Source organism: Coregonus clupeaformis, chromosome 6 (genome assembly GCF_020615455.1).
Source record: "Coregonus clupeaformis isolate EN_2021a chromosome 6, ASM2061545v1, whole genome shotgun sequence".
Classification (NCBI taxonomy): Eukaryota; Metazoa; Chordata; class Actinopteri; order Salmoniformes; family Salmonidae; genus Coregonus; species Coregonus clupeaformis.
The window spans coordinates 18,691,501-18,832,231 of NC_059197.1; the positions used below are offsets into that span (position 1 = coordinate 18,691,501).

Sequence of the window (140,731 nt, forward strand, 5' to 3'; positions counted from 1 at the left end):
AACTCAGTCTCCATTTCAGTGTATTTGTCTAAATTATTTTTTGCATGCTACCCGGAACATATCCCAGTTCGCGTGATCAAAACTATCTTGAAGTGTGGATTCCGATTGGTCAGACCAGCGTTGAATAGTCCTTAGCACGGGTACTTCCTGTTTGAGTTTCTGCCTATAGGAAGGGAGGAGCAAAATGGAGTCGTGGTCAGATTTGCCGAAAGGAGGGTGGGGGAGGGCCTTATAACCATCCCGGAAGTTCGAATAGCAATGGTCGAGGATTTTAGCAGCGCGAGTACAACAGTCGATATGTTGATCGAACTTCGGCAGCCTAGTCCTCAAATTTGCTTTGTTAAAATCCCCGGCTACAATAAATGCAGCCTCAGGATATGTGGTTTCCAGTTTGCATAAAGTCCAGTGAAGTTCTTTGAGGGCCGTCGTGGTATCGGCTTGATGGGGGATATACACGGCCGTGACTATAACCAAAGAAAATTATCTTGGGAGATAATACGGTCGGCATTTGATTGTGAGGTATTCTAGGTCGGGTGAACAGAAGGACTTGAGTTCCTGTCTGTTACTACAATTACACCATGAGTCGTTAATCATGAAACACACACCTCCGCCCTTCTGCTTCCCGGAGAGATATTTATTCCTGTCTGCGGGATGAACTGAGAACCTATCTGGCTGGACCGATTGAGACAGAAAATCCCCAGAGAGCCATGTTTCCGTGAAACCAAGTATGTTACATGTCTCTCTGGAAAGAAATCCTTGCCCGGAGCTCGTCGAGCTTGTTAACCAGAGACTGAACATTAGTGAGTAGTATACTTGGAAGCGGTGGGTGGTGTGCGCGCCTCCTAAGTCGAACCAGCAGGCCGCTCCGAGTGCCTCTCCTCCACCGGCGATGTTTTGGGTCAGCCGCTGGAATCAGTTCAATTGCCCTGGGGAGAGCAAACAAAGGATCTGCTTCGGGAAAGTCGTATTCCTGGTGAGTTACCACCGCTCTGATATCCAAAAGTTTTTCCTGGCTGTATGTAATGATACAAAACACTTTCTGAGCTAATAATGTAAGAAATAATACATAAAAAAACAAAATGTCGCAAAGTTTCCTAAGAGCTAGTCGCGAGGCCGCCATCCTCTTCGGCGCCAGTATACATTTCTGTGAACCACCTGTGAATATGGTATGAATGCATTTACGGTGCCTTCTTTCAACATAAGACTTACGATAAAAGCAAGTTATAGGCTTGACAAATGCACAAACGCTTTAAATGCATTTATAATATTTATAATGCATTTACACAAAAGGTGGTATAGTGCATTGTAAGACTTGCTATGAACATTCGTAACAGCTCATTGCGCCCAGTAACTGCCTATACAGATCTCTAAATGCCAATGAATGCATTCATAATGCATTACATACAGGTGGTCCATAGGAAGTGTCCCCATATACACTACATGACCAAATATATGTGGACACCTGCTCGTCGAACATCTCATTCCAAAATCATGGGCATTAATATAGAGTAGGTCCCACCTTTGCTGCTATAACAGCCTCCACTCTTCTGGGAAGGCTTTCCACTAGATGTTGGAACATTGCTGCGGGGACTTGCTTCCATTCAGCGACAAGAGCATTAGTGAGGTCGGGCACTGATGTTGGGCACTGATGTTGGGTGTTCAATGGGGTTGAGGTCAGGGCTCTGTGTGGTCCAGTCAAGTTCTTCCACACCGATCTCGAGAAACCATTTCTGTATGGACCTTACTTTGTGCACGGGGGCATTGTCATGCTGAAACAGGAAAGGGTCTTCCCCAAACTGTTGCCACAAAGTTGGAAGCACAGAATCATCTAGAATGTCATTGTATGCTGTAGCGTTAAGATTTCCCTTCACTGGAACTAAGGGGCCTAGCCCGAACCATGAAAAACAGTCCCAGACGAGTATTCCTCCTCCACCAAACTTTACAGTTGGCACTACACATTCGGGCAGGTAGCGTTCTCCTGGCATCTGCCAAACTCAGATTCGTTTGTCGGACTGCAAGAGGGTGAAGCGTGATTCATCACTCCAGAGAACGCGTTTCCACTACTCCAAAGTCCAATGGCGGCGAGCTTTACACAACTCCAGCCGACGCATGGCATTGCGCATGGCGATCTTAGGCTTGTGTGCGGCTGCTCAGCCATGGAAACACATTTCATGAAGCTCCCGACGAACAGTTCTTGTGCTGACGTTGCTTCCAGAGGCAGTTTGAAACTCGGTAGTGAGTGTTGCAACTGAAGACAGAATTTTTATGCGGCATGCGCTTCAGCACTCACCGGTCCCGTTCTGCGAGCTTGTGTGGCCTACCACTTCGTGGCTGAGCCGTTGCTCCTAGAAGTTTCCACTTCACAATAACAGCACTTACAGTTGACCGGGGCAGCTCTAGCAGGGCCGACTTTTGACAAACGGACTTGTTGGAAAGGTGGAATCCTATGACTGTGCCACGTTGAAATTCACTGAGCTTCTAAGTAAGGCCAGTCTACTGACAATGTTTGTCTATGGAGATTGCATGGCGGTGTGCTCAAATTTATACACCTGTCAGCAACGGGTGAGGCTGAAATAGTCAAATCCACTAATTTGAAGGAGTGTCCACATACTTTTGTATATATAGCATATTTTTGCACAAAAAGAAGAGAATAGATTGAGGTCTCTAAAATGGTGCAGAGAGTTGGTCTCTGTCTATTTATTCTTATAGTCACATATCAGAGACAGGGATGCCATTTTCCCTACAGAGTAGGCTATGGGATATAATGGCACCTATCCTTCACACTACTAAGACAGAAACACCATTAGAGACTGTACTCATTGGAATCACTGAAGTATCTCAACTCTGTTGCTTTATCCCCACATACAGTACCAGTCAAAAGTTTGGACACACCTACTCATTCCAGGGTTTTTCTTTATTTGTACCATTTTCTACATTGTAGAATAATAGTGAAGACATCAAAACTATGAAATAACACATATGGAATCATGTAGTAACAAAAAAAGTGTTAAACATTTGAGATTCTTCAAAGTAGCCACCCTTTGCCTTGATGACAGCTTTGCACACTCTTGGCATTCTCTCAACCAGCTATTTGCACGGTGCATGTGTCCATAGGATAGCACTGAAATACGCTAACTAACAATGGCAGAGGTATAGGAACTCCGTTTTATAAAGATCCACTGAGCTGCCTTATTCTTGGAAAACGATAAATTACTAGTTTAAAATGGCATCCATTCCTTCAAACCAACAGAACAGTCCACATAATCTCCTATAGGTAAAACCTTCAGACACTAGACTACTACATTCACAGCCTTTTACAAAGGACATTCAAACTGAAAAACTTACTTATGAGGATCAGCCTGTAGTACTTTACATATGCAAGACATCGTGAGACTGCAGTCTGGATGAATTCATTGATTTGGCTTTGGTTGAAAGAAAAATAAAAGATCTGTAGTAAGTATATATTTATACTGTATATAAATGAGGGATAGGGGTAGCCTTGAAGGCTAGAGGATGTATGTGTCTGATTGTCACTGTTGTTAAAGTATACTGCCAGGGGCGGACTGGGACCAGAAATCGGCCCTGGCCTTTTATAACATGCGGCCCAATTTTTCCTGTGAGGCCCTCACATTGACCCATTATATTTTATTGAGGCCCCCATTTTTAGCCAGATAATGAAAATGTTGAGCAAAAACACCCAAGTTAGACAGGCCCACTGGGCAAAAAATGGCCCAGCTCAGTGCTGCGATGCCGGACAGATGCAAGGAGCAACAAAGATTCGTAACGTTACCACAGAAACGGACTCAACCGCACAAATGCCCGGCCGTCCCGTCATCAGTCAGCTGTTCGTTGCACAGTTATTTTATTTTTATAACGGTCTTCATCCATAGCTGTCGGTTACATGGTAATTGTCCCAGCCCTAGGCACACGACTGGTTTGAGTCAACCCCAGAGTGAGTGAGTGTGTGTGTGTCTGGCTCCACACTTTAAAGGTCCATTGTCAGTGGCTAAATATCGCCCTCTGCTGCTCAGCGTGTCATCTGTTACAAGTCATAGTCTGGGTCAGGGTGGAAGGTGGAGGACTCCTCTGTCTTGGTGGGGGGGCTGGGTCAGGGTGGAAGGTGGAGGACTCCTCTGTCTTGGTGGGGGGGCTGGGTCAGGGTTGGAGGAGTCCTCTGTCTTGGTGGGGGGGCTGGGTCAGGGTGGAAGGTGGAGGACTCCTCTGTCTTGGTGGGGGGGCTGGGTCAGGGTTGGAGGAGTCCTCTGTCTTGGTGGGGGGGCTGGGTCAGGGTTGGAGGAGTCCTCTGTCTTGGTGGGGGGCTGGGTCAGGGTGGAAGGTGGAGGACTCCTCTGTCTTGGTGGGGGGCTGGTCAGGGTGGAAGGTGGAAGACTCCTCTGTCTTAGTGGGGGGGGCTGGGTCAGGGTGGAAGGTAGAGGACTCCTCTGTCTTGATGGGGGGGGCTGGGTCAGGGTGGAAGGTAGAGGACTCCTCTGTCTTGATGGGGGGCTGGGTCAGGGTGGAAGGTAGAGGACTCCTCTGTCTTGATGGGGGGCGGGGTCAGGGTGGAAGGGGGAAGACTCCTCTGTCTTGATGGGGGGGCTGGGTCAGGGTGGAAGGTAAAGGACTCCTCTGGGTGGTGGGGGGGGGGGCTGTCCCCCTTCATGTTAGAAAGGTCCTCCTCAATAGGGGCTGAGGCTGAGTCCTTACAGTACAATCACTCCTGATGAAATACAAGGATACGTGTATTTTAGTACACTATTGACCCACATGAAGACAGACTTGTGTGTACATATGTGTGTTTGAGTGGGAGATAAATGTGTGAGAGGTGTGTTTGTGAAGCCGGACGCGTTTGATGTACCTTGACATTGATGGCCTTGGGCAGACCCCCCCCACCCCCCACCCAGGGCTGTTCCTTCACTAGCTCCCTCCACTGGTCCTCCCTCAAAACCTTCTGGATGTCCCTGTACACACAGAGAAATAGCTCTGTTAGAAATGATTAACAACTGTGCTTCTCATCTACTTAGCTACTCTTCATAGTGTTACCATCATGGCTTTCCTTATTAGCTAATAGCCAATTACTTAGTACGATCATAATTATTATGTCATTACTTCTTATTATTATCAGCAAACTAAAGATAACATGTACTAGTGTAGGTCAGCAGAAATCATTGTCTCTATGGTTTGGGGTCATTCTGTTAGTATGGCTTGATAAGAACTGCTGTCTGATGACCAACATGGTGAAACATTGTTTTGTCACAAGCTACTAATGAAAAAGGAGGTAATTATAAGCAAAGAGCAAGTAAACATTCACTTCCTTTCAGCCTTTGATAACATCTTCAAGGAATATTCAATAGGAACAGTTATAAAAGACCAATCAAAAACCAGGTCATTACAAAAATATCCCCACAATGACCCCCTTCTGACAGAGGGGTCAGGGCGAGTGATCTGGGCAGGGGCGGTATGGGCAGCAGGGTAGCCTGACAGGGGGTAGACTGGCACCATGGCAGGGTAGGGCACAGAGAAGGCCTGGGACTGGGAGGTTTCAGAGGGGGACCAGGACGTCTGGTTCAGGCACTGCAGGGGAGGGCGGGATTTACGGTGAGAGACAGCGCTGTCCGACGAATCAGGACGCTTCATACGGGGCTTCTTGGATTTCTTATTTCGACTGCCCTTCTTGGCTGCAGCGGGAGAGGCCTCGGATCTGGCCGCACTCTGTTTAGCAACGCCCCCGGTCCCTGTGGCTTCTGAGGAGAGAAGACACAACACAGATGGATGTTATCATCTAGCTCAGATGTTCCCAAAGCCAAATCGCCACATTTCTGTGTGTATGTAACTATGCATTTTCCTTACTCTGCGTGTTGGTCAGACCTCTCTGTCTGTGCAGGTAGGTGGCGCATTCTTTCTGGAAGGTTCTGGCGTTGCGGAGTTCCAAACAGCGGGTAAGGAAGGCTTGCTCCTCCTTGTGTGTGTGCACTGCCAACACCTGCTTGGTCAGCCCCAGCCTCTTATAGGCCTCCTTCTCCTGAGTGGGCGGGGATACCACACTGACTGGTAGTGCTGGGGGGGCGGGATTCTCAGCCGCATCCTCAATGATCTCTGGAAATAACAGGAAACAGCCAATCAGAATGAAACCTAACACAGTGTGTGTGTGTGTGTGTGTGTGTGTGTGTGCGCTCACCAGATTCTGGCTGGGGATTCTTGTCTCCTACATGGACGATGGTGCTGCTGTAGCTACACTGGCTGGTGATTGACACCACGCTCTCAGCCTTGCTGGGCAGGGACAGGGGCCCTCCCACCACCGGGCGGCGCCAGAGGGAGGCTTCTTAGGGGCTGCTAAGTCATTCACACACTGAGTGGAAATTGACTTATCTAGACTTACTTTAGTTATATAGTGTATCTGTTTTGAAAGTAATACCAAATCAACCAATCAGATCGGTCTGAATCAAAGAGAGTCTCACTCTTGCGGTGGACGGCCAGCATGAGTGGCCGGTCACTGGGGTGCAGGTGCAGCAACTCAGGGGTTCCGATCAGGTCCTGGGGGAGGTACCCAATAATGGAACAGCCCTGAGGGAGACACCAGATGTTGCGGTTGATCACAAACAACATCAGTACACATTATTACAGAGATCAAGAACAGGGACACTAGAAGTTAAAGATGCACATCAGCCTCACACTCAAACAGATGAGGTGGTCTAAATGATTGTTTATGACTGTTCGTCTCGTCTATGTCCTGGAACACACAGCTGGGTGTGTGTGTCGTGGTGAGCATGCGCTTGTCAGAAGGTATCCTGGGGGGTGGGGAGGAAAACAGAAACAGTTAGAATTGATCTGAAAAATACATGTTGTGTAGAGTGAGTGTGTGTTAGGGTGTGAATGGGCATTATGATTGAAAGTATGTGTATTCTAGTGTGTGTATATGAGACTCTCTGTTCGACAGTGCTGAGAGAGATCACAGAGAGAGTCTGTGTGTGTCTTACCATCATAGCCCGACTGTAACCTCTCAGCCAGTAGCAGGCAGCAGGACTGTTCCTCAGCCAGCTCAGCGTCCTGGACCTTCATCAGGTAGGGGGTCATACGGAAAGGGAAGTACTGCAAGTCCCTTCCTCTCCCTTTACCACCACTATATAAGTCACAACATGCATACATACATACAGTCCCAGTCAAAAGTTTGGACACACCTACACATTCCAGGTTTTTCTTTATTTTTTACTATTTTCTACATTGTAGAATAATAGTGAAGACATCAAAACTATGAAATAACACATATGGAATCATGTAGAAACCAAAAAAGTGTTAAACAAATCCAAATATATTTTATATTTCAGATTCTTCAAAGTAGCCACCCTTTGCCTTGATGACAGCTTTGCACACTCTTGGCATTCTCTCAACGCTACCTCCCCCTGTTCAACACTAAATGTATTCTTTACATCATACAGAGCTCCTTAGTAGAGTCACTGACCACTAGTTGGTGATAAAAGTCCAAAGCTGACTCCCTCATCCCACCCCCTCTCTCCCTACCACTCTAATCACCCCCCTCTCATCACCCCCTCTCTCCCCACCACTCCAATCACCCCCCCTCTCTCCCCACCACTCTAATCACGCCCCCTCTCTAATCACCCCTCCTCTCTCCCCCACCACTCCAATCACCCCCCTCTCTCCCCACCACTCTAATCACGCCCCCTCTCTAATCACCCCTCCTCTCTCCCCACCACTCCAATCACCCCCCCTCTCTCCCCACCACTCTGTGTGAGTGGCTGGCCAGTGCTCCCTCAGTGTGTGTCTGCTTCTTTGTGTGTGTGTGTGTGTGTGTGTGTGTGTGCGCTTTTCAGTGTGTGGGTGTGTGGCTAGCCAGCGCCTGAGGTCTGTTTTGAGTACCGCTTACTGACAAAAGCCTTTTACAGATCACATCTGACAAAATTGGAGCCAAGAGGGAAAATATCAATATGGGGTAAGTCTCCTTCAATTACTATCACTGACCGACTCCCTCTCTGAACAGGCCTGGTTGGCCAGCAGCCTGGAGGACCTCCATAGACCCCCCTACCATCTCTGTCCCCACACAGCCTCAGGCCAACATGACGCTGTGTGTGTGTGTGTGTGTGTGTGTGTATACACACGTATACTTATGTGCATATATGGGTGAGTGAGAGAGAGAGTTTGTAAGTGAGACTTAGTGTGTGTGTGTGTGTGTGTGTGTGTGTGTGTGTGTGTGTTTAACAGTGGTGCGCGGGTCAGCTGTTTGTTCACCCACACCCGCATTTGCTAATAACCCATCCGCAACTGTTGGACTATATGTGAACTAAATAAACACCTGTATGAAGACTAAATAAACCCTTGCTCAACAGAATAATGTCATAGATCAATAGATTGAATGCTTCAAACCAGTTGATGTCGGTAAAGTTCTGTCATTTTTGCGAAGCAAAGACGTTTAGGGGCTGGGGAGAAAATACAATCATGCAAAACAATGCTAAATGTCCAAATAACATTCAATTTGACCGTTGTAAGGAAAAAGAAAGCTGTGAAAAACGACCCAATGTGTTTCTGATAAGATTTCAGTTTGGATGCATATTTTATGTGGTTGAAATACTGTACTATCAGCTTTTATGATGAAGATAGCACCTCTACAGATGGTATCTAACTGAGCATTGCATTCTCTCAAGATGCAGAAATAAATAAATCACATTTCTTCACTCCTGTTCCCAAGTTAAAATGTTGCCTACATTTGGTGTATCATTTTACTGCAAGAAATGCTTCATTCTGCAGGAGTTAATATTAATGCTGTGTGAGCAGTTATAGAGCTACAGTCAGTGTCCAGATTTCAGTTTCCATTTAACCCATCTAAACAGTAGGCTACAGTTCCCTTGACATGCCATAGGCCTATTTGAAGTCCCTGTCTTGTGACTGTTGAATTTGTACAGAACATAGCCGGCACTGCTATCATCCTCTTATAATACTTCACCAAATCATTTCCAAACATTACATTTCTGGCCCTCCCTTCTCTTTATTTTTAACTCTCCTTTCGCAGCTTTCGTCTTATTGAATTAAACTTCGACAATGTCCTTTTTGCCGTCTGTGTATTGATGTTAACTTTTTCTGCCCATTCCCAAAAGCATTATTTGGCGATTGGCTGTGTAGACTATTTGGCGCGTGTACAGTTAAGTCCTAAAGCTTAGGCTCATGCACTAATACCTATATAGCCTAAAATAATTAAACAAACATCTCAATGTAGCATATAGATAGATATAAATTGCATTTACATTTATGGATTTTTAAGATTGTTTCTCTTTATTCAACCTGCCTTTCAGCCACACAATATTTATTGACCTTTAATGACCCTAAAACCTTCTGCCCCGCGTATATAACTGCAGGGACTGCGGGTTATGAGTCAACCGACGCATCAATAGTGTGTTAGCGTGCATGCATATACAGTACCAGTCAAAAGTTTGGACACACCTACTCATTCAAGGGTTTTTCTTTATTTTTACTATTTTCTACATTGTAGAATAATAGTGAAGACATCAGAACTATGAAATAACACATATGGAATCATGTAGTAACCCAAAAAGTGTTAAACAAAACTAAATATATTTTATATTTCAGATTCTTCAAATAGCCACCCTTTGCCTTGATGACAGCTTTGCACACTCTTGGCATTCTCTCAACGCTACCTCCCCCTGTTCAACACTAAATGTATTCTTTACATCATACAGAGCTCCTTAGTAGAGTCACTGACCACTAGTTGGTGTTAAAAGTCCAAAGCTGACTCCCTCATCCCACCCCCCCCTCTCTCCCCACCACTCTAATCACCCCCCCTCTCTCCCCACCACTCTAATCACCCCCCCCTCTCCCCACCACTCTAATCACCCCCCTCTCTCCCTACCACTCTAATCACCCCCCTCTCTCCCCACCACTCTAATCACCCCCCTCTCTCCTACCACTCTAATCACCCCCCTCTCTCCCCACCACTCTAATCACCCCCCTCTCTCCCCACCACTCTAATCACCCCCCCCTCTCTCCCCACCACTCTAATCACCCCCCCTCTCTCCCCACCACTCTAATCACCCCCCCCTCTCCCCCACCACTCTAATCACCCCCCCCTCTCCCCACCACTCTAATCACCCCCCTCTCCCCCACCACTCTAATCACCCCCCTCTCTCCCCACCACTCTAATCACCCCCTCTCTCCCCACCACTCTAATCACCCCCCCCTCTCTCCCCACTCCTCCGATCCCCCCCCCTCTCTCCCCACCACTCTAATCACCCCCCCTCTCTCCCCACCACTCTAATCACCCCCCCTATGGTCGATGGTTTCCTGCTCTATCTCACTCCCACTCACCTGATGTGGCAGAAGAAGGATTTATCCTGCATGCACTCCGTGGGAGACGATTCTGAGAGAGAGAGAGTTCTATATCTCCAAGCAGATGAATCCAGTTGAGTCTATTTCCAACAGCCTACCTGCTGCTCATCAATATCCACAGGATATGAGTGTAGATGTGCTTCCTCATGCGTATGCGTGTGTACTGTAGTAACAGCTTGTATCATTGAGTGCATAGAAGGGTCATAGGTACCTGTTCCAGTGCACATGCTCCAGGAGGTGTGAACCGCTCCCGTTGGCAGTGCAAGATTGTCGCCGCCTGGTCCGAGATGTACACTATCTTCCCTGTGATGAGAGAGACAGCCACGGCAAAAATATCCTATTGGACAAAACAAAAACATATTAAATATAAATAAATAAAAATATCCTGAACCTGGTTATAACATTGCATTAATTGTACTGTAATTGTAAAAATGTGCTATTGACAAAAAAACATACAAACAAATAAACAAAAAAAAAGATAAATCAGTTTGTTTCAGAATGGTCTGACCCTTGGTCATTATCAGAATGGTCTGACCCTTGGTCATTATCAGAATGGTCTGAACCTTGGTCATTATCAGAATGGTCTGAACCTTGGTCATTATCAGAATGGTCTGACCCTTGGTCATTATCAGAATGGTCTGACCCTTGGTCATTATCAGAATGGTCTGAACCTTGGTCATTATCAGAATGGTCTGAACCTTGGTCATTATCAGAATGGTCTGAACCTTGGTCATTATCAGAATGGTCTGACCCTTGGTCCTTATCAGAATGGTCTGACCCTTGGTCATTATCAGAATGGTCTGACCCTTGGTCATTATCAGAATGGTCTGACCCTTGGTCATTATCAGAATGGTCTGACCCTTGGTCATTATCAGAATGGTCTGACCCTTGGTCATTATCAGAATGGTCTGACCCTTGGTCATTATCAGAATGGTCTGACCCTTGGTCATTATCAGAATGGTCTGAACCTTGGTCATTATCAGAATGGTCTGACCCTTGGTCATTATCAGAATGGTCTGAACCTTGGTCATTATCAGAATGGTCTGAACCTTGGTCACTATCAGAAAGGTCAAGGGTACTCCTCTGTCTGTATTTGAAATAGACGCACTGTCTGTCTGTGTAAGAACACATTATGTTCCCTCACTACAGTGCTCTTCAACCTGGACAGACTAGAGGAGATTTATTATTTTGTGGGGTTTCAATTGGCTGAGGTTCAAGTGTTCTATGGAACCAGAGAAGGAAGGTAAAGACATTTTGGCTGGCAACAACACACTTTGCCCTAAGAGAAGTGACGTCACTGGGACAAATGTGTCATAGTCAGTGATTTAAAAAAATCCTTTTCCAGTGGGAACAATTGTACAAACAGCACGATCTGTTGTTTGTTCAAATGTGTTGCAGGCAGCATGTGCCATGTGTTGGTAAAGGAATGTAGTACACTTTTTCATTTGGCTGTGTGTTTAGTTTGATACTGTGGAAAATAAATATGACTATTTTCCGTGCTGGTTCATGCATTTCCACAAACATTAGTGAGGTTGTACTCAGTGTTCTTGTTGGTGTACTCCGAGGTGATGCTGTTGATGTAAGAAGGCACGTCCAGGCCTGGAGGCTGACTGTCATTGATCATCAACATCTGGTAGTACTCATCGTTGGCTGCCAAGACACAACACATTAATACATACAGCACAGTACAATTTAATATACACATTAAACACAGAGTGAAATCTTGCGGTTTGCAGAACCGACCTCGCAGCTAAATTGCGGAGATCTTACCAAGTGTACTAGATGATCCTTCACAGTAGGTCATAGTGATGGCAATCTACAGTATCATCCACACTATCGAATTTAAACAGAATTCTGACGCACATCAGTATCAGTGTATAAGCGCAAATGTGTGTAGATGTGCGTGAAGGTGTGTGAGTGTACGTGAGTATGTGTGTATAGGCATGTGTGGGTGCGTGTCTCACCTTTGACCTGTTTGACGCAGCGCAGGGCGTACTTCAGCGTGTTCACCGTGCTGGCGTTCCCCTTGCTCCTCTTCTCTGACGGCGGGTGCATCTTCAGCTCCTTCAACGTCTTGAAGAGCTCTTTCTGCGTCTTGGCTTTGGCCGACTGTTCACTACTGCAGAGCACGACATAGACACACACTGTACATCAGACATCCGGCTCCCCCGCTAAAGCCATCCCAGGAGGGCTGCAATTTAACCTAAAGAGGCGGATCGGGTGGGATATGCAGTAAGGAGAAGGGTAGTGGAGGGGCTGTTAACAATAGTTATAATAGGGTTTGGGTTTAAATGGATGGATGGATATGAATTGCATTTGTAGTGTTATTCGCTAGGTCGCTGAGTTGTTTACATTGTATGGAGGTAGACCCCAAACATGCAGAATAATACAAATGTATGGGGCAGGGTATAAACGCATTTACAGTTTGTGAGGGCTGTTACAGGGGTGTTTGGGGTTATGGTTGAGGTTTTGGACTGTAGTGGATTTGGGGGACAGTACTAACCTGCAGCCGCTGGAAGACGGGTTGTCTTGCTCAGAGCTCACCCGGCTGAAGGCACTAGAGCTGCTCGGAGGGGAGGGGCTGTGAGAGTTTGAGCTGCAATGACAAATCAACGAGCCACAGATGAGAAACTAGCCAAGAGGTAGGAGAGAGACAGTAGTGAGGAATTGAGAAGAGAAGGGACAGTGAGGCATACAAGACATAAAGAAACAAGGCAATAGCATGATGACAAAACAGACCACAAATGAATTCATTCTCTCTTCAATTCAGTTGACAAACAACGTGTGGTTGAGCTGAGGACAGACAGTTTTTCAGTGATTACACCTGGTTTCATAACCTTCACAGCACAGTGTTTGACTAAGGGGGGTCTCACAAACCTCTTTCCTTTTATGAGAGGTAATCACATGGTTTGTCACATGCGCTGAATACAATAGGTGTAGACTTTACTGTGAAATGCTTACTTACGAGCCCTTTCGCAACATTGCAGAGTTAAAACATTTTTTTTGCAAATAAAAAAACTACTAAGGAAATAGTAACACAATAAAATAGCAAACGATTAAGCATTTATGTAATCAAAATAAACACATAAAGCATATAAAAGGCTTAATAATTCATAAAGGTCATGTATGCTGACTGATAAGATCTCCTAAACCTGTGTTAGGACGGCAGGTAGCCTAGCAGTTAAGAGCATTGGGCCAGTAACAGATGTCGCTGGTTCGAATCCCCGAGCCTACTAGGTGCCCTTGAGCAAGGCACTTAACCCTATTTGCTCTGTATAACAGCGTCTGCTAAATGACTAAAATGTAAATGTCGTAAATGTAAAATGTTAACGTCAGACCTTATTTTCTGCGTTTATCCCAAAACCATATTTTTTTCCCATTGGAATGGCTGAACAAACCAGAGGTAACTAACTAATTTCCGCTTCCTGTTCAGCCAGAGAGGGGCGTCAACTTCCCGTTGTAGAGGAACTTCCTCTACTATGTGGTCACTTCCTGAACCCCTTCTGTTCTGTCAGACCATTTTACATTTTTTGTCATTTAGCAGACGCTCTTATCCAGAGCGATTTACAGGAGCAATTAGGGTTAAGTGCCTTGCTCAAGGGCACATCGACAGATTTTTCACCTAGTCGGCTCGGGGATTAGAACCAGCGACCTTTCGGTTACTGGCACAACGCTCTTACCGCTCTTACCCACTAAGCTACCTGCCGACCATCTCCACAGACCATCTTTGCATTTAATGAATCAATGACCCAACCAGCTCAGTGAGATGTTTCTGGTAAACCACCTCTGTTTACTCCACTGCCAAGCTTGCAGACGTTTTGTAATAAAGTTACAGCGTCATCATTATCGCCATGGATACGGGCGCCAGAGAGAGGCGATTACACAACAGCCGATATTCCATTTTTTCAGTCCAATAAGCCAAGACGGAGAAACCACAGTTACATCTGTTAATCTAGTTGCTCCAGCGGTTCTGAACAGATCATTACGACATGCTTGACCAAAAAGACAAAATGTATCTGCAAAATTGGCTGTTGTATAACAAATTGTAGCATGAACCAATCACATAAGAGCCCTGTGAGATGTGCCTATGATAAGAGGTACCTCCATGACCAGCCAGGGGACACAGCTACAGCCTGGGTGTGATGGACATCTCTGTTCCTGGAGAGAAGTAGTGGTGGTGCCCCTGCTCTTCTGTGTCTGGTGCTCTCTAATGGACTACAACAATGACTTAGTCACAGCAAAATGACCCTCCATTACCAGCAGAACACCTCACTGTACTACCTCTAATTACCTAACAAAGCGTAGTTCCATTATATATCAGGGTATTTCCACCAGTGGAGGAGGTGGGGCGACACAAGTGATGAAAAAAAATAAGATAGTTACATATCGTAATATTATTTATGGTCGATATTATATCCAATTTTGATAGCGCTCCTGTAGGTAGCGTAAGCTAACGCTAGTCGGCTGTACCGGCACCAAAACTCCAGTATTGTACATCCTATAGCTTATTCTCCATCTTTCAAAACAATAGTGGACCAACATGTTTTCAGCATTTTTATTTCCCTGACTGATCAAAACTCATTTTCTCATGCTCTCTCGTCTCTCTGCAGCAGATATATAGTGAGCAATATGTTTGGAACATCACATCGTGATAATATTGTATTGTGAGGTCCCTGGCTATTTCCAGCCCTAGGTGACACTCTATTAACCATAATGCACTGGAACAGCGAGGACTCACCTCTTGTTGCTCTCAGATGACTCCATCAGGGCAGAGTCTTTTGCAGAACTGCCATTGTCGTTGGAGCTGCCCACCGACTCGTTGCCATGGGACTCGTTGCCGTTAGACTCATTACCGTGGGATTCGGTCCCGCTCCCGGAACCCCCCCCATCTCCACGTCCTCATGCAGCGCCGTGTGCGGTCACTTCCTGTCGTTGTGGGGCGAGCCGGGAGAGGTTGATTGGTCGTGGCTGCTGTCACTCCCCTCGGAAGCCAATCCCAGCTCAGGTTCTAGTTCGGCCCTGCCCTCTCCCTTGAAGTCGGTCATGCAGTGCAGTTGGGACATTGATCCACAGGGGGAGCCACCCTCCTCTTCCTCCTCCTCTACCTGGAACCCATGCCTCTTTTGATCCCTCTCCCGCCCCCCCCCAGGGCCGAGTACAGGTACCGCTTGGGATCGGAGTCTTCAGACATCGGTGCGGGCAGGTGAGGTCAAAGTTTAAAAGTGAGAAGTTAGGCTATGTTCCACATGTTGTTGCCGTTGTGGTCTGGAAGTGAATAGAAAAACATAGTTGAGTTGAAATTAGTGAAGTATTTCCACTAGAGAGAGAAGAGACCTGACTCCTGGGTCAGCAGGTTCAGGAACATGATCCTCTACTGAGATACTATCAAATGAAAGTTTATTGGTTGCACACAGTTTTGCAGATATTATCGCAAGTGCAGCGAAATGGTTACACTAGAGCTTCTCTATGGAGCCAAACAGAGACACTCTCTCAGGGGTGATTCATCCATAAACTAACAGCTACTGTAGCAACAGCTTTAGCTGCAAACCAGAGCTGTGATCAGGAGAATCAGTCAGAAAGGTATTCAAATTGCCCTGATCAGGAAAACTCAATACACACACAAATACTTTTTCAGTCGAAGCCTCAGTCTACCCTTGAAGGCCATTGAACAATCTAAGGGCCCTGCTCTTTCCAGTTAAGGAAAAGATGACATACTGTTTACTTATTCAATGTTATTTTATACACTGCTCAAACAAATAAAGGGAACACTTAAACAACACAATGTAACTCCAAGTCAATCACACTTCTGTGAAATCAAACTGTCCACTTAGGAAGCAACACTGATTGACAATAAATGTCACATGCTGTTGTGCAAATGGAATAGACAACAGGTGGAAATTATAGGCAATTAGCAAGACACCCCCAATAAAGAAGTGGTTCTGCAGGTGGTGACCACAGACCACTTCTCAGTTCCTATGCTTCCTGGCTGATGTTTTGGTCACTTTTGAATGCTGGCGGTGCTTTCACTCTAGTGGTAGCATGAGACGGACTCTACAACCCACACAAGTGGCTCAGGTAGTGCAGCTCATCCAGGATGGCACATCAATGCGAGCTGTGGCAAGGTTTGCTGTGTCTGTCAGCGTAGTGTCCAGAGCATGGAGGCGCTACCAGGAGACAGGCCAGTACATCAGGAGACGTGGAGGAGGCCGTAGGAGGGCAACAACCCAGCAGCAGGACCGCTACCTCCGCCTTTGTGCAAGGAGGAGCAGGAGGAGCACTGCCAGAGCCCTGCAAAATGACCTCCAGCAGGCCACAAATGTGCATGTGTCTGCTCAAACGGTCAGAAACAGACTCCATGAGGGTGGTATGAGGGCCTGACGTCCACAGGTGGGGGTTGTGCTTACAGCCCAACACCGTGCAGGACGTTTGGCATTTGCCAGAGAACACCAAGATTGGCAAATTCGCCATGTGCTCTTCACAGATGAAAGCAGGTTCACACTGAGCACATGTGACAGAGTCTGGAGACGCCGTGGAGAACGTTCTGCTGCCTACAACATCCTCCAGCATGACCGGTTTGGCGGTGGGTCAGTCATGGTGTGGGGTGGCATTTCTTTGGGGGGCCGCACAGCCCTCCATGTGCTCGTCAGAGGTAGCCTGACTGTCATTAGGTACCGAGATCCTCAGACCCCTTGTGAGACCATATGCTGGTGCGGTTGGCCCTGGGTTCCTCCTAATGCAAGACAATGCTCGACCTCATGTGGCTGGAGTGTATCAGCAGTTCCTACAAGAGGAAGGCATTGATGCTATGGACTGGCCCGCCCGTTCCCCAGACCTGAATCCAATTGAGCACATCTGGGACATCATGTCTCGCTCCATCCACCATGCCACGTTGCACCACAGACTGTCCAGGAGTTGGCGGATGCTTTAGTCCAGGTCTGGGAGGAGATCCCTCAGGAGACCATCCGCCACCTCATCAGGAGCATGCCCAGGCGTTGTAGGGAGGTCATACAGGCACGTGGAGGCCACACACACTACTGAGCCTCATTTTGACTTGTTTTAAGGACATTACATCAAAGTTGGATCAGCCTGTAGTGTGGTTTTCCACTTTAATTTTGAGGGTGACTCCAAATCCAGACCTCCATGGGTTGATACATTTGATTTCCATTGATAATTTTTGTGTGATTTTGTTGTCAGCACATTCAACTATGTAAATAAAAAAGTACTTAATAATATTATTTCATTCATTCAGATCTAGGATGTGTTGTTTAAGTGTTCCCTTTATTTTTTTGAGCAGTGTATATTTTTTTTACCATTCCCTGCCCTTTCCAACGAGACTAAGTCTCAGACTGGTTCGATCCAGTTCAACCATTTCTAAAGAGAGGTCCTAAAGGTGAGACAACAGCTATCCTGTTACATACACACACACACACTCATTTCCGAGATTTTATTTGAATGTGAAATATGACATAGCTGCATGAAGAGAATTTTGGTCTGACATTTGGTTCAATTACCTCAACCTTACATTACATACATTAACCAGCTAGACATAGCATACGTAGATGCCGGTTTAACAATAAACCTTTGAAACATTACAAAACAGAGAAACATAAAACACTTTACAAAAACACAATACATAAGCCTATCAGATTATAGGAGCTTCCCCTTGGCCCAGCAGAGTTTCATGGAGAGCAGAGCTGAGTCACTCATCACACTAGCACGGAGCTGAGTCACTCAACACACTAGCACGGAGCTGAGTCACTCAACACACTAGCACGGAGCTGAGTCACTCAACACACTAGCACGGAGCTGAGTCTCTCAACACACTAGCACGGAGCTGAGTCTCTCAACACACTAGCACGGAGCTGAGTCACTCAACACACTAGCACGGAGCTGAGTCACTCAACACACTAGCACTGAGCTGAGTCTCTCAACACACTAGCACAGAGCTGAGTCAGTCAACACACAAGCACAGAGCTGAGCTCGGGGCACCAGTTTGAGTGTGTCAAGAACTGCAACGCTGCTGGGTTTTTCACGCTCAATAGTTTCCCCTGTGTATCAAGAATGGTCCACCACCCAAAGGACATTCAGCCAACCTGACACAACTACAGAAAACTACTGAAAAATAACTATGACATGAACTTGAGTAAACATCCAAATTCCCCCCGCGTCACTTTGATGACCCGCAATAGCCTGCACAATACACTGACAATTATGTAAAAGTGTCGATTTCGGTCGATACTTGCAATGTAACCACGGACGGTTATTAACACTGCAAAAATAACATGACAAAATATGCAATTTCCTTCAACTTGAGACCATAATATTGACTCTGTTTTAAAATGTAGAACATGAAAATTAGCTAGAGAATGCGAAGATCAGTATTGTTAGTTATGCAACTTATTTTTGCATTAAACATTTATTTGTAAAAAGTAATATAAAACCAACCTGTGCCCTCCAAAAAATTGCGATGTCCTTTTCAGAATATATATTTACTCCTATTTGTGGACAACTCCGACGTATTGAATTATTTTAGCATCTAGTTTTGCAAATATTGCTCAGTGAAAGCCAGACAGAAGATGTGATGTGACACGCTGCAGTACGATTATTCCAGCTCAAAGCGTGACCGGAATTCAGTCTCCTGCATCTCCCATGCCTTTCCATCATTGGCTGCAAGCTCGGGGTTTCCATGGAAAACGTTACGGTAAGACACCCGTTTGATCTCATTGGTCCAAAACACCAAGACTGATATCAAATTGTTAGCCTCTGCACGTGGAATCCCATGTAGCTTCATATAAATTAATTGGTCATTTAGCAGACGCTCTTATCCTGAGCGATTTACAGGAGCAATTAGGGTTAAGTGCCTTGCTAAAGGGCACATCGACATATTTTTCACTTAGTCGGCTCGGGATTAGAACCAGCGACCTTTCGGTTACTGGCACAACGCTCTTAACCACTAAACTAACTGCATGCCAGTTTGGTAGCAACTGGAGTAACCAGCATATTATAATAGGCTAATGTGATGCTCCATTAGCTGTTATAGGATAGGTACTATTCGGCGAACAACCTTAACTTGGCCAGCCAAACATGTAAGCTATCTTCTAAAATGTACATGTCCAGTTGCAGGTGGTTCGTTCTAATTTATTAAAATAAATGTTTTGCTCCATGAAGTAATCAAACAATGTGTACGCTGCCATCTTGTCTATTTGAAATCTTCTCTCATTGATTGAGACAGGTGAGTGTCATCATGAGATGCGGCACTTTGGGGTGGACCCCCCTGTCTCAATCAATGAGAGAAGATTTGAAATAGACAAGATGGCGGCGTACACATTGTTTGATTACTTCATGGAGTAAAACATTTATTTTAATAATGAAGCAAAACATGTAGAATCATGGAGAACACCTGCAACTGGACACAGACATTTTAGAAGATACATGTTTGGCCGAATCAAGAACGAACATATTGGCAAGTTAAGCTTGGTCTACAATTCTCTGTGCTATGCCAAACAGTAACTATCCTGTAATGGCTAATGGAGCATCATATTAGCCCATTACAATCTGCTAAAATGGAGATAGTCCAAAACAACAGTCAGTGGTGAAATTACAAATGGAAAAGTGTAAATTGCCACTAAAGTATTGATCAGACTACAATAGGTGATATAACTCAGATTACACTGCATTTTAGCTCAGTGGCCTATCGTTATCTAGTTACTTTTATTTAACAGAAGTGCTACAATGTTGCTACAATGAGGTGTCCAAGGTAGCCTACAATGAGAATACAATAAAAAGGGCTTATTTGAAATTGTAAGTGAATTAGGTCTACACAGTTGTGGGAAAAAGGACCCAATTGTCATACATGAGTAAAAATAAAGATACCTTATTAGAAAATGACTCAAGTAAATGTGAAAGTCACCCATTAAAATATTACTTGGGTAAAAGTATTTGGTTTTAAATATACTTAAGTATCAAATGTAAATGTAATTGCTAAAATCTACTTAAGTATCAAAAGTAAAAGTATAAATCATTTCAAATTCCTTATATTAAGCAAACCAGACGGCACCATTTTCTTGTTTTTTATTTATTTACGGAGAGCCAGGGGCAAGCTCCAACACTCAGACATATTTACAAACGAAGCATTTGTGTTTAGTGAGTCCGTCAGATCAGAGGCAGTAGGGATGACCAGGGATGTTCTCTTGATAAGTGCGTGAATTTGACCATTTTCCTGTCCTGCTAAGCATTCAAAATGTAACGAGTACTTTTGGGTGTCAGGGAAAATGTATGGAGTAAAAAGTACATTATTTTCTTTAGGAATGTAGTAAAGTAAAAGTTGACACTTGCCCATCGTGGCCGGTCGATAATTCAACCATGATTAGATACGTTTAGATAGTCTAGCCAGCTAATTTACCAATCTTTTTTTTTTTTTTGCTGACATGGGCTAATTGAGTGACTGTCAGTGACTGGACATAAGAGAAGAACTGCTGACGAACAACCAAATATCGAAATTGCACCTTGTGTGTTCTACTATTCTAACTGTCAACAGTAAGTTGAGACCCAGACTGCGTTCTTAAAATAAATTGCGATCGCTTACTGTCTGTCGCTTATTCCCTGCCTGCATCATCACAGCCTGCACTTTAACAGAAGACCTCTGAACATCACAAACACAACACACACCCACACTTCTCCTTATCTCGGAGTGTCCTGTACCCAGAGACAGTGGACCTAGACCCCAGGGGGGTAGGTGGGATTCCATAAGCAGGGTGAGTGGTGATTCACTGCAGCAGAACAACTAGATGGTGGGTGGGTATCTCTTACCAGCGGAAGTACTTAGTGACAGAACAGATTTATTTAACCAGAAATCCTCTCCATTTAAAGCACACCCCAATATTACCATTACCAAGTATTGTATTGGTCTTAGATCTGTGCGCATCTAACCATTGGAACATTTATGGAAATATGATTAAGCAATACATATCCATGCAATGTCCATATGTTACATAAAATCAGTGGTTAAATTATATATACTGAACAAAAATATAAACGCCACATGCAACAATTTCAAAGATTTTACTGAGTTACAGTTCATATAAGGAAATCAGTCAATTGAAATAAATTAATTAGGCCCTAATCTATGTATTTCACATGACTGGGAATACAGATATGCATCTGTTGGTAACAGATAGCTTTTAAAAAAAAGTAGGGGCGTGGATCAAAAAACCAGTCAGTATCTGGTGTGAGCACATTTGCCTCATGCAGCACGACACATCTCCTTCACATAGAGTTGATCAGGCTGTTGATTGTGGTCTGTGGAATGTTGTCTCACTCCTCTTCAATGGCCGTGCGAAGTTGCTGGATATTGACAGGAGGCCATGGAAGATCTTACATTTTCAGCTTCCAGGGATTGTGTACAAATCCTTGCGACATGGGGCAGTGCATTATCATGATGAATGGCACGACAATGGGCCTCAGGATCTTGTCATGGTATCTCTGTGCATTCAAATTGCCATCGATAAGGTGCAATTGTGTTCGTGGTCTGTAGCTTATGCCTGCCCATACCATAACCCCACTGACACCATGGGGCACTCTGTTCACAACGTTGACATCAGCAAACCGCTCGCCCACATGTGACCTACTTGTTGTGTGTATGTACTGACATGTACATGTATGTGTAACTGATAGATGCACACACACTACATGTTAATGTTTTTAAATTGTAAGGTATTTTGTCTGTAATGTATTTTTGTTATATGTTGGACCCCAGTAAGACTAGCTGTCGGCTAATGGGGATTCTAATAAATCAAATCACATTTACATTTACATTTTACATTTTTAGTCATTTAGCAGACGCTCTTATCCAGAGCGACTTACAGAAGCAATTAGGGTTAAGTGCCTTGCTCAAGGGCACATCGACAGATTTTTCACCTAGTCGGCTCGGGGATTAGAACCAGCGACCTTTCGGTTACTGGCACAACGCTCTTACCCACTAAGCTACCTGCCGCCCCGTGACCACATGATGCCATACATGTGGTCAGTGGTTGTGAGGGTGGTTGGACATACTGACAAATTCTCCAAAATGACGTTGGAGGCGGCTTATGGTAGAGAAATGAACATTACATTTTCTGGCAACAGCTCTGGTGGACATTCCTGCAGTCAGCATGCCAGTTACACGCTCCCTCAAAACTTGAGACATCTGTGGCATTGTGTTGTGTGACAAAACTGCACATTTTAGTGTGGCCTTTAATTGTCCCCAGGTGCATCTGTGTCATGATCATGCTGTTTAATCAGCTTCTTGATATGCCACACCTGTCAGGTTGAAGGATTATCTTGGCAAAGGAGAAATGCTCAATAACAGGGATGTAAACACATTTGTGTATGGAACATTTCTGGGATATTTTATTTCAGCTCATGAAACATGGGACCAACACTTTGTTGTTTCACAATCTCTCCTATTCTGCATAACTGCAGGCTTCAGAGGTTTCATTGATTAATGGACAGTCATTCACCTGATTTGTCAACTTTGAACAAGGGTTGGATACATAGGAGAAAGGTAGACAGGCCCTCTGACAACAACCGGTTTGGCCTTCACTGATGTCAAGAGTGACCTACAGCTGTTTTATGACGGTGAATGGAGGAAGATTCAAACAGAGCGAGTGGGTTCAGCTGGGTTTTGAGTGGGCCTCCATTATTTTTGCCACTGGAAACGCAAAGAGCAAAAGAAAAGACCAGTTATTTCAACTGCAGACAGAGAATAGGGGACAAAAACTAAATACTTGTGTGGGAAGAATTGAATAGGGGAGGGGCTATCCACCCACCCTTTCAATTCAGAGTTCTTGAAGTAAACAACTATTACCCAACTGTTAACCAAGTGAAAGTGCTGGGAAAATGATACAATGGTAATTATTGCATAAACGCTCCTTAATTAGCCATTGCAGTCAAAGACGACAGCACATGTAGTAGTTGAGTCAATGAGTGTTGCTGACTTGGAACAAGCAGGTACTGTATGTAATTATATCACTTCATTTTCACACATGCACATGCAGTTTCTTTTTCAGTTATCACTTTTGACCCGATCGAACAAGCTTGTGTTCAACTGGACAGCTCGTAGGAGGTTGCCAAGATACCCACTGACACCTTTCGCAGGCAAACAACCTATCAATTGTGACATTTGCAGGTATTAACAGCTACATAGCACTTCTGACAATAAGGGTTGTTGGCTACTCCACCATGTATGGCATCACCCCCACCACATGGCATGACATCAGCAGTATGGCATCACCCCCACCACATGGCATGACATCAGCAGTATGGCATCACCCCCACCACATGGCATGACATCAGCAGTATGGCATCACCCCCACCACATGGCATGACATCAGCAGTATGGCATCACCCCCACCACATGGCATGACATCAGCAGTATGGCATCACCCCCACCACATGGCATGACATCAGCAGTATGGCATCACCCCCACCACATGGCATGACATCAGCAGTATGGCATGACATCAGCAGAGAGGCATGTTGGTCCTCTCCATGTTCACACACACAAAACAGGTATTACAAAAGGAAAATGCAGTTAAATGGAAAATTACTTTAATAAAACTCATATGAAAACAAAAAAACAGCAAAACAATAAAAGCCTGTACATTTGGACAATATTCAGTGTCTGAGAGACTTAAGAAGGCTAGCGGTGAGAAATACAGCAGCATTACACATTAACCTACAGTGACAGCCATTATAGGCTCAGGCATTAGGGCCCAAGGGTTCATTTACATAATATACATGTAGACTCCTAAACGGATATTGCACAAAATCAAAACACAGATACTGGAAGAGCACCTCATGACAAAACCAGGAAGTAGCTTTGAATCGCAGCGTTACGCCCTCTGCTGGCAAACCCCTCCCACAGGTCCTAAACTCTGCCCATTTCTGCTGATCAAAAAAACAAATACACCCCCAAAAAAAAGAAGCGACAGATTTTTCGCACAAACACTCGATTTTTGAACAGATTAAAAACACAGTAAAAACAAACCTAAAACAACTAAAGGTTCTCTCTTTGTTTTGGTCCTAAAAGGCATTTTAGTTACATGCTTCGGTTATTTCTTAGTGAGTTTTTTCATTGTGGTTATTGTCATATGAGTGGTTTGGTGCTGTGAAAGACTAGGTCTGGCATCCTTAGGCAAGTCTATGTCTAAGACAATCTCTATGGGGTAGTGATAATACCTCTATTGGGTAGTGATAATAACTTCTGGGGAAGTGCGGCCCCCAGTATGAATGGGTATGCACTCACTAACTGTAAGTCGCTCTGGATAAGAGCGTCTGCTAAATGACAAATGTGAAATGTGACGACTCACCCTTTGTGCCTGTTCTGTTTGTCCAACAACAACCATGATTTGATCAAATGGAACACAGGAATGTTACATCCACATTCCAAAGCAGGAACACAAAAAGTTTTAGAAACATTTTAAGCTCGCTCTCCCTCTCTTTGTATTTAAAATGGTGCCAGTGTTTGATGGTCCAATTCACCCCTTTTCTCAAAAGAAGAAGCTGCGCGACCGAATCGAACCGCCCCGCCCCCCCCCGGACGCCTCTTCCCTAGAGCTAAACCACCAAATCAAACGGCGAATGTTAACACAGCCAAATCTTTCCCTACATTTTTTAAAATTCCAAGTAGGATAGCAGCCTTCATGAGAAATATTATAATATTGGTAACCATCTGGATGTCACCGGGATGGTCTATTCAGTGTGGAGCGTATGCACGGCAAATCTGTGTTTCACAACACCGGGACACGGTGTTCTTTGCCCCAGCTTGCTGAGAACTGCTTTCCTGCAGTTCTGTTAAGGTTACAACAAGGGAAATAACTAGCTAGCTACTAGGAGGGGACAACTGAGTGCGTAAAGTTGAAAAACCTGCACATAAAGTTATGTTGTTTAGCTATCGAGAAGAGGCGTCCAGAGAATCTGGCCATGAGCGATATACAGAAATACAATATTTTCCAGTTGTTAGGCCTCGCGAGGATAAGTCCAATAAGACCCACTTCCTCTGGTCATGTGCACGTTTTGGTGTCGTTTTAAGACTCGCGGGTGAGACGCTTTGGTCCTCAGTCTTTACACACTCACTCTTTTACATGTGCAGTCAATCAAACTGCCTGGTGCAGGGCCTGGAGTGGGTGTGGTCAACCCTGACCTCTCTTTAAGTCCAACATAAGGCAGATCAGAAGTCCTGCTGATAGGTGGGTGAAACTACCCCCGTCCCCTTCCTCAATGGTTCAGTCGAGTCCAGGCTCCAAGGGGGCGGTCCATTCACAACGGGGGGCTCGGAGAGGCCACACTATTCCTCAGGTGTTGGGCTCTGACTCTCACTGAGCGAGTGCAAAACTCACAACCACATTACCCACAAATATGTCACATGATCAGGGAGAGGCAATGGGACTGCTGGACTGGCTGGAGGCACACAGCAGCTTCAAAAGCCAGAGGAAAGGCATAGGGAGGGGGGATTTTAAGCCTGTAAGAGCATGTGTGTTTACTGTGTGTGTGTTTAAGATAGTCTTCTAGGTTCCATTCTTTGCGGCCCCAGGCCCAGTCCTGTCTGGTCTTCACCCCTTAGCAACACCATAGCCCCCTCCATCACGGTTGTCCCAGCCCTGGATAGACCTCAGACCCTCCTAACCCCTGACCTTTAACCCTTAACCCTCCAGCTCCAGGATGAGCGTCTGTCTGCTCTAGGAGCGGTTGTCTTTGACCACGTTGTGGGCCATCCAGTTGACTTTGGTGGTCCAGCTCTCTCTCAGCGCCTCGTCAAACTTCTGGCGGAACTGTTTCAGCGCCTCGTCATCTGTCTTCCCCAGGGCCAGAGAGTCCTACGGGGGAGAAGAGGAGGGAGGAGGAGACTTAACAACTACACATCACATACTTTGGACACCGTATCTTTCTGTAGCAAATGTCAACTTTAGCCCATGTGAAGTGGCCAACTACAGTGGGGAAAAAAAGTATTTAGTCAGCCACCAATTGTGCAAGTTCTCCCACTTAAAAAGATGAGAGAGGCCTGTAATTTTCATCATAGGTACACGTCAACTATGACAGACAAATTGAGATTTTTTCCCCAGAAAATCACATTGTAGGATTTTTTATGAATTTATTTGCAAATGATGGTGGAAAATAAGTATTTGGTCACCTACAAACAAGCAAGATTTCTGGCTCTCACAGACCTGTAACTTCTTCTTTAAGAGGCTCCTCTGTCCTCCACTCGTTACCTGTATTAATGGCACCTGTTTGAACTTGTTATCAGTATAAAATACACCTGTCCACAACCTCAAACAGTCACACTCCAAACTCCACTATGGCCAAGACCAAAGAGCTGTCAAAGGACACCAGAAACAAAATTGTAGACCTGCACCAGGCTGGGAAGACTGAATCTGCAATAGGTAAGCAGCTTGGTTTGAATAAATCAACTGTGGGAGCAATTATTAGGAAATGGAAGACATACAAGACCACTGATAATCTCCCTCGATCTGGGGCTCCACGCAAGATCTCACCCAGTGGGGTCAAATTGATCACAAGAACGGTGAGCAAAAATCCCAGAACCACACGGGGGGACCTAGTGAATGACCTGCAGAGAGCTGGGACCAAAGTAACAAAGCCTACCATCAGTAACACACTACGCTGCCAGGGACTCAAATCCTGCAGTGCCAGACGTGTCCCCCTGCTTAAGCCAGTACAAGTCCAGGCCCCCCTGAAGTTTGCTAGAGTGCATTTGGATGATCCAGAAGAGGATTGGGAGAATGTCAGATGAAACCAAAATAGAACTTTTTGGTAAAAACTCAACTCGTCGTGTTTGGAGGACAAAGAATGCTGAAATGCATCCAAAGAACACCATACCTACTGTGAAGCATGGGGGTGGAAACATCATGCTTTGGGGCTGTTTTTCTGCAAAGGGACCAGGACGACTGATCCGTGTAAAGGAAAGAATGAATGGGGCCATGTATCGTGAGATTTTGAGTGAAAACCTCCTTCCATCAGCAAGGGCATTGAAGATGAAACGTGGCTGGGTCTTTCAGCATGACAATGATCCCAAACACACCGCCCGGGCAACGAAGGAGTGGCTTCGTAAGAAGCATTTCAAGGTCCTGGAGTGGCCTAGCCAGTCTCCAGATCTCAACCCCATAGAAAATCTTTGGAGGGAGTTGAAAGTCTGTGTTGCCCAGCGACAGCCCCAAAACATCACTGCTCTAGAGGAGATCTGCATGGAGGAATGGGCCAAAATACCAGCAACAGTGTGTGAAAACCTTGTGAAGACTTACAGAAAACGTTTGACCTGTGTCATTGCCAACAAAGGGTATATAACAAAGTATTGAGAAACTTTTGTTATTGACCAAATACTTATTTTCCACCATAATTTGCAAATAAATTCATTAAAAATCCTACAATGTGATTTTCTGGATTTTTCCCCCTCATTTTGTCTGTCATAGTTGACGTGTACCTATGATGAAAATTACAGGCCTCTCATCTTTTTAAGTGGGAGAACTTGCACAATTGGTGGCTGACTAAATACTTTTTCCCCCCACTGTATATACTGTGTGTGTGTGTGTGTGTGTGTGAGAATGACCTTTAGGTACTGTATATCCTTGACGGAGGTGAGCTCTGGCAGTCCAGCAGTCAGCATGAGGGCAAACAGGGTGATGAAGAGGTTCCCATTCCGCCTCAGAATCAGGTAGGCCTGTTCACAGTAATTACGGAAACTAGGGACAACACACACATTCAATTTACTATACATTTACTCAACTATCGCCTACATAAATGATAAATGGTAGGCAACAGATAGTGTTCCCAGCCTGGATCACCTGAGTAGTGGAAGGGGACAGAAGCTCACCTGCCAAACTTCTCAGTGTTGCCAGTCTTTCCCTGTTGGATGACGTGGATGAAGTCATGGGTCAGGATGAAGGGGACACGTTCCCTCTTGATGCCAAACTTGGACTTGAAGTTCCCCAGGATATGCCCAAAGTCTATGTGGAAGAGCTGAGACACACACAATGTAAGAACTTGATTCTGAACTCCATTAAAAGACTCCATAAATTAACCTTAGTGATTTTGCCTGTCGTAGAGGGGAGCACCCCTACCCACCTGCCCAGTGCTGCGGACCATGATGTTGTCACTGTGGCGGTCACCTATCCCCAGGACGTAGGTGGCCACGCAGTAGCCTGCACATGACAGGGTGAACTCCTCGATCGCCTTCTCCAGAGCATCTCTGCAAAGTACACAGACACAAAACAAAGTGTCGGCCAAGTGGGAGCTTTCACTGGGTTTGCACCAAAGCATAGCAGCTCACTAACATATTGCCTGTTATATACAGTACCAGTCAGAAGTTTAGACACACCTGCTCATTCCAGGGTTTTTATTTATTTTTTACTATTTTCTACATTGTAGAATAATAGTGAAGACATCAAAACTATGAAATAACACATATGGAATCATGTAGTAACCAAAAAAGTGTTAAACAAATCAAAATATATTTTATATTTGAGATTCTTCAAAGTAGCCACCCTTTGCCTTGACAGCTTTGCACACTCTTGGCATTCTCTCAACCAGCTTCATGAGGTAGTCACCTAGAATGTGTTTCAATTAACAGGTGTGCCTTGTTAAAAGTCAATTTGTGGAATTTCTTTCCTTCTTAATGCATTTGAGCCAAGCAGTTGTATTGTGACAAGGTAAGGGTCGTATACAGAAGATACAGTGAGGGAAAAAAGTATTTGATCCCCTGCTGATTTTGTACGTTTGCCCACTGACTAAGAAATTATCAGTCTATAATTTTAATGGTAGGTTTATTTGAACAGTGAGAGACAGAATAACAACAACAAAATCCAGAAAAACGCATGTAAAATTTTTTATAAATTGATTTGCATTTTAATGAGGGAAATAAGTATTTGACCCCCTCTCAATCAGAAAGATTTCTGGCTCCCAGATGTCTTTTATACAGGTAACGAGCTGAGATTAGGAGCACACTCTTAAAGGGAGTGCTCCTAATCTCAGCTTGTTACCTGTATAAAAGACACCTGTCCACAGAAGCAATCAATCAATCAGATTCCAAACACTCCACCATGGCCAAGACCAAAGAGCTCTCCAAGGATGTCAGGGACAAGATTGTAGACCTACACAAGGCTGGAATGGCAGCTTGGTGAGAAGGTGACAACAGTTGGTGTGATTATTCGCAAATGGAAGAAACACAAAATAATTGTCAATCTCCCTCGGCCTGGGGCTCCATGCAAGATCTCACCTGGTGGAGTTGCAATGATCATGAGAACGGTGAGGAATCAGTCCAGAACTACACGGGAGGATCTTGTCAATGATCTCAAAGCAGCTGGGACCATAGTCACCAAGAAAACAATTGGTAACACACTACGCTGTGAAGGACTGAAATACTGCAGCGCCCGCAAGGTCCCCCTGCTCAAGAAAGCACATATACAGGCCCGTCTGAAGTTTGCCAATGAACATCTGAATGATTCAGAGGAGAACTGGGTGAAAGTGTTGTGGTCAGATGAGACCAAAATCGAGCTCTTTGGCATCAACTCAACTCGCTGTGTTTGGAGGAGGAATGCTGCCTATGACCCCAAGAACACCATCCCCACCGTCAAACATGGAGGTGGAAACATTCTGCTTTGGGGGTGTTTTTCTGCTAAGGGGACAGGACAACTTCACTGCATCAAAGGGACGATGGACGGTGCCATGTACCGCCAAATCTTGGGTGAGAACCTCCTTCCCTCAGCCAGGGCATGACAATGACCCAAAACACACAGCCAAGGCAACAAAGGAGTAGCTCAAGAAGAAGCACATTAAGGTCCTGGAGTGGCCTAGCCAGTCTCCAGACCTTAATCCCATAGAAAATCTGTGTAGGGAGCTTAAGGTTCGAGTTGCCAAACGTCAGCAGCCTCGAAAGCTTAATGACTTGGAGAAGATCTGCAAAGAGGAGTGGGACAAAATCCCTCCTGAGATGTGTGCAAAGCTGGTGGCCAACTACAAGAAACGTCTGACCTCTGTGATTGCTAACAAGGGTTTTGCCACCAAGTACTAAGTCATGTTTTGCAGAGGGATCAAATAATTATTTCCCTCATTAAAATGCAAATCAATTGTTTTTACATGCGTTTTTCTGGATTTTTTTGTTGTTATTCTATCTCTCACTGTTCAAATAAACCTACCATTAAAATTATAGACAGATCATGTCTTTGTCAGTGGGCAAACGTACAAAATCAGCAGGGGATCAAATACTTTTTTCCCTCACGGTAGCTCTATTTGGTAAAAGACCAAGTCCATATTATGGCAAGAACAACTCAAATAAGCAAAGAGAAAAGACAGTCCATCATTACTTTAAGACATGAAGGTCAGTCAATACCGATAATTTCAAGAACTTTGAAAGTTTCTTCAAGTGCAGTCGCAAAAACCATCAAGGCCTATGATAAAACTGGCTCTCATGAGGACCGCCACAGGAAAGGAAGATCCAGAGTTACCTCTGTGCAGAGGATAAGTTCATTAGAGTTACCAGCCTCAGAAATTGCAGCCCAAATAAATGCTTCACAGAGTTCAAGTCACAGACACATCTCAACATCAACTGTTCAGAAGAGACTGCGAGAATCAGGCCTTCATGGTCGAATTGCTGCAAAGAAACCACTACTAAAGGACACCAATAATAAGAAGAGACTTGCTTGGGCCAAGAAACACTAGTAATGGACATTAGACTGGTGGAAATGTATCCTTTGGTCTGGAGTCCAAATTGGAGATTTTTGGTTCCAACCGCCGTGTCTTTGTGAGACGCAGAGTAGGTGAACGGATGATCTCCGCATGTGTAGTTCCCACCGTGAAGCATGGAGGAGGAGGTGTGATGGTGTGGGGGTGCTTTGCTGGTGACACTGTCTGTGATTTATTTAGAATTCAAGGCACACTTAACCAGCATGACTACCACAGCATTCTGCAGCGATATGCCATCCCATCTGGTTTGCGCTTAGTGGGACTATCATTTGTTTTTCAACAGGACACTGACCCAACACACCTCCAGGCTGTGTAAGGGCTATTTGACCAAGAAGGAGAGTGATGGAGTGCTGCATCAGATGACCTGGCCTCCACAATCAACCGACCTCAACCCAATTGAGATTGTTTGGGATGAGTTGGATCGCAGAGTGAAGGAAAAGCAGCCAACAAGTGCTCAGCATATGTGGGAACTCCTTCAAGACTGTTGGAAAAGCATTCTTGGTGAAGCTGGTTGAGAGAATGCCAAGAGTGTGCAAAGCTGTCATCAAGGCAAAGGGTACCTACTTTGAAGAATCTAAAATATATGTTGATTTGTTTAACACTTTCTTGGTTACTATATGATTCCATATGTGTTATTTCATAGTTTTGATGTCTTCACTATTATTCTACAATGTAGAAAATAGTAAAGATAAAGGAAAACCTTTGAATGAGTAGGTGTGTCCAAACTTGTGACTGGTACTGTACATCCAGTATGCTTACATATCTATGAAATAGGTCAGTAATACACATTTTTTATATTCACCATCTATAACTTTTTGAAAGTCACATTGAGAAAGAGCCCTGGTGTAAGAAACAAACAAACCCGTTGGCCAAGTGTGGTCTTACCCAGAGTTCTTCTCTTTGAGCCAGTTGAGTAGCGCATCCTTGTTGAAGGCTGCGGCGGCCGCCACGTTGCTGCTGGTCAGCTGGATGTTGGCGATGGTATCCGCCGACGACACCACCTCGATCAGCCCTGACCGGTCCCCAGTCGCTAGGCAACCGTAAGGCACGATTCTGCACAGACACATTTTGTTCCAATTAATCATCATCAACACCATTGAGATGCATCCTATAATTTTCTCCATTATTTTTCCTTTCCCCCGCTCTCACAGCACGTGACCGAAATGTACGCATGATTACACTCCAAACACCACATCATAGTGAGTTTATTATCCTCACCATCATCATCATCATCCTCTCTGCAGAGCTCCCTCTCCTCTCTGAACCCTTGTCCCTGTAACCTAACGGCCTGCCCCCCAGCTCAACTGTCAAAACAATCCCACAAACTGCTCAGCTCCAGATGTGTCAGACTGTGTGTGTCTGTGTATGTTAGAGTATTAGAGCGAGCGCTAGTGTGTGTGGATTTGGTTAGGATGAGAAGCGGGGTAGTGTGTGTGTGATGCTGGGGGTATGGATGTGGGGGGGTTAGAGGTCAGGCTAGCAGGGGGTGATTAAGCCCCCCCCCAACACAGCTTCCCCTTCCCTACAGAGAGCAGGAACAAACAAGCCTTACTGACACAGAGTCCGCCTGAGGGGACACACACACACCCCTTTTATATTAATATACACACCTAAGGTCCAGATTGGCCTCCTTCCATAGCAGGTCCATCAACCTCAAGATCTGCAGTGTCAACATGTCTTGTCTCAGGTCTGGAGAGAGAAATGAGTAACACCATTAGTCTTTCATTCATACTTCCATCTTCAATCACCTTCCATAATACACATCCCTCCATCTTGACCTCACTATTCTTCCCTCACTCTCCTCTACCCCTGAACTTTAGTGATCTTACATTTCCTCTTAGAGGCAGGTAGCCTAGCAGTTAAGGGCGTTGGGCCAGTAACCGAAAGGTCGCTGGTTCGAATCCCTGAGCTGACTAGGTGAAAAATCTGTTGATGTGTCCTTGAGCAAGGCACTTAAACCTAATTGCTCATGTAAGTCGCTCTGGATAAGAGCGTCTGCTAAATGACTAAAATGTAAATCTAAATGTTAGATCCACCTCCCCCTCGTACCGTCTCCATTCTTGAAGATGATTCCCAGGGTGTCTCCCCCCAGCAGCTTGTTGTTGTAGACGATCCACAGAGGCTTCATCTTAGAGTCCATGTACCGACACTTCTCCACACTGGGAGGAGGGGAGAGCATGGAGGAGGGGAGAGAGAAATGGAAAGAGAAATCGGGGGAGAAATGTGAAAAAGTGAAAAATAGAGCAAGAAGAAGAACGAGGGAAAAAAGGAGTCAAATCAAAGTCGTCCACCCACATCACCCTCTAACCCCTTAGACCTAACCCTCTCCCCCTGGCCCTTACTTGATTCCAGAGAGCAGGACGCTGGGGTTGAGAGGGGAGTGCAGGTCAGAGAGGGTCTCTGTGTAGCCACTCTGTCTCAGACAGGTCATCATGGCCTCCTTGGTGAGCATGGCCTCCTTGGTCTTACTGCGGGCGTTCTTGATGGTGCCCAGCTTGATCAGCTCATTTACAGACTTCAGCTTGCTCAGAGCCTCCACCTATAGGGAGAGAAGGGGCGTAATGTCATTACAACATAGAAGCAACGTGATGTAATAATGAAATAATGATGAGATTACACCACAGATATATGCTGTATTTATGCACTATAATGCAATTGCCTTTCAAATATGACACGGATGCTACGCATGACAGCATGGGCTTCCTGAAACATCCCACAGTGTGGTAGCTAACTCCAAAACAGGAAGGAGAGGAGGGATGGACAGCAGTGGACAGGAAGCGGGTAGAGGTCAGAGGTTAGAGGTCAGGCTGCTGTCATCTGACTTCTTTATAAATAACCCCATTCTGAACTGACAGAGGAAACTATAGAATTAGAGGTGTTGACAGAATTAGACGTATGTAGTGATTCATTCACAGCTTAAGGTTGGAGTCAGGGCGTGTGTGTGTGTGCGTGCATGTGCGAGTGTGTGTGTTGGGGTCCTTACCTGTTTCTTCAGGACCTCAATGTGAGGGATGCTGCCACGACAGTAGGCCTCCAGAATGAGAGAGAACTGGACAGAGACGACTGGCATGTGCATCTCTGACCTGCAGGGGGCAGCACAGTCACCATAAAGTTACAGTCATGCCTGGGGTGGGTTAACGCACATCACATCACACACCACCAACAAATACAGCCTGTATAGAGGAAAATGTATTTTGGTTCTTTGCACACATGCTCTTTCTCTTTCATATGCACACACACACACCCTTACACACACAAACACACACAAACCCTTACAAACACACACCCTTACACACACACACACACACACACAAACACCCTTACAGACACAAACACACACCCTTACAAACACACACCCTTACACACCCTTACAAACACACACCCTTACACACACAAACACACACCCTTACAGACAAACAAACACACACCCTTACAGACACACAAACACACACCCTTACACACTTTCATGTACACACCACGTCTCCCTCTCTCACCTGAGATGCCAGAAGAGGAAGTGTCCTATGTTGCGGTTGCACTGGGCTCTGTTCAGCAGGAAGCGGGTGAGCGCACAGTCATAGTAGGGTTCATAACGTAAGACCTGGACCAGCTGGAGCAAGTACTGAGACAACTCCTCATCACTGGGGGGAGAGGGAAGAGGGGGTGAGAGGAAGAGGGGGTGAGAGGAAGAGAGAGGGGGAGATGGGCGGTGATAAAGTCATTACAACAGTAAGTGAACTAGGAATAGGTATGTGTGTCTGCGAGCGTGTGTAGACTACCTCATGTCCCTCAGGCAGCCCACGGCGTACTCTCTGACGTACTGGTCTGGGTAGTTAAAGTCCAGCAGCTCCAGAGCGTCCCTGGGACTCAGCTTGGGCCAGATCTGCAGCAAGGCCTGGAGCTGAGAGACAGAGATCATTCACTATGATTACTAACCAATACAGGAGCACAGCAGATCTTTGAAGGGGAATGATGAGGGGCATAGTGGTATGGGCTAGGGGTCCATTTAGAGTCTGACCATTGAGGCACACTCACAGACAACATTGTCATCAGACTGGTTAGAATAGTTTATTTCCCTGGAGAAGGAATTGATTGTTGTTACAGAACACTGTCAATACACAGGCCATGTTCATGTGTCACAGTGTGTACCTGGGCCATGTCCTCATGTTTGCTCCACTTGACGGAGAGCAGCAGTTTGGGCAGTGACTGGGGGAAGTTCTCCATGCAGTCGTAGCGTAGTGTCCAGATGAGGTCCTTCTCGTTCTCACACAGCTGGGACAGAGGGTCCCTCTCCATGATCTCCTTCAGCTCAATGTGGAACTTCTTACCGCCTCGGCCCTGTGGGGAAACAGCAGGGGTGGTTAGTCACCACTAGGTGGCAGCAGAGGTTAAGAAACCACATTATGTACAGAGCAGTAGCATGGGGTGTTAAAGGTAGATGTTACCATTAACCACAGATCTGGAATCAGAGTACACTGCATGTAAACAATTCGATCTTGTCTCATCGCTGCAACTCCCCAACGGGCTTGGGAGGCGAAGGTCGCGTCATGCGTCCTCCGAAACATGACCCGCCAAAACCGCGCTTCTTAACACCCGCCCGCTTAACCTGGAAGCCAGCCGCACCAATGTGTCGGAGGAAACACCGTTGAACTGACGACCGAGGTCAGCCTGCAGGCGCCCGGCCCGCCACAAGGAGTCGCTAGAGCGCGATGAGCCAAGTAAAGCCCCCCAGCCAAACCCTCCCCTAACCCAGACAACGATGGGCCAATTGTGCGCCGCCCTATTGGACTCCCGATCACGGCCGGTTGTGATACAGCCCGAGATCGAACCCGGGTCTGTAGTGACGCCTGCGATGCAGTGCCTTAGACTGCTGCGCCACTCGGGAGGCCCCTGCATGTAATCCTATCCTCCATTAGAGAGATAAAAATAGATCTGTACTTGCATGCATGTTTGATTGCTTTATGGATCAACAATGAAACATTGTTAGTCGACACACAGAATAAGAGCGTGAAGCTTGAGACCGTACGAAAACCTCCATCATACACACACATCTCCCTGCAAGGGGCATGTTTTGGCAAGCCCTCTGCGTCACATGGTGTTACGTAACTATCTGTGTCCTGTCCCACAGGGTCTTTAGGATGGTTGACGTGTGTGTGTATGTGTGTGTGTGTGTGTGTGTGCGCGCGTGTGGCACGTGGAACAGGAGGGCTGATCTTAGCCTCAGATTCCTCAGAGAGACACTATTGTGACAGTGCACCATCTTGGATCAGGATCAGAACTGACTGGGTTGCCCTGGAAACCAGTCACAGCAATATCCTTCCTCCCCTCTGACACATTTGGTGTCTGTCTTTCTGTCCTAGAAATGCTTGCACCATGCCTGGCGCCTGCTGCTCTGGAGTAAAGGGAGCGCTTGTGTGTGATGGAAGGGGTACGTATGTATGTATGTGTGTAAGTATTTGTGTGTGATGGAAGGGGTACGTATGTATGTATGTGTGTAAGTGTTTGCGTGTGTCTAGGTATGTGTGTGTTTGAGTGGTTGGAACTCACGACAGTACCATAGGCGAGCAGTCACTTGACCCAGCGATCTCTGCAGCTTTCTCCAGAATCTGCAGGGGTAGATCACACACATCCATATCAGTGGTAGAAATATTTCATAATGACAACCATGTTTGAATACGTCAGTGTGTGTGTGTGTCCTCACCTTGTCGAAGGGGGGGAATACGATGGGTTGAGGGTTGTAGTTAGGGAGGTGGATGTGGAGTGCTGTAGCGTTCTCAGTGTACGGGTTGGTCTGGATGGTTCCTATGGGGTTCAGCATCTCTTCAAGTTCATCTGGGGAACACACAGAAAAATCACTCATACATGCCACTAACATTTTGTGTACAAGTATGAAGGTGAGTTTCAGAAATGTGTGTGTAGGTGTGAGTGTGTGTAGGTTCATTCAAGTGTTTGTAAAGTGCATGAGGGTGTGTATGTGCTCACCAGGAAAGGAAGACCAGCTGTGAAGGATGATATCTCCAGTCTTCAGCTGTCCTTTATAGTCAAACACCATGGTGTTCACCCAGGCTACAGGGTAGTGCTGCAGAGAGACGGAAAGAGAGAGAGGGAGAGTGAGAAGAAGAGAGCGAGAGCAAAAGAGGGGACAGAGATAAATATAAAATGTGTGTGTGTGTGTGTGCGCATGTCTGTGCTTTGTGTGTGTGTTATACCACTTTGCCGGCCTTGCGGATGGTCTGGTACTTGTTGATGTGGGAGTTCTTGGTGGACTTCTGCTTCTTGACCTTGTCCATGACGGCATAGACGGCAAAGCATAGGCGGGTCATGCGCGGCAGATCGCTCACGGCGATGTCGAACTCTAGCGTGCGGTTCCACACGTGTTCCGTGTGTCCGCTGCTCTCGCTGCTCACCGCTGGCTTACACAGCAGCTCTGTGCCGTGGAACAAGCCTGCACGCACCTGGACCTGAAGAGAGAGAGGAGAGGGGGAGGGGGTTTAGTTCATCATAATAGGGTCAAAGTGTAGAGCTAACAGTGCTCTACTGCCCATGGGTAATAACTACACTACCAGGCAAAAGTTTGGACACACCAACTCATTCAAGGGTTTTTCTTTATTTTTACTATGTTTTACATTGTAGAATAATAGTGAAGACATCAAAACTATGAAATAACACATATGGAATCATGTAGTAACCATAAAAGTGTTGAACAAATCAAAATATATTTTATATTTGAGATTCTTCAAAGTAGCCACCCTTTGCCTTGATGACAGCTTTGCACACTCTTGGCATTCTCTCAACCAGCTTCATGAGGTAGTCACCTGGAATACATTTCAATTAACAGGTGTGCCTTCTTAAAAGTTAATTTGTGGAATTTCTTTCCTTCTTAATGCGTTTGAGCCAATCAGTTGTGTTGAGACAAGGTAGGGGGGCATACAGAAGATAGCCTTATTTAGTAAAACACATTTACATTTTAGTCATTTACCAAGTCCATATTATGGCAAGAACAGCTCAACTAAGCAAAGAGAAACGACAGTCCATCATTACTTTAAGACATGAAGGTCAGTCAATACCGAAAATGTCAAGAACTTTGAAAGTTTCTTCAAGTGCAGTCACAAAAACCATCAAGCGTTATGATGAAACTGGCTCTCATGAGGACTGCCACAGGAATGGAAGACCCAGCGTTATCTCTGCTGCAGAGGATAAGTTCATTAGAGTTACCAGCCTCAGAAATTGCAGCCCAAATAAATGCTTCACAGAGTTCAAGTCACAGACACATCTCAACATCAACTGTTCATAGGAGACTGCGTGAATCAGGCCTTCATGGTCGAATTGCTGCAAAGAAACCACTACTAAAGGACACCAATAATAAGAAGAGACCTGCTTGGGCCAAGAAACACGAGCAATGGACATTAGACCGGTGGAAATTTGTCCTTTGGTCTGGAGTCCAAATATGAGATTTTTGGTTCCAACCGCTGTGTCTTTGTAAGATGCGGTGTGGGTGAACGGATGATCACCGCATGTGTAGTTCCCACCGTAAAGCATGGAGGAGGAGGTGTGATGGTGTGGGGGTGCTCTGCTGGTGACACGGTCTGTGATTTATTTAGAATTCAAGGCACACTTAACCAGCATGGCTACCACAGCATTCGGCAGCGATACGCCATCCCACCTGGTTTGGGCTTAGTGGGACATTTGTTTTTCAACAAGACAATGATCCAACACACCTCCAGGCTGTGTAAGGGCTATTTGACCAAGAAGGAGAGTGATGGAGTGCTGCATCAGATGACCTGGCCTCCACAATCACCCAACCTCAACCCAATGAAATGGTTTGGGATGAGTCGGACGGCAGAGTGAAGGAAAAGCAGACAACAAGTGCTCAGCATATGTGGGAACTCCTTCAAGACTGTTGGAAAAGCATTCCAGGTGAAGCTGGTTGAGAGAATGCCAAGAGTGTTCAAAGCTGTCATGAAGGCAAAGGGTGGCTATTTGAATAATCTCAAATATAAAATATATTTTGATTTGTTTAACACTTTTTTGGTTACTACATGATTCAATGTGTTATTTCCTAGTTTTGATGTCTTCACTATTATTCTACAATGTAGAAAATAGTAAAAATATAGAAAAACCCTTGAATGAGTAGGTGTGTCCAAACTTTTGACTGGTACTGTACATCTCAGTGCAAACACAAAAAAATGCAACAAAAATTCCAGGTTTGCTATCAAGTAATCATCATCAGTGGTTACCTTTGCCGTCTCCTCAGCGTTCACCTTGCTGCCTTTGATCAGGACGATCTTATACTGGGTGGACACCTCCCATACACACGTCTGCACTTGCTAGAGAGAGAGAGAGAGAGAGAAGAAGAGCAACAGAGGAAAGAGAGAAGGAGAGGGACAGAGGGAGAGGAACAGAGGGAAGAGGAGAGAGAGGGAGAGGAACAGAGGGAAGAGGAGAGAGAGAGAGAGAGGAACAGAGGGAAGAGGAGAGAGAGGGAGAGGAACAGAGGGAAGAGGAGAGAGAGGAACAGAGGGAAGAGGAGAGAGAGGGAGAGGAACAGAGGGAAGAGGAGAGAGAGGAAGAGGAACAGAGGGAAGAGGAGAGAGAGAAGGACAGGAACAGAGGGAAGAGGAGAGAGAGGGAGAGGAACAGAGGGAAGAGGAGAGAGAGAAGGAGAGGAACAGAGGGAAGAGGAGAGAGAGAAGGACAGGAACAGAGGGAAGAGGAGAGAGAGGGAGAGGAACAGAGGGAAGAGGAGAGAGAGAAGGACAGGAACAGAGGGAAGAGGAGAGAGAGGGAGAGGAACAGAGGGAAGAGGAGAGAGAGGAACAGAGGGAAGAGGAGAGAGAGGGAGAGGAACAGAGGGAAGAGGAGAGAGAGGAAGAGGAACAGAGGGAAGAGGAGAGAGAGGGAGAGGAACAGAGGGAAGAGGAGAGAGAGAAGGAGAGGAACAGAGGGAAGAGGAGAGAGAGAGAGAGAGAAGGAGAGGAACAGAGGGAAGAGGAGAGAGAGAAGGACAGGAACAGAGGGAAGAGGAGAGAGAGGGAGAGGAACAGAGGGAAGAGGAGAGAGAGAAGGACAGGAACAGAGGGAAGAGGAGAGAGAGAAGGACAGGAACAGAGGGAAGAGGAGAGAGAGGGAGAGGAACAGAGGGAAGAGGAGAGAGAGGGAGAGGAACAGAGGGAAGAGGAGAGAGAGGAACAGAGGGAAGAGGAGAGAGAGGGAGAGGAACAGAGGGAAGAGGAGAGAGAGGAACAGAGGGAAGAGGAGAGAGAGGGAGAGGAACAGAGGGAAGAGGAGAGAGAGGAAGAGGAACAGAGGGAAGAGGAGAGAGAGGGAGAGGAACAGAGGGAAGAGGAGAGAGAGAAGGAGAGGAACAGAGGGAAGAGGAGAGAGAGAGAGAGAGAAGGAGAGGAACAGAGGGAAGAGGAGAGAGAGGAAGAGGAACAGAGGGAAGAGGAGAGAGAGGAAGGAGAGGAACAGAGGGAAGAGGAGAGGAGGAAGTGAGGTGAGGAAAGAGAGCGAGAGGAGAGAAATATTTTCATGAGTAAGCAAGAAGAACGGTATAATTTACTGTAGGAATAACACACACACACACACACTGAAGGGTGAGTCAAACTGTTGTCAAGCAGAGTAGATTTGCGAAGGTCAGCACAGCAGGAAAAACACTCCACATGACTGGCCGTCAGCTACAGCCCACAAACATGAATAAGCAGCACGCTTCCTGTGTGTGTGTGTGTGTCTAAACGAAAGTGTGCTTTTGTAAGTGTGTTGTTGTGTGTGTAAACAAGAGTGTTTTTGAATGTAAGAGTGGGTACTGTGTATCAGTGTGTGTATTTAGGTGAGTGTCTATGCAACAGAGGAGTACATGTATATTTTTGTAATGTCTGACTCGAGTACACCACCACAAGAACAGTCTGTCCTTCGCTCAACCTCTCCTCACTACCTAGAACAATCCTCTACCCTCCCGGAGAGCTGCTGGGTATACAGGCTTGTTGTGCTTGAAGCCCTACTCACTTCTCCTTCTGTCAATGGTCCAATTACCACAAGACATCACTGTCTGACCAACATCTTTCTTCTTTTCAGATCAGATGCAGTCTTGTTGATGTTGACATTTAGTTGTAATGATTGACATTTGAAGCATTGATTGACAGGTGTCATTTACTGTCCAATGTCACCTGTCACTGTGGGATGTAGTCGTCATGGTACCAGGCAATTAAGCCCTAATGAGCAATTAAAACTGCATGAGCCAATTAAACTGCACACCGACCTTTAGAACCAGACGAAACGTCAGAATGACGTCAGAGTGCACCTGCTAAGAGCAGCTAGCAATGTCTGGAGATAATTAAAGGCTCACAAACGCATACATGCACCTCACACACACACACACACACACACACACAGAGTGTGACTGACCGAGGGTCCCCTCCTCTTGGGGGGCAGAGGTAAGGGGGGGTTGGAGCTCTTGCGGTTGACCACAGCTCCGATGGCAGAGATCTCCTTCTCGAACATGGTCTGGACCGTGCTGACCTGGACCAGGGTCAGGTGGGGACACTCCTTAGCCTGGAGACAGGCTTTGATGTACTGGGTCAGAGAGGAGAGGAGGTGTTAACACACAGAGAGTACTATTCTGTATGCCGTCTTTGGTACACACACACATCCAAACATACATTTTGTAATTAGGGTTGAGTGCCTTCCGCTCAAGTCACAGACAGGTTTTTCACATAGTGAAATCGAAATTCGAACCAGAGACCTTTCAGTTACTGGCCCAATGCTCTTAACCGCTAGGCTACCTGCCGCCCCTTACAAATGTGAATGGTGCGTGCACACACACAGACAGAGACAGAGACAGAGACAGAGACAGAGAGAGACAGAGAGAGACAGAGAGAGAGAGAGAGAGAGAGAGAGAGAGAGAGAGAGAGAGAGAGAGAGAGAGAGAGAGAGAGAGAGAGAGAGAGAGAGAGAGAGAGAGAGAGAGAGAGAGAGAGAGAGAGAGAGAGAGAGAGAGAGAGAGAGAGAGAGAGAGAGAGAGAGAGAGAGAGAGAGAGAGAGAGAAGAGAGAGAGAGAGAGAGAGAGAGAGAGAGAGAGAGAGAGAGAGAGAGAGAGAGAGAGAGAGACAGAGAGACAGAGAGACAGAGAGACAGAGAGACAGAGAGCAGAGACAGAGACAGAGACAGAGACAGAGACAGAGACAGAGACAGAGACAGAGACAGAGACAGAGACAGAGACAGAGACAGAGACAGAGAGATATCACACAAGCCTATATGTTCTGAAGAGAGGACAGAAAAGGGACAGTACACAAACTGAGGAGGGATGAGAGAAGAAATCAGACGCACACAGACAGATAGAATGTAACCCATACCTAATGTACAGACAGATAGAATGTAACCCATACCTAATGTACAGACAGATAGAATGTAACCCATACCTAATGTACAGACAGATAGAATGTAACCCATACCTAATGTACAGACAGATAGAATGTAACCCATACCTAATGTACAGACAGATAGAATGTAACCCATACCTAATGTACAGACAGATAGAATGTAACCCATACCTAATGTACAGACAGATAGAATGTAACCCATACCTAATGTACAGACAGATAGAATGTAACCCATACCTAATGTACAGACAGATAGAATGTAACCCATATCTAATGCGCAGACAGATAGAATGTAACCCATATCCAATGCACAGACAGATAGAATGTAACCCATACCTAATGTGCAGACAGATAGAATGTAACCCATACCTAATGCACAGACAGATAGAATGTAACCCATATCTAATGCGCAGACAGATAGAATGTAACCCATATCCAATGCGCAGACAGATGGAATGTAACACATATCTAATGTGCAGACAGATAGAATGTAACCCATACCTAATGTACAGACAGATAGAATGTAACCCATACCTAATGTACAGACAGATAGAATGTAACCCATACCTAATGTACAGACAGATAGAATGTAACACATATCTAATGTACAGACAGATAGAATGTAACCCATATCTAATGCACAGACAGATAGAATGTAACCCATATCCAATGCGCAGACAGATGGAATGTAACACATATCTAATGTACAGACAGATAGAATGTAACCCATACCTAATGTACAGACAGATAGAATGTAACACATATCCAATGCGCAGACAGATAGAATGTAACACATATCTAATGTACAGACAGATAGAATGTAACCCATATCTAATGTACAGACAGATAGAATGTAACACATATCTAATGTACAGACATGACGTATGTGGATCAGATGGTTCCTGGATCGAAACACTTTTCCGGGAACGAGAGCAAATGGGACCGGACCCTTTTCTACAGGGCGTAATAGTCAGTCTGCTTCATCACACACACACACACACACAGAAACACACACACACTCATACACAGATGGATTCAGTCATACACACATACCAGGTCTGTGAGTAACAGTAATGTGTTCCAGGAAGACAGTGTTATTAATGAGGCGTTATTAGGACATCAGTCAGATGACCGTTCCTGGATCAATGAGTCTCGTATATGGGTAAACACAAGGAGACATTCCTCAACCCTAACCTGACCGCTCCCTACACATGCTCTGACCTTGGAACATTAACCGTTACGGTCGAAGAGAGTTTACTACTTATGACATTAATCATTAAGGAATGGTTGAGATAAACAAGGTCATTTTCAGAGGAGAGTTGAAGTCAGCACTGCACAGAAACTCTAGAGGGTAAGAGACTGAGAAAGGGAGCAGTTTGATGGTAAGAAAGCACTCTACAGAGGGTTTGGGGGTTAAAGGTTAAGGGGTCACAGGGCATCATTAGGGTCCCTTTGCACTGTATGCACTGAGGTTTAGCCTAAGAGTAAGGGGTCACCTTGTACTGTATGAGGGGGTGGTCTCCACAGAGGAACTCCAGCTTATCGCTGACCCTCAGAACGTACTGCTCTGCCTGGCGTCCGTCCTCCTCTGGGCCGTGGGTCATCAGCCATTTCCTCACAGCCTGTTCCATCAGCTCAGTGGGACTGGTGCTGGGGCACACCTTCAGACTGGCTGTGTCCTGGATGGAGAGAACATTACCATCAACACAACACAGAGACAGACAGAGACCAGAGAAATGGTGTGGTGCACTTCATGTTCTATATTGCAAAGTGAAATCTCAAAGATAGCGAGGAGAGAGGGTGAAAAATAGTAAAATAACGTTGGAGGGGGGGATATAGATTAGGCTTAACACACAATCCCAGCCAGATACCGAAGGCTTACAGAGCATTCAGACAGAGAAACACACACCCCTACCCGACCTGCCTTGCAGCCTGGCGCCCAACCTGGTCATGAGGGCACAGCCTTCACCCACTCACAATGCCATGACAACCAGCTGCTGCACATCACCATGGTGACACAGACCAGAGTGGTCAAGTTCCAAATAGAGCGGTAATAATTATTGAAATTATTTCACACTTTCTTTCCAGCCAAGACATTACGACTATGGTAACTATGGGTACTTTCAGGTAATTGCCTCAAATAAAATGGTAACTATAGCACCTTGTAGCTTCAAGTGAACGACTGCTGTTTTACAATGTAATGTCCAAGTAAATATAATGTAAACAGGTAGTAAAATAAGGGTTTGATATAACAGAGTCAACTGAAAATCAGGTCAACCAACCAATGGAGTTAACAAGACTCTAGACAATAAAAAGGTCCACTTCCTGTGCCTAATGTGGACTCCTAAATAACACACTGACTTCCTGCCTCCATCCACCTGGACAGAACACAGATGGTAAGGGTTTGGGCCATGTACTGTGCAGTGGGCTAGTGACCCTAGCGTGTGTTGCATGTGTGTGTTGATCTGAGCTGATCTGTTGGCATGCCACCGAATCTACACACACTTATTTCAGATAAAGAGGGGTTGATAGTGAGAGGGGTGTGTGTGTGTGTGTGTGTGTGAGTGATTGGGGGAGAGAGAGAGGTATAAAGAGAGAGGGAGTGGGAGAGAGAGAGAGGGAGGGGGAAGGGAGAGCGGGAGGGAGGGGAGAGCGAGAGAGAGAGGGTGGAGGAGGGGAGAGAGGGAGGGAGGGGAGAGAGAGGGAGGGAGGGGAGAGAGAGGGGGAGGGGAGAGAGAAGGGGGAGGGGAGAGAGAGGGGGGGAGGGGAGAGAGAGGGGGGGAGGGGAGAGAGAAGGAGGGAGGGAGGTAGGGAGGGGGGATGAGAAAGGGAGGGAGGGGGGATGAGAAAGGGAGGGAGGAGAAAGGAGAGAGTGGGGGAGAAAGAGGGATGTGTTCAATCAGTGGAGAGGCCCTTTGGGTAGGAGCGTGACAGACAGCCAACTGTCACATGACCAAGTCCTATTAACAAACAGCCAACTGTCACATGACCAGGTCCTATTAGGGGCCAGCCAACTGTCACATGACCAGGTCCTATTAACAAACAGCCAACTGTCACATGACCAGGTCCTATTAGGGGCCAGCCAACTGTCATATGACCAGGTCCTATTAACAGACAGCCAACTGTCACATGACCAGGTCCTATTAACAGACAGCCAACTGTCACATGACCAGGTACTATTAGGGGCCAGCCAACAGAGGAGATAAGAGAGGGGAGAATATATGTGTGAGAGAGTTTGTTTACTAGTCTGTAGCCTACAGAGTATACCAAACATTAGGAACACCTTCCTAATATTGAGTTGCACCCCCCTGCTTCCCACAGTTGTGTCAAGTTGGCTGGATATCCTTTGGGTGTTGGACCATTCTTGATACACATGGGACACTGTTGAACGTTAAAAACCCAGCAGCATTGCAATTCTTGACACAAACCGGTGCCACTGGCACCTACTACCACACCCCGTTCAAAGGCATTTAAATATTTTGGCTTGCCCATTCACCCTCTGAATGGCACACATACCCAATCCATATCTCAATTGTCTCCAGGCTTAAAAATCCTTCTTTAACGCATCTCCTCCCCTTCATATACACTGATTGAAGTGCATTTAACAAGTGACATCAGTAAGGGATCATAGCTTTCACCTGGATTCACCTGGTCAGTCTGTCATGGAAAGAGCAGGAGTTCTTAATGTTTTGTATACTCAGTGTCTGTCCGCATACTGTTGTATGTATATGATAACTACTGATGACAGCCGAGGGTGTGTAGTATTGTAAATGGAGACTGCTGATTGATGACAGCCAAGGGTGTGTAATATTGTAAATGGTGACTACTGATTGATGACAGCCGAGGGTATGTAGTATTGTAAATGGCGACTACAGATTGATGACAGCCGAGGGTGTGTAGTATTGTAAATGATGACTGCTGATGGATGACAGCCGAGGGTGTGTAGTATTGTAAATGATGACTGCTGATTGATGACAGCCGAGGGTGTGTAGTATTGTAAATGATGACTACTGACTGATGACAGCCAGGGGTGTGTAGTATTGTAAATGATGACTAGTAGAAGAGAGCGATAATGGTCCTATTGTTGGTTATATTTTGCTTTGTGTAAGTATTTCTGGTAGGACATATTGTGCTCTCAGTGTGTACAGACAGGTACCTGGGACTGGTCAAAATGCATGGTGACTTTGAGGCTGGCCTCGGCCTGTTTGTCGTTGACACCGTCTGTGGCTCCTCCCCCTGGCTCCAGCTGTGGAGAGAAGCAGGCCTGCAGCCACTCGCTCCAGGTCATCAGCTGTACCCGCTGCATCTTCTCCTCGCTGATACGGAACATCTTACTGCGGAAGTCCTTCACCTCCTGGTCCTGGAGAGCATCCAGCTCGTGGAGACCTGTGAATGGTTCGTGAAGCTTCATAAGCTCTTCATAAACACTTTATAAGCACTGCATAACGACTTTTGCAGGTGATAAGGAGTGCATAAAAAGGCCACAAGAGGTTTTACAACATTTGACACCAAAGATGTATTTTATCGATAGTGTTCCGTTTGTGAACACCTGTGAGCAGTCATTAAGCTTTATAAGCACGGTGTAACAGGTTCATAAGAGGTCAAACGCAACACCACAATGACATAAGCACTAAAGCATGTGAAAAACCAGAGTATAACCTCTGCATGAGTGGGTCTAACGGCACTGCATTAAAAGGCATTACCATTCATGTTTAATGCACTCCCTCTGTGACTGACACATACCTGGCGTGGTAACATTCATGTTTATGAGGGATTACAAATGACAATTCAATCTCAAGAGTGTTGAACTCTAACCTACTGTTTTCACTGAAATACAACGTTCACTGGGTATAAAATCTAGATCCTGAATTCATTATATCTACTAATTGAACAGAGCTTGGTATTTTGGGGCCGTAGAATGCTTTGGATGATAAAAAACACATGTTGACATTTAAAACCATTAAACATTCATATGACCCTCAGCTCTCAGAGGATGCCTCTGGACTGCATTATTAGCTTGTGTGTGTGTGTGTGTGTGTGTGTGTGTGCGCGCTTTTCAGTGTGTGGGTGTGTGGCTAGCCAGCGCCTGAGGTCTGTTTTGAGTACCGCTTACTGACAAAAGCCTTTTACAGATCACATCTGACAAAATTGGAGCCAAGAGGGAAAATATCAATATGGGATAAGTCTCCTTCAATTACTATCACTGACCGACTCCCTCTCTGAACAGGCCTGGTTGGCCAGCAGCCTGGAGGACCTCCATAGACCCCCCTACCATCTCTGTCCCCACACAGCCTCAGGCCAACATGACGCTGTGTGTGTGTGTGTGTGTGTGTGTGTGTGTGTATACACACGTATACTTATGTGCATATATGGGTGAGTGAGAGAGAGAGTTTGTAAGTGAGACTTAGTGTGTGTTGTGTGTGTGTGTGTGTGTGTGTGTGTGTGTGTGTGTGTGTGTGTGTGTTTTTAACAGTGGTGCGCGGGTCAGCTGTTTGTTCACCCACACCCGCATTTGCTAATAACCCATCCGCAACTGTTGGACTATATGTGAACTAAATAAACCCCTGTATGAAGACTAAATAAACCCTTGCTCAACAGAATAATGTCATAGATCAATAGATTGAATGCTTCAAACCAGTTGATGTCGGTAAAGTTCTGTCATTTTTGCGAAGCAAAGACGTTTAGGGGCTGGGGAGAAAATACAATCATGCAAAACAATGCTAAATGTCCAAATAACATTCAATTTGACCGTTGTAAGGAAAAAGAAAGCTGTGAAAACGACCCAATGTGTTTCTGATAAGATTTCAGTTTGGATGCATATTTTATGTGGTTGAAATACTGTACTATCAGCTTTTATGATGAAGATAGCACCTCTACAGATGGTATCTAACTGAGCATTGCATTCTCTCAAGATGCAGAAATAAATAAATCACATTTCTTCACTCCTGTTCCCAAGTTAAAATGTTGCCTACATTTGGTGTATCATTTTATTGCAAGAAATGCTTCATTCTGCAGGAGTTAATATTAATGCTGTGTGAGCAGTTATAGAGCTACAGTCAGTGTCCAGATTTCAGTTTCCATTTAACCCATCTAAACAGTAGGCTACAGTTCCCTTGACATGCCATAGGCCTATTTGAAGTCCCTGTCTTGTGACTGTTGAATTTGTACAGAACATAGCCGGCACTGCTATCATCCTCTTATAATACTTCACCAAATCATTTCCAAACATTACATTTCCGGCCCTCCCTTCTCTTTATTTTTAACTCTCCTTTCGCAGCTTTCGTCTTATTGAATTAAACTTCGACAATGTCCTTTTTGCCGTCTGTGTATTGATGTTAACTTTTTCTGGCCATTCCCAAAAGCATTATTTGGCGATTGGCTGTGTAGACTATTTGGCGCGTGTACAGTTAAGTCCTAAAGCTTAGGCTCATGCACTAATACCCAAATAGCCTAAAATAATTAAATAAACATCTCAATGTAGCATATAGATAGATATAAATTGCATTTACATTTATGGATTTTTAAGATTGTTTCTCTTTATTCAACCTGCCCTTCAGCCACACAATATTTATTGACCTTTAATGACCCTAAAACCTTCTGCCCCGCGTATATAACTGCAGGGACTGCGGGTTATGAGTCAACCGACGCATCAATAGTGTGTTAGCGTGCATGCATATACAGTACCAGTCAAAAGTTTGGACACACCTACTCATTCAAGGATTTTTCTTTATTTTTACTATTTTCTACATTGTAGAATAATAGTGAAGACATCAGAACTATGAAATAACACATATGGAATCATGTAGTAACCAAAAAAGTGTTAAACAAAACAAAATATATTTTATATTTGAGATTCTTCAAATAGCCACCCTTTGCCTTGATGACAGCTTTGCACACGCTTGGCATTCTCTCAACCAGCTTCATGAGGTAGTCACCTGGAATGCATTTCAATTAACAGTTGTGCCTTGCTAAAAGTTAATTTGTGGAATTTCTTTCCTTCTTAATGCGTTTGAGCCAATCAGTTGTGTTGTGACAAGAACTTTGTAAGTTTCTTCAAGTGCAGTCGCAAAAACCATCAAGCGCTATGATGAAACTGGCTCTCATGAGGACCGCCACAGGAAAGGAAGACCAAGAGTTACCTCTGCTGCAGAGGATAAGTTCATTAGAGTTACCAGCCTCAGAAATTGCAGCCCAAATAAATGCTTCACAGAGTTCAAGTCACAGACACATCTCAACATCAACTGTTCAGAGGAGACTGCGGGAATCAGGCCTTCATGGTCGAATTGCTGAAAAGAAACCTCTACTAAAAGGACACCAATAAGAAGAAGAGACTTGCTTGGGCCAAGAAACACGAGCAATGGACATTAGACCGGTGGAAATCTGTCCTTTGGTCTGATGAGTCCAAATATGAGATTTTAGGTTCCAACCGCCGTGTCTTTGTGAGACTCAGAGTAGGTGAACAGATGATCTCCGCATATGTGGTTCCCACCTTGAAGCATGGAGGAGGTGGTGTGATGGTGCTTTGCTGATTACACTGTCTGTGATTTATTTAGAATTCAAGGCACACTTAACCAGCATGGCTACCACAGCATTCTGCAGCGATACACCATCCCATCTGGTTTGCGCTTAGAGGGACTATCATTTGTTTTTCAACAGGATAATGACTCAACACACCTCCAGGCTGTGTAAGGGCTATTTGACCAAGAAGGAGAGGGATGGAGTTTTGCATCAGATGACCTGGCCTCCACAATCACCCGATCTCAACCCAATTGAGATGGTTTGGGATGAGTTGGACCGCAGAGTGAAGGAAAAGGAGCCAACAAGTGCTCAGCATATGTGGGAACTCCTTCAAGACTGTTGGAAAAGCATTCCAGGTGAAGCTGGTTGAGAGAATGCCAAGAGTGTGCAACGCTGTCATCAAGGCAAAGGGTACCTACTTTGAAGAATCTAAAATATATTTTGATTTGTTTAACACTTTTTTGGTTACTACATGATTCCATATGTGTTATTTCATAGTTCTGATGTCTTCATTATTATTCTACAATGTAGAAAATAGTAAAAATAAAGAAAAACCCTTGAATGAGTAGGTGTCTCCATACTTTTGACTGGTACTGTATGTGTGCAAGCATATTTCTGTTTGTGTGTATTAACTCAATAGATTGACCGTTCCACCCTGGGGCTTTATCTTCCCTACCATTACAGTGGTGGTCTGGCTTGCCTCCTCCACTCAGCACAGCATCTTATCACCATCACAGATAATAGTGAGTGACGGATGATGCAACAGACATCAGGAGCCTGTCTATTCTAACCAGATTGTTTTCTATCCGACGGGCCTGACTTCAGCTGATACTGGGATGATGACATGAGACATCTGAAGACAAGACTCAGATCTGACCGCCAAGGCAAAGCGGATATGAATATACTGGAGACAGAGATTAAACTGTGGTGCTGTGTCTGAGGAGTATGTGTGTGTGTGTGTGTGTGTGTGTGTGTGTGTGTGTGAGTGATCACTGTCTAGGAGCATCCCTACTCTGTTTAAACCACAGGTCACATAGGTCAAACATCAGTGTGGGGGTCTACTGTTACTGTGTGTGAGTGTGTCACCTTTTCCGATGAGCACGCCGATCTTGGAGTCGAGCAGGCGTTCGGCGCGGCCACAGTTGCGTGTGACCAGTTTGAGCATGGGCCAGAAGGGCCTGACATCACAGAGGCGCCTGGTCTCATCCTCCAGCTCCTCGTGCACCGCTGCCTGGTTCACACACTCAAACATGTGGCCCTCCATCTCCCCCAGAGACGGGAACAGGGGGTACGACTGGGCCTGCTTCCATAGGAGCTATGAGGAAGGAGGAGGTGGGGGATAACACAGTTATTACAAAAACTATGGCAAGACAAGTTGACACAATCTACCTGTATGATCACGGGCTACACAGAGACAGGCTCAGCCTCTACAATACACGATCTACAATAACAAGTGGAACCTCAATTATTAGCCAATAGCATCATGACTAACATCACAATAATCCAGATTCTAAAGCCAACAGTAGTTCTAAGAATCATCACGACTGAAATGCTAAGAACCAATGGTTGAACAACAACCATATGATGTCATATGATGACAGGGAAACAAACATTACACAGGTCCTGAATAGACCAATCAGGACATGAATCTTACTTCTACAAACCAATCAGGACATGAATCATGTCCCGTTGTGTGTGTGTGTGTGTGTGTGTGTGTGTGTGTTTGAGGCTAAAGGGCACTAAGAAGAGAAACATGGGGACAGACTTGTAGACAAGGAGTCATGTCAACTCTCCTCCCTTCAGACAAACAACTTGAGCCTCTTGCCACAACATTCTTTCGTCATTACCAACTTACTGACCACAACATCAGACCAAGTCCCCTCAAAGTATAGACCTTCTTTAGAGGCTAAAACAAAATCCTCCCGGTATTCAACTTTTTCTGCATCATAGATTGGATTACTGTTTACTACTTGGCTATACTACGTTCACATGACAAATAATTGCTTTTACTTAACAAATCGGTTGTTATTATCCGTGGTGTGACATCTAATTATCTGTCACATTTCACCACCATGCTATTTGTAGCCATCCTGAGACCACATGACTACTACTGTTATTCTCTAAAATGACACTCCCTCTTGGAAGCCAGCACCTTTAAGCAACAGGATAACAGCCTCACTTAAGAGACATTTTATTGAACTTTGCCATTTCCTTCAACGTTATCTTTTGAATATATATATATTTTTACATTCAGTTTGTTTTTTATTTCATGCACATTGGATGGCTATGCAAGGTCACAACAATGTATTTTTCCCTAAACCAACACTTATTGAGTACAAGTCACAACGGTTCCTGTGCTGTTGGCTAGTCGAGGATGAATATCAGAGCATATTTCCTTATATTATAATAGAAAGTGAAAGACAAGGTATTCTAATGGAGGCTGTGTGTCATTGTGCCCCTAATAAATGTCCTGCCCACGTTCTGTCTGAGCAGGGGCGACATCTTTATTCTCCACCCAGCCACTGTGTTGTCTATAAATCAGTGTCTGGGTGAGATTTAACGTTGTTAGCTGGCTGGCAGGCCTTCCGTCTGGAGACTACTCTCCTCCTAAACATCTTTAGTTGGGGAAATAAATACATCTGCTGCTGGTCTACCTGAGTGGGTCTCTGTCTCTCTGTCTCTGTCTCTCTCTCTCACTCTCTCTCTCACTCTCTCTCTCACTCTCTCTCTCACTCTCTCTCTCACTCACTCACTCTCACACACAACCGCATAACTGCAAGACAGATCACAAGTCATTGAGTCTGTTAGTTCTGTTTTATAGACATATGAAAAGCAGAGAGACAAACAAACACTTTGTGAATTGGAGTGATAGGTTACTCCTCATTAGGAACACTGGAGCCAGGGGTGCAGAGAAACAGACATTGTTCACACTCACAGAACAAACGTCTTAACAACTCCAGGTGCTATTCAACGAAGACTGTCTGAGGAAAACATGGTATGTCTCTGTGTGTCTCTATGTGTGTGTGTCTCTACGTGTGTGTGTGTCTCTACGTGTGTGTGAGTGTGTGTCTCTACGTGTGTGTGTGTCTCTACGTGTGTGTGTATCTCTACGTGTGTGTGTGTGTGTCTCTACGTGTGTCTCTACGTGTGTCTCTACGTGTGTGTGTGTGTCTCTCTACGTGTGTGTGTGTCTCTCTATGTGTTTGTGTGTGTGTGTGTGTGTGTGTGTGTGTGTGTGTGTGTCAGAAAGTGTCTCAGACTGGAGGAAAACACCAGCAGGGAGAGGGTCACAGGAAGAGGTTCAGCAGGAGGGATCTCACCACAGGAAAAAAATAACTACCATCCTCCAAAGTATTTACATCTTAAACTAAAACTAAAACCATTAAAAAACATGAATTGTGACTGAAATATGACACCTTCCATGACGGTAAAGACTACAGTGCATTGTTACATTGCTGACCTTTGGCCTCCATCCCACCCCACCTCTACCCACTAGCCGGGTCATGCATGATGTCATAGCATATTTGCATGCCGTGAGTGCAGCTCAGAGACAAACAAATCACACCAGCCGCCAGCTGTGTCATAACACCCATTAGAGAGCGTCTGTCTGGACTGGAGAGGAGACGACAGTCTACAGCAGCCTACAGCGTGTTCTAGTTATTATGATGGCCTTTTACAATGTCTCAGAAGCAGAACTTCAGCCAGGCAGCACCCAGAGTCATTCATTAAAACAATCCTAACCAATCTGCGTAATGTTAAACTAATAAATGTTGTAAACTAATGTTTATGGGTTTGATTCTAATTGAAGAGATAAAACAGCCTGACATGTTGAAGAGGATGTAGGACTGGCCATGCAATGTGGATATAAATTCATATCATCATAATTGTACTGAATTGTCATGATAACAATAAGAACGATAAATAAAAACACTGAGATGCACAGTAGGCCCATCATAGGCCTCTCCGCTATACTTTCCAATGCTGATCTAAATTGATTTACCTGCTGTCTGAAATGATTCACCTTAAGCTATAGGCACTCATCATTTGCAAAAAAATATTTCATGTAATTCAACTTCACACACACACACACCACCTACCCCCACAAACTCCACTGACACACACGACACAAACCTACTCAAACCTACCCCCTGTTCCCCTCTCTCCTACCAGTTTGATGTGTTGTATGGTGGCCTCTCTGGGGACGTCCATCTGGATGTAGATGCCGGTGGGTAACAGGAAGTCCACAGTGACCAGGTCCTCTCCAGACAGCTGGGAGTGGGCCGCCCACATGTCCAGGAGGTCTGTCATGGCGGGAGGCATAGCAGGGACCAACACCCAGCTCAACCATAAGGACCTGGGAAGAGGAAAGATGATCGTTAGGGAGAGTAACCATGAACTGCTGAAGTACTACACAACTGCATGGCACACAACTCAGACTTCTTCCAATTCCTATCGTCCTATTGAGATGTAGCCATAGTATGATGCCCTTTACTGATGACTAAAGGTTGGGCGGTGTCTGGCTAAGGAGACTAATACTCCATCTTCACCCCCAGGGGGAGCCCTGTATAACAGACAGACAGACTGGCCATGGTTGGGTGAGCGCCAGCCCTCAGAGGAATGCCCACTAAGCAAACACAGGAACAAAAGGTCACCAACCCCTCCCCTCACCCCTGACAACATGCCCTGGTTCCCCCCCCTCGCCTGGACCTGAGGCCGTTGCCAAGGCAATTATCAAGTAAACGGGGAGTCAAGGTAAATTTAGCTGCCATTTCTCAAATCCTCCTGTGAATGTGCAATGACGGAAGTTAGTATGGGACTGGAGTTGGCAGGTTTTCAAAATTCCCTTCGAAAATATAACGTGATGTTTCGGGTTTTAGGAGGTGGTTCAAGTGCCACCACCCCAACCAACACACACACACACACACACACACACACACACACACAACAGTAAGTGCTTCAGCAGCTTCGGTAAAGAAACACATGTCTCCCAGTTTCCATTCTGGCTCAGTTTCACCAAAATAGACCATCCACACTCGCAGTTGCTTTTCTGTAATGATCTATTCCTGAAGAGCATGTGTTTAAGTGCTCCAGCAGGCCACAGTTCAATCTCCATTTTGGCTCAATAACAGCAGGCCATTAAATCCAGCAGCAGCCCCATTGTCTCTAATGGTGTTAAGTGCTTGTGTCCATTTTGGCTCTGCAGCGAGTACAGTATCATGGCCCATTTGGAGCCACCATCTTGGCCACTTAACATGATCAGCTATGCAGATACAACTGCTCTTTGACTGCCGTTCAACACTCTGAACTAGAACTAGGCCGTTCTCTCTTAAAGGGACTGTACAATTACTAAGCCACCAAGACAGGGCTAAGTAAACACACTAAACACACACACACACACACACATTGGTAAGTGGTGGAACTAAGCACTAGAGCTGGGACGATAAACCCAAAATTGTTGTCACCGACCATAACAATCACTTATCGCAGGCATTCTGCTGATATTGTTCATTATGATAAGTAGCCTATACTAGAGAAATGTGAAGTTTGAAATGAAATAAGTTTGTTGATATGGGTGATTGTTAATTGGACAATTGATGGTACACCATCAAACTTGTAGTAGTAGTTTAAAGGATCATTAAAAAAAAACTGTGGTGCACATTCATGTTATAAACTGTGGTGCACATTCATGTTATAAACTGTGGTGCACATTCATGTTATAAACTGTGGTGCACATTCATGTTATAAACTGTGGTGCACATTCATGTTATAAACTGTGGTGCACATTCATGTTATAAACTGTGGTGCACATTCATGTTATAAACGTATCATTCCATTTATCGTTATCACATAAATTCAGGCAATTTATGGTAACATGGATTTTTGTCCATATGACCCAGCTCTACTAAGCACCTCATCAAACGTGCAGTTGAACGCCTGTCTCAGACAAACAATGCAGGAAGCCAGAGAGTGACATCACGGAGCAGCCCAGTTACATACATGAAAGGAAACGTGACACCACAGTGCGTCTGTCTGACGCAGTCACAACTAACACACACTGGATATCAGTAGAATGGCGGCAATTACAATGGGTGTGCTTTCATGTGATGGTACAGCGACATACTATGACATGGATGGAGCTGCCTGGCATGTCTACCACACACATACACCTCCCCAGGTGATCAGGGTTACCAGGTGCATGATGGAAGCCAGCCAGAGGTCTGATTCTGGGTCAGGAGGGGGTTCTGGTGTGAGAACAGGACAGGCCTGGGGGAGGGGGAAACAGCAAACGATGGGTAAATTAAAGTGTGTCAGAGCATTGGTGTATGTGTAAATGGCATGCCCTAGCCTTTTGGTTGGCAGGCCTGTCATGCCAAAAAGTATCGCCCCCGCGTCTCAATGGGATTCGATAAACTATTAGCGTCCGTTGCTATATCAACGGTGTGGATGACCTAATTCGCAGAATTTTAGAGATCATTGCAGCAAAAATTACATTTTCATCCCCACTATGTAAACAAAGCTGATTTGTGACAATTTTGCTGTTTAAACTAGTTCTGTTTAGCTAATAAGATTACACTATTTTGCATGACAAGCCCACCCACCTCATGGGGAAAACCTTTTAGTGGCCCCCCTCTTGACTGCGGACAGAAAAATCATCTGTTTTAAAGTACATTTCCTGCAGTTCTACACATTTTGCCATGGGGTGGAGAGACATTCTTTTGCAGTTTTAAAGCTATATTTCCTGATATTCCGCTTATACCTGGAACCGGCAGAGAGAGAGAGAGAGTGTGAGTGAGTGAGTGAGTGAGTGAGTGAGTGAGTGAGTGAGTGAGTGAGTGAGTGAATGAGTGTGTGTGGTGTGTGTGTGTTTCTGTAAGAAATTAAACACTGGGGACTGAATCCAATACGTGTGATACGTGTCCCGAAAATACCTAAATGCAAATCTCACATTGACATCAATGCAGGATTTGCGCATAAGGTCGAGTTAACCATATATAGCTGATGAGAAGATTTCTCCTGTGATAGTGAGTTAATGAGTGTGTACGGGTGTGATTTCATCATGACAGTGTAAAGGGTATCTGTGATAGCAGAACTAGGACATTCTACTCCATATTAATGACATGTATTCCACTGTCACACTTAATGAAATAATTCCATCATGGTCAGTGTGGAAATGAAGAAAGGACCGTTCACGGTAACACCGTTCTTCTATTGAAAAGGTCTCTCCAACGACGTCATGACAAATACTTTATGATTAGGATTATTAACAAGTATGTCCTTACGTTCTTTGTAAACTGTGGCGGAGTGTCACACGTACTCTAGTCTACAATGGGGTAGTGTGTGTGGGTGTGTGTGTGTGTGTGTGTGAGAGAGTGGAGGGGGGAGGTATGAGGTCATGGTCAGTGATTAAGGACCCTGTGACTCTTCTAAACATCCTACAGTGAGTTAACTACAGTCCACCCCCCGCTCCACTATAAATACAGTACCGGTGTAAATGAGGAAACATTCTCCCTCACACACACACACACAATCTATACTAGGGCAGCCTGAGTCAGCGTTTCTGCTAGCTCGCTAGCTGAGTGGGTGTTGTTCAGGGGGGGAAGGGGGGCTTCGGAACTGTACTGACCACATCCAGTCACACTGATCCACATCAGCCCACATTGTGCCAGATCATGCCCCTTCCCTCTCTGAACATGTTAACTCCCCTTGATAGTGTGTGTGTGTGAGAGAGTGGGGGGAAATAGAGTGTGTTTGTGGTCAGTAGGGCGCTGTGTGGGGGGGAATAGTGTGTGTGTGTGTGTGTGTGTGTGTGTGAGAGAGGTCAGTAGGGCGATGAGTTGTGGAAGTGTCGTGGTACACAGTGGTAGCACTTCTAGGTGACCAGAACACATTCTGATATAGCACTAGTGTGTGTGTAAACCTGTGGTTCTGACTCAGTGTGAGGCCCGACCTAACAGGTGTGTTAGGAGTGTGTGTGAGGGTTGTGAAGGGTGTGTGTGTGAATGTCAAACCCTCACTGCTGCGCAAACATGACAGAAATGTAGAAATCACTAGAAGATCCTACTTCTGGATTTAGAATGTGGCTGTGTGCTTGAGACAGGATATGTTAACAACAGGATATGATAGAAAAAAACTGAAGAGGATAAATACCCTTTACTGCAGTTCACATGTAGGCCTACTGTAGCAAAATCATAGCTGTGGTCTGGTCTGTACAGTCCAAAACCAATCAACTGGATCAACTGGACACAGTAGGCCTACTATAGTGGACAGGGTATTGAGGATGTATACTGTATATGGTGGAGATAACATATTGTATGTGTAAGGCTTTGATTGTATTTACTCAACACACACACTGTGGTTGTCCATCTGTTCCTGTCTCTGTGGTAAACATCAGAGTCATCTCTTGTATTTGGCCATTTGGGGGAGAAAGTGGCCCAGGATATGGGATTTAGCGCTCTCTCTACAACCCCCCTCTACCTCCTCTCTGCTCTGTCCCTCTCCCCCCTCTCTCAACCCTGTATCAGTGGGTACTGATGTGGCCAAGAGTTATGGCCAGGCAGACAACATCACAAATCATTGTGAAATAAAACCCAAGTATTGTGACATCATAAAATCATCCATAGTGACGTCCTCTGTAGCTCATCTGGTAGAGCACGGCGCTTGTAACGCCAAGGTAGTGGGTTCGATCCCCGGGACCACCCATACACAAAAAAATTAAATAATGTATGCACGCATGACTGTAAGTCGCTTTGGATAAAAGCGTCTGCTAAATGGCATATTATTATTATTATTATTATAAAGGCTTATTGCGACATCACAAAGCATCCATGTCGACTCCATAACGCATCCAATGTGACATCATAAAGGCCAGCTCTAAACTCTCCCCCCTTCCACTTATCGCCCTGTGGGTGGAGTGAGGGAGAGAGGGAGGGAAATAGGAGGGAGGGAGGAGTAAATGTTAACTGATTCCTTTCATGCTCAGCCCAGACCACTCTAAATGCACCGCTGCTTAATCCTCCAGATATTCTAGTGGCTAATGGCAGCAGGGTGGCTGTGTGTGTGTGTAACTAGTACTACTGAGATTAGGGATGGAGATGCAGGTTCTGATTGTATGCATGTACGTTTCGAAGGTAAGGGCATAGAAGGAAGAGGATAAACTGCTGGAAGGCACAGCACAGCCCAAAGTCAGATACCACTGTGTTAATCAGGGTTAGGCTCAACACATTACTAAGCACTGTACACACCTGGATACTGAACATCACTCTACCATTCATCTCCCACTCTTTGAAACTGTTCTGACTCAGCTGAGCATGTGTGTGATGACAGTTGTGTGATGCAGAGTCACTAGAGCAGGGAGTTTGGTGGTGTTGTCTTCCAGTGTGTCATATCCGCTCTGAGACAAGTCTGGCACCCCCCTCCCCTCCCCTCCCCTCCCCTCCCCCCTCCTTCTGGGCATGTGAACACACACAAAACACACACCTACTCATAAACAAGGAGCCATCCACCGACGATAAGGACACACAGATACAGTAGTGAACACTATGCCCAGACACACTCTATGCCCAGACACACTCTATGCCCAGACACATGTGCTCTCTCACACACACGGTTCTTGAATCAGGTTGTCTTTGGAATCCACTCAGTGTGCAGGGTGGCTGCACTTGACTTGAACCTGAGGCCTCTGGGAGAACATTTGGGTGGAGGCAGAGAACTCACTCCTGTCAAACATAATGGAGGGAGGGAGAGGGAGAGGGAGAGGGAGAGGGAGAGGGAGCGGGAGCAAGAGAGAGAGAGAGAGAGAGAGCGAGAGCAAGAGAGAGCGAGAGAGAAAGAGAGAGCAAGAGAGAGAAAGAGAGAAAGAGAGAGCAAGAGAGCGAGAGCAAGAGATAGAGAGAGAGTAACAATGAAGAGAGGGGGAGAGAATGAGGAGAGGAAACAGAGACAAAGAAGATAGAGATGGTGAGACATGATGTTAATATTTATATATATATATACACATTTATCTCTGTGTGGATGCAGCAGGCTGCAGTGTTGGATGGGTTCAACTGGAGGCCCCACACCCCTCCAATGCCCATGTCATCCAATGTTAACATGGCTACTGGCAAACATACTGTTGAGTATAACACAGAAACACAGAAAGAGTGTGTATTAAACCATGGCAGGACGACACACACAGGAAGTCACCTTGGATTATCAACACATGCACTACAAAAAAGGCCAATGGTGTTGTAACAAAGCTACACCTACATTACAATCATAGGAGCTTTAATGAGAAAAGCTAATGTTATGCTAATTAACACATTCTTACTACAATTTCACTGTGTAAACACAATGAAATATTCATACTGTTGTACATACCACAGCCTGCCACCTTAAAGAAACGTCTTTGTTGGAGGATAAGTGGCTAATTGTCCTTTTATCCACTGCACTTTCTGTTTTTGTTTATGCATACATATGCATGACTACGTTTTTTGTTTTGTATCTCAAAACCCAATTTGAGTGGTCCACAATGTGGTTGACATTTCTTTACATTTGTATTATTGTAAATTTTTCCTTTCTCTACAAATTTTGTCATTGGGCTGAGAGAAAATGTGCAGTTAAAAAAATAATTTAATGTAATTCTACACATTTTGACATGGCTTCTGCCGTGTTCGTATTCTATCGGAGTGACTCAAACATAATAAAAAATCAATGGGAACCCCATGACTGTACATTTAGATCTAGGTGATTTTTAGTTCTCAAATCTCTTTTTCAATCATATTTTTGGGAATGGCGGCAACGATTTAGCAGCAGTGGTGCTAAATGGATATAGGGGAAAGACTGCACATACACTCACAACAAAGCTCACAATAACAAGCATCTCGTCTAACAAGGAGCTCTCCATTACAGAGAGTTTTAGACTTTTCACACCTTCCTCATGGAATGAGAGAGGGAGGGAGGTAGAGAGAGAGAGAGAGAGAAAGTGTGGGAGGGATTGGAGGACAGAGCGAGAGCGAGTGAGGGAGAGAAAGAAGAGGAAAGGGTAAAAGAGGAGTGCAGAGTAAGAGAAGAAACAGATACTTTTATTAAGCAATATTATTTCAGGATTCAAGTTGCAACATAGACAGGGAATCAGAGATAGAGGAAAGAGGAGAGAAAGTTGTTTATGGATGGAGGGAGAGAACAAGTGGAGGAGATAGAGGGTTAAATGGGGATAGATGGTCCTGGCAATGGAGGGAGAGAGAGAAAGGAGAGACAGAGAGAACAGAGAGAGGGGAAGAGAGAGATGGGAGTTACAATGTTTGCCTGTGGTGGGTGAGCTGGCTTGGGCCGGGTCTCTACAATAGTCCTCTGTCCCCGGTCAGTTCAATCGTCTGTGTGTGTGTGTCTGTGTGAGTGTGTGTGTGTGTGTCTGTGTGAGTGTGTGTGGGTGTGTGTGTGAGTGAGTGTGTGGGTGTGTGTGTGAGTGAGTGTGTGTGTCTTTCAGAGTGTCAGTGAAGGCAGTCCCGTGCCCCACCCCACACAAACACTGGCCTTGTGTCAACCCTGCCCCCACCCCTCACCCCCGTCACCTCAGTCAACTCGTCAGACCCGTTACATTCCCCGTGCAGGAAAAACAGTTAGGCCAGAAAAGCCCAACAGGCCATTACGACCCAGTAAAACACAAGGGCCACAGAGGTCACACGGCACTGGGGCCCACACTGGACTAGCGTCATATGTGTCCTGTATGTGGTCTATTTTGGCATGGAGCTGTCGGACTCATCTTCTCCTGCTGCCACGCAAGCACACTCACACCCAAGTATATCCATTTATATAGCAAACACAGGCTACACATACTGCATGCATTTTGTGGGCAGTGTGCACATAGCCTGTCTTCTCTTGAGAGCCAGGTCTGCCTACGGCGGCCTCTCAATAGCAAGGCTATGCTCACTGAGTCTGTACATAGTCCCTCTCTCTCCCTCCCTCCCCCTCGTTTTAGGCCACGCCCCATTCCCTGACTGTCAAATGAGCATCAAGCAGACGCTCACTGACAGTCAGTGGCTGCTATGGCCCTTCCTGTTTCGTTGTGATCGCGGTTAAGTTTTCACAGCATCGCGGGTTAAAACAGGTTCAGCTCTGTCCTCTATGACACAATCAGCTCATTTAACAAAAACAAAACATTGAGGAAGTACCCCTCTATGAGCAAATGTGGAAACTATGACGACCAAAGAGGAAATATGATGAGTGATATAGCCATGAGGAGGCTCAAGACAAGGGCTGCATGGTGATAGTTCAAAGTTCCTCAGCAGTCTACAGACATCCTCTCCTCTTATTCATATGCACTCATCTATAAAACAGGGTAGGTGAAAGAAATATGATGTCCAAAAGTTAGCCTATTTGTCCGTCCCATTTTAACAGGAGAAATAGAGGAGAAACAGACAGAGACTGATACCTCTTTCAATCGAAGAATAGTAGGCTGAGGCAGGAACAGGGAAGTTGAGCTATCCTCTTTCAAAGCAACACTGTGATGATGAAGAGGTATTCTAATGTCACTGTCGAAACACAATGCTAGGAGTGTCTTCAAACCGGTCGTTGGCTCCAGACTAGCTATAAAGAAGTCCCAAACTGTCTCCGCTCCTGATAATGCTCAGACAGACTGAACTAGCAGAGACAGAGAACACCAGGAACAAACTTATAAAAATAACACCAAGCTGTCTTGAATGTAACACAATGTATGCACACACACACACACACACACTCGCCCTCTCTCCCGGTGTGTGTCTCTCTCAAACAAAGGCATTCACACGCACACACAGGCTCCAGGTGACTGTTGCCAGGGACACTGTGCTCTAGTAAGCAATACTTTAGTGTCCTTCCGTTAGTCTGTCTGTCAGTCTCTCTCAGTCTCAGTCTGTCTGTCCTTCCTTGCAGGTTGTAACTCTCCTTCACTCTGAGCTCTTAAACATTTGCATTAAAACCAATTTCTGCAATCTGCACTGTTGCTGTTGTACATGCATTGAATGGAGTACAATAACATACATCAGCAATAGGTTCCCATTGTCAAGAGTGCTGTAGGTGGGTGTAGTGGTGGAATCAAACGCAGTACACCGAAGTATAGTCCAAAAGACTTTAGTTCAATTTCCAACAAGGAAAATACGAACACACTTGCCCGAAGGCGAAACTACGCACGAAGGCGACAAAAATAAAGGCGCACTAAACATGTGCGTAAATGCTCCAACGCAGTGGAGTGAAGCTCAACCGAGCGAATATGCGAATGACAAGCACAACACACGACAGACATAAATCAATCACACACAACACTAGACAAACACAACGAGAAACTTATAGGACACTAATTACGCTAAATGAGAACAGGTGTCACAACAAACAGACAAAAGCAAACGAACATGAAACATACAACGGTGGCAGCTAGTATTCCGGAGACAACGAACGCCGAAGCCTGCCCGAACAAGGAAGAGAGGCAGCCTCGGCCGAAACCGTGACACCCATATTATCACTACACTGTATATATAGTAATAGATCTACCATAGTCCTTTATAAAATACTGGCTAGTCTCACATGCAGTACAATAACCTTATGGGTAGTGGCCACACTGTAGTGACGTAATAATAATGTCTCCCGAGTGGCGCAGTGGTCTAAGGCACTGCATCGCAGTGCTAGCTGTGCCACTAGAGATCCTGGTTCGAATCCAGGCTCTGTCGTAGCCGGCCGCAACCGGGAGACCAATGGGGCGGCGCACAATTGGCCCAGCGTCGTCCAGGGTAGGGGAGGGAAAGGCCGGCAGGGAGGTAGCTCAGTTGGTAGAGCATGGCGTTTGCAACGCCAGGGTTGTGGGTTCGATTCCCATGGGGTATGAAAATAAAAAGAATAATGTATGCACTAACTGTAAGTCGCTCTGGATAAGAGCGTCTGCTAAATGACGTAAATGTAAATAATACCACATCAAGAATAGGCACCACAGAAGGGTTTCCTAGGATTGTATGTGGAACGGTTCATGGTAGCACGCCACATATCAACCAAAAGGCATCACAGAGAAAATAATAGAAATCAAAACACAGAAAAAAACCATTTCTGAGAGAAAACCAAGTTTGAGCTCCATTTCCGGGATTGGCCAGTGCCGTGCCATTCCACTTTAGCACTTGGACGGTCAAAAAAGGTTTGTTTCGGCGTCGTAACCATTCCTTGTGCTCCGGGGTGATGGCCGAGGTAGGAAGAGCGACAGGATCAAAGAGACGGGCTGAACCAGAGATAATTGAATCATGGTCTTTTTCCACATTATTCTGAGTGGGAACAGATGAACAGAGCTCAGCTGAAGAGAGAGTGAGCAGGTTGGGAGAGAGAAAGAGAGCTTAGAGAGAGCGAGAGAGAGAAAGAGAGTGAGAGACAGAGACACACAGAGAGAGAGAGAGAGAGAATGAATGATAAAGGGAGAGAAAAGAAGGTTGATGACATCTGCTCCTCATTCACTCAGCCTACGGAGTCCACTGGTTCCACTCACCCTTCGCCTTGACCTCTTTCTCCCCTCTCTCTCCAGATGAAATCGCTTTGACTAGTCTGGCCATCCGACAACCTGCCTGCTCGACCCCATCCCCTCCTCCCTTCTTCAGACCATCTCTGGAGACCTCCCATTCCTCATCCCTGACCACTGGCTGCGTCCCCTCTGACTTCAAAATGGCCACACTCGACCCCTCTGACGTAAAAAACTAGAGACCAGTATCCCTTCTTTCTTTTCAAAACACTTGTGTGCTGTCTCTGACCAACTCTCTTGCTATTTCTCTCAGAACAATCTTTTTGACCCTAACCAGTTAGGCTTCAGAGAATGCTCTCCTCTGTGTCACGGTGGCTCTCCACACTACCAAAGCGGACTCTCTCTCCTCTGTTCTCATCCTCCTAGATCTATCCGCTGCCTTCGACACTGTGAACCATCAGATCCTCCTCTCCACCCTCTCCAGGCTGGGCGTCCCAGGCTCCTGGATTGCATCCTACCTGGCAGGCCGCTCCTACCAGGTGATATGGACAGGATCTGAGTCTGCACCACATACTCTCACTACTGGTGTCCCCCAGGGCTCTGTTCTAGGCTCTCTCCTCTTCTCTCTATACACCGGCTCTGTCAAATCCTCACATGGTCTCTGCTATCATTGCTATGCGGATGACACTCAACTACTTTCCTCCTTCCTCCTTCTGACACCCAGGTGGCGACACGCATCTCTGTGTGCCTGGCAGATATCTCAGCTTGGATATCGGCCCACCACTTCAAGCTCCAAGACCTCTCCATCATGGTTGACAACTCCACGGTGTCCCCCTCCCAGAGTGCAAAGAACCTTGGCGTGACCCTGGACAACACCCTGTCGTTCTTTGCAAACATCAAAGCAGTGACCCGCTCCTGTAAATTCATGCTCTACAATCTGTAGAGTACGACCTTTCCTCACACAGGAAGAGGTGTAGGTCCTAATCCATCCACTTGTCATCTCCCGTCTGGAGTCTGGACTACTGCAACTCGCTGTTGGCTGGGCTCCCCGCTAGTGCCATCAAACCCCTGCAACTTATCCAGAACACTGCAGCCCGTCTGGTGTTCAACCTTCCCAAGTTCTCCCATGTCAACCTGCTCCTCTGCACACTCCACTGGCTTCCAGTCGAAGCTTGCATCCACTACAAGACCATGGTGCTTACCTACGGAGCAGCAAGAGGAACTGCTCCTCCCTACCTTCAGGTTAGCGCAAACCCTACACCCCAACCGGAGTACTCCGTTCTGCCACCTCTTGTCTTTTGGCCCTCTCACCCCTACGGGAGGGCAGCTCCAACTCATCCCAGTCAAAGCCCTTCTGGCACCCCAATGGTGGAACTTCAAGCTAGAACATCCATCTTCCCAAAACATCTGAAACCCCACCTCTTCAAAGAGTATCATACAGAATCCCGCAATTACTTGCCTTTTTTAAACTTGCCTTTTGAGAACTAACACTTAACACTTGCCTTCCCCCCCTACTAGCACTGAATTTGCTGATAGCTACTTTGAGGAAAAATGTCCTTACTATGTCTGAGATATGTGGTTGTCCCACCTAGCCATGTTAAGATGAATGAACTAACAAAGTCGCTCTGGATAAGAGTATCTGCTAAATGAAAAAAATTAACACAAAAAATTAAAACTTAAACACAAACAACGAGAATAATGGACAAGAGAATAGAAAAACTGACTTTACTGCCCACATGTTTGGCATTACATTACATATTTCTCTCTCAGACACAAAGCTCTTAGAGACATACCATTGCTTATTGAGTTCATTGGATTCAATAAATCTGGCTAGGAGCAAAGCAGAGGCACAGTCTCAGTCAGGCAATGCCACCATTTACTATAGAACACTACTTTGGTATGTATACACGCATCTCTATGTACACTGTACACACATAAGCACGCCACATACACCATGATGAGTCAGCCATAGCTCCATAGTCACAGACTCAGTCATAACCCCATGTTACTACAGAAGATCATATTTGTAGATCGTAGAACTCTGGAGGAGAGCCACTATAGTTTTCCATCCTGGTCTGAGGATTTACAAAAACATGTAAACACAGGCCAGAACTAGGGATGGAGAACAGCAGAGCAGGGACTTACTTACTGGAGCAGTGAACTAGGCCAATATTTCAGGCTTTGTGGTTAGACAGCAAAGCGAAACCCCATGGTGGCTAGGCTATGTAGTGTTCACCCAGCAGCTTTTCCCAAACTATGCTGGCAGAATTCCAACATTCTCCGCCTGTCAGGACACTACCCTCCCAGATTCCAGCGCACTCAGCGCAATGCATTCCAGAACACGCACGCAAGCACACACATGCACAAACTCTCGCAGGTTTCCTTTACAATAATTTTGCATTTTGTATTTCCTTTACCATAATGTAGGTGAGAAAAGCACCTAACTTCCCTTGGTGCTTTCCCTAAAGACACAAACACATGCAGGTCTTACCTACTGTCTCCTGGAGGCTCTTATTCCCTGTGGTGCTCCTCCATGCTGGGGGTGTCTGGGGAGGTGGAGGGACACTGCATCTGGGGGGGGGGACAACAACATCAGTGTGTGTGTGTGTGTGTGTGTGTATGTGTGTGTGTGTGTGTGGTAGCTAGTGGGAGAAAGATATATATTTTTTTATAAGCCCTGTTTCACAGAATCTGATAGGACATGACTACTTTGCATGTGTGGTTTTTCCCTGGAGTGTGTGTGGGAGGATGCTTGAAAATAATGATCTTTGACTATGATTTTTTTTTTTTATCTATGGGAGGCGTTGTCACGACTTCGGCCGAGGCTGCCTCCCATCCTTGTTCGGGCAGGCTTCGGCGTTCGTCGTCACCGGAGTACTAACCACTGCCGCCCCAATCATCATCACAATTGTCTTGTCTCGTTATCACACACACCTGGTTCTAATCCCCTAATTAGTCTGTGTATAAGTGTTCCCTCTGCCCCCTTGTCCTTGTGGGTGATTGTTTATTGTGAAGGTTAGTGAAGCTCGGTGGAGCTTGTGTATTTTGTTAGAAGGGAGTATTTTCCCATGTGCCTTGGAAAACTTGAGCGTGCATAAGTATTCACCCCCCCAAAGTCAATACTTTGTAGAGCCACCTTTTGCAGCAATTACAGCTGCAATTCTCTTGGGGTATGTCTCTATACGCTTGGCACATCTAGACACTGGCAAAACTGCTCCAGCTCCTTCAAGTTGGATGGGTTCCGCTGGTGTACAGCAATCTTTAAGTCATACTACAGATTCTCAATTGGATTGAGGTCTGGGCCATTCCAAGACATTTAAATGTTTCCCCTTAAATATGATATGCCATTTAGCAGATTCTTTTATCCAAAGCGACTTACAGTCATGTGTGCATACATTTTTACGTATGGGTGGTCCCGGGGATCGAACCCACTACCCTGGCGTTACAAGCACCATGCTCTACCACTTGAGCTACAGGAGGACCACTCAAGTGTTGCTTTAGCAGTATGCTTAGGGTCTTTGTCCTGCTGGAAGGTGAACCTCCGTCCCAGTCTCAAATCTCTGGAAGACTGAAACAGGTTTCCCTCAAGAATTTCCCTGTATTTAGTGCCATCCATCATTCCTTCAATTCTGACCAGTTTCCCAGTCCCTGCCGATGAAAAACATCCCCACAGCATGATGCTGCCACCACCAGCGATGGTGTTCTCGGGGTGATGAGAAGTGTTGGGTTTGTGCCAGACATAGCGTTTTTCTTGATGGCCAAAAAGCTCAATTGTCGTCTCATCTGACCAGAGTACCTTCTTCCATATGTTTGGGGAGTCTCCCACATGGCTTTTGGCGAACACCAAAATTGTTTGCTTATTTTTTTCTTTAAGCAATGGCTTTTTTTCTGGCCACCCTTCCGTAAAGCCCAGCTCTGTGGAGTGTACGGCTTAGAGTGGTCCTATGGACAGATACGCCAATCTCCGCTTTGGAGCTTTGCAGCTCCTTCAGGGTTATCTTTGGTCTCTTTGTTGCCTCTCTGATTAAGGCCTTCCTTGCCTGGTCCGTGAGTTTTGGTGGGTGGCCCTCTCTTGGCAGGTTTGTTGTGGTGCCATATTCTTTCAATTTTTTAATAATGGATTGAATGGTGCTCCGTGGGATTTTCAAAGTTTCTGATATTTTTTGTAACCCAACCCTGATCTGATCTGTACTTCTCCACAACTTTGTCCCTGACCTGTTTGGAGAGCTCATTGGTCTTCATGGTGCTGCTTGCTTGGTGGTCCCCCTTGCTTAGTGGTGTTGCAGACTCTGGGGCCTTTTAGAACAGGTGTATATATACACTGAGATCATGTGACAGATAATGTGACACTTAAATAAAGTCCACCTGTGTGCAATCTAACTAATTATGGACTTCTGAAGGTAATTGGTTGCATCAGATCTTATTTAGGGGCTTCATAGCAAAGGGGGTGAATACATATGCACGCACCACTTTTTCTTTCTTTATTTTTTAGAATTTTTTGAAAACAAGTTATGTTTTTAATTTCACTTCACCAATTTGGACTATTTTGTGTATGTCCATTACATGAAATCCAAATAAAAATCCATTTAAATTACAGGTTGTAATGCAACAAAATATGAAAAATGCCAAGGGGGATGAATACTTTTGCAAGGCACTGTATGTTTCACATTGGATTTATTAACTACAAAAAGGTAAGACTTGTTTTTAATCTAGTGCTGCTCTGCACACACAAGCTTGCTAGCCACCTAGTGCTTCAAAGCAAGCTTGCTCAATTCTCTCTCCTCACCCGCAAAATTTCAGTTGCATCTCGCGCCCCCTACACTGTGACAGGCAGCACAGTGTGTGTGTTTGTCTTTCATTATGATTAAACCATGCTGTTACGGCAAAATACAACTTTCCTATACAAATTAAAATCGCTTAACCATCGATTTCAGAGATTTAAAAGTGAACTATATAAAAACAGGTACTTTTTTTCCCATTAGAACCAGTTCAGAACTTTATTTTGCTGGTTGGAACATTGGAACATAAATTTTTTTTAAATAATGCTTCCGTTCAGAATGAAACGGTTGAAAAATAATTTTGATTCCAACCCCTGGTGAGGACCATGTTAATTCGTTAGTGATGTGGACACAGAGGAACTTTAAGCTCTCGACCCGCTCCACTACAGCCCCATCGATCCGTTTCCTGTAGTCCACGATCAGCTCCTTTGTCTTACTGACGTTGAGGGAGAGGTTGTTGTCCTGGCACCACACTGCCAGGTATCTGACCTCCTGCCTCTAGGCTGCCTCATCGTCGTCGGTGATCAGGCCTACCACCGTCGTGTTGTCAGCAAACTTGACGATGGTGTTGGAGTTGTGCGCGGCCACGCAGTCATGTGTGAACAGGGAGTACAGGAAAGCACACACCCCTGAGAATCCTCACTGCCTACCCTCACTTCCTGTCAGGAAGTCCAGGATCCAGTCGCAGAGGGAGGTGTTCAGTCCCAGGATCCTGAGCTTGGAGGGGATTATGGTGTTGAATGCTGAGCTGTAGTCAATGAACAGTGTTCTTACATAGGCATTCCTTTTGTCCAGGTGGATGCAGGCAGTGTGGGGTGCAATAGATATTGTGTCATCTGTGGACCTGTTGTGGCAGTACACGAATTTGAGTGGGTCCAGGGTGTTTGGGATGATGGTGTTGTACATGTGACATTAAAACTTGAAACTGATGTGAGCCATGACCAGCCTTTTAAAGCATTTCATGGCTATAGATGTGAGTGCTACGGGGTGACAGTCATTTAGGCAGGTTATCTTGGCGTTCTTGGCCACGGGACTATGGTGGTCTGCTAGAAACAAGTTGGTATTACAGACTGGATTAGGGATAGGTTGAAAATGTCAGTAAAGACACTATCCATCTGGTCAGTGCATGCTCCAAGTACGCATCCTGGTATTCCGTCTGGCCCCGCGGCCTTGCGAATGTTGACCTGCTTAAAAAGGTCTTACACACATCGGCTACAGAGAGCAAGATCACACAGTCAGTGAGTGTTTGAGCGAGAAGGAATGAGAGGACAGAGAGATGATGTGGTCCTTCTTCTCTGTGAGTGTGAAACTGTATTTGAACGGCCCTTCAAACCTCAAAGGGGCCCCTCTGTCCTTTCCATTCAAGAGAAGACAAGCACTACAACTCAGATATTTCTGCGGCTCACCCTCCCCCTCCCTCTCTCCAGTGAAGGTCGAGATGAATATCATATTTTAAATCACAGCTGAGGAGGCAGATTTCTTATTAGGGGTACTATAGCTCTAAGCACCATTGATATAGTGGTAGAGGCCTATTTATTCGCACCAAAGAAAATAAGTGAAAGACAAAACAGTACAGATAAAAAAAACTGGTAAAAACAGTGTGCAGGTGAGGTTGGAAGCCCAAAAGGGCTTACATGAAAACCACACCACAAACATACAGTACCAGTCAAACATTTGGACACACCTACTCATTCCAGTGTTTTTCTTTAAAAAAAAATTTACATTGTAGAATAATAGTGAAGACATCAAAACTATGAAATAACACATATGGAATCACACAGTAACCAAAAAAAGTGTTAAACAAATCAAAATAGATTTTACATTTGAGATTCTTCAAAGTAATCACCCTTTGCCTTGATGACAGCTTTGCACACTCTTGGCATTCTCTCAACCAGCTTCATGAGGTAGTCACCTGGAATGCATTTCAATTAACCGGTTTGCCTTGTTAAAAGTTAATTTGTGGAATTTCCTTCCTTCTTAATGCGTTTTAGCCAATCAGTTGTATTGTGACAAGGTAGGGGTCGTATACAGAAAATAGCTCTATTTGGTAAAAGACCAAGTCCATATTATGACAAGAACAGCTCAAATAAGCAAAGAGAAAAGACAGTCCATCATTACATTAAGACATGAAGGTCAGTCAATACAGAACATTTCAAGAACTTTGAAAGTTTCTTCAAGTGCAGTCGCAAAAACCATCAAGCGCTATGATGAAACTGGCTCTCATGAGGACCGCCACAGGAAAGGAAGACCCAGAGTTACCTCTGCTGCAGAGGATAAGTTCATTAGAGTTACCAGCCTCAGAAATTGCAGCCCAAATAAATGCTTCACAGAGTTCAAGTAACAGACACATCTCAACATCAACTGTTCAGATGAGACTGCGTGAATCAGGCCTTCATGGTCAAATTGCTGCAAAGAAACCACTACTAAAGGACACCAATAAGAAGAAGAGACTTGCTTGGGCCAAGAAACATGAGCAATGGACATTAGACCGGTGGAAATCTGTCCTTTGGTCTGATGAGTCCAAATTTGAGATTTTGGGTTCCAACCGCTGTGTCTTTGTGAGACGCAGAGTAGGTGAACGGATGATCGCCTCATGTGTGATTCCCACCGTGAGGCATGGAAGAGGAGGTGTGATGGTGTGGGGGTGCTTTGCTGGTGATACTGTCAGTGATTTATTTAGAATTCAAGGCACACTTAACCAGCATGGCTACTACAGCATTCTACAGTGATACGCCATCCCATCTGGTTTGCACTTAGTGGGACTATCATTTGTTTTTCAACAGGACAATGACCCAAAACACACCTCCAGGCTGTGTAAGGGCTATTTGACCAAGAAGGAGAGTGATGGAGTGCTGCATCAGATGACCTGGCCACCACAATCACCCGACCTCAACCCAATTGAGATGGTTTGGGATGAGTTGGCCCGCAGAGTGAAGGAATAGCAGCCAACAAGTGCTCAGCATATATGGGAACTCCTTCAAGACTGTTGGAAAAGCATTCCAGGTGAAGCTGGTTGAGAGAATGCCAAGAGTGTGCAAAGCTGTCATCAAGGCAAAGGGTGGCTACTTTGAAGAATCTAAAATATAACATACATTCTGATTTGTTTAACACATTTTTGGTTACTACATGATTCCATATGTGTTATTTCATAGTTTTGATGTCTTCACTGTCATTCTACAATGTAGAAAATAGTAAAAAGAAAAGAAAAACCTTTGAATGAGTAGGTGTGTCCAAACCTGACTGGTACTGTAAGTACAAAAAAAAAAGTGTATTCAATCAGTTAAACAAAGCATATTAATTATAATTGTACATAATATACTCAGTATGTACAGTGAAGGAAAAAAGTATTTGATCCCCTGCTGATTTTGTACGTTTGCCCACTGACAAAGAAATGATCAGTCTATAATTTTAATGGTAGGTTTATTTGAACAGTGAGAGACAGAATAACAAAACAAAAATCCAGAAAAACGCATGTCAAAAATGTTATAAATTGATTTGCATTTTAATGAGGGAAATAGGTATTTGACCCCCTCTCAATCAGAAAGATTTCTGCCTCGCAGGTGTCTTTTATACAGGTAACGAGCTGAGATTAGGAGCACACTCTTAAAGGGAGTGCTCCTAATCTCAGCTTGTTAACTGTATAAAAGACACCTGTCCACAGAAGCAATCAATCAAATCAGATTCCAAACTCTCCACCATGGCCAAGACCAAAGAGCTCTCCAGGGATGTCAGGGACAAGATTGTAGACCTACACAAGGCTGGAATTGGCTACAAGACCATCGCCAAGCAGCTTGGTGCGAAGGTGACAACAGTTGGTGTGATTATTCGCAAATGGAAGAAACACAAAATAACTGTCAATCTCCCTCGGCCTGGGGCTCCATGCAAGATCTCACCTTGTGGAGTTACAATGATCATGAGAACAGTGAGGAATCAGCCCAGAACTACACGGGAGGATCTTGTCAATGATCTCAAGGCAGCGGAGACCATAGTCACCAAGAAAACAAATTGGTAACACACTACGCCGTGAAGGACTGAAATCCTGCAGCGCCCGCAAGGTCCCCCTGCTCAAGAAAGCACATATACAGGGCCGTCTGAAGTTTGCCAATGAACATCTGAATTATTCAGAGGAGAACTGGGTGAAAGTGTTGTTGTCAGATGAGACCAAAATCGAGCTCTTTGGCATCAACTCAACTTGCCGTGTTTGGAGGAGGAGGAATGCTGCCTATGACCCCAAGAACACCATCCCCACCGTCAAACATGGAGGTGGAAACATTATGCTTTGGGGGTGTTTTTCTGCTAAGGGGACAGGACAACTTCACCGCATGAAAGGGATGATGGACGGCGCCATGTACCGTCAAATCTTGGGTGAGAACCTCCTTCCCTCAGCCAGGGCATTGAAAATGGGTCATGGATGGGTATTCCAGCATGACAATGACCCAAAACACACGGCCAAGGCAACAAAGGAGTGGCTCAAGAAGAAGCACATTAAGGTCCTGGAGTGGCCTAGCCAGTCTCCAGACCTTAATCCCATAGAAAATCTGTGGAGGGAGCTGAAGGTTAGAGTTGCCAAACGTCAGGCTCGAAACCTTAATGACTTGGAGAAGATCTGCAAAGAGGAGTGGGACAAAATCCCTCCTGAGATGTGTGCAAACCTGGTGGCCAACTACAAGAAACGTCTGACCTCTGTGATTGCCAACAATGGTTTTGCCACCAAGTACTAAGTCACGTTTTGCAGAGGAGTCAAATACTTATTTCCCTCATTAAAATGCAAATCAATTTATAACATTTTTGACATGCGTTTTTCTGGATTTTTGTTGTTGTTATTCTGTCTCTCACTGTTCAAATAAACCTACCATTAAAATTATAGACTGATCATGTCTTTGTCAGTGGGCAAACGTACAAAATCTAATACTTTTTTCCCTCACAATATTACCCTGCTGTTTACATAGAGTACTGTATTACACCACCTCCTTCATTCAAAGGGCTATATCCACTCAATGATGGCAGAGGAAATGTAAACTCTGTGGTATGGTAGATAAACATATTGCAGACATATACACACACACACACACACACACACAGAAGACAGACACATAATACACACTTGAGGAGGAAGGCTGCTGACTTCCTGTGTTTTCCCAATGGCAAAGATGGCCAATCTTCTTAAGGAGGGCGTGACCCTGGGCAGGCCAGGAAAACAACGACAGAGTTTAGTTGTGTGTTTGTGTGTGTCTGTCTGTCTGTCTGTCTGTCTGTCTGTCTGTCTGTCTGTCTGTCTGTCTGTCTGTTCACTATGACAGTGTCACTCAGGATGGAGCACATCACCCACCTTTAAGGGACTAGATACATTCACAGAAAGAGAGCGATGAAATGGGCATAATTAAATATACTGCACGCAGTCACGCACACAGTCCATTCTGAGTTTCTCCAGAATAGGGTATGGAAATGGACAGGTAAACACGTCACACAAACAAGCAGAGACACACACACATCGCAAAAACCCCTACGAGCGGCAGACTCATGCTCATTCCAGGAACTGTGTGGCTGTAGCAGTACTGATACGATCTTGTAGTCTGGAAAGTCAATGTTTAACTGACTGGATGGATTCACAGGGAGCTGGGCTTATCAAAGCTCTCACATTATCACATGACCCAATACATCCAAGAGCTGTGTTTCTCAGAGTCTGCTTTTATGTGTGTGTGTGTCTGTCTGAGTATACGGTTCATTGCTGTCTGTCTGTCCGTCTACGTCAGTCTCGGCCTGTCTCGCTGTACCAGGAAACCCTGATGCTAAACGCTAACCAACACTCCAAACCCCTAGCAACACAGCCTACAAATCAAATCAAATGTTATTTGTCACATGCTTCGTAAACAACAGGTGTAGACTAACAGTGAAATGCTTACTTACAGGCCCTTCCCAACAACGCAGAGAAAAATATAGTAACACGAGGAATAAATACACGATGAGTAACGATAACTTGGCTATATACACAGGGTACCAGTACTGAGTCGATGTGCAGGGGAACAATGTCATTTAGGTAGATATGTACATATAGGTAGGGGTAAAGTTACTAGGCAACATGACAGATAGACAGTAAGAGCAGCGTATGTGATGAGTCAAAATAATTAGCGCAAAAAGGCTAAATGCAGATAGTTAAATAGTTAATCAATAGCTACCAGGACTAACTACACTGAACAAAAATATAAACGCAATATATAAAAGTGTTGGTCCCAAGTTTCATGAGCTGAAATAAAAAATCCCAGACATTTTCCATACCCACAAAAAGCTTATTATTTAACATTTGTTTACATCCCTGTTAGTGAGCATTTCTCCTTTGCCAAGATAATCCATCCACAGGTGTGGCATATCAAGAAGCTGATTAAACAGCATGATCATTACACAGGTGCACCTTGTGCTGGGGACAATAAAAAGCCACTCTAAAATGTGCAGTTTTGCACACAACACAATGCCACAGATGTCTCAAGTTTTGAGGGAACGTGCAATTGGCATGCTGACTGCAGGAATGTCCACCAGAGCCATTGCCAGAGAATTGAATGTTAATTTCTTTACCATAAGCCGCCTCTAACCTTGTTTTAGAGAATTTGGCAGTACGTCCAACCAGCTTCACAACCGCAGACCACGTGTAACCACGCCAGCCCAGGACCTCCACATCCCGCTTCTTCACCTGCAGGATTGTCTGAGACCAGCCACCCGGACAGCTGATGAAAATGTGGGTTTGCACAACCAAAAAGAAACCATCTCAGTGAAGCTCATCTATGTGCTCGTCATCCTCACCAGGGTCTTGACCTGACTGCAGTTCGGCGTCGTAACTGACTTCAGTGGCCACTGGCACGCTGGAGAAGTGCCCTTCACGGATGAATCCCGGTTTGAACTGTACCGGGCAGATGGCAGACCATGTGTATGGCGTCATGTGGGCGAGCGGTTTGCTGATGTCAACGTTGTGAACAGAGTGCCCAATGGTGGCGGTGTGGTTATGGTATGGACAGGTATGAGCTACAGACAACTAACACAATTGCATTTTATCAATGGCAATTTGAACGCACATAGATACTGTGGCCCATTGTCGTGCCATTCATCCGACGCCATCACCTCATGTTTCAGCATGACAATGCACGGACCCATGTCGCAAGGATCTGTATACAATTCCTAGAAGCTGAAAATGTCCCAGTTCTTCCATGGCCTGCATACTCACCAGACATGTCATCCATTGAGCATGCTTGGAATGATCTGCATCGACGTGTACAACAGTCTTCCAGTTCCTGTCAATATCCAGCATCTTCGCACAGCCATTGAAGAGGAGTGGGACAACATTCCACAGGCCACAATCAACAGCCTGATCAACTCTACGCAAAGGAGATATCGCGCTGCATGAGGCAAATGTGGTCACACCAGATACTGACTGGTTTTCTGATCCACGCCCCTATCTTTTTTTTTAAGGTACATATCTGTATTCCCAGTCATGTGAAATCCATAGATTAGGGCCTAATTTACATTTACATAATTTAGCAGACGCTCTTATCCAGAGCGACTTACAAATTGGTGCATTCAACTTATGATAGCCAGTGGGACAACCACTTTTTTTTCCTCTTTTTTTTTTTATGGGGGGAATATATTTCAATTGACTGATTTCCTTATATGATTTTACTGCACAATGACCCTGCCTGCTAGTTAGCCATTGATTCAGTGAAGAGCCCAGTGTTATTTTAGCCTGCAAAGCACGCTTGAACAAGTAACTCAGTAAAATCTGTGAAATTGTTGCGTTTATATTTTTGTTCAGCGTATTTAACAGTTTTATGGCAGGGACACAGGGGCACAGTTATTGATCCATTCCCGTTTGAAACAGCACACCCCTCTACTAGAGATGAGGAGATTAGAAAGAGATCCATCTCAGTGGAACTTGATCGGCGTCCGTCTAAGCTGCCTGGAACCACAGTAAAAAGGGGCCTTCTTGTTCAAGCGTGCTTTGCAGGCTAAAATAACACTGGGCTCTTCACTGAATCAATGGCTAACTAGCGGGCAGGGTCATTGTGCTAGTCGAACAACGCTAGCGGGACGTAGCACAATGCACAAAGCAGTGGTGGATGACGCAGGTCTGGGTACTGTGTCGGTGCTCTGAGCGTAGATGCTTACGCAGACAGAAAGCCTTCACACAAACACATCTAGTATACACTTCCTCAAAATAGTCAGAATTCATCTAAGATAACTCAAGAAATGTCATTAATTTTGACATTTTTGCAGAGGAGACCTTATTCGCTCAATTTTGCATCTGACTAGGAGGTTTGGTGCAGTATTTCTCAAGAGAAAAAATGTGCATGAGGACAAGTCGTCTCTCGTTGAATGACAACAGGCACTTCATTGAAGAATCCCTACTGTTGACCAATCGCCGGCGAGGGGGACGTAGACTTCGGCTACCGACCTCGGCTTGCCTCAAGAATAAAATGTGTGCTCGAACAGCCGATAAAAAGTCCAAAGCGAACAAAAACGTCACATAATGTTGTCATAATATATGCACGAACTGTTCCGGCTGGGAAGCATGCGGACACCTTTATCCAATTATGATATTTACGTTTTTTAGTTTTTCTTAATTGGAAAATGTTCTATAACTTTCACTTTGAAAATGTGGAGTAGGTTGTGTTAATCTGTAGGAGAAAAACCCCAGAATTGAATGTCCTTTTAGATTTAATTTAAATGCAGCAAAATGTGAAAAAGGTTCAAGGGGGTGTAGAATTTCTATAGGCACTGTACGTAACAGCCCACTTCACCTTGTCTAGAGAACACTGCCTACATGACAAGACAAACACTTATCGCTCTCAACTGACTAAATCTTAAGACCCACCAGCCAGAGACAGACACACCACAACCCAATCTGCCACCTTTACAGAACTCCCAAACCGTTCCACCCTTATCATTCTACCAACACCACACTGGCAGCCTGGCTGTCACAGACCCTTTCTCCCTTTCCCTCTCCCACACCAACACACAGATACCCTTCCTCTCCTCCACCCATCCCCTCTCTGTGGTATGTAAGGAATGTAGATTTTGAGGGGTGTATCATCACACCCACCCCACCTAACTCTGTCTCCCTCTCTCCACCTAAATTAGCCCCCTTATCCATAAACTCCCTGCTAGTGTCCCTCACTGACTCCGCTCCCACCCCTTACCCATGTCCTGCTACCCCCCACCCTCATATAACTATACAACCCACCAAAGGAGGTGGGGCTTCCCATTCCAATCATTACATTCCAAAATGGCACCCCCTGAGGTGCAGTGTTCCCATCTCGACACTGTGGAATTATCTTCTTACATCACAGGAGGCTGCTGAGGGGAGAACGGCTCATAATAAGACAAGGCATCAATACAAGCTTAGCAGTGATAGTACCTTCAAACCATGAGTGTCTCAGAGTACAACGATCCACTTACTGTTACCTCAGGCTAGCTCTGTTGTCCTTCCATCTGAGAACCATTGGGGATCCATTCAAAATGCTGCACTTATAACAGAGCCTCCATTGAGCATTCTTTTAGTCCAGGACAAGGCTTAATCTGGGTCTGGGTTAGGGTTATATATCTCATAACTGAGTCTCAGTTGAGCATGCTTTTAGACCCAGACTAGGCTTCATCTGGGTCTGGGAAAACTGGCCCTAGTAGTTTTACTCTTCACATCCTTTCAGCAACAACTTGACAAGATGGCGCTGACAGACATGGCAGCTCTGCTTCTAGCTCCTAAGCAACTTTGAACAAGCATTTCGCTACACCCGCAATAACATCTGCTAAATATGTGTATGGGACCAATAACATCTGCTAAATATGTGTATGGGACCAATAACATCTGCTAAATATGTGTATGGGACCAATAACATCTGCTAAATATGTGTGTGGGACCAATAACATCTGCTAAATATGTGTGTGGGACCAATAACATCTGCTAAATATGTGTATGGGACCAATAACATCTGCTAAATATGTGTATGGGACCAATAACATCTGCTAAATATGTGTATGGGACCAATAACATCTGCTAAATATGTGTGTGGGACCAATAACATCTGCTAAATATGTGTGTGGGACCAATAACATCTGCTAAATGTGTGTATGGGACCAATAACATTTCATTTGAACTCCTTTAGTCTTAAACACACACTGATCTCAGTGATCAAGAGCCCTCTCTCTCTCACACACACACACACAGGAATGCAACATAACACACACATTACGCTCTCACCAAACACATACAGGTCCTCAAGGGGGCATTACAGAGGACCCTGCTTCATCACGGCCTGGCCGTAAACAAAAGACCTCTGTCTGTCCATCACAAACACAATACACAGCTACACTAAGACACATTTATTACAGCTCTACTCAGAATAACACATAGTACAGAATCACCCACTTAAAGTCCATACATTTGAATTATCTAAGAGAACTGGTGATGAGGATGTTGTGTGAGAGGAGTGTGTGTGTGTCTCCTGGAGTGTGTGAGAGGAGTGTGTGTGTGTCTCCTGGAGTGTGTGAGAGGAGTGTGTGTGTATCTCCTGGAGTGTGTGAGAGGAGTGTGTGTGTGTGTCTCCTGGAGTGTGTGAGAGGTGTGTGTGTGTGTCTCCTGGAGTGTTCCTGAGTGGCGCAGTGGTCTAAGGCACTGCATCGCAGTGCTAACTGTGCCACTAGAGATCCTGGTTCGAATCCAGGCTCTGTCGCAGCCGGCCGCGACCGGGAGACTCATGGGCGGTGCACAATTGGCCCAGCGTCGTCTAGGGTAGGGGAGGGAATGGCCGGCAGGGATGTAGCTCAGTTGATAGAGCATGGCGTTTGCAACGCCAGGGTTGTGGGTTTGATTCCCACGGGGGGCCAGTATTAAAAAAAATATGTAATCACTAACTGTAAGTCGCTCTGGATAAGAGCGTCTGCTAAATGACTAAAATGTAAATGAGTGTGTGTGTCTCCTGGAGTGTGTGAGAGGAGTGTGTGAGAGGAGTGTGTGTGTGTCTCCTGGAGTGTGTGAGAGGAGTGTGTGTGTGTATCTCCTGGAGTGTGTGAGAGGAGTGTGTGTGTGTGTGTATCTCCTGGAGTGTGTGAGAGGAGTGTGTGTGTATCTCCTGGAGTGTGTGAGAGGAGTGTGTGTGTATCTCCTGGAGTGTGTGAGAGGAGTGTGTGTGTATCTCCTGGAGTGTGTGAGAGGAGTGTGTGTGTGTGTATCTCCTGGAGTGTGTGTATCTCCTGGAGTGTGTGAGAGACAGCCCGTGACCTTAACCCCTGTTTTTCTCCCTGTCTATCTTTAAGGCCCATTGTAAGACTGCCCCCTGATGTGTGGTGTGTGTGTGTGAGGGGGATATAGTTGCCAGAGTTCCCCTGGATGCTGTAAATCAGTTACCTTCTGCCTGCCTGACTGAACAAAGGTCTGCCCCAGCCAAGGGCATGGTGCACCAGACACACACACACACTCACACGCACGCACAAAGACACGCACACGCACACACACACGCACGCACACACTCACACACACACACAAAGATACGCACACACACACACGCACGCACGAGAGGGTGAGATGGAGGAGTAGCAGACACCAACAGTAAGAAATAACGTTTCCATGATGTCTGCTCACCACAAATACTAGCACAATATACTGTACGTTTATGTGTACATTCAAATCTGCACGTGCACGTTTTTGTGTCACACACACACCTAACCTATAGGAGTGATGTACAGTATTTGGCTAAGAGCAGGTCAGGTGATAAACAACAGGCAGAGGAGGCAGAGGAAATGCAGCGAGAGAAAACCCAAACAGCCCAGACTGACCAAAGTGTCCAGGCCGGGTGGGTCCGTCTTAGTTAACTGGGGGTCTGACTATCTCACAGCAGGACAGGGGAGAGAAGGTCATGGGGTTTCTTCACCTTACTTAATAGAACCATGAGATCCATGTGGTTTTCATGAAAACATTCCATTGTCATCAACTGAATATGTCCCTGACTGTATATAGGTTAACCTGTGCGATTGCATGTACACAAACCACTGCATGGAGGTAAGTAGGTAACACACTATTTGACTGCACAGCATAATGGTATGTAGGTAGCATTATTGCATGTACACATATAGGATGGTATGTACTGTATTTAACACTACTGCATGAAAACCGGTAGGTAGGTGGCAGGTAGCCTAGTGGTAAGAGCGTTGAGCCAGTAACCGGAAGGTCTCTGGTTCGAATAACCGAGCCGACAAGGATAAAAATCTGTCTATGTACCCTTGAGCAAGGCACTTAACCCTTATTTGCTCCAGGGGCACAGTACTACTATGGCTGACCCTGTAAAACAACACATTTGGGTCACATATGACAGTATGTTTTGTAAGGTTCACTAAAAGTACAGCACATACCTATGTAGAACAGCATCTGTGTGTTGTGTGCATAACTGTAGCAGTGTCCAGCCTTATTAAGGTAGCGTTGCCATGGTGAGGAGGGCAGAGTCCCTCCCTCAAGTTACAGAGAGAACATTCTAAACCTCCAGGTTAGGACCACAACACATCCCTCTTTCTCTACCTCAGTCTACCCTTGCCTGACGACTCAAACTGAATTATTCCGCTGCTCTATGTTCGCTGCATACTTCCGTCTGAGACTGCCGTCATTGAAGTCATTTGTGGTGATGTCAAAATGAGGGGTGTTCTACAAAACAAAGCCATCAGCGATTGGATCATCTCTAACAAATCAGAGTATCAAAGCCAATGACAAATTTACAAAACAACGCTTTACCCACGGGTGTTCTGGCTTTGGCCCAACCCATCAGTTTCTGGGACCAATCAGAACGGTTAGAATGTGTTTGCATTCTAGAAATTGTCAGGGAGGTACTCAGAGTCAGACTCATTGCGGAGAAGAAACTAACGTCCGTGGGCATGACGTAGCGTTTGGCCAGAGCAAGGCGTTTGGGTAGCCAGGTAAAGTCTTCTCTTCTTACTCGCATCAAACTCTTATTTTCTACCTCTACTTGCCTCACTTCTCTTTCTCTACAGTATATCCATCCAACCCTCATTCTACACCAAGCAAACCTCAATCAAATTCTCACTCTATACCAAGCAAACCTCAATCCAACCACCATTCTACACCAAACCTCAACCCAACCCCCATTCTACACCAAACCTCAATCCAACCCCCATTCTACACCAAACCGCAATCCAACCACCATTCTACACCAAACCTCAACCCAACCCCCATTCTACACCAAACCTCAATCCAACTCCCATTCTACACCAAACCTCAATCCAACTCCCATTCTACACCAAACCTCAATCCAACTCCAAATCTACACCAAACCTCAATCCAACTCCAAATCTACACCAAACCTCAATTCAAAACTAGATCTGCTCTTTCTATGCCTTTCTGCATCTACTTAAGTCTTTTTTTCCTTCCATTGACCTCTCGACCTTTTCAACTCCCATTTCCTCTCTCCTTTACAACACAAACTAATATATTCATCTTCCTTTCTTTTGTTTCAATACCTCCCCTTCATTCCTCCTTTATTCTTGCCTACATAGCTGTACCTATCCTTTCTCCCCATGTTCATCCCTCCTCCTCTCTCCGTCTCTCCTCTCCTCTCTGCGCTCCGAATTCCTTTGCAGGTCTTGGCTTGTGAAGGAGGAAAGTGGAGAATTCCATGAGGCTGCTGTTCTCTCTGGCTCACTCACTGGACATGGCACAGTTGCTATATTTCTGCATGTCCTGTATATGCTAATCATGATATATTTAACACTACTATGTGTAGATCTACCTACTGTATATCTCTGTATGTATGTGACCTCATCGGAGGGAATGCTAGTGCTTTGTGCATATTAAGCCACAGAAGGTAGTTGGCTCAGGGGATACGACTGTTTGATGGAGCATGACAACCCCCCCTCAAACACACACACAGGAGCACAGCTGTTCACACACACTCCTGGCTTCCCTTCGGATTTCGGAGAGGATGTTACACAAGCCATCAACGGCTGTGAGGGGTGATTACGTTTGACTGTGACAGCAGGAAGTGTGTGTGTGTGTGTGAGAAGCAGTTAGGGAGCGAGAGGACAGTTGAGGAGGATGGTGGATGTGTGGCAGCAGTATTAGAAGATGCAGGTGTCTCATTCATTCAGCAAGAACACAGACTACTGTACAAACACACCTGACCTCAACTATATTGTATAAACAGGCAGGTGGGAAGTATATGTCCCTGAAGAGTGTTTCAGTACAGTAAATGTATTTTAATGAATAGAGAGAAGGAAATAGAGAAAGAAGAGAGGGGGGAGATGGCAGCACACCATGCATTGAGATGGAGGAGGGGATGTCAATCACAACCCAGCTGGATTGGATGATGGGGTCCAGATGAGAGAGAGAGACACAGTGCAACTGGCTAATTTAAAGGTGTAGGAACAGTAGGAACCAGTCCTTTTAGCTATCACTGTTCACCAAGGGGAGATCAAGTCATTTTATAAGCAGTGGGGGACACAAAGTTTTCATGGGACACAGCTCTTTTAATAACTTTTACTCAGTCATTGAGTTTCTTAGGAGAGGCCTGGTTGTGGAGTAAATAGCAGGTTGTCTAAAGGGCTGCATTGTTAAGGAGACTGGAGACTGACGTCAGCAGCGTTATCAGTGTTCCCCACCCACTACCTCAGAGGGGGCTTGAGAACAGCCCCTCCCCCAACACGGGGCAGCCTGGCCTGCTGCCAGATTAAAAATATATCCTCTGTTTCCCACAGTGCTAACAGACCAACTCAAAATAACATATCTTTCAAGAGAGAACTAAATACAAGTTAATTTGATTAGTAGATGATCATTTCAACGAGAAGCTACAGTAAATGGCAAATACTTATAACTATCTGTGTATAATCAGTGCTCCAAATGTTAACTTAATCATGATGTGTTTGCTAATGATCCTCGCTTTCTGCACTATTGAATACAGTGCAATCATGAGGCTACACACACACACACACACACAATAGTCTCCTATCATCACTCACAGACAGACAATTCAGGTCTGACCTTTCTTTCCAAGAAGTGCATTAACGCTCTGAAAGACAATTAGTTCTGCAATCATGGCCCCCCTCTGGGCGCACTCTTAAAATAGTGTGTGTGTGTGTGTGTGTGTGTGTGTGTCTGTGTGTGTGTGTGTGCAGCATTGGCTACTATGACTGTATGTCTGTATGAGAGGGCCATAGATAAACCATGCATGATTGCCATGTACGAATTAATGTGGTGGAAGTGTGTTTCTGAGGTCGATGAGTGTGTGTGTGCTTGTGTACTGGATGTGTAAATAAGTCAAGTGTGTGTATTAAGTGTTTATGCAAACAAATTGTCCCCTCGGAGGCACAGAGCTCTCTCTCTCACATGACTGAGAGAACTGCTCCATTCATGGCTCCAGTCACCCAGACCCTGTGTGTTAGTGCTCTGGGGGGCTGTGTGTGTGTGTGTTGTGTGTTGTAATTGGCTATCATAGCCAAAGATACACTGTGGTACACACACACTCCTGTTTGTGTCCCTGACGGTCCCCTGACCTGTGACATGATGACTCCCTCGTCTCCTCCGGGAAGCTTACTGACTTACTGACACATGGTGCTTGGGTCCCAGCCAGGCACTGATTCACAAAACCACCACCACTGCAAACACACACGTCTGAATCCAATGATTATTTAGACAATAATAGAGCAATGTGTGTGTTGGAGTGAGATGGTAAAAAAATAGAGAAACAGAGAGACATGTCTGAGTTGTAACAAGTGTCAATTCCATTGTCTTATCTTCAATGGAGAAGAAAGAGTTGGCCCCCTTGGGACTGAAGGGTGTGCGGACCACAAATGTACTCATCTCAGTCGTACAGTGAAAATAAGTCACACACTGTTTGTATCCACTTTAACCACTATAGAATATGCTGCCAAATAATTAGACCCGGCCTACTTAAAAATGCACTATGCAGAAATCTCTCCACCATTTCCTGGTCGCTAATATTCTAATAGTTTGCCTAATTTCAGTATATGTGACAAAATAAGTATAGTGTAGAGAATCATCTAAACCGCTGTGAAATATCTTTACCATAACCAAAAATATTGTATTTTCAGCTGTTTGAAGCTGGTGTACAAAACCGAAAGTAAAAGATGCAAAAACGAAACTTAAGAACAGGAAGCATAGAAATAGCGCACATAGGACAGATCAATCACTTCTTAGACTTGCTTTCAATGAGAATGACAGATCTATAACTTACTTTTCTATGTGAATTTCGTCAGGTCACCCAAAAAGTTACATATTGCAGCTTTAAGGGAGAGAATCTAAGAGACAGACATGCTCAAACTTGCATGAACATTTTAGTTTATTAAATATAAGTGAAACTGCATCTAAAATTGCATCACTTTTAATTCACTAATATAGCTAAAGGACAGGTAAGGTGTGTCATCACATTGGCTAGGCAATAACTATGTCAAAGTCTCAGACATGGGCTGCTTGGAATCATAGTCCTAGACCTAGGCATATCTTGTTTGTCACCAAGTGTGCTCGAGGGGTAGCCTATCCAAGTGTAGGCAGGTCTACAAGCTGACAAAGTGGCGCAATGGGCCTGGCGAAAATGACAAACAGTGTGCTACTACACTTACTTGAATAAGCTATTCATTAATTATTGGGGACATGGTAGACAGTCATCTATAACGACATTGACAGGCAGGCAGGCAGTCACGACTCAACTCCCGAAATGCACTATCCGCCGGTCAACCGCTCAATTCTACCCATCCTCTCCATAAACTTCCCGATTTTAAAACTACCGCGAGGCAAACGTCCATGCGACGTGCCCTATTTTACCACTCTGTCAATGTTCCTGTGACACTTTGGCATCGACCACTGCGGCGGGATTCCCTTCAGTTTGAGAACATGAAGGCATAGATGACATACAAAATAAGTCCTGACATAACCGACAGCAAAGAAAAGCAATGGTACCAAGTGTAGCCTAAACATGTCCCCATCGTGTCATCCGTAGCCTAGAGTCAACCCGTGGTTCTGTATAGGCTGAGATAAAGAGGGGAGCAGCAGCGGGATACACCAGGAGTAGGCTACACCGGGTGCAGAGGGGTGAGCGAGTGCGTCAAGCCCGAGTTTTAATGGCAAGTTACCAAACAAAATTAGAAAATGACACCCAACATACCCGACCCAGCTGCATTGTAAATAAATAGCCTAATAATTGTGAGACCAAAACATGTCGCTGCTTTCAAAGGCCCATATTAATAAAACGACTACAGTCCAAATATCTTTGGCATAGCCTACCTAACTCGGGTGGGTGGGGGGTTTGTAGTTCACATGGTCCAAGGTGTGGGCGATACTGACGGATGAGAACACTAGGGATAAGGCAGAATGCATCCTTGGGTGCTCAGAGAGAAAGCCAATCATGAAACTAGTTTGACAAAATTATTAAAGTAATCTTTTCACGACAAAAATGAAAATGTAGCCTATAACTTCAAACAACCATCTGGGTGAGGTCTCGATACAATGTAGCACTTCAAATCCACCTGACTCCTTCATGTAGGCTAGCCTACTAATTCGAGGTAGCGACGGAATTGTGCCAGGGACTTACCTTGAGTTATATTTTTGTTGGGAATAGGAAAATATCGACCGTACGAATGAGGAAATAGGCCTAGTTAAAAGTTGTTTTTCTCTCGATTGAATCCACAAGAACGAAAGTTCGGCTTTAGAATAAAAATATGCCTGTGCGTGGCAAGAAGATCCGTGAGAGCCCGCTGTCTTCTTCCCGCAGGACAATGCGGCCAGGTGGGCAGATCGGCGTTGGCTTCCTGTTTTTCAGAAGGTGAAAACCCGCACAGTTCAGCTGCTGTTCGTTTTTTTCTTATTCTATCCCTTCCCTTCCCTCTCTCCCCCTCCCTGCGTAGCCTACACTGTTCTTGCAGCCTAGTGCTCAGTTTCAGCCGGCTTTGCTTCTCCTATCTTCATGTCCCCGGCATGAAACTTCGGGGCCGAGGTTTCACCCGGAAACACAAAGTTCTGAAACCTCTCCAACTAATTGAGATGAAAGAAAGAAACGCGAGTGGAATTTGCCAGTTGAAACATTCCAACGTTGCGGATGGCGCGTCGATTATCCCGGTCCATTCTTTTGGGAGGGGGTCGCGTGTTGACTTGAGCCCGTCAGTATACAGGGCTTTCTGTGCCAGCCGGTGCCTGCCTGGTTGTGATGCTGTGTTAAAAACAAATAGGTACACTATGCCTTATTTTGCATGCTAATAACTGTAATGGCGGTACATTAATATATAGCTTAGCCGACTGTGAATAGACCTACATTATCAACATGTAGCCCCCTAGGCTAATAGTACACATTAAACTAGGCTACATGATTAATCATGGTTTTGACCTAAACCGTTTCATAGAAAGTAATGATAAGCCAGAGGTATTTATTAGGTGTTAATAATTGAATTATAATGCCTGCACCATGTAACACAAGTCAGTTGCCTCATCATCAATTGAAAGGGCAGCAAGTTAACCACGTTTACCCTTTGGCAAGTTGGTCGTATGTCCTCTGATCCATTATATTTTGTCAAGCACAGTGACAAAACGCAGTAAAAAATATGTATTTGGTCAGATATAGTAGTCCACTGTTGCTGCAGGGAGAAATGTAACCGATTAATGAAAGAGCTGTGTCGCCCCCTGGTGACTTGGTTATATAAATGAGGACATTTTCTTACGTCATTCTTGACTTGAACAGGGGTGCGTTCAGTTCGATTCAACGTTTGCTACGTTGCGTGAAGGTTTGTACTGAAAGACACGTTTCCCCAAAACAGTGAGCACCGTTTTTCAACAGCCTTTGGGGTACGTTTGCTCCCGTTTGGGACGTTTGCTCCGAGGTGTGGCCTGATTAAAATGGGTGTGACCATTTGAAATAGCAAAACTCATGCAGCACATCATACTGTAATCTCCCCCTGGGCCACCATAATCACAACGATTTTCAACTGGCCGTTCAGTACCGTTTCTGTTTAATTCAATGTTGCCCACCGTCATACTGAACACACCCCATGAGTGAGTTTAGGAAACTTCTGGTTAGATGATGCACTGGCTGTCTCAGAACTAACCAGTAGTGTGCCAGAGATGGCCAAAAGTAGTGCACTGTATGGGGTATAGGGTGTAAATGTGTGGGTGACTATCACACTGATTGTGAAATAACATTACTAAACTCATCTGACCCCAGATTTGATAAATATTGTGAGACATTTCTACTAGAGCTTTTGTCTGATGGATGGAAATGTTTACCAATTCCAATGCCACTCCAATGTCTCTCTCTCTCTCTCTCTCTCTCTCTCTCTCTCTCTCTCTCTCTCTCTCTCTCTCTCTCTCTCAAACACACGCACAGTCACACTCATTATTGAACTTCAAGAAGCACTCTCATTATTAGGTGTAATATAATATTTAATTCCAGAAGAGGGCGGTACATAGCAGCCTAGCATGTGCATCAACCTTTATCCCAAAGACCTCTAAATATATTGTTTAGGGCCAGGTTCACGGCCAGAGCATGCCTCGTTTTCATTCAGTAAAAGTCATGAATTGAATGTAAGCTTCCCTCATTGGCTGAGACCTAAATGGAATTGACCCCTACCCCTCATTATTACATTTATAAAAGAGTAAGCCTAATCATATAAACATGTATACATGCATGAATAAAATACTGTAAGTATTATGAAGTCACAGCATGGGAGACAGCAAAGCCTTCAGTGGGAATGTAATGCATGCCTCTAAAACACCATAATAAAAACACAACCAATTTGAGGACAGTCCCACTGAATACAATAGCCCAATTGAACCCCTGTTGGTTGATTAAGTGGTGGTTATATACAAGCAGCCCTCACATGCAGCTTTCCAAACCATGCCCAGCCTCTGAGACAAGCTGGGGATATGACTAATGAAATAGATTGTCTTTCAAAGGAAACCCTCTGCTCTGTGAAGCAGTCCAGAGCCATGGACAGGCTGTGTCATATGTCATGTGTTATATGGCCTACATAGGCAGGCAGGGGTGTGGGGCACTCCCTCCTAGCCCCCTCATAACATTCTCATTGTCTTAAATTTGCTAAACCTAATCCGGGCTCAAAGGGAATGGCCAGAGTGCTGTATGGCTGACTCCAGCATGCTTCTATTACAGAGTTATTCTCCTCTTATTCAATTAAATGTACCCTAACTCAATCCAAACCTGCTTGCTGCATAATCTCATAACACGAGATATGCATGTAATAAAAAGCACATTGGACTTGAAAGGAGACCTCATGCGAATGCGTATAATTACGGGTATCAAAATATAATCATTTGTTTAATTGTGAGCCCTTGCCAAGAGGTATGTAATTGCTTGAAAGGAATACGTTGTTTCTTGGGCTGAAATTGGATTGTACTGTGATGTGATCTGGGATGTGACGAGGCTACGCTTGATTGGAGAGGCGGAGACCCTGGGTCAGGCCTAAGGCAAACTTCCTGTTTTGTGCCCATACACAGCAAATGGAGAGAGACTCACTGGAGAGACTTCCCCATCCTTTCTGAGGGTACACCACATAAATAAATGACATAACTCATAACTTATTATAACATGAAAATCGTGTTGCAATCAACATGCAATAATGTGCATTATTGTATTTTTACTCAGCTAATTAAGTCACCTGTATAGTGCCTTGTCAGTACATCCTGGTCCTATACCTCTGGTCTGGATATGCTGGTAATTTTTCTAAATAATTCCTGTATCAGTGAGGTTTAATGAAGCATTTAATGAACACAGAATGGAACCATGCAATGTGTAATGGTTTACAGGGGTGTGCCCCTAGAGAATGAATGTGGCCATAAACTGGCATGTGGAAACAGACTCTTTCAGGGGTACAGAGGGAGTGAATTGGAAACACTGACCAGCACCTCAGCCCTAGGACAACAACATTTAAATTAAATATATTATAATTGTTGTGGTAAAGGTAAAGGGGCATCTAAGGATATGCTTGTTTTAGTAAGTTTTATCCTTATACAAAACCCCAAGTGAGCCAATGTAGCCTATTATTTGCCTGGCAACCCATCCACATTGCTCCAGCCAACTGACATTTCTTCTCAGCCAACTAACGTTTCTTCTCAATGATGAGTCACCCACATTTCTAGAATGGGAACACATTCTGTCCTTTCTGATTGATCCCAGAAAACAATTGGTTTGGTCCTCTGTAGCTCAGCTGGTAGAGCACGGCGCTTGTAACGCCAAGGTAGTGGGTTCGATCCCCGGGACCACCCATACACAAAAAAAAAATGTATGCACGCATGACTGTAAGTCGCTTTGGATAAAAGCGTCTGCTAAATGGCATATTATATTATTATTATATCAAGTTATTCACTTTGAAACTCTGATTGGTTAGATGTTAGAGATGATTCAATCACTGATTCATTCGTTTTGTACAACGCCCCTCACTTTGAATTCATACAAACGACTTATAGAATGGCAGTTTCAGACTTAAAGTATGTAGGCTGTAGGATCGATAGAGCAGAGGAATAAAATGCAGGGTGAGTCGTCAGGCAAGCCTAATATGTCATATTTCCCAATCAAAATGGTTATAGACAAATACCTGATGCTAAACAATAAAACTATGTAATTACATTCTGTTTAGCAGGTGTTGAGCCATAATGGGCCCCAAGGGTCCCAGGTTTCACCATTAATCCGTGGAAATGTGGAAATGAGAAATTGACCCTGAGAGCTGTTTAGCCTACTCTTGCCAACTCACCAGAAGTTTTCTTGAAGCACAAGGAGGGGAAGAGGTTAAAAATAGCCTCCATCAACGGGCACTATGGGAAAATAATTCGCATTTAAAAACCGACAAAGCAATTTAGAGCTCATAATCAAGAGAAGGGGAAGTGCTTTTGTAGAGTGTATCGCATTTCCCTTTGCTGACGCGGCCAGTCACTTCTGCCATTCAAAGATAAACCACTGGTAATTCAGCAGGTTGTATGAAGGTAAAATTCAAGCAGTTTGAACATGATGATACATGGATTTATCCTAAACTAACCTATATTCCATTGGATTTCAGATGGTCATATAGCCTAGGCCTAGGTATGCAACTATTTGAAGTTCTACAATTTCAACCCATATGCCAATTATTTATATAAATGACATATAGGAAACATTTATTAAATCCACATCTATTAATCACCTAAAAATATTCCGTTACAGTGTTACACCACATTTCTGGAGCGCCAGACTTATTTGGAGACGCGCGCGGCGCGCCATAGCCTACAAACGATGCCCTGTCCCTTGGCAGTGGTGCGAGGTGACATTTTGGTGGCCACATTGTGGCGGGGGCAGAGAGAGGTCGGTGCGTGATGTTACACTGGGCACACGGTCAGCCATTCTCCCTGAGTGGATGACAACTCATCATGCGTATTTATAGTCACCTATTTATTATATACGTTTTATGAACTTCTGTATTCTTTTGGCCGGGGGTTCTGTCAACAAACCCGTGTGTGTATTTCCTATTTATAATCAATCGTGGCGTATCAAAACACATCGTCATTATTATTTTGTTTGATTTGGGAATTCTTTCATTTAATCTATTGTTTCTCTGGGTTTTCATTAAGATAAAAATCCACTGTAACTGAAAACATCACGTAGATCAGTGTGACTAGTAGATTACATTGGAGATCCACCAAGGGATGTTCAGAAAAAACTAAAACCTTGTTTGCAATGTCATACAAATAGGACAAAGCTTTTGGACCGAATTAACTTTAGTATTTCTGGTACAAGGGAGGGAAAAAAGTCATGCTGATCCTAACAATTGCCGGATTTTCTGCGAATCAAATCTTTGCATATTTTCCTGTTTCGAGCTGGTGTATACCAAACAGTGGTGACCCCACTCTCCTTTTCAATGGGTTTGGGGTGATGTGCGCTGCGTCCAAATGGAAACGGTTGCGCTTAAATCTCAAACATTCCCAAGAATGCCATGAATTCAATTGTGTGAGAGCATTGGGAAACCGGTAACCTGTGTGTGACTCGGGCGTCCGGGGGTGCCCTAGAGTGCGCAGCTGCCGCACTCGCCTGTCACCTGACGAGCCGGGGATGGACGCACGCACACAGGCGTTCCCCAAAACGAGTTCAGGTACGCCTGGCGAAGGAGGGGGGTGGATGGAGGGGGAACTTGAGGGTCAAATGTGTTCTGTGAGAATGATTTGACCTCATTCGTCTTGTTGATTATAATCTGTCATCTCTGAGAGCACAATAAAGGATATAATCACGGTATTCACTGCGCGCTCAACGGAAAGACACGCAAAAACAAAACCACACAGTGTGCGAAACCTTTTCACCTCATCATGAAATAATAAAGAAATAATAAAAACACCCCCCTTTGGATTTTGGATGCAAAGCATGTGTGTACCCCCATTCCTCTCACCCCGACACACACACCCGTGGTGTAAAGTACTTAAGTAAAAATACTTCAAAGTGGCCTACTACTTTTTGGAGGGCTATCTGTACTTTACTTTGCTATTTCTTTTTTTGACAACTTTTACTTTTACATCACTACATTGCTAAAGAAAATGATGTACTTTGTACTCCATACATTTTACCTGACACCCAAAAGTACTCCTTACATTTTGAATTCTTAGCAGGACATGCAGGAAAATTGTCCAATTCACCACTTATCAAGAGAACATCCCGCGGACTCTTTTAAACACAAATGCGGTGTTTGTAAATGAGTGTTGGAGTGTGGCCCTGGCTATCCGAAATAATACTAAAAAATAAATAAAAATGTGCCTTCAGGTTTGCTTAATAATTTGAAATGATTTATGTTTACTTAAACTTTTGATACTTAAGTATATTTTTGCAAGGCATTTAAGTAATAATGCAAAAAAAAATAAGCACAGGCAAAATCGTAGAGGAAAACCTGGTTCAGTCTGCTTTCCAACAGACACTGGGAGACGAATTCACCTTTCAGCAGAACAATAACCTAAAACACAAGGCCACATCTACACTGGAGTTACTTACCAAGATAACATTGAATGTTCCTGAGTGGTGTAGGCCGTCATTGTAAATAAGAATTTGTTCTTAACTGACTTGCCTAATTAAATAAAGGTTAAATAAAATAAAAATAAATAGAAAGTGGCATAGTTACAGTTTTGACTTAAATCGGCTTGAAAAGCTATGGCAAGACTTGAAAATGGCTGTCTAGCAATAATCATCAATCAACACAGAGCTTGAAGAATGTTTTATATTGTACAATCCAGCTGTTCAAAAGCTCTTAGAGACTTATCCAAAAAGACTCACAGCTGTAATCGCTGCCAAAGGTGTTTCTACAAAGTATTGGCTCAGGGGTGTGAATACTTATGTAAATTAGATATTTCTGTATTTCATTTTCAATACATTTGCAAACATTTCTAAAAACATGTTTTCACTTTGTCATTATGGGGTGTTGTGTGTAGATGAGTGGGGAAACAATATATTGAATCCATTTTGAATCCAACAAAATGTGTAATAAGTCAAGGGGTATGAATTCTGAATGCACTGTACCAGACATATAGGCTATACCGACCGACAACCTAAGGTTGTAAAAAAAACAGATGTGTGCCTGGCTTGAGTATGAGGCGCTTCATCATCATCATCATAAAAAAAAAGTTTTACTTCATGATAAAGGCTAGATTCCGTACTGAAATGTTGGCTACATTGGGGGCCTACTCAGAAGAGCACGCTCAATAGCCTTGTTTTGCAGAAAGTTCAATATTAGGCTAATTAACCATTTGGACCAATATGATTATTTATTTTTGTTGTGTAATAGTTTTCATCTCTTATTATTTTCGTATCACAATTAGCGTAATAGCATGCGTAAGCCATGCGTAGCCTAACAGGTTACGCATTTTTGCCTTATGCTAATTCTATTCGATTCAACGCTCCATAATGCTGAGAAAGACTCTCCAGGGAAGATACAGTGGATTCCTGATATAAGCAACTGTTTTGATTTCATGTAAATGAGAAACTTACAGGAATAATATGTACTGCATTCCAATTAAAGGTATCCTATATATTTGGACATATGGACATCATTTGGACTCTATGTCAGGCCTATTCAAATGAAATCCTCTCCAGTGAAGTGATGCGAGCATTATTGTGATAGTTTTACACGTGCCACCATAATTGTTTGTGTACTTGGCAAATGTTTTATAAGCACTCATATGTTTCGTGCTTTCTCTTCTTGGTAATATGGATCAAATGTTTATAGATAGTTATTGAAACGACAGGCTACTATGGTGCCTAATGTAGGTTTGCCTACTCCGTAACCCAATGTTTCAGGTATGACGTTTTCGGGACATGCTGTAGGCCTAAATATCTCTCCTAAATTATCAAATCAATGAGCTTCCAAGACAGATTGAATAGGCAAGTCATAGCATTGACCATAAAGATCCTATTAAATTGTTCTATATTAAATTACCGCATCTGCATGTTCCATATAGTGTGTGACACTATACTTTTTTTGGACTATTTTCGCTGAAGGAGCGAGGAATTCCTGATTCGAGCTAGTCTTATCTCCCGCAGCCCTGGGGACATCTTGCACTGTTCCCGCGCGCCCGGCTCAGCTCAGCTGAACTGGCAACCTTTCTGCTAAAATGCACACCTGCCGCACCCCCACACTGAACAAAGACATGCATGCGCCCCATGCACCGAAAATGTATGGTTTGTGTGTGTGTGTGTGTGTGTGTGTGTGTGTGTGTGTGTGTGTGTTCAAACAAGATCTCACGGATTTACCAATTTGACTTCAGATTCTGATGTTTATCCACGTTTCTCCAAACATCACATTTCGAAGTTGCTCCAAAATTCACATTTCTAAGTGTTTTTGACATGCTGAGTTGACTCCTCCTGCTCAGCATCTTTCCATTTTTCCAAATGTCAAATTTCGAAGTTAAGGTCTGGGAAAGGGTAAAAAATAAATTTAAAAAATGAGTGTCTACCACTGTGATTGAACGTGCGCCCTTCGAAACCAGAGGGCTAAAACATTAAGTTGAGGCAATAATTCCGAATAGTTAAGTTAAGGGTTAAGGTCTGGGATAGCGTAAAAAAAAATAAGAAAAAAAGAGTGTCTACCACTGGGATTGAACACATGACCTTCGGATCTGGAGTCATGGGACTGTTTTTGACACCCTGGGTTGACTCCTCTTGCTCAGCATCGTTTCCTTTCTCCAAATGTCAAATTGTGAAGTTAAGGTTTGGGATAGGGTTAAACAAAAAGTCTACCACTGGGATTGAACACGCGAATTTAGGTATTCATTCCCAGTGGTTAAGTTAAGGGTTAAGGTTTGTCCACTACTCCCTAGCAAAACCCAAGCCTACTTGATGGTAATAGCGCTCACTGTTGCCTCTAGAGGCCGGTTTTTAAGGCGTTTCCCAACTACTTCAGGCCATGAACAGAGGTCCAATTTCAAAGTCAATCTTGAGCGATCTGCTTGGTTTGTTATACTGTATCTGTGCATACAATTTTATTGGGTCTGGCTTTATGCACAGACATACAGTGCCTTCAGAAAGTATTCACACCCATTGGCTTTTTCCGCATTTTGTTGTGTTACAAAGTGGGCTTAAAATTGATTTAATTGTCATTTTTTGTCAAAGATCTACACAAAATACTCTATAATCTCAAAGTGGAAGAAATATTTTAACATTTGTAAAACAAATCATGAAAAACTAAATATTAATATATCTTGATTACATAAGTGTTGAACTCTGTGAATAAATACATGTTAAAATCACCTTTGACAGCGATTACAGTTATGAGTCTTTCTGGTTAAGTCTCTAAGAGCTTTCCACACCTGGATTGTGCAACATTTGCCCATTATTCTTTTCAAAATTCTTCAGACTCTGTCAAATTGATTTTCAGGTCTTGCCATAGATTTTAAAGCAGATGTAAGTCAAAACTGTAACTCGGCCACTCAGGAACATTCACTGTCTTCTTGGTAAGCAACTCCAGTGTAGATTTGGCCTTCTGTTTTAGGTTATTGCCATGCTGAAAGGTTAATTCATATCCCCAGTGTCTGGTGGAAAGCAGACTGAACCAGGTTTTCCTCTAGGATTTTGCCTGTGCTTAGCTTCATTTCGGTTTTTTTTTATCCTGAAAAACTCCCCAGTCCTTAACGATTACAAGCATACCCATAACATGACGCAACCACCACTATGCTTGAAAATATGGGAGTGGTACTCAGTAATGTGTTGCATTGGATTTGCCCCAAACATAATACTTTTTTTAAATTCAGGACAAAAAGTAAATTGCTTTGCCACATTTTTTTGCAGTATTACTTTAGTGTCTTGTTGCAAACAGGATGCATGTTTTGGAATATTTGTATTCTGTACAGGCTTCCTTTCTTTTCAGTATGTCAATTAGGTTAGTATTGTGGAGTAACTACCATTAAATGCCATTAAACTCTGCAACTGTTTAAAAAGTCACCATTGGCCTCATGGTGAAATCCCTGAGGGTTTCCTTCCTCTCCGGCAACTGAGTTAGGAAGGACGCCTGTATCTTTGTAGTGACTAGAGGTATTAATACACCATCCAAAGTGTAATTAATAACTTCATCATGCTCAAAGGGATATTCAATGTCTGCTTTTTATTTTATTTTTACCCACCCACCAATAGGTGCCCTTCATTGTGAGGCATTGGAAAACCTCCCTGGTCTTTGTGGTTGAATCTGTGTTTGAAATTCACTGCTCGACTGATGGACCTTACAGATAATTGAATGTGTGGGGTACAGAGATGAGGTAGTCATTCAAAAATCATGTTAAACATTATTATTACACACAGAGTGAGTCCATGCAACTTATTATGTGACTTCTTAAGCACATTTTTACTCCTGAACTTATTTAGGCTTGCCATACAAAGGGGTTGAATACTTATTGACTCAAGTTATTTCAGCTTTTCATTTTTAATTAATTTGTAAACATTTCTAAAAACATAATTCCACTTTGACGTTATGGGGTATTGTGTGTAGGCCAATGACAAAAAAATATTTTTTTGATTCAGGCTGTAACACAACCACGTGGAAAAAAGTCAAGGGGTGTGAATACTTTCTGTACTAAAGGTAAGATCTATTGCAACATCTAAAGTAGGCCTAAAATGCATTGGTCATGTCTTTGTCAAAGCATGTACTCAACAAATGTAAATAAACAAAACGCAACTCTGCCATTGAATGTGCAAGGCCATTTTTTACCCTACATGCTCGGCTCCTCTACCTATACTCAAACGTACTCAGAATCCTGTACCTGCTCATATCATCAGCATGAATGTTGTCTGTAGAATTGTAACAATTAATACATTTTGGTCCTCTGTAGCTCAGCTGGTAGAGCACGGCGCTTGTAACGCCATGGTAGTGGGTTCGATCCCCGGGACCACCCATACACAAAAATGTATGCACGCATGACTGTAAGTCGCTTTGGATAAAAGCGTCTGCTAAATGGCATATTATTATTATTATTATTTGAATATTGAAAATAGCGATGATAATAATTATAATTATAATATTCTAATATAGGCTATCATAATCATAATAGGCCTATACGAATTTCTTAATATCATACATTCAGTTGGATAAATAGACAAAGCAAGATATAAGCTACATATCCATCATCAGCTAAATGTAGCCTAATCTCCGAAGCTGGTTACCGGGTCGCTGACAACATGCCTTACTTTTAGTGAAACGTTGTATTTATTATTTAAAGAAGCATGTTTAGAATACACTGGCCTTTCAAACGCGCCCTTATCTCCTCGTTGTTTACAAAACATTCATGTGAACAAGCAGAAAATATACACAGCTAGGCCACCATTTCAACCTTGCATTGTCGCTCCCTCTACGCGCGCAGAGGAAAGAGATGTGACAAAGGCGCTGCTCAATCCAGCTCGCTAAACAGAGAGACAGACCATGTACAGTAGAATACATCTATGGGATGGAGCGCCAGTTGGCTTCACTGAGCTTAAATGAGTGCACAACTAACAACTAATTCGTTTATGTCTTTGACCTACTATTTGTTCTACTTGTGCTGAGGTAGTTTTATTCCCCAAGTTAAATTAAAATGTGAATTAGAGTGCACAGAATTATAAAGTTAGATGAATTATATATAGGTTCATTTAAAGGCCTAATTAATTCGGTCTTCTATTATTAATAAGAGGATTATGATACATTGAGTTGTTTCTCATGTTTTATTATTTATATCCCACAAAGATTTGTTGAATTTAGCTTCTGCTATAACAACATGCTTCACTCTAATGACATTTCACAATATGCATTTTTCCTCCATTCTAGGCTATGACTAAATGCATTGACTTTCGTTTGTGGGTCGAAGCGATTTGTTCTATGATATTCAAAAGACATGAAAGGAATATTTGTTTAGGTTACAAAATAAGAAAATTAATCCTTACACAAATTGGTCGCTTTGTCGTCTGTGTTTAAACGAGGGATGCTACACAGTTCAACACTCCATTATGGGTCATATGCAAATCTAGTCTCCAGTTATGGAATATGCCCACACAGAAAGCTAAAAACTTTAACCATTATGGTTTCTGTTGGGCTGCATGAATCTACAATTTGCCTCATACACATGTGATTACAAAAGTGGGCTAATGCATTACACCATTAATTTCAACCAAGGCCCTTCAGCTGCAAGTAAAACAATGCTAAAGTGGCACTAGGCCTATTGATAAACATGCACCTGGTGACAGTATAAAACTGCTTTATATACAAGGGCATTTTTATCAACAGTGCTTCAAGGCATAGACTATAACGGGGAAAACACTATATAGGTCAATAAGTCATGCGTTTAATTTTCATCATAATCATTTTCTCCAAGCATACAAACGACAAGGACAGGTGCTCTTTCCGTGACTCACCTTGCCCGCACAATGAATAACGAATTAAGGAAAGGGTCGCAATATCCTCTGTGCGCGCCACTTTTGCATCCATACAAGCATATAAAGCAAACAAGTATTTGCTTATACTACATTCATGGAAACTTGTGTTAACTTGTATGTATTAAAATCCTACCAACCATGGTTTTTTATGCTATGAATTAAATGCACATATTGTCAAATTGACTAGGCAATTTAGTTTAGTAAGCAAGCATAATTCTTTTGGGATTAATCCACAAAAAAATATTGACTATTTAAACTGCTGCAAACACTGCTGGACACCACAACTCCATTTCTCACCTATAGTTAGTGTGTAATATGCACGTTATGAATGACGCTGCGATGGGGCCAAGATGTTGTTTGACAGTTGCTATGGAGCGCAGGGTGAATCAAGGTGAATGATATACTGTTGCATGATTACTGTCTACAGTCATATAAGGATCTTGTCAGTCTAAAATAAAGCTCGAACTTAAACTCACTGAAAGTGGACATCACATTCAGAAGAGCCTAATGCATGACCAAGCCTATATGACCCCATATGAGACAGCCTTGGAGAAATCACAAATAGGTTTTGGTAGTGTGGTATCAGCAGCCTATCATAAAATCGAAAATAATGGCAGAATTGTTGAAAATGAATTGGTTTCAGAGCTGCAATAGTGATATGAATGATATTCATAATAATCAAAACAATTAAAATGCTATTATGAAATTATTTATCCTTATTAAAAAAATAGTCATTGTAAAAACGTTTTAAACCATACAATAGTCACCCGATAGCTCTGTGAGTGTGAACCTGAGTGTTGTGAAAGTGATAATAGGTGGAAGAGGGTTGAGAATAGACCTGTATTGAAAGCGTTTCACTCGTCACCATGTCTCTATTTTCAAGAGCTTCACTGCCCCCGGGGTCGGACGGTTCTCTTGGGCCTCACCGGGAAGTGCACGTAGACCTTCATCTAATTCAGCGCGTTCAGACAAAAACGACAAGGTGGGGGTTGGATAGACGTGTGTAAAGTTATAACATCATTCTCCAGTGATAGACTATAGCAATTTAGGCATCAACATGAAACATCGTTTCAACCTAGGCGGATGCTATTGTTGTGTAGCCTGTAGGTCGGTTAAATGGAGGGATTGGAGAGTTTTAAATACGTTTGAAACGTTCACGACACGGCATACTGCCCATAGTTCTACGTTTTCTGTTAGTTTTGATGGTTCGTTCAGCAAAAGATGCTGGAAAACAGTATGGTGTCATCCATTACTTTACGCTCAACTCAGCCCACTCACACGTCACTTCCCTTAGCTCATATGTAAGAAATGGTCTTAGCTCAAATGAATACACATATTGATTTATTTGCTAGATTTCCTGCAGGTAGGCCCATACAGGTCTAGGCTATTCAAGTTAAAAATATTTGGACAACATGCCTTAGGATAATTTATTCGCATATCTGGACAACCCAACTGATGGCCAAGCAAGGTGTAATCATGCAGTAATGGTAAACTCCATAGTGTAACAGAACTTTTGGATGGATGGCAAAATTAATTAGAATCCATCCATGGCCAATCTCCTTGGTGCACCTTGCTTCACCAAATGCACCTTATTGTAAATGATAATAACAGGCCATAATAATAACAATAATAATAATAATAATAATAATAAGAATAAGAATAAGAATAAGAATAAGAATAACATTAATTTATAATAAGAATAATACAGTAGTAACAATCAAGTGCCAATGCGCAATTATGCATGGTCAGTTGGTAATCACACAGAGAAAACCCCCCATGCTCCTTGGAAAAGCCCACTGAGCTGAAGCCACAATTAGCTTAAACACATAGTGTAGGTTAGCCTACACCATATGGGGATAATGATTAAATGGAATGACTGGGATGGCGACCCTTAACTTCCGCAGCATCTGTTTCTCCTAAGCATTCGCCCTCTGAACAACGACTGCCAAAAAACCCTCTAAGAAGTTCACAACGTCTTCCTAAACACGCACAGATATTTCTTTGATTTTCTCTCTTCAACTGTTGCACTCTGCTGACAAATGAGATGCCGTAGACCTATTTGGTAACTCTAATAATGAATGTAGACTATTCAGATAAGGCAAAAGTTCACTGTTATTTTGGCCAATAGTTGCAATGCATGCAAGTGCACAGAGTAGGCCACGCTGTGTTTTCATGTGTTAAGCAACAGGGTTGGCACTGGAATAAAATGAAGATCTAAATAACAGCTTAACACCTCTAATAGTTTATAATTAAATGGAATTTCCCTAAACTACTTTCGAAAGGAAGAATATATATATTTAGTGTATAAAACTGAAATATCCAACCAACTCCCCAGTAAACTAAACTTTAGCTAAACTGTACAAAAGTATTAGGCCTTATTAAGCATCTGCTAGATATTTGGAGACGTTTTACGTAAAGGATTTACATGCCAAAAATAACTGAAATGTATCATTAGCATTTTCAAGACAAAAATACACATTCGGGTTTAGGCCTAAGTGAAGAACTTTCACGGACAGAATTCCAATTAACTTCATCTGTGGAATATATAGTTCTAAGCCTACGTTGCAAGCCAAATAATAGTGGCCATGTATTTGTTTAGTGGTAGACCACATAATAATAATAATAATAATAATAATAATAATAATAATAATAATAATAATAATAATAATAATAATAATAATCATCATCATCATAACATTGTCGTTGATAATTGTTGAAATTTGTAGTTTAGATAATACCGTTTTTGCACAAATAAGGATTAATTCATGACCAATGTTTTACTTTGAAAGAAATACAAGTTTATTAAGAAATTCAAAATATTAGAAAAAGAGGGAAAGTGCTAATTTAACATGGCCCCAACATGTATGAGACAAAAATAATAACGTTTATAAAAAACAAGAAAGGTAAAAAAAAAATCTGCCACTGGACTGAATGTTATCGGAAACTAAACCATCTCTATCAGAGGTCACGAAGCCTAAAAACTAAATGACCCCCGAAGTAACACATCTTTGGTATTGCTCCTTCTGACGGTGCTCTCTCTCCCCACCTGCACCCCGAGTAAGAACTGTGACACGGTATAAAAAACTAAAATAAAAAAAACTAAAGACAGGCTAAAGAATCAACATTTCCCCTGGTCTTGCTGGAGTCCGCTCAGTGCACTATACTGGTTCAAATACGTAGGAGTTCGAATTCAATTATCACTCTTTCAGGTGATGTTTTGAATTTCAAGACAGGGTGAGGGTTTTGTGAATTTTGTTTTCATGGAATTGTATTTTGAAATTGTATCCCCGTGAATAGGGAACTGGTCAGATTTTACAACTATATCATACAATAGCCCGGCCTTCTGTCCAAGGCAACAGTGGGCGCACGAAATGGCCCCCAAAAGTTCTGCTACCTCTTGCCTAGTCCTCTTAATCTCACAATTTCCAGTTTTTGAAAATTCTCTCACCATCCCCATTTGTATATCTTTCCATATGGATTTTCAGTACATTATTTGGATCAAAAAAGCCCGTCATAGTATTGTCTCTTCAAAAATACTTTTGTTTCTGGTTTGAATACACAGGAATAGACTTATTGCCTTTCTCTCACAAGAGTCCATTTTACAAGTGGCCCTCTGGTAAACTCTAAATGTCAATCCTCGTGTGTAACGCGGAGTGTTTGCTCTCGTGATCCCAATACGAACAGTGCATCATGGAGAGCTCGGTAGGCTGGCGGGAGCATGCGAACTGCAGGCCACCTCCGTTGCTGGAGGAGACCGGGGGCGGCGCAGCGGTCGCAGGGCTCAGCTGCTGGGCATGGTGAGCGTGCGGGTGGTGGTGATGGCTCATGCCGTTATAAGAGTTCACCATACTGGGGAGACCCATGCTCTGCACCCGGGAGTACGGGTTGTATGAGGAGGGAGCGGACAGTCCTTTCACATTGACGGGACTCACGTTGCCACTGGCCATCTGACAGGAGGTGTAGGACATCGGGGTGGGCGGCTGGCCCAGCGACCACGAGTTGTTCATGAAGCTGGACTGCAGGTACTTTGGAGGGGACAGGTAGCCGTACCCATCACCGCCGAAGAGGGATTTCCCGGGCTGGAAATGGGTCGGTGGAGGTCTGAAGGGACGTTTCATTCGACGTCTCCTCCTGTAGTTTCCCTTCTCGAACATGTCCTCGCACGCCGGGTCAAGGGTCCAGTAATTCCCCTTTCTCTCACCGCCTCCCTCGCGAGGAACCTTGATGAAACATTCGTTCAGACTCAAGTTATGCCGGATACTGTTTTGCCAGCCTTTCTTGTTTTTCTCGTAGAAAGGGAATTTGGTGATGATATACTGGTAAATACCAGATAGAGTTAGGCGCTTCTCGGTGCTCTCCCGGATGGCCATGGCAATGAGAGCAACATACGAATATGGTGGTTTTTGAGACGGGTCCGTTTTCTCCAAACCCTTTTCCTGGACCGGTTCCTCCTTGGGTCGCTCCTTATCCTTCGCCGTGTTGGTTTCGTGTACCATCAGAGCCATTGCGTCATCCTCGGGGTTTTGGTAAGTGGCCATCATAGCGCACACCAAAACAAAAACAAATCCACCACAAATACAGAACAACAAACGCGATTAACTACACTTGTAGAAAATGATATTAGCCCTAGCACCTCAAGATGGACTCCAAAACAAAACTCTGAGGCTGCCTCCTTAACGTTTAGCGCGCAGAGAAATCCGTGTTTTGAGCCACAGTTGGTGACTTGTTAGGCACTAGCCTCTCCTCTAGAACATACTTTCTCCCAAACTGGTTTGTGATGGAGGCGCAGCCCAGGTTTGGTTTGATTCCTTTCTAAGCCCAGCCCTTTTCTCTTTTTTTCCACAGGCAGAAGGTAGGCCTACTAGTGGCGGTGGCTCTCCAGTGCGTCGTGCGACGTACTGCTCTGTGATTTGTGCGCATTGGACGAGTTCCGCCTCCGTTGGTTTACAGCTGCGTGGTGAGGAATATCTCGTCTGCCCACTTCACATGATCAAATTACTTTTCCTATTCACACACAGTACAAAAATAACATGTGTTATAGTGGGGTTTAGACAATATACCACTCATTGCAAATGAATAGGAAAACAGCTTAGAGAAAAGTTTGTGTGTCACAAAAAAATTATTAAGAGGAAGATAATTTCAAGGTATGGTAAATCATTTCATGAATTTCAATGCCATTAAAAAGCACGTGTCAATGGGACACAGTTATGTTTGACAAAATAGCCAACTGTTACTTCCTGTATTTATGTTGACTTATAGTTTGTTAGCCTATAGGCTATTCATAACTGATAATATTTTTGTTTGCATTGACTGCAATTTTCAAAAATGTCCAATGATAAAACAAGGTAGGCCTAATAGAAATAGTATTTTCAACTATTGTAAGTAAATAGCCTCGGCCTATACCCTCAGATTTACCTCAACATGTGTACTGCATTCGGTCTGACTGCAGGCTGAAGCCTCATTAGCTACTGACCGCTTGTCCGCAGCAGCCGCAGAAAACCTGAATTGATCGTGCCGCTTAATTAGCAGGCATTGTGATGGAGGTGTATGGAGGGGGTATATATTTCCCTGGCCACCCATGCGGGTCCTGTCTGCTTTCTCCGGGATGGTATTTCCGTGCTGTGAGAGCTGACGCAGGTGGAACAGCATTGGCATGTGTGTCATCGCCCGCCACCGGCCCACAGTCTGAGGCCCGGCCGGCGGCTGTAGAGAAGCCCCGGCTCGCCTCGCGGGGGAACAGCTGAACAGCGGTGAGAGCCAACCGTCTCTCAGCGCGCAATTACCACAAGACATGGAGTGGGCGGTTTCCAGCGCTAAAATAAAAAAAATTATCAGGTTCATAATTATCTTTTTCACATATGTTTTTGGACTGTAAACATATGCAGAAAATATATGACTCTGCTTAATTGTGTCTAGTTCAGATAGCGTCGACAAAATAAATGATGTGGTTACTTTTAGTGTAAGAGTACTTTAAAATGGGTGCCAACTTATACAAATAGCAATGATATACATAACAATAATAATGAATTATCATACATAGTCTATCATAGGCCTACAATGCATAGATAGGCCTATCAAATCTTAGATTTCTGCATGAGTGGGAAAATGCACCAAATGTAGTTACTAAGTGTAGGAACGTATTTTGTTGATAAAAATGCTTTCAAAATCATGCTAAATATGCTATAAAACATCCATGGAGTGCTGCATATTTTGGTAGTTTTGTATTATGCATGGTCAGGTCAAATGTGTTTGGGGATATAATTTCACCAAAATGCCCAAACATTCGTTTTCAAAAAGATTACAAATATATTTTGGATAGAAAACATTAAAAGTCAAGGATACAGTTCGTTGGTATTATTTTTGTTTTTAAAATCGAGGTGAATACAGGCCTATACTTCATTGACATGCTGCTTTAACAAAGCGACACAGATGCGGTGAGGTGGTCTTTAAGTGACTGAAAACAAAGACGACACCACAGAACCCGAGCCTTTTGTTGGGCAGTGATGACAGTGCGCGTGTGTTTAGTAATACCTCGTGATTTGGGGAGTTGTTTAGTCTTCTTTATTGTTGCGGAGAAAGTCTGTGGTCTCTTCATGTTCCCATGCGCCCAACGCCATGAGGATTAGAAGATGGAAACCGAATTGATAGAGAGAAGAAGAGGAATTGCTGAACGGTCAACAATCATAGATATTTTCATACAATTATTGTGTTATTATCATATTGTTATTAAACAATCAATAATAACAACAGTGGCAGTAATGTCTATTGCACAATAACATCAATGACTGTAATAACATTATTCGACTACCAGTAGGCCTACTTAAGGTTCAGAATGTTGAATAAAACGAAAAGAAAACGACCAAAACATTTTGAAACAACGTGGGAAGGAAACAAAATGGATCATTTCAAAACAATGTTTAAAAGGCTACAAAGTCTCAAACTCAAGGCTAAAATTGTAGATCTGTTTAAAAAACTTTTTTTGTTAAAAGAGGAATATTTCGAAAAATGATTTAGCATTCCTGTTGCCTAGGTCAGGACGTGTCTATTCCCTGCATGGTTTACAGTCGGAACGCTTTTTAATTTCAAGGAATCTCTTGGCAAAACAGGTTCCATTGTATTGGAACCAAGTCTTGCCCTATATGTATTTATCAGCCATTAAGTCCACTTATATGGTTTCTATTTTCAACTAACATTTTCTGAATACCACAAGATTATTTATTTTTATCAATAATACATACCTTTTATTGACTGAACCTCTGGACGCTTGCTTGAGTCTCACTCCAAACGACTGCAGGAGAGGTCGACTTTTCCCTGGGCACACCTCGCTCACCTGCGCGCCGCATCTGGCCCGGGCTGCCACAGTCACGCGCGTCACGTCACAACAAGCTGTAAATAAACATGTTAAGAATCTGTAAACACCGCTAGCGAGAGGCCAATGTGTAACCTGAACTATAGCTTGGCTTTAGAGCGCGCTGAGGAATGCTAATTCGATTGTCGCTTGTTTTCTTTATGTCACGTTTTAAACTGGATAAAAGAGAATGAAGGAAAGTTGTTGGTTGACAAAATAAAGTGAATAATTGTAATTGACCCATTGTAACCTTTACACTGTGCTAAACAGCTTTAGGCGCACTGACAAATTAACAGTCTCATTGAACCAAGATTGCACCAAACCTATCATGCGTAATTTCTGGATGCATGCAAATATTCACAATAAAACGGTGCAGAAAGAGAACAGTTGTAGAGGGCAAGATGGGTATAGCTTCTGGATATACTATTGAAGCTAGGACACCAGGCATCATTTTTCTTCAACGATTGACTGATTTCAATAGGAGTTCTCATTACCAATGGGCACTAGTCATTTGGTGAGGGAAATGTTCAAATATTAAACTAAATGACGTAACATGCATACGAATGAACTAGGCCTACTACCAAGGGTTTAAGCTAAATAACAATTAAATTGTTATATTGAACGAATTCATAGCCTATCTGGACAAAAAAAGCAGACATGCAATAAACCATAGGCAAAGAAGGCCTTATCACTGATGTACAACAGAAAGAATACGAGAGAGCCATGAGATAGATGCAGGGTAGCCTATGTTTTGTTCTTAGATAAATACACACCCTCTACAAATCCCTCTCAAATTCTCGCTTGATCCCTAACAATCATCGGCGAATAAACGCTTACTGCAATAAAAATATACAATGTAAAACAACTCCACAGCTGACAGGGTTCTGTTGCGGCTTCCCAGACACATTAATTGCAGTAATGATATATAACCTCGTAAATGCACCGAGGTTGTTATAGTTTTCTGTAAGTAGAAGTCAAAATAATAATATGAACAACGGTAATAATAAACTATCCGTTTATTAATGGCAACCACCACAATGATACAGAGAAATAACAACAATAACCAAAAATTGATAGAGCGCGTGAATGCGCCTCTATGTGTGTTTGTGTGTTGCAAAGCCCGTTTGTAGGTCTATTATAGGATAACAAACCAAACATGGCAGCACCATCTCTTAACCGGCCCTCAGCTTTAATGCACTTTGAAAGAGTGAAATTCCTGTCCTCGCGCACTTCCTGCCCTCTGTCTCGGCTAGGATGTTTATGATAGAGTGCGCGAGAGGAATGCGGAGGACGAGATCCGCCAGGTCAGGCCGGGACCAGGCCGGGGCGAACCCGCAGAGTCACAGCCCACGGTGTGAAGCCATGCACTGGCAGCAGTATATCCAGTTGAACAGAACTGGACAGAAATGAGGGTTAGCATAGGTTAAGTCTATAAACATAGAATATGATTTTGTAATTGTGGTTAACAATACCCATAATTTATAAATTATGTTAATGTGAATGTTCTCAATAATATTAATAATATTAATATTATTAACAATGATAATAATATTATATAATAATATGTTTTCACAAATTCTCGATCAATATTTGTTATACTAATTTCACTGCTGCAATAACATTTCCCCCCACAGTGGGGTTATACTGCATCTGGCCATCACATTCAGACGTAGCCATGCGTAGCCTATAAGAATCGAAATATCGAGCATTATTAGGCTATGTGCATTGTTTGGTATTTAATCTAACCAGCATACATTATTATAACCATGTGACAAATTGCTGAATCGTTGAAGAACAGATCTTTTAAAAATATAATTTATGCATGCATATACATTTTTCGTTTAGTCTTATGTCGAATAAATCCCTCACAACTTTTACTATCTGATCAGTTAAAAACCAAGAAAGACACAGATCCCCCTTTCCCCTTTGACCGTTTAAGCGTTAACGGTATTGATGTGTGACCAACCCAAGCCATATCGCTGTTGCGGCAGTTGTGGCGAGGTATGGTGTTTTTTTTGGATATTGAGTTACGTGTGACACACTTTTTTGGCTGTTCCTTGTGCCATGTGGGAGAAGAGATGGATCCTTCTGTAAGGAAGGAGGATACATCACAGTGCTGCCCCATCAGGGTTTCTAGGTTATACCGACCTGCAAAATATCAATTTCAGTTAGTCCAAATTCTGTCAACTATTCATGTAGCCTATTGAAATATAGATAATGTACTACATCTCTCTTGCAAAATAGTTTGGTCTCTGCTGAAGACAAAATCTGCTTCTGTGAAAGTTCCCAGAACATTCGTTAGGTTGCAACAAATGTTCTCATAACACAAAAACTGTTCAGTTGTGCTGATAATTATACAATGTTTGTAGGACAATACAACATTCGCCTGATGTTGCAAGAACGTTCCCAGAACACATTTCGTCTGTTCTTTACCTGGAAACCTAATGAGAACATTTGGGGAATGTTCTGTAGTTGTTATAGATTTTAGTGAATGTTAGGAGAACATTCCAATGATATTTAAGTTAAATCCTTTTCACAAAAAATAATATTTTGATATCAAAAACATATATATATATTTTTAAATCCCAATGTTAGATAAAACCTCAACTAGAACTTAATGGGAATCTTAGCTGATGTTCTAGGAATGTTGCCGGTTTGCTGGGATAACTGGTGAGTGACTATCATAATGTCATTGAAAGTAAAATGAAACCAACCCTGATCTGAACTAACAAGAAAAGTACTCTCTTTTAATGATCATTGTTTACAAAATGTTTCACAGTCCTAAATTAGAAAACCCCCATTTCGAAACATTATGTTGTTATGTTATATTTCTAATAGAGACTGATGAATACAGATATGATGTGAAGTAGGCCACCTCAGGTCATTGGTGCTTGAGTGCTCTTTGGTTTGTCCAATCAGGCCTTGTTGCTCGGGTCTCTGGAGTAATCTGTACCAAAAACACACCCTGCCAATCACATCATATAAAACATGAATGAGTTCACTGTTTGATGCAGGTATGTGTGTATTTGAGAGTGCTTGTGTGTGAATGTATGTTTTTGCATGCGTATGTGTGTGCATTGTGTGTGTGCACACAATCATTTTATTATGACAGAAATGACTCAAAAAAACATGCTCCATCAGCCCCTCCAGGGTAGGGGAGGAGGGTCACCCGGTCCAGGGTAGGGGAGGAGGGTCACCCGGTCCAGGGTAGGGGAGGAGGGTCACCCGGTCCAGGGTAGGGGAGGAGGGTCACCCGGTCCAGGGTAGGGGAGGAGGGTCACCCGGTCCAGGGTAGGGGAGGAGGGTCACCCGGTCCAGGGTAGGGGAGGAGGGTCACCCGGTCCAGGGTAGGGGAGGAGGGTCACCCGGTCCAGGGTAGGGGAGGAGGGTCACCCGGTCCAGGGTAGGGGAGGAGGGTCACCCGGTCCATCACAGTGTTGGTGCATCTGCACTGTGCAGGCCGACAGGGGAGGAGAACACCCCTAGTTCTCCCAGTTTGATCTCATTGGGTTACTGTGAATCATTTGTAGCTGGCTTGCCTGCATTGATACATTAGCAAAATACTGCCTCCTCTGAATGGCATCCTTATGAGCTGAGGGGATCTGATGAAAAGGGGGGATGGAGGATGGAGGGATCTGAAGAAAAACCCAGAGCCCTCATGTAGTACATCAAATGTGTCTCTTCTTTCTACCCAGAAAGAAGAGAGAGGATAGAGCAAATAAACAGGGACCTCGCCCCTGTTATCCTCCTTCTACCACCCCTAAACCTCCCCCTGTTACTCCCCCTCTACCCCCCCACCTCCCCCTGTTATCCTCCTTCTACCACCCCTAAACATCCCCCTGTTACTCCCCCTCTACCCCCCACCTCCCCCCTGTTATCCTCCTTCTACCACCCCTAACGCCCCTGTTATCCTCCCTCTACCCCCTCTACCTCCCCCATGTTATCATCCCTCTATCCGCTCTACCTCCCCCCTGTTATCCTCCCTCTACCTCCCCCCTGTTATCCTCCCTCTATCCCCCCTCTACCTCCCCCGTTATCTTCCCTCTACCCCCTCTACCCCCCTCTACCTCCCCCTTGTCACCCTCCCTCTACCTCCCCCTGTTATCCTCCCTCTACCCCCCCACCTCCCCCCTGTTATCCTCCCTGTACCTCCCCCTGTTATCCTCCCTCTACCTCCCCGTTATCCTCCCTCTACCCCTCCCTCTTATCCTACCTCTACCCCCTCTACCTCCCCCCTGTTATCCTCCCTGTACCCCCTCTACCACCCCCCTGTTCTCCTCCCTCTACCTCCCCCAGTTATTCTCCCTCTACCCACTGTACCTCCCCCTGTTATCCTCCCTCCCCTCTACCTCCCCCTGTTATCTTCCCTCCCCTCTACCCCCCCTCTTATCCTACCTCTACCCCCTCTACCTCCCCCCCTGTTATCCTCCCCCCCTGTTATCCTCCCTGTACCCCTGTTATCCTCCCTCTAACCCCATCTACCTCCCCCCTGTTATCCTCCCTCTACCTTCCCTGTTATCCTCCCTCAATCTCCCTCTACCCCCCCCGCTATCCTCCCTCTACCTCCCTCTACCTCCCCCCTGCTATCCTCCCTCTACCTCCCCCTGTTATCCTCCCTCTACCTCCCCCTGTTATCCTCCCTCTAACCCCCACCCCGTTATCCTCCCTCTACCTCCCCGTTATCCTCCATCTACCTCCCTCTACCTCCCTCTACCTCCCCCTGTTATCCTCCCTCTACCTGCCTCTACCTCCCCCCTGTTATCCTCCCTCAACCTCCCCCTGCTATCCTCCCTCTACGTCCCTCTACCTCCCCCCTGCTATCCTCCCTCTACCTCCCCCCTGTTATCCTCCCTCTATCTCCCCCCTGCTATCCTCCCTCTATGTCCCTCTACCTCCCCCCTGCTATCCTCCCTCTACCTCCCCCCTGCTATCCTCCCTCTACCTCCCTCTACCTCCCCCCTGCTATCCTCCCTCTACGTCCCTCTACCTCCCCCCTGCTATCCTCCCTCTACCTCCCCCTGTTATCCTCCCTCTACCTGCCTCTACCTCCCCCCTGTTATCCTCCCTCTACCTCCCCCCTGCTATCCTCCCTCTACGTCCCTCTACCCTCCCCTGTTATCCTCCCTCTACCTCCCCCCTGCTATCCTCCCTCTACGTCCCTCTACCTCCCCCCTGCTATCCTCCCTCTACCTCCCCCTGTTATCCTCCCTCTACCTGCCTCTACCTCCCCCCTGTTATCCTCCCTCTACCTCCCCCCTGCTATCCTCCCTCTACGTCCCTCTACCTCCCCCCTGTTATCCTCCCTCTACCTCCCCCCTGCTATCCTCCCTCTACATCCCTCTACCTCCCCCCTGCTATCCTCCCTCTACCTCCCCCCTGCTATCCTCCCTCTACGTCCCTCTACCTCCCCCTGCTATCCTCCCTCTACCTCCCCCCTGTTATCCTCCCTCTACCCCCACCCCCTGTTCTCCTCCCTCTATCTCCCCCGTTCTCCTCCCTCTACCCCCCGTTCTCCTCCCTCTACCTCCCCCCTGTTCTCCTCCCTCTACCTCCCTCCTGTTATCCTCCCTCTACCTACCTGGTTGAGGGGACGGGGGCATGAAAGGAGTAGACAGACATAGTGCGTACATACTGTCTAGTACACAAATGCACGCACGAACACACACACACACACACACACACACACACACACACACACACACACACACACACACACACACACACACACACACACACACACACACACACACACACACCTTCCAAACTATAATGTGACGTTATACCTCGTATCCACCTCAAAACTCAAATAACTAGTATGTTTGTGTGTGTTCTTGTGTCGGTCTGTTTTAAGAGAGAAAATGTGTGAAAAAAAGGGTGGAGGGGGCTTCCTTACTTTGTAAATCCCCCTTTCCAACACACAGATCATTGTCAAAAATGATGAAGGAGCCTCCCTCCTCCATGCCTCCTCTCTCCCCTCTCCTTAGTGTTGAGCGGAAGGTGGCTGTGGTGTATTCTGGTGGCGTTATGTGTTTGTCTTCCTTATCGCCCAGGGGAAGCCTATTGGAAGCACTAAGCCCCTCTCCGCTGCTCTCCCTTGCTCTCCCATGCTCTCCCCTGCTCTCCCCTGACCTGCTGTCTCAGTAATATCATCCATCACTCCCTTATTAACTAACAAGCCTGTAGTCTTTACTGTAACCTGACAGTAACGCCACAATGGGACTGCTGCTCGGACAGTAAAGTATCTATTCTATTGGTTGTCCTCTGCCTAGGTCTATGAGCTACATTCCTATTCCTCTATGGTGTAAAACAACAGATGATCTAACCATGGTGACAGACGACAGGCGAAGAGAGGAGGGGAGAAGAGAGGAGAGGAGAGGAGAGGAGAGGAGAGGAGAGGAGAGGAGAGAGGAGAGGAGAGGAGAGGAGAGGAGAGGAGAGAATGTGTTCCTGCTAACCTCTGCTGAGAGGTGAAGCGCTGGAGACTCCTGCCAACAAGGTTCTCTTTGAGGTTTTCTTGAACCGGGGCCAGGTCCTAAATGACTCACAGGAGCGAGTATGTGTGTATATGTGTGTGTTTGTGTGAGAGAGAGTAAGATAAGGTTATGTTTGAGGAAATCGGTGTGTGTGTGTGAGGTGTGTGTGTGTGTGAGAGAGAGAAGCAGCCTCACCTTCCAAAATAAGAGAGAGAAAAAAATAGCTAATTACAATTTAAAGCCAGGCACCACAGGCTAATAGGGATTCTATTTCCTTTATTTTTGCTTGTGTTGCCTGGCCTTAAAGAATTAAAACCCACCTTTCACAAGGCTAACCTTCCAAACACACCTGTCAAGTCAGAATCACACTCAAATCTTTCCAACCCAACAAGAGTAAAAATAACTCAACACTTTTCCTCATCGTATCCGATGGGATTAGATTCCAGACCAAATCAAAACAAGCCACTTTGTTAGAGGTAATTACCCAGGTAGCACTACTTCTCTGACCAAACAAACATGGCTGCCGACAGACACCCTGAAGACAGATCAAAGCTACTGTTTGACAGGAATCAGCCGACAGAACTCAAAGAACCGCCATTTTACAACCCACACAATTCACTCCCTCTCTCTCTGACTTAGTGTCAATACAAACTACCAACTGACCACACTGATCTGACATCTCAATGCAGAAACACACAGCTAAAAAGAGGATTAAATGTTGAATGACACAAGGGAAAAAATACGTCTGGAATCAATCTTTAATGTGTTGACCTTCACAGTTGAGATGTGTGTGAACAGTTGAGCATTAATTGTGCAGAACCAGAAAGATACAGTCAGGTGGGTAAGACTGGGTTCATTGTGCATAGGTGGTCTGTGTCTGTCTGTCTGTGGCTGGGGTTAGTGAGGATATTGAGGCCTGCCTCTAGCTCTACACTACCAATCAGAATACCCCCCACCTAGGGCTGTGGCAGTCACGAAATTTCATCAGCCGATGATTGTCAAGCCAATAACGGTCGGTCTCACGGTAATTGACCGTTAATTAACATAAACACACTTAGCATCTCCTGGCTTCCACACGTCTACATTTTGAAAAGTCTAATAAATCCATGTAATATAGCCTACACCTTCACAATAAATCCATTATTTATTTTAGACAGGTCAAAAGAAGTATGATATGAAGAAAATGTAGTCTATTTCAGAAGAACAGAATAGCATACTCTGAGTTGTCCTAATGTTAGGTCCTGATCTGGTTATGCCAAATGGCTGTGCTCTACACTAGTTCATTTAGCAGACAAGATTTGCTTAGAATTCCGTGGCATTATTTTATAGTATGAAGAATACAATTGAACAAAGCTGAACATAATAGAAAGGATATTTTCTCTATATGTTTTGATTTTTAATACATTGTAAGGCTGCATGATGCGACTCTTGAAGGGCATGAGCTCTGCTTAGTTTTTTGCGCAGGCTGTACACACTACATCAGTCACTCATTCACAATTTGACAAGGACTTGATAATGCCTAGAATTTCACGGTGTCATCCCCTTTGTGTGGCCGTAATGCACCCTAAAAAAATCTATGCCTTTTGCGGCCAGTGGCCATTGTGCCCTTCTCCCTGAGTGCTGCGCACTCCATCACGTGATCGGGTCTTTCTTACAGGCTACAAGTGAAGACAGACACATCGGGGACGCAACTGCGCACGTCCTTATCCAATTCCGAGGTGCATATTGAAGATATTAGAAGAACTGTCCACATTTACTTTTCATCAGCCAACAAGATGAGTAGTCCTAACTAGTCTATGTCAATCTACTATCCCCCATAGTACAAAGGTCGACCTATTCTATTCTGTGCGAGAAATACATATTCCAAACATAGTCTGGGACAGTTTTGGGATGCGATAGATCCCAAATTAATACAACCACTAGCATTAAAAAAACGTTTTCACGCAATGTGGCTGATGCAACAGATTAGAACGTTTAGCTTAAAATGTTGATAAACTATTAGGCTATTTCTTCACATTATAAGCGCAGCAATGCGCACATGGTAGTAAGCTATAAGCACGAATGTTCCATTAGCGGAAAACACCATTATCAAAAGTGACCACAAATGCAATTATGCATGTAAATGCTTTTATTATAAAGGTGCATTTTTATGGTGAAAATGATCTTCCCCAAACTTGAAACTCATATACTGCTTATGTATGCCAGTTAGGCTCTACACCCCTTGTAAAGCGGATGAATGTGCTTAATTTTAAGAAGTTATTTGGCCACTTTAGTTGTGATACAAACCTTATTAAAACATATAGGCCTATGAGCTAGGCTAGGCCTATGAGCTATGAGGTGTGCGACTATGATTAGAAAAAGTCACAAAAAAAAGGCGTTGTTTCTTATGCTGGGCATCATTCACAAGTGATAATATATCATTCACAAGTGATCAGTGGAGGCTCCTCAGAGGAGGAAGGGGAGGACCATCCTCCTCAGTGAATTTCATAAAAATAAAAATTGCAAAACATAAAAAAAGTTATCCTTTTTAGATAAAACTATATGTCACGCCCTGGCCTTGAGAGCCCGGTTTTCTTTGGTTGGTTTGGTCAGGGTGTGAATTTCTATGTGTACATTCTATGTTATTGTAGATCTATGTTGGCCGGGTGTGGATCATACTTAGGTAGCCATTTTGCCTACCTATGTTGTGGGATCTTGACTCTTGTTTGGCTTGTTTGTGTGTAGACATTGTGAGCTTCACATTACGTTGCTTTTGTTGTTTTATCGTGTGTTAACTTCGTTAATAAACATGTATGCATTCCACGCTGCACCTTGGTCCAATCCTGTATTCAATTAATGTGACACTATACTAAATATAATCACGTCACCAAATAATTTATTAAAACACACTATTTTGCAAAGAAGGTCCACAGTAACCTCAACAGCACTCTGTAGGGTAGCACCATGGTGTAGCCGGAGGACAGCTAGCTTCCGTCCTCCTCTGGGTACATTGACTTCAATTCAAAACCTTGGAGGCTCATGGTTCTCACCCCCTTCCATAGAATTACACAGTAATTATGACAACTTCCGGAGGATGTCCTCCAACCTATCAGTGCTCTTGCAGCATGAACTGACATGTTGTCCATCCAATCAAAGGATCAGAGATTTAATCTAGTACTGAAAGCACAAGCTACAGCTAGCTAGCACTGCAGTGCATACAATGTGGTGAGTAGCTGACTCAAAGAGAGAGAAAGACAGTAGTTGAATAGTTTTGAACAAATTAATTTCTTCCTAAATGAAGGAGAAGCAAGAGAGAAATAGAGAGAGAGATTTTGTAATTTTTTTCCACTTTCAGTTTCACTTACTTAGCTAGCAAATGTAGCTAGCTACGTTTAGCCTACTCAAACACCCTGCTCAAACAGAGGGATGCTATGTTAGCTAGCTGGCTATGACTTTCCAACACAACACTGGAATTCTTCCAAGTCAATGTAAGCTTTTGGGGGGCCCGCCGGTGTAACTGCTTACTGACTGTACACTGTAACGTTACTGCATGATTGTAGCGGGTTTACTAATGCATTAGTTCTATTACCTATGCTGACTATGATGTTACTTTAGCTAATATGGTGACAATGATGTAGGATGTGTGTAGCGGTTTGGCTTGGAAAGGGTTTTTTGCCTGATCACATACAGCTGATGTGTTGTGCATTGAAGTCCACAAGCGAAGGGAAGAGGTGAGAGGAGGAGAGCGCATAGATGCGAGAAGGAATACAACGTGGCTGCTAAAGTGAACTGTGTTTATGCGTGACCATGGGTGTATTCATTCTGCCGATTCTGTTGAAAACGTTTCTTAAACGGAAGCAAACAGAACAAAACGAGGATAAACATGCCTGAATTTGTCCAATAGAAACTCTTGTTTGCAACTGTTGGACTAATGATTACACCCTATATCAGCTAGATGCAGGCAAGATTGTCTCTCGACCTGTGTGCACCTATGCTGTAAACTGTCTTTCATAGGCTAGGTTGTAGCAACCACATGATGGGTATAGGGAAAATTGTAGTATTATGTAGTAGCCTAAACCTATCGCTGTTACATTGAACTGGGTGAATGGAATATGAATGACAGTCATCCAATATGCTGCAATAGAAATAAGGCCATGCTCATGAAAAAAAATCGCCCTCCCTCATCTTAAACGGCACTGACCGCCACTGCAAGTGATAGGCTAATATTGTCACCCATCAGACTATTCTTGATTTAATCTTGTCTTTACATATAATAAATAATGGACCATTATCATGCACCTGTATCGAAACAGGGGCAGCGGGAAGAAATACATGTAATCTATGCACTTAAATAGCGAATGGAGGACACTTTCCCCTGTGGAGGACACTTTTCCCAGGTAGGCTATACTCCTGTTGTAAATATAAGCAATGTGCTTAGTATTAGGAAAGTTGAAAAATAAATATAGTAGGCCTAGCCTATAGAAAGCTGATTCTCCTATTTTTAGTAGAGGCCATCACTCTGTTTTCTCGCGCAATTGCATAGCATATTGAAATGTTGCGCAAGATGAGCTCATGGGCTCTCATGAAGTGTTTGATAGAATTTTCGAATACATTTGCATTGATGTCAGAGTGATTAGAGGGACAATAGAGTGCTGAGTACCAGGCAGTTAGCAAGTTTGGTAGGCTACTAATGACCAGCAGCAGCATCAGAGCTTGGAGAAGCCTAATTACCGTGACTAAACAGGAATTTGACTACCTTCATGACTCATGTGTGGCAGTAATACGGTCACCGCAACAGCCCTACCCACACCTACCCTTCATACTCACTTTCCCCGTATCCCACCCACTATCTTGCCTCCTCCTTTCCCTCAGTGTTGCCAAGTTACAAGAGTTACTCTACAATTACATTTTACATTTGAGTCATTTAGCAGACTCTCTTATCCAGAATGACAGTTAGTGAGTGCATACATTTTTCATACAATGTTATACTTTATCTGTGCTCTCTGTGTCTACTATCTCTCTCGTTCTCACTCTCCCTCTCCCTCTCTCTCTATTTCTCTCTCTTTCTCTCTCTCACACACACAAAACCTAGGGTTGCCAGAGTAACCAGACTTTTTTTCTCTCTCTCCAGCATGCCACCATGCCACTGTACAATAGCTCAGAGTGCATGTGGGTGGCTGTGAATAAGGTAAGAGATGTTATCTCCCTGCTCCACTGATAGAGACCAAGTAGAAACACAGCCTCTATAAGTCCTGACTGGGTCCACCAGCAGTCTCTCTCTCTCTCTCTCTCTCTCTCTCTCTCTCTCTCTCTCTCTTTCTCTTTCTCTATCTCTCTCTCTCTCTCTCTCTGTCTCTCTCACACACACTATTTCTCTGTCTGTCTGTTTCTCTCTACCTCTCTCCTCTATCGACAAGTTATTCATCCAGCTTTCATTATCCATTAACCCATCCTCTTAGGTAGGGGAGGATGCTACGCTACTCTGCTAATGATAGTGGTCTTGATTGACGCACCACACACTGCAGCATTAGTTAGCATCTGTTAGTAGGTTCAAGTAGGTTTGGGTTTTCCTCCAGCGTTGTGGACGGGGAGGACGGATGGGAGTAAGCATCTGCCTCTGGTGCCAAAGGTTGCATGTTTGAATCCAGCGATAGAAAGTTGTTTTTGTTTTAAGCCAATCCCAAACCTTAACCCTTACCTTAACCATTCAGAGTTAATGGATAAACTGAACACTAACCTTAAAAATTGGGAGTAAATGCCTAAACCTAACCTGAAACACTTTGAAATTTGACGTTTGGAAAAACGTTGAAATTTGGCGTTTGAGAAACATGGATGACGTGAGACTGTGAGAGCTTCTAGCATATACAGTATGTCACCTCAATGTCACAGTGGCCCAAACCTCTCCAGAACTACAATCTGTCTGACCTACCAAACCTCTCCAGAATTACAGTAAGTCTGACCTACCAAACCTCTCCAGAACTACAATGTGTCTGACCTACCAAACCTCAGACTGTCTGACCTACCAAACTGTCTGACCTTCTAAACTACTGTCTGTCTGACTGTCTGACATACCAAACCTCTCCAGAACTACAGTCTGTCTGTCTGACCTACCAAACCTCTCCAGAACTACAGTCTCTCTGTCTGACCTACCAAACCTCTGCAGAACTACAGTCTGTCTGTCTGACCTACCAAACCTCTCCAGAACTACAGTCTGTCCTTCTGACCTACCAAACCTCTCCAGAACTACAGTCTGTCTTTCTGACCTACCAAACGTCTCCAGAACTACAGTCTGTCTGACGTACCAAGCCTCTCCAGAACTACAGTCTGTCTGTCTGACCTACCAAACCTCTCCAGAACTAAAGTCTGTCTGACCAACCAAACCTCTCCAGAACTACAGTCTGTCTGACCTACCAAAGCTCTCCAGAACTACAGTCTGTCTTTCTGACCTACCAAACCTCTCCAGAACTACAGTCTGTCTGACCTACCAAATCTCTCCAGAACTACAGTCTGTCTGACCTACCAAACCTCTCCAGAACTACAGTCTGTCTGACCTACAAAACCTCTCCAGAATTACAGTCTGTCTGTCTGACCTACCAAACCTCTCCAGAACTACAGTATGTCTGACCTACCAAACCTCTCCAGAAGTACAGTCTGTGTTTCTGACCTACCAAACCTCTCCAGAACTACAGTCTATCTGACCTACCAAACCTCTCCACAACTACAGTCTGTCTGAACTACCAAATCTCTCCAGAAATACAGTCTGTCTGACCAACAAACCTCCCCAGAACTACAGTCTATCTGACCTACCAAACCTCTCCAGAACTACAGTCTGTCTGACCTACCAAACCTCTCCAGAACTACAGTCTGTCTGACCTACCAAACCTCTCCAGAACTACAGTCTGTCTGACCTACCAAACCTCTCCAGAACTACAGTCTGTCTGACCTACCAAACCTCTCCAGAACTACAGTCCGTCTTTCTGACCTACCAAACCTCTCCAGAACCTTGACTGTCTGACAAACCAAACCTCTCCAGAACTACAGTCTGTCTGTCTGACCTACCAAACCTCTCCAGAACTACAGTCTGTCTTTCTGACCTATCAAACCTCTCCAGAACTAGTCTGTCTTTCTGACCTACCAAACCTCTCCAGAACTACAGTCTGTCTGACAAACCAAACCTCTCCAGAACTACAGTCTGTCTGACCTACCAAACGTCTCCAGAACTACAGTCTGTCTGACCTACCAAACCTCTCCAGAACTAGAGTCTGTCTGACCTACCAAACATCTGAAGAACTACAGTATGTCTGACCTACCAAACCTCAGACTGTCTGACCTACCAAACTGTCTGACCTTCCAAACTACTGTCTGTCTGACTGTCTGACCTACCAAATCTCTCCAGAACTACAGTCTGTCTGTCTGACCTACCAAACCTCTCCAGAACTACAGTCTGTCTTTCTGACCTATCAAACCTCTCCAGAACTAGTCTATCTTTCTGACCTACCAAATCTCTCCAGAACTATAGTATGTCTGATCTATCAAACCTCTCCAGAACTACAGTTTGTCTGACCTACCAAACCTCTCCAGAACTACAGTCTGTCTGACCTACCAAACCTCTCCAGAACTACAGTCTGTCTGACCTACCAAACCTCTCCAGAACTACAGTCTGTCTGACCTATCAAACCTCTCCAGAACTACAGTCTGTCTGACCTACCAAACATCTCCAGAACTACAGTCTGTCTTTCTGACCTACCAAACCTCTACAGAACTAGTCTGTCTGACCTACCAAACCTCTCCAGAACTACAGTCTTTCTGACCTATCAAACCTCTCCAGAACTAGTCTGTCTTTCTGACCTACCAAACCTCTCCAGAACTACAGTCTGTCTGACAAACCAAACCTCTCCAGAACTACAGTCTGTCTGACCTACCAAACGTCTCCAGAACTACAGTCTGTCTGACCTACCAAACCTCTCCAGAACTAGAGTCTGTCTGACCTACCAAACATCTGCAGAACTACAGTATGTCTGACCTACCAAACCTCAGACTGTCTGACCTACCAAACTGTCTGACCTTCCAAACTACTGTCTGTCTGACTGTCTGACCTACCAAATCTCTCCAGAACTACAGTCTGTCTGTCTGACCTACCAAACCTCTCCAGAACTACAGTCTGTCTTTCTGACCTATCAAACCTCTCCAGAACTAGTCTATCTTTCTGACCTACCAAATCTCTCCAGAACTATAGTATGTCTGATCTATCAAACCTCTCCAGAACTACAGTTTGTCTGACCTACCAAACCTCTCCAGAACTACAGTCTGTCTGACCTACCAAACCTCTCCAGAACTACAGTCTGTCTGACCTACCAAACCTCTCCAGAACTACAGTATGTCTGACCTATCAAACCTCTCCAGAACTACAGTCTGTCTGACCTACCAAACATCTCCAGAACTACAGTCTGTCTTTCTGACCTACCAAACCTCTACAGAACTAGTCTGTCTGACCTACCAAACCTCTCCAGAACTACAGTCTGTCTGACCTACCAAACCTCTCCAGAACTACAGTCTGTCTGACCTACCAAATCTCTCCAGAACTACAGTCTGTCTGACCTACCAAACCTCTCCAGAACTACAGTCTGTCTGACCTACCATACATCTCCAGAACTACAGTCTGTCTTTCTGACCTACCAAACCTCTCCAGAACTAGTCTGTCTTTCTGACCTACCAAACCTCTCCAGAACTACAGTCTGTCTGACCTACCAAACCTCTCCAGAACTACAGTCTGTCTGACCTACCAAACGTCTCCAGAACTACAGTCTGTCTGACCTACTAAACCTCTCCAGAACTACAGTCTGTCTGACCTACCAAATCTCTCCAGAACTACAGTCTGTCTGACCTACCAAACCTCTCCAGAACTACAGTCTGTCTGACCTACAAAACCTCTCCAGAACTACAGTCTGTCTGACCTACAAAACCTCTCCAGAACTACATTCTGTCTTTCTGACCTACCAAACCTCTCCAGAACTACAGTCTGTCTGACCTACCAAACCTCACCAGACCTACAGTCTGTCTGACCTACCAAACCTCTCCAGAACTACAGTCTGTCTGACAAACCAAACCTCTCCAGAACTACAGTCTGTCTGACCTACCAAACCTCTCCAGAACTACAATCTGTCTGACCTACCAAACCTCTCCAGAACTACAGTCTGTCTGACCTACCAAACCTCTCCAGAACTACAGTATGTCTGACTTACCAAACCTCTCCAGAAGTACAGTCTGTGTTTCTGACCTACCATACCTCTACAGAACTACAGCTGTCTGACCTACCAAACCTCTCCAGAACTACAGTCTGTCTGACCTACAGTCTGTCTGACCTACCAAACCTCTCCAGAACTACAGTCTGTCTGTCTGACCTACCAAACCTCTCCAGAACTACAGTCTGTCTTTCTGACCTACCAAACCTCTACAGAACTACAGCTGTCTGACCTACCAAACCTCTCCAGAACTACAGTCTGTCTGACCTACCAAACCTCTCCAGAAATACAGTCTGTCTGACCTACCAAACCTCTCCGGAACTACAGTCTGTCTGACCTACCAAACCTCTCCAGAACTACAGTCTGTCTTTCTGACCTATCAAACCTCTCCAGAACGAGTCTGTCTTTCTGACCTACCAAACCTCTCCAGAACTACAGTCTGTCTGACCTACCAAACCTCTCCAGAACTAGTCTGTCTTTCTGACCTATCAAACCTCTCCAGAACTACAGTCTGTCTGACCTACCAAATCTCTCCAGAACTACAGTCTGTCTGACCTACCAAACCTCTCCAGAACTACAGTCTGTCTGACCTACCAAACCTCTCCAGAACTACAGTCTGTCTTTCTGACCTACCAAACCTCTCCAGAACTACAGTCTGTCTGACCTACTGAGTGTGGTTTGCAGGCAGTACACCACACACGCCTGTCCTACACAAGGCCTCTCCTCTCTCCCATCACCACAATAAGAAACAGGAAAACCAGGCGGCCAAACATAGTGTATATACACACACACACCCTGTTGCAGCTTTGAGGATGGTCTGAGAGGCGGGTGTCTGTGGGGAAAGGAGGGTTTTGGGTTACCCAGAATACAGCTGGAGCAGCACAGTCTCCCTGGTCCAATCATCATCACCAAATTACTGTTGGCTAAAGGCTATAGGATTAAAAAGCAGGCTCAATGGGGAAACTGGATTCAATGGGAGAATAAGCATTGACTTGTGTCCTAAGTCATAGATCAATCAGCTTTCACATCGGAGGATGAAGAGCGAGAGAGGGTGGGGTGGGGGGGTGGGGTGGGGGGGGGGGGTTGGAGAAGTGAGAGGGAGTGTAAAGGAGGGAGAGATCAGAAAAATGGGATGAAGGAGGGAGAGAGTAGTCCCTCGTCAGTGTTCCTTGGGGGCAAAGAGAGGAGGACTGAGGTCCGACTCCCAGCGGATCTCATGACGTCCTGTTTTTATTTTTCTCCACTGCCCCTCTTCCTGCAGGAAACAACATCACGCTGGGAGCTAAAGCCTTCACAACCCTGACTCCATCTCTGTGGAGATGTGCTCTCATTCTTGGACATTCCGAAATTAATATGCACACACATGCATCCAAGCGAATGCATGCAAACATGCACACATACGTTCACTGAGACACATCCAGTATGTGATTGCATTAACGTCATTATAATTGCACTACATACAATACCAGTCAAAAGTTTGGACACACCTACTCATTCAAGGGTTTTTCTTTATTTTTACTATTTTCTACATTGTAGAATAATAGTGAAGATATCAAAACTATGAAATAACACATATGGAATCATGTAGTAACCAAAACAGTGTTAAACAAATCAAAATATATTTTATATTTGAGATTCTTCAAATAGCCACCCTTTGCCTTGATGACAGCTTTGCACACTCTTGGCATTCTCTCAACCAGCTTCACCTGGAATGCTTTTCCAACAGTCTTGAAGGAGTTCCCACATATGCTTAGCACTTGTTGGCTGCTTTTCCTTCACTCTGCGGTCCGACTCATCCCAAACCATCTCAATTGTGTTGAGGTCGGGGGATTGTGGAGGCCAGGTCATCTGATGCAGCACTCCATCACTCTCCTTCTTGGTCAAATGGCCCATACACAGCCTGGAGGTGTGTTGGGTCATTGACCTGTTGAAAAACAAATGATAGTCCCACTAAGCCCAAACCAGACGGGATGGCGTATCGCTGCAGAATGCTGTGGTAGCCATGCTGGTTAAGTGTGCCTTGAATTCTAAATAAATCACAGACAGTGTCACCAGCAAAGCACCCCCACACCATAACACCTCCTCGTCCATGCTTCACGGTGGGAAATACACATGCAGAGATTATCCGTTCACCCACACCGCGTCTCACAAAGACACGGCGGTTGTAACCAAAAATCTCAAATTTGGACTCCAGATCAAATAACACATTTCCACTGGTCTAATGTCCATTGCTCGTGTTTCTTGGCCCAAGCAAGTCTCTTCTTCTTATTGGTGTCCTTTAGTAGTGGTTTCTTTGCAGCAATTCGACCATGAATGCCTGATTCACACAGTCTCCTCTGAACAGTTGATGTTGAGATGTGTCTGTTACTTGAACTCTGTGAAGCATTTATTTGGGCTGCAACTTCTGAGGCTGGTAACTCTAATGAACTTATCCTCTGCAGCAGAGGTAACTCTGAGTCTTCCATTCCTGTGTCGGTCCTCATGAGAGCCAGTTTCATCATAGCGCTTGATGGTTTTTGCGACTGCACTTGAAGAAACTTTTCCGTATTGACTGACCTTCATGTCTTAAAGCAATGATGGACTGTCGTTTTTCTTTGCTTATTTGAGCTGTTCTTGCCATAATATGGACTTGGTCTTTTACCAAATAGGGCTATCTTCTGTATAACCCCCCTACCTTGTCACAATACAATTGATTGGCTCAAACGCATTAAGAAGGAAAGAAATTCCACAAATTACCTTTTAAGAAGGCACACCTGTTAATTGAAATGCATTCCAGGTGACTATTTGAAAAATCTTATATATAAAATATATTTTGATTTGTGTAACACTTTTTACTACATGATTCCATATGTGTTATTTCATAGTTTTGTTGTCTTCAATATTATTCTACAATGTAAAAAACAGTAAAAAATAAAGAAAAACCCTTGAATGTGTAGGTGTGTCCAAACATTTGACTGGTAGTGTAAATGTATACTCAGATATACACACAGACATGCAAACACACACACTAACACACACAGGTCAGTGTGTAACGGATGTGAATCCACACACACAGTTTACCTCTGAGGCGTAGACCAGGCTCATGGTGAGTATTCCGCTCATGTCTGTTCACACTGCTGTAATTCACACTGACATCATCAACACTGAACACTGTCTCAGGGAGGAGGTCTACAGACCCCTCTCTCTCTCGCTCTCTCTCCATCCTCTCTCTCGCTCTCTCTCCATACTTCTCTCTCTCGCTCTCTCTCCATACTTCTCTCCATCCCTCTCTCTCTGAAGGTAATGGTTGAAGGGCTCCTGGTTTAAACCGGCTTAAAGTGATCATGTTTACACTATCAGAGCCAGTGATCTACCACACAGGGCGTCGCCGGGGAAACAGGGCTGCAGCCACACAGGCAGAACTGAGCGCACCTCACCCTTCATCAGACAAACTGACCTATGGGGATGGAGACTGTGTGTGTTATGGTTCTGTGTGTATATGTGTGTGTGTTATCTCCCTGCAGGGAGGGGAGAGGGGACTTTCAGGGGGGACTAAGGTTACCCCCCGATGGAGGCAGCGCTGGGTCATCCCACGGCGGGATGCTTCTCTGGGGGCGACCTTGCGGCCCCGTGAGCAGATGGGATTTCTGAGGGGAGGAGAGGAAGGAGCAGGAGGGAAGACCCCCGGAGTACAGGACCCCCGGTCCGACCCTCAAATCCCTCCCCTCCACGGCATGGCTTAGCCAGACCCGACCCAATGTGTTCCTAATCAGGGAACACACAAACAATACTTTTATTAAGGAGAGAGGGTCGCCAACCACCATCCTCCCTAATACAGGACCCTATCTATCTATCTATCTATCTATCTATCTATCTATCTATCTATCTATCTATCTATCTATCTATCTATCTATCTATCTATCTATCTATCTATCTATCTATCTATCTATCTATCTATCTATCTATCTATCTATCTATCTATCTATCTATCTATCAAATCAAATCAAATCAAATTTTACTGCTCACATACACATATTGCTTGTCTATCTATCTCTCCCTCTCCTCCCATCTCCCTCCATCCCCCTCCCTCTCTTCAGAAAAACAAACGGAGGGGTTAAATTTGGCGGAGGGGTAATGAGAGCCTGGTGAGGAGTGTTGACCGTAGAGGTGCTGCAGATTAGGGGGGCAGGCCTCAATCTCACACTCCTTCCTAAAAGCAGTTAATGTTTCTTTTGAAGAAATAATCCTGTTTGGCTGCTTAATGCGTCTCTCCAATTAAACACCTTTACTGGGACTTGTCTGGACTTACCACAGCCAGCTACTTCCGATGGAGAGGGTGTGGCTTAGACTAAAGATATAGTTAAGGTCCTCCATAGATATTTACCTATGAAAATACACATCTGCAATGGCATTGATTCAGAATTACAAAGTAGCTAATACATTCACTTAGATATTTGTGCATGTACTGTATGTGCATGTAATGTATTAGTTATGTGTGATGTACCTGACATCACGAATTAAGTTCACTCTGTCATATAAAGTTAGTCTAAAGACACGGCCTCAGCCACCCAGCCACTGAACAAGGCCAGTCATTACCAATGATTTATTAAAAAAAATATATAAAAATATGTTTTAGTGTCACATACACCGGATAGGTGCAGTGAAATGTGTTGTTTTACAGGGTCAGCCATAGTAGTACGGCACCCCTGGAGCATATTAGGGTTAACTATTACAGACACCTCAATCCATACTTTTAAATTATATTATGTGAGCTAAACATAAAAAATAAAAAATAGAAAAATAAAACATTTTACTTGTTACTGTCCCCACTATAACAACAAAAAATACTTAAATACATGTAATTTGGTCCTTGAAATTTTTAATTTAAATACTGCAGAATTCCATTCATTCCTATGGAAAACTGCTCCTACTGGGGAGTGTCAATATGGCTGACTGGTGGCTTCAAAGCCTCTCCATGGCCAATACATAGCATCAGCAATCCAGGGTTTATATATGTCATTGGTCATTACAGAGATATTACCTACAGCTTGACCACCAGTCTATTTTGTTCATACACACTGCCCCCTGGTGGTAATGATTATAAACTGCCGTGCCCAGGCCTGACTGACACTCAGATCACAGACACATCTGTTTGGTTTGGTTTCAAGTTATGTTATTTAAAACATCTGCTGCTTGGACAGATAGACAACCAAAACACACACAGAGAGCTAGCTCAGGGAGAGATGCTCAATGATATGATACCCAATATCAAAGTCTGTCAGAGTATGTCTGTCCTTGTGGTTTTGATATGGCAATAACCAATATCAAATATGTGTTGGTTGAGAATGTGATCATAAAGAGGGGTTGGAGACCCGCTTGTTGCCCACCCACCTTCTAAAGAACTACTAGTCTCCCCTAAAGGCACACACAACCCATACACACACATACGTGCACAAACACGCCCATACATGTAACTGCCAGAATAAAGGAAACACGCGAGTAAATGAGTGATACAAAGTATATTGAAAGCAGGTGCTTCCACACAGGTGTGGTTCCTGACTTAATTAAGCAATTAACATCCCATCATGCTTAGGGTCATGTCTAAAAATGCCCAGTTGCCCACTATTTTGTCTACCATGGCTAGAAGAAGCGATCTCAGGGACTTTGAAAGAGGGGTCTCAAAGGAGCGTAGGGGTTTTAAAGGGTGTGTGTCTCAGTCCCCAGATCTCAACCCAACTGAACACTTATGGGAGATTCTGGAGCGGCGCCTAGGACAGCATTTTCCACCACGATCAACAAAACACCAAATTATGGAATTTCTCGTGGAAGAACGGTGTCGCATCCCTCCAATAGAGTTCCAGACACTTGTCGAATCTCTGCCAAGGCGCATTGAAGCTGTTCTGGCGGCTCGTGGTGGCCCAACGCCCTATTAAGACACTTTATGTTGGTGTTTCCTTTATTTTGTCAGTTACCTGTATAACACTCCAAACTCACCCGTCGGAACTACATTTCGGGACAATGCTACTCCCTGTGTTAATATCAATCATATTAGATCCAAGGATTCCTGCCTTCTTACTGGTCATCAGCGTGTCAGACTAGCCATCCTCCCCTCCTCCATGTATCTGTCAGACTAGCCATCCTCCCCTCCTCTCCTCCATGTATCCGTCAGACTAGCCATCCTCCCCTCCTCTCCTCCATGTATCCGTCAGACTAGCCATCCTCCCCTCCTCTCCTCCATGTATCTGTCAGACTAGCCATCCTCCCCTCCTCCATGTATCTGTCAGACTAGCCATCCTCCCCTCCTCCATGTATCTGTCAGACTAGCCATCCTCCCCTCCTCTCCTCCATGTATCTGTCAGACTAGCCATCCTCCCCTCCTCCATGTATCTGTCAGACTAGCCATCCTCCCCTCCTCCATGTATCCGTCAGACTAGCCATCCTCCCCTCCTCTCCTCCATGGATGTGTCAGACTAGCCATCCTCCCCTCCCCTCCTCCATGTATCTGTCAGACTAGCCATCCTCCCCTCCTCTCCTCCATGTATCTGTCAGACTAGCCATCCTCCCCTCTTCCATGTATCTGTCAGACTAGCCATCCTCCCCTCCTCTCCTCCATGTATCTGTCAGACTAGCCATCCTCCCCTCCTCCATGTATCTGTCAGACTAGCCATCCTCCCCTCCTCCATGTATCCGTCAGACTAGCCATCCTCCCTCCTCTCCTCCATGGATGTGTCAGACTAGCCATCCTCCCCTCCCCTCCTCCATGTATCTGTCAGACTAGCCATCCTCCCCTCCTCTCCTCCATGTATCTGTCAGACTAGCCATCCTCCCCTCCTCCATGTATCTGTCAGACTAGCCATCCTCCCCTCCTCCATGTATCTGTCAGACTAGCCATCCTCCCCTCCTCCATGTATCTGTCAGACTAGCCATCCTCCCCTCCTCCATGTATCCGTCAGACTAGCCATCCTCCCCTCCTCTCCTCCATGGATGTGTCAGACTAGCCATCCTCCCCTCCCCTCCTCCATGTATCTGTCAGACTAGCCATCCTCCCCTCCTCTCCTCCATGTATCTGTCAGACTAGCCATCCTCCCCTCCTCTCCTCCATGGATGTGTCAGACTAGCCATCCTCCCCTCCCCTCCTCCATGTATCTGTCAGACTAGCCATCCTCCCCCTCCTCTCCTCCATGTATCTGTCAGACTAGCCATCCTCCCCTCCTCCATGTATCTGTCAGACTAGCCATCCTCCCCTCCTCCATGTATCTGTCAGACTAGCCATCCTCCCCTCCTCTCCTCCATGTATCTGTCAGACTAGCCATCCTCCCCTCCTCCATGTATCTGTCAGACTAGCCATCCTCCCTCCTCCATGTATCCGTCAGACTAGCCATCCTCCCCTCCTCTCCTCCATGGATGTGTCAGACTAGCCATCCTCCCCTCCCCTCCTCCATGTATCTGTCAGACTAGCCATCCTCCCCTCCTCTCCTCCATGTATCTGTCAGACTAGCCATCCTCCCCTCCCCTCCTCCATGTATCTGTCAGACTAGCCATCCTCCCCTCCTCTCCTCCATGTATCCGTCAGACTAGCCATCCTCCCCTCCTCTCCTCCATGTATCCGTCAGACTAGCCATCCTCCCCTCCCCTCCTCCATGTATCTGTCAGACTAGCCATCCTCCCCTCCTCCATGTATCTGTCAGACTAGCCATCCTCCCCTCCTCCATGTATCTGTCAGACTAGCCATCCTCCCCTCCTCCATGTATCCGTCAGACTAGCCATCCTCCCCCCCTCTCCTCCATGGATGTGTCAGACTAGCCATCCTCCTCCCCTCCTCCATGTATCTGTCAGACTAGCCATCCTCCCCTCCCCTCCTCCATGTATCTGTCAGACTAGCCATCCTCCCCTCCTCTCCTCCATGTATCTGTCAGACTAGCCATCCTCCCCTCCTCCATGTATCTGTCAGACTAGCCATCCTCCCCTCCTCCATGTATCCGTCAGACTAGCCATCCTCCCCTCCTCTCCTCCATGTATCCGTCAGACTAGCCATCCTCCCCTCCCCTCCTCCATGTATCTGTCAGACTAGCCATCCTCCCCTCCTCCATGTATCCGTCAGACTAGCCACCCTCCCCTCCTCCATGTATCCGTCAGACTAGCCATCCTCCCCTCCTCTCCTCCATGGATGTGTCAGACTAGCCATCCTCCCCTCCCCTCCTCCATGTATCTGTCAGACTAGCCATCCTCCCTCCTCTCTCCTCCATGTATCTGTCAGACTAGCCATCCTCCCCTCCTCTCCTCCATGGATGTGTCAGACTAGCCATCCTCCCCTCCCCTCCTCCATGTATCTGTCAGAGTAGCCATCCTCCCCTCCTCCATGTATCTGTCAGACTAGCCATCCTCCCCTCCTCTCCTCCATGGATGTGTCAGACTCAGTGGCGATTTTAGCATGTAAATCTTGGTGGGACAAACTCAATTGTTATTTTATTTTTATGCATGCCAGCAAAGCCACTACTTTGTCATCCTCTGGATTTATGGTGCTTTCAAGACAACAGGAAACTCTGAATAAAACAAGGTCGAATCATGACGTCAGTGATCTTCAGGTCAGAGCTCTAGAAAGAGGCCAGAGTTCCCGACTTGGAATTCTGAGTTGGATGACCGTTCAAAACGTATTTTCCCAGTCGAAACTAGTTTTCTTTCAAGTTAGCAGTTGTCTTGAACTCACTGAAGTCTAAGATTTCCCAGTTCCGAGTTTCCAGTTGTTTTGAATGCCACAAAAGTCATGCTGGATTGACAGCATGGCCAATATATTCAACCTTTTCTGGCCCATTGTGTTGCGTGTGAATGTTTATCCTTTTAAGCTTAGAAAAGAGACCCTTAAACCCAGACTTGGACCACACACCCTCTCCACCGAATAGCAGGGGAAGCAAAATTGTTGCTTTGCAACGCTTGCAGTTAGCCACTGATTCCTTCCAAACCACTCACTGTTGAATTTGCGATTTCCAACTTGTTGTGTAATATTTATGTCCAATGGCCAATGAGCACCTATACGTTTTATCTATAATTTCTCTTCATATTACAAGGATTGAAAAGGATTTGCCAGTAGATTGTCGACGTGATTCATGATGATGACTGCTTGTCTAGCTTGCTAGCTAAGATTTTGAAAGTATGATGTTGACATGATCAGTCCAATCAAAGCTGCTGTAGATATAACGTATTTTGACATAATTTTATCTGTGGCCAATAACCTTGAGTCTTCTTGGATGTGCACTTCTATTGTACATCTATGGCAGCACCCAAGGGGCTTGAACTTTCTAGCTCTCCCTGTAGATTTTGTGATGACGTAGTGTCCCCATGACTGACAGAACAACTGACTGCCAATCACGGTGCAACTAGAGAAGATTACCAACCCCTACACTCTGTATTTTCCGCTGGCTGCCCCTCCACCACAGAAAGCACTGAGCTAGGCTGAAACACCTGCATTGTGGAGCTGCCTTACTCAAGAAAGCAAAAAAAAGACCATGTTGTATGGAGGCTTCATTAACTCAATATTTTTTTTTACATTGTTTGAAAACTGATATGTGACATGTATTAATGGCAACATCACATGCAAAACAGGCAAAAAAATTAAAACAGTAGCCATCCTCCCTTCCTCTCCTCCATGTATGTCAGCCGGATGAACAGGAAGAATCAGCCCCCATCTCACATGGAGGTGAAGGTGGAGTCACACACTCTTTTCACACCTCTCTTTCTCTCTCCGTCTGAGACACACACAAACACACACACCCACACATGCTCTCTCGCCGGTCTCTCAAACGTTGGCATTCTGCCTCTTAGCTCAACCGTAGCACCCACCAGACGAGAAAGGGGGAGGGGTGGAGGGCAGTTCTCACCTCCACCTGAAGCTAAACCTTATCTTCTTCTTCTTTTTCTTCTCTTTCCCTCCCTCTCTTTATCATCTGTCTGTTTCTTCCTCTCTGGGAGACTCCATCGTATCACACTAATCAGTGGATCTAAGATATGAAGATATGAACTTAAATAGCTCTGGTCATGTCATTTCACAGACTCTGATAAGTAGAGATTCACCTCTGTCTAGACATATTTGTAAATACAAAATAAAGTAGAAGAAAGGCATTTACATTTTGTCAGCCTGAACTAGTTTGGGGATTTCCATAGCTCTGTGTCTTGCATCGTATTATACTTACCTGCTATATCTTTAGGTGACCATAACTAGCCATATCTAATTGTACTTGGAAGGTCAGAGCTAAACTTAGAAATGACAAGAAACAGGTGCATTACTTTAAATCAAAGTTGAAAAGTTGAAAGGCAAGCTGACCCCGCACCAGACACAGTTCTAAGACTTACTAAGAAAAGCCTGGGACTTCAACACTCCAACTGTAAAAAGCCCATTAGTGATTGAGAAGGAAACAAACACTCCTCTCCTACTTTGTAGTCTTCCTTTCTTTCCAATCTGCACGCTTACTCACTGGCGCAGATCATTTCATAACAGGCCCGGGGAGGCGTTCGTGTTTGTGTATACATCAAAGCCCTGCACACGCACACAGAGGAACACGGCCTAAATAAAAGGGGCGCAAGAAAACAAACACAACTCTTTGTTCTGGTGGTGGAGGCCCGTCTCGGCCCTGATTAGAGAAGAAGGAAAAGAGAAAGAGAGAAAGAGAGAGAGAGAGAGACAGAGAGAGAGAGAGAGAGAGAGAGAGAGAGAGAGAGAGAGAGAGAGAGAGAGAGAGAGAGAGAGCAGGAGGAAAGCTCAGATCTGCTAGACCCTCGCTCTGACATTCTGATCTCGGCCCCCCGTCACAACCGCTCCGGAAGCGGGAATTATTTTAGAAGGGTTCGGAATACTGAAAGAACCGGAAAGTGTCTGTCGTCGTACCCTCGGATTGGCGGGAAGTGGCCCTGTGGTGGGGTTAGGGATGATGGCACGACACAGCTAATAGCTGATTAGAACCTCCAGGATACCATGATGGAGCATGCCCTCGTTGGGTGCCTTCCTATTGGTGGATGCAGGCTCTCCAAAGAACGAGCACACCCTCCGTGGACTAAACTCACCTACCTGCCCGGATCCCACTTCTGACACTATTACGTCTATTTAGAGCTAGGGTCAAAAGAGACAACGGCAAGTATCCATTGAAAAAAGACAGTGGATCTTTCACTGAATGTGGGTTTGAAATGAAACGGTGCAGACCCGCAATGAGCACCATGGAATCATACATTTTTCTAGTAGTGCATTCCAACTGGCTTTGAAACAGGTCTGTCTGAGTTCAGCATTTGAAGTGATATGCCTTTTTCTGAGCTGTCAAAATGTCTCACTCTCACCTTTAACCCCTCCCTGCTCCCTTACAGCCTAGAACTAGCTGCCTGGATCTCAGACAGCATGCTCTGAGTAAACTTAACCCAGTTTAACACAGTGGCAAGGGCAAGGTCATGAGCATGGGTTCAACAGGATGCCAGGGTAGAAAAATAGATGCATGAATATAATCAATATAATGCCTGTCAGTAGTGTCACTCTGATTTCACAGCAAGGGAAGGCAGGACTCAACAAAAGGCAGATTTCACAGCAAGGGAAGGCAGGATTCAACAAAAGGCAGTATTGCGTAAGCGCTGCACCTACTTTTTCTGATTCATGTTGGTTGAAGAGCTGTCCAGTGTCCACTCCCCTCCTAAATCTCAACAGAAACACATCTTACATCATAACACTGCAAAACAAGGTTTGATTACAACTGTTACCACCTCCATCACTATGCATTTCAATATGGCATCATATTTAGCCTGGTTTGAATGTATGTATGTGAAAAAATTATTGTATATTTGTGTAGTGTGTGAGATTGTATCTGACTGCTGTAAATCACACACAGGTGTGTTCCCTTCCTGCTTCCCATGACTGCCTCCCAGATAACCTCTCGGCCACTTACCGTCTCAACCTCCCTCTCTCTCTCCCTCTCACCCTCACCTCCCCCTCTCTCTCCCTCCCCCCCTCTCGCTCCCTCTCACCCCCCTCTCCCTCACCCTCACCCTAACCTCCCTCTCTCTCCCTCCCCCATCTCTCCCCTCCCCCCTCTCTCTCCCTCCCCTCTCTCCCTCACCCCTCACCTCCCCTCTCTCCCTCACCCTCACCTCCCCCTCTCTCTCTCCTCCCCCCTCCTCTCTCCCTCTCACCCTCACCTCCCTCCCCCTCTCTTTCTCCCCCTCTCTCCCTCCCCTCTCCCTCACCTCCCCTCTCTCTCTCCCTCCCCCTCTCTCTCCCCTCCCCCTCTCTCTCCCTCCCCCTCTCTCCCTCTCACCTCCCCCTCTCTCTCACTCCCCCCCTCTCTCCCTCCCCCTCTCCCTCCCCCTCTCTCTCCCTCACCTATCTCTCTCTCTCTCTCTCTCTCTCTCTCTCTCTCTCTCAATTCAATTCAATTTAAGGGGCTTTATTGGCATGGGAAACATATGTTTATATAGCCAAAGCAAGTTAAATAGATAAACAAACGTGAAATAAACAATAAAAAGTGAACAGTAAATATTACATTCACACAGGTTCCAAAATAATAGAGACATTTCAAATGTCATAATATGTCTATATACAGTGTTGTAACGATGTGCAAATAGTTAAAGTACAAAAGGGAAAATAAATCAACATAAATATGGGTTGTATTTACAATGGTGTTTGTTCTTCACTAGTTGCCCTTTTCTTGTGGCAACAGGTCACAAATCTTGCAGCTGTGATGGCACACTGTGATATTTCACCCAGTAGATAAGGGAGTTTATCAAAATTGGATTTGTTTTCAAATTCTTTGTGGGTCTGTGTAATCTGAGGGAAATATGTGTCTCTAATATGGTCATACATTTGGCAGGAGGTTAGGAAGTGCAGTTCAGTTTCCACCTCATTTTGTGGACTGTGTGCACATAGCCTGTCTTCTCTTGAGAGCCAGGTCTGCCTACGGCAGCCTTTCTCAATATCAAGGCTATGCTCACGGAATGTGTACATAGTCAAATCTTTCCTTAATTCGGGGTCAGTCACAGTGGTAATGTACTCTGCAACTGTGTACTCTCTGACTAGGGCCAAATAGCATTCTAGTTTTCTGTTTTTTGTAATTTTTTATAATTGCTTTATTTATTCATTTATTTATTTATTGTTAGGGGGTAGATCAGCTTTAATATTGCATTTAAATTGTAGCTTCCATCATACACAGATATACATATAAATACATACATATACACATACATATGGCTTTGTTATGGAAGGTTTGGGAAGCGCTTCCTTTTAGGTGGTTGTAGAATTTAACGGCTCTTTTCTGGATTTGGATAATTAGCGGGAATCAGCCGAATTCTGCTTTGCATGCATTATTTTGTGTTTTACATTGTACACTGAGGATATTTTTGCAGAATTCTACATGCAGTCTCAATTTGGTGTTTGTCCCATTTTGTGAATTATTGGTTGGTGAGCGGACCCCAGACCTCACAACCATAAACGGCAATTGGTTCTATAACAGATTCAAGTATTTTTAGCCAGATCCTAATTGGTATGTCAAATTTTATGTTCCTTTTGATGGCATAGAAGACCCTTCTTGCCTTGTCTCTCAGATTGTTCACAGCTTTGTGGAAGTTACCTGTGGCGCTGATGTTTAGGCCGAGGTACGTATCGTTTTTTTGTGTGCTCTAGGGCAATGTTGTCTAGATGGAATTTGTATTTGTGGTCCTGGCAACTGGACCTTTTTTGGAACACCATTATTTTTGTCTTATTTACTGTCAGGGCCCAGGTCTGACAGAATCTATGCAGAATATCTAGGTGCTGCTGTTGGTTCTCTCTCTCTCCCTCTCTCTCAATATTTCAATTTAAGGGCTTTATTGGCATGGGAAACGTATCTCTCTCTCTCTCTCTAACTCTCTCTCTCCTTCTAACTCTCTCTCGCTCTCTCAATTTAATTTAGACTTTTTGTTACATTACAGCCGTATTTTAAAATTGATTAAACATTTACATAAGTATTCAGACCCTTTACTCACTACTTTGTTGAAGCACCTTTGGCAGCGATTACAGCATCAAGTCTTCTTGGGTATGATGCTACAAGCTTGGCACACCTGTATTTGGGGAGTTTCTCCCATTCTTCTCTGCAGATCCTCTCAAGCTCTGTCAGGTTGGATGGGGAGCGATGCTGCACAGCTATTTTCAGGTCTCTATGGAGATGTTGAATCGGGTTCTTGCTGGGCCACTCAAGGACATTCAGAGACTTGTCCCGAAGCCACTCCTGCATTGTCTTGGCTGTGTGCTTAGGGTCATTGTCCTGTTGGAAGGTGAATCATCGCCCCAGTCTGAGGTCCTGAGTGCTCTGGAGCAGGTTTTCATTAAGGATCTCTCTGTACTTTGCTCCATTCATCTTTGCCTCGATCCTGACTAGTCTCCCAGTCCCTGCAACTGAAAAACATCCCCACAGCATAATGCTGCCGCCACCATGCTTCACCGTAGGGATGGTGCCAGGTTTCCTCCAGACATGATGCTTGGCATTCAGGCTAAAGAGTTCAATCTTGGTTTCATCAGACCAGATAATCTTGTTTTCATGGTCTGAGAGTCTTAATGTGCCTTTTGGCAAACTCCAAGTGGGCTGTCATGTGCCTTTTACTGAGGAGTGGCTTCGGTCTGGCCAATCTACCATAAAGGCCTGATTGGTGGAGTGCTGCAGAGATGGTTGTCCTTCTGGAAGTTTCTCCCATCTCCACAGAGGAACTCTAGGGCTCTGTCAGAGTGACCATCAGGTTCTTGGTCACCTCCCTGACCAAGACCATTCTCCCCCGATTGCTCAGTCTGGCTGGGCGGCCAGCTCTAGGAAGAGTCTTGGTGGTTCCAAACTTCTTCCATTTAAGAATGACAGAGGCCACTGTGTTCTTGGGGATCTTCAATGCTGCAGACATTTTTTGGTAGCCTTCCCCAGATCTGTGCCTCGACACAATCCTGTCTCTGAGCTCTACGGACAATTCCTTGGACCTCATGGCTTGGTTTTTGCTCTGACATGCACTGTCAACTGTGGGACCTTATATAGACAGGTGTGTGCCTTTCCAAATCATGTCCAATCAATTGAATTTACCATGTAGAAACATCTCAAGGATGATCAATAGAAACAGGATGCACCTGAGCTCAATTTCGAGTCTCATAGCAAAGGGTCTGGATACTTATGTAAATAAGGTATTTCGGTTTTACATTTTAATACATTTGCTAAAATTTCGGAAAACCTGTTTTCACATTGTCATTATGGGGTATTGTGTGTAGATTGCTGAGGAATTGTTTCTATTTAATCCATTTTAGAATAAGGCTGTAATGTAACAAAATGTGGAAAAAGTCAAGGGCTCAATACTTTCTCTGGTCTGATGAAACCAAGATTGAACTCTTTGGCCTGAATGCCAAGCGTCACGTCTGGAGGAAACCTGGCACTATCCCTACGGTGAAGCATGACAGAGTTTGAGAGGAACTGCAGAGAAAAATCGGAGAAACTCCCCAAATACAGGTGTGCCAAGCTTGTAGCGTTATACCCAATAAGAATTGATGCTGTAATCGCTGCAAAAGGGACTTATGTAAATGTTATATTTCTGTTTTGTATTTTTTTGCAGAAAAATCTAAAAACCTGTTTTTGCTTTGTCATTATCGGGTATTGTGTGTAGATTGATGAGGGGAAAAAACGATTTAATACATTTTAGAATAAGGCTGTAACGTAACAAAATGTGGAAAAAGTCAAGGGGTCTGAATACTTTCCAAAGGCACTGTATATGTTGAAGAGGATGGGGCTTAAGCTGCATCCCTGTCTCACCCCACAGCCCTGTTGAAAGAAATGTGTGTGTTCTTTTGCCAATTTTAACCGCACACTTGTTGTTTGTGTACATGGATTTTATAATGTTGTATGTTTTTCCCCCAACACCACTTTCCATCAATTTGTATAGCAGACCCTCATGCCAAATTGAGTCAAAAGCTTTTTTGAAGTCAACAAAGCATGAGAAGATTTTGCCTTTGCCTTTGCCTTTGTTTTGGTTTGTTTATTTGTCAATTAGGGTGTGCAGGGTGAATATGTGGTCTGTCGTATGATAATTTGATAAAAAGCCAATTTCACATTTGCTCAGTACATTGTTTTCACTGAGGAAATGTACGAGTCTGCTGTTAATGATAATGCAGAGGATCTTCCCAAGGTTGCTGTTGCTGTCTCTCGCTCTATCTCTTGCTCTCTCTTTCTCTCTCTCCCATGTGGTACCTGTAGCTAGCATATGGTATTCTGACAATAATACACAATATGTATATGGTATAACAACAAGACAACATGTCAACATAATATAACAATACTGTATGTTTTCATTCAGCATCTTATGTCTGTCATATGTCACGTATCTCCCCATGATTATGTCTTCATGTGTTATGTAAATGACATTCATAAAAATATACATTAAAGCATACTCAGGGTCATGCTACAGACACATTACAGATAGGTTAATAACTCCCTGGGTTAATATAGGTTAATAACTCCCTGGGTTAATATAGGTTCATTACTCCCTGGGTTAATATAGGTTAATAACTACCTGGGTTAATATAGGTTCATTACTCCCTGGGTTAATATAGGTTAATAACTCCCTGGGTTAATATAGGTTAATAACTCCCTGGGTTAATATAGCTTAATAACTCCCTGGGTTAATATAGGTTAATAACTCCCTGGGTTAATATAGGTCCATTACTCCCTGGGTTAATATAGGTTAATAACTCCCTGGGTTAATATAGGTTAATAACTCCCTGGGTTAATATAGGTTAATAACTCCCTGGGTTAATATAGGTTAATAACTCCCTGGGTTAATATAGGTTCATTACTCCCTGGGTTAATATAGGTTAATAACTCCCTGGGTTAATATAGGTTCATTACTCCCTGGGTTAATATAGGTTAATAACTCCCTGGGTTAATATAGGTTCATTACTCCCTGGGTTAATATAGGTTAATAACTCCCTGGGTTAATATAGGTTCATTACTCCCTGGGTTAATATAGGTTAATAACTCCCTGGGTTAATATAGGTTCATTACTCCCTGGGTTAATATAGGTTCATTACTCCCTGGGTTAATATAGGTTCATTACTCCCTGTGTTAATATAGGTTCATTACTCCCTGGGTTAATATAGGTTCATTACTCCCTGGGTTAATATAGGTTCATTACTCCCTGGGTTAATATAGGTTAATAACTTGCTGTGTTAATATAGGTTCATTACTCCCTGGGTTAATATAGGTTAATAACTCCCTGGGTTAATATAGGTTAATAACTCCCTGGGTTAATATAGGTTAATAACTCCCTGGGTTAATATAGGTTCATTACTCCCTGGGTTAATATAGGTTCATTACTCCCTGGGTTAATATAGGTTAATAACTCCCTGGGTTAATATAGGTTCATTACTCCCTGGGTTAATATAGGTTAATAACTCCCTGGGTTAATATAGGTTCATTACTCCCTGGGTTAATATAGGTTCATTACTCCCTGGGTTAATATAGGTTCATTACTCCCTGGGTTAATATAGGTCCATTACTCCCTGGGTTAATATAGGTTCATTACTCCCTGTGTTAATATAGGTTAATTACTCCCTGGGTTAATATAGGTTAATTACTCCCTGGGTTAATATAGGTTCATTACTCCCTGGGTTAATATAGGTCCATTACTCCCTGGGTTAATATAGGTTCATTACTCCCTGGGTTAATATAGGTTCATTACTCCCTGTGTTAATATAGGTTCATTACTCCCTGGGTTAATATAGGTTCATTACTCCCTGTGTTAATATAGGTTCATTACTCCCTGTGTTAATATAGGTTCATTACTCGCTGTGTTAATATAGGTTCATTACTCCCTGTGTTAATATAGGTTCATTACTCCCTGTGTTAATATAGGTTCATTACTCCCTGTGTTAATATAGGTTCATTACTCCCTGTGTTAATATAGGTTACAGGATGACTGCCTCCTTACTCCTCAGCTTTTCAATTGGTGGGTGTGTGTATGTGTGTGTGTGTGTGTGTGTGTGGCGGTGGCTGCAGACATCTGGCCAGACAGAGGACCCTCTGTTCCCTATATGTTTTCCTTGGGGGCTCAAGGCTGAAACCTTGGTCTACCACCTATCTCTCATCATGTGAACACAACACTATTGTGAGGCTTGAGATGAGAGACATTTAAATCATCAAGGTCTATGTCTGTTGTGTAATGTATGTGTAGCACTGTAGGTTATATACTGTAATATGTTAAGACAGGGATATTATCAATATTAGGACAGTGTTGACAGGTAATGGGATATCAAAAGATAGTAGTAGTTTATTCAGGTTGCGTCCTTCCCCTACATCTCCTATAGTCTCTAGTCTATTGGTGGTAAAACTCTCTCACAATCCTGTCAACATGGTATTTGCCAGGTATTTGCTACAACAATGTGTGTGGTACTTTTTGGAATTAAGTTGGTAACTACCTAACAAATTGTTTAAAAAAGCTATTGTCTTTTCTATAATAGCCTGAGAGAGAATAGAATATCAGTGGAGACTATATCATCAGAGATACACACTGCTGGGCTGTTGTAGGAGGGACTGTTATGAAAACACCATGGGTCCCTTTGTGGATAAAGCACAGTTCACTCACGCACGCACGC

At 44.4% G+C, this 140,731-nt stretch overlaps 2 protein-coding genes and 1 pseudogene across 4 annotated transcripts; all 3 read right to left on the bottom strand.

Moving 5' to 3' along the window:
- Positions 1-4,918: 4,918 nt before the first annotated feature.
- LOC121568103 lies at positions 4,919-15,544 on the bottom strand (annotated as a pseudogene).
- A 9,789-nt stretch (positions 15,545-25,333) lies between these two features.
- LOC121567694 (phosphatidylinositol 4,5-bisphosphate 3-kinase catalytic subunit beta isoform-like) lies at positions 25,334-87,270 on the bottom strand. 3 transcript variants are annotated; one of them, XM_045218814.1, is made up of 24 exons: positions 86,786-87,270; positions 66,914-66,993; positions 54,144-54,330; positions 51,063-51,291; positions 46,615-46,844; positions 43,955-44,137; positions 41,485-41,652; positions 39,318-39,398; positions 37,290-37,541; positions 37,063-37,159; positions 36,782-36,912; positions 36,636-36,686; positions 35,230-35,418; positions 34,860-34,981; positions 34,578-34,721; positions 34,067-34,166; positions 33,426-33,622; positions 33,133-33,242; positions 32,694-32,772; positions 31,969-32,136; positions 28,468-28,591; positions 28,217-28,362; positions 27,953-28,085; positions 25,334-26,207 (listed from the first exon to the last, which is right to left on the bottom strand). In XM_045218814.1, exons 3-24 carry the CDS (start codon positions 54,294-54,296, stop codon positions 26,070-26,072), a joined length of 3,225 nt encoding a protein of 1,074 aa, XP_045074749.1. In that variant the 5' UTR covers positions 54,297-54,330; positions 66,914-66,993; positions 86,786-87,270; the 3' UTR covers positions 25,334-26,069. The 3 variants fall into 3 exon arrangements, with proteins under 3 accessions (XP_045074749.1, XP_045074746.1, XP_041733848.2); XM_045218811.1 differs by having other exon boundaries at positions 39,318-39,407; XM_041877914.2 differs by lacking the exon at positions 66,914-66,993 and having other exon boundaries at positions 39,318-39,407.
- Positions 87,271-101,854: 14,584 nt separating this feature from the next.
- LOC121567695 (forkhead box protein L2) lies at positions 101,855-106,416 on the bottom strand. Its single transcript, XM_041877915.2, has 3 exons — positions 106,330-106,416; positions 105,623-105,680; positions 101,855-104,904 (listed from the first exon to the last, which is right to left on the bottom strand). Exon 3 carries the CDS (start codon positions 103,630-103,632, stop codon positions 102,715-102,717), a length of 918 nt encoding a protein of 305 aa, XP_041733849.1. The 5' UTR covers positions 103,633-104,904; positions 105,623-105,680; positions 106,330-106,416; the 3' UTR covers positions 101,855-102,714.
- Between the last annotated feature and the right edge of the window lie 34,315 nt (positions 106,417-140,731).

Coding starts and splice junctions, on each gene's coding strand:
- LOC121567694 (XM_041877914.2), bottom strand. CDS start 54,296: ATGCCTCCCGCCATGACAGACCTCCTGGACATGTGGGCGGCCCACTCC. Junction 41,653..43,954: donor ACCCCCTCATACAGTACAAG/GTGACCCCTTAC, acceptor TCTCTGACCCAG/TACATCAAAGCCTGTCTCCA. Junction 28,592..31,968: donor CTCAAAGAGAAGAACTCTGG/GTAAGACCACAC, acceptor TGTACTTTGCAG/AGATGCTCTGGAGAAGGCGA.
- LOC121567695 (XM_041877915.2), bottom strand. CDS start 103,632: ATGATGGCCACTTACCAAAACCCCGAGGATGACGCAATGGCTCTGATG.